The sequence below is a fragment of the Rissa tridactyla genome, chromosome 3, assembly GCF_028500815.1.
Source record: "Rissa tridactyla isolate bRisTri1 chromosome 3, bRisTri1.patW.cur.20221130, whole genome shotgun sequence".
NCBI lineage: Eukaryota > Metazoa > Chordata > Aves > Charadriiformes > Laridae > Rissa > Rissa tridactyla.
The window spans coordinates 111,321,366-111,465,544 of NC_071468.1; the positions used below are offsets into that span (position 1 = coordinate 111,321,366).

Genomic DNA, 144,179 nt, shown 5'->3' on the forward strand with positions numbered 1-144,179 from the left:
TGATGTGTTTAGACGCAGTGTTCTTTTCTGCCACATACAATGATGTCTCATTTCTCAGATGAGCGTGTCTTAGTACATCATTGTCCACTTTACAGGCAACTTCAACACAGAACATGAATTAGTTTCAGAACTGCTCCATCAACATCTTTTACAGAGATCAAAATACAGCTCCTTCCCACTCTCATGAGGGATACTTCAAAGCAGCAGGCAAAACCCCATGATCCGTGGGATGCTGATAATCCCTTACCTGGCTTATAGAATTGTCATATAACAGATATTGTTTTCAACCTAAAGCGTAGTATGTGCACATATGGCAGTCCACAAAATATTCTGAAGATCTACTGTAGTCCACCGAAAAAACAAATGAACCACTATTTTAACATGAATGCCGAGGAAAACTATCCAGGAATACGGAGGAGACAGAAATACTCCAGATCCCTGAACTGGACCATTATGTTCTCCTGCCTTAGAAACACAATAAGGAGGTGGTGAGGGTCTGTAAGAACTATGCAGTAAGAAGTTTATTTTCATACAAGTTCCCCTTTTTCGCAGCAGCATCCAAAATATGACCTTACAAGCACAGGATGGGTGAAGGCACTTGAGACCAAAAAATATAAATCCTCTTCCAAGGATAACTCTCTGAAAGCTAGATGGGAAACTCATAAATTGTAAGATTATAAACATAAATGCTCAGTATTCTAATGACCATCTGACGTTGCCTGAGAAATTAAAGAGAGAAAGCACATCATCTCTAGTGGCTGCCTTCCTGGCCTTGGAGACTTGAGAGCGCCACTGAACGCCTGTCCAAAATGTAGGAGGTTCAGAGTCTTCATCAGAGGTAGCAAGATACTTAGTCACGTGCAGTGAAACTTCAGTGATGTTTTCAATTTGGCCACTGTCACTGACTGCGAAGATCCTTCAGCTTCTTGGACATTTCCAAGTCCTAGGTGGTACTATGGTCCATGGCACGTTTTGGTTACAGCATCAGCCATGCACAAGAACCACGGTGTTTCCTTCAGCGTGAGACTGGGTGCTGGACCGCTGGCAGCGCTGAGAGGGGCTGAGCTTTGGCAGGAACCACTAGAAGTAGGAAACTGCAGCACGCAACTAGGACAGAAGTGGAAATCTCCTTTCAGAAAGGTCTTTGTGACATCTGACACGTTAACTCCGATGGGGTCTTCCTATCCAGCTTCCGTACTGGTGAGCTCTTGGACAGGAACCAAAGAGCAACTTCCTTACAAGTGTAAAGAAGCTTCTGTCTCCAGGTCTGACCCCCGATTCTTCCATGAGGTTAATTTGCAGCTTGGCTATGCTATTTGTTTACTTTTGCCAAACAAAAGGACTTGCAATGAGAGAATTTCTATAGATAAAGTCACCCAGGCCATAACAACGTCCTGTTTGCTGGGACAGCCCTGTTACAAAAAGAAGCGTTTAAACATCAGTGACTTTCAGACAACTATTCCTTAGTTCAGGAATATGCTCTTCTTTAAAAAATTTTAAAAGGTTACCACTGGACCATAAGGAAACACCACAATCTCCCGGAACAAACGTTTGAGAGTTCTTTGCATTCACAGATCAGAAGATGGAAGGTCTGTCTCCAGCAGAAGGACAAGTGAGAAGGGCAGCTTTGCCTTTTGCGTCCTGGGTACAAAACAAGGCTCCTGCACATCATACCATTGGCCAAACGATCTCCACGTTACAGCTCAACACAGCCCACACCGTTCCTTTCTTTTGGGACGAACTGCATGAAGGAGAACTGACACTTCCATCCCTAGAAGCACTGAAACCTCAAGAGCCTTGAGGAACCCATGCCAAGTTGGCCCTGCTTTGAGGTAGAGGTCAGACCAGAGGACCTCCAGTGCTCCCTGCCAGCCCATATCGTTCTACGATAGCGTCTCAACACGGCCTGCTGTACGCATAGCTAATAACTATTTCTGCAAGTATCGAATGTATCAACTGTGGCTAGTAAATACTATAATACAGTACCTTTCCTAAAATGTCAGGCTTACCAGGGCCCCAGGCATTCCCAGTAAACGAGGACAAGCCGAGGAGAGGGAGCGCACCAGGTCCAGCCCCAGCACTGATAGCCTGCCAGAACGGCTCCCTCGCAGTCTGCCCTTCCTCCGCACGCAGCCTTCGCTCGGCTTCCTCCTGAGCAACCCTTGCCTTTCCCATATCTGCCGCAGTAGTTGCCTACGTATTTAAATATTTCAATTAATTACCAGCTTCTCAAGTTCAGGAACTATTTTACCTTACTCAAATAGTTTATTTAAAAATATATATATAATATTCTCCAATTCCGAAAAGGATAGAACTTCCCACAATGTAACATTTTTTTTATATATATATAAAATATTTATGCATTCAGTGAATGGAAACAGTTTTACTGTATACATTTTTAATGTTGTACTCTTATGCAAATCTGCATTACCTAAAAATATACCGTACTTCTGTAAATCAAAACAAGCAGGGAAAAAAAAACACTGTAGCTGTGCGCCGGGTTATAATACCTCACAGAAACGATATGAGAGTTTTTGTTTCGAATTTAAGAACTCACAAACAACATTTTACTTTGCGAGTGCATAAATAGAAGACTGAATACATTCTGGCTCTGTTAAGCTGAACTGTAGTAGAGGTTACAAAATGTAAATATATTCATTCATTTTCAGTATTTCAGTGTTTCCAAGTCCACCTTTCATGATAGTGTTAAATAAATCATGGTCCTATCCTTCCAAACATTTCAACACTCTTTAAAAAACAAAAACAAACAAACAAAATTTTAAAGTGAAATGTCCTCCTTCATTGAAGTGTTAGATCATATTTTAAATTACTGCACTCCCACACAATATTTTTTATATATATATATTTTAAATATATATATATATTTATATATATAAAGAGACCAAATAGGAGACTACATTTTTTACTGTCAATATGTTTAACATCGCATACTGTAGTTGTATAAAACATGCATTTTCTGGGATAATTATGAACACATCATGAATGAGCCCACATAAATTATATTTTTTGTACAATTCCAAGTTTAAAAAAAAGTCAGATTAAGTGCCTCTGAGGCCCTTTCTTCCCAGCTATCAGTTCTCAAAACACACTACTGAGATATTTATCTATGCCTACAGCTATGTGCTAGAGAACCAGATTTAAAATTTTAAAATACATCTACAGTATGTTTAATTTTCTTAACGTTTGTGACAGTCCTTGGATATTGTGTTGTGAAATGTAAAAAGAGTCACAGATTCTTTTTTTTTTTTTTTTTTTCTTCCCAGAAATAAAAAACACATCTAGGAGAATATGCAAAAACAAGGCAAAACGAAGTTTCATAGCACTTAATGAGGGTTAATACAAGTCAATAACTAATATTGAGGTTTGTAAAAAGGGCTGGACGAGCAGTTACATGTACAAGCAAATGGTCTAGTAATTCCAATGGGTTCCGACGTTGTTTCTGTAACCAACACTTCTCCACCCTTAAAACCAGTCAATATACATTCAAAATAGGCTGACATTGATATACTTACTAGGTGTAAAAATAGTGCACTATTTTTTTTTCTGCCACAAAGCAAAATTGCATCCTAAGAGCTGGTAAACCTTCTTTTTTCCTTAAATAGAGAGAATGGGCAAAAAAAAACTTGAAAAAAAATTAAATTAAGGCAATTAGACAGGTAAAAGAGGACTGCTCATGATGACGTAGCTGAAACTAGTACATACTTCAAACTGATACTAGCTGCTGACACTGACATGCAGCTTTTGATAGACGTGTATGAATGATATAAACTTCAACATTATGGCTTTATACAAGTGCATAGTTGCAACTGCAATAAGTAACGGTATCTGATTAATAAGCATAAAAAAATAAAGTGGAAAGATTTTTAAAACCCTCTTGCAGTATTACAGTACAATATATATACACAGTATAATGGTCACTTCTTACAGATGCAGTCTATATCACTATGGTGGATCTTCCTCCTCCTCTTCTTGCAGACATGCTGGTGGCATCTTTATGAAAGCTGAAAAGTCAGTTTCTTCCATTTTAATACTCATTCCTCTCGATCCTTTTATGAAATGTAGTGTGTGTGTGTCTCGCCAAGAAAGCTTTTGTGGAACAGAGTTTAAAAGGTTACCTAACATATCCTTTTACTATTTACCAACCATTCCTCATTTGATCAGTCACGCAGGAGAATACAGGAAAACCCTCAGAGATTAGTAATTTATATTGCAGCAAAAATGTAAACCTCTGATATATATAGCACAATCTCTCAGGAAAATATATATTTTTAATATATTTTGGGATATGTTTCAGTCTTGCTGTAACGGGAAGAAAATTATCACCTTGAATTGTGTCTGCATTCACGGAAAGCAGTTAGCTGGAAAAGAAGCAAGAAGTTTGGTCAGTAAACGCAACAAATGTAAATCTGACAAAAATATACTTCCTCAAAGCCTTCACCTAAGATGGGCTCAAGCATAGTTGGGAGAAACGTCATTCCTCGGCATTCAGCAGCATCGTTACTTAAGTATAGCACATCCTTACGCGTTATGATCCCAAACCAATCGAACCCCCTTGCAATATATGAGGGTAAAGTACAATATGCACAATGTAATAGTCACTTCTAAAAGCTTAGTAATTTGTATGCTTTTGATACATAAAGATGCAGTATATTTAATTAACGTAATGCTTGTTACTGTAAACACTAAGCCAGTTCAATTCTACAGGAGCTGGTGTCTCAGTTAACTGAGTACTGAGCTGAGGTACAGCCCGAGTGCTGCTGTCATCGCCCCTTCTTCCATAAGGCTGAGACGCCTTACATTCCATTTAAAAGAATTTTTAGGAATTTAACATTTAAGGGTTTTTTTCTGTGTAGACATAACATTGCATCAACATGTACAATGATTAAAGATTGAGAGCTATAAAATAGTTATCGCTGTTTCCAGCACATACACACTGCGTATTTTAAGAGAGCCATGGGACAAATTAGATCAATAAAACGGCCGTATCTTTTCTAAAGCAGGCAAGGAAACCGTTTCACAAAAGCCGCAAAGCTCATTTGTTTACGTAGTTTTCAAACGCGTGGTTAGGTACCCCAAAAGCACGGCACTGCAAAGGAAAGCCAAGTCAAATCCACTTCATAACACAGGTAGGAAAGCAAAACGCAGAACTCCGGTGATTTCATGTCTGCTAGCCATAGACCAGTCCGTTTATGTAAAAAGCTTAAAAATGAAAAGTATTTGTAAATACCAGTTCTGTTTCAGCTAAACATCCAACTGCTACAATCTGCCTTTTAGCCTTCAAAAACCATGTGCGGAGGTTAGCAGTATTAGCACTATAGATGAGCAATTACTCTGAAAACAGCAGATTCTTTGTTTTCAGGCAGGCAGACATGAATTTTGAAAAAAGATCTAAAATTAGAAAAGTAAAACCACTGACAAAGGCAACAACTTTGTTTTAATGAAAAAGACCCCTCTAAAAATTCATCGACATCATGAACAGAATCTCATTTTCACTGTTTAAAATACTAAAATGAGATCTTGTATTTTCTCTGCTTTGAGAAACAAAATCCAACATAGCATGCTGTATTCAAAGGCAAACAAATCCATTCCTCTCTATTTAGATTTACCCCTTATACTTCTTCAGAAATCAAAAACATCGTCATCATCATCATCATCACCATCAATATCATCAACATCATCAAATGACCAATCCCAGTCCTTAAATGCCAGATCAAGCAATCTGCAACAGGAGGGTGTGATGTTTAATGTGCGTCAACGCTTCTATAAAAGACTTCAAAATTCCATTTATTATCACTAAACCTTTTTAAGTAAAAGACTGTATTAAGGTAGGTGGGTTCCTTCCTTTGCCTATCATGGAATATGAAGATTCAGTTAGTGTTCATGTAAGCCAGGAATATTGTATTAACTGGAAATTTATCTCACAAATCATTCAGTTCCATAGAACACTCACCATATTGATTTTTTCCCCCAAATTTCAGTAGAAAAGACCAACATGTACATTTCATAAAATTAGCTGCTTCCTGTTTTGCTGCTGTTCTTGTTGGCTGAGGTGCAGTTCTGTGCTTTCCCGCTATCCCTTTCCAGACAATAACACAAGGCTAACAATTTTTCCAATAAAATGAAGTAATTTTGATCGCCGAACAGAGCATCAAATAAAATAGCACCACCTGAATTTACAAACAAATACAGCGAGATTTTACTGTATCCCAAATACAGTGGGATTACGCTATCCTGCTATCCCATACCTCGTTATTTAAAGCTAAGCAATGCCAAAATGAAGATATATCAACTTGTTCTCTAGGCATCGCTGCCCGCGCTCCTTCTATGGTCAATACAGAACAAAGCAAGCTAGTGAGGCAAATCTTGTCAGCAAATGAGTCATTTTACCTCTTTTAGGCATTTATTTTGGGATGGGATGAATCATTGTCTAGAAGCATTCGTCTCTTTCTGTTGTTATTGAAGGATCTTAGACAAATATCTTAAGTACCAATTTCTCTATTGCTATAGCTACAAGAAATGAAACCCAGCCCAGTCATCTCTCCAGTGAGCTCAATGGCTACTGCGGGTGGTGAAAAAAGCAAACTGAAAAAAGCCAGAAATTCTGTACTGTGCCATCACATAAGCACTACCTGCAGAATATTATCACTTTCCTTAATACAATATAGGATTTTGCTTCTTAAAACTGATCCAGCAATACATTAATGGTTTTTGTATGGACTTTTTTTCCCCCGGATCAGAGGAACTTGATTAGACTGTTCTTTTAGGAATCGCGAGACATGAGCATGAGTCCTTCTAGGCTGAATAAGGAATTGAAACCAATTCTCCCACCTTTTGGTAAGTGCTCCAACTACTTGAGCAAATGGTGATCCCCCACTTCCCATCTTCCTGCTCTCCCGCAAAAACCCTGAGTGATGCTCAGACAGGTGCCTGTGACTGCAGCAACGGGCGCCACGCTGTGGAACCCGCACGGGCAGAGATGCTGAAGTGACATTCATCTGAACTAGCTTTTCACTGTAGGTGTCCAAGAGCATGCTGTATGTTCCTTTTCTACACTAGAGGACATGAATCCTGAAAACAACTTTTCCTAAATATCAACTGTAAATGGAATCAGACATAGATATATACATCTGGTCAGAGGAAACACACACTAACGTACAAATTTGCAATCAGGTGCCTAAACTTAGAGTTGGGCACGAATTCAAACACATGCCTTAAAACCAAGCAATAAGAAACAAAAGATGCATAGTCTTAGTCTAAGGCCTTCTAGACTGCTTTTTGAGGGCACCTACTTCTCTCCAAGGTTCATCAGGACCACAAGCACCTAACTTCCTTGCTCAGCTTCAAATCGGGTACAGTAGTGGCAGTAGTGGCCATCTTGGAAATTGTTAAAACTTTCTTTTTTTTTTTTTTTTTCCCCCTCCTTTTTTTAAATCTTCACACCCCTCTCACTGCCTCCTTGCCTAGTTAAACCCCATTTTCCCAACCAGCTGCCAGTTTACCGGAACTATTTAGGCTACAGACGATGCTACAAGTTGTGCCTATCACACATAAGAGCAATGGGGTATATTACCAGTACGGCGGGGTGAACTAACAGGTAACGCAAGGTCTTTTAAACAGGGGACAAACATAGCGGCTCTTCTTAGAACTTAACTGAGCCTTACAGAAGATGGCCTGCCAGATCACACGTCAGTAGTCAACAACATTTGTGGTCAATTTTCCTCATCAAAATACACGGCATTAATTGTAGTAAAGTGTTTAAAACAATAAAACTAAATAGCAGCTCTTGTGTCACCTTGGTTTGTTTGGAGGAAGCTGTCGACTTGGTCGTCTGATGGACTGGTTTGGCTGTACCTTCATGGAAGTTCTGGGAGAAGATCGAGCAAAGGGGTCTGGTGCTGGAGGCTTCTTGGGTATTTTTTTCACGAGTCGGCTCACCCATTTTTGCTGTTCTTCCGTAGAATTAGCTAACAGTAGTAGATTCTTTGCCGTTGAAATATCATAGTACACTGTAATAAGAATTTTTAAGATAAAAATTAATATTATTATTCTAAACATGTCCCCACATGAAAAAATAGTTGTCAGATTACCATACTTTCACAGTCAACACAAAGGGAAATCAGCTGAGAAATCAAAAGCAAAGTGAACCAGATTTTGACAAACTTGAACTTTCCTGGCTGCTGGCAGTGCCTCCTCCTCGCACTTAGAGGGTAACAAGTTAGTACTACGGAAGATACATGCTCACACGGGGAAAAAACAAGGAAGGGTAACACAAAGAGGTGTGCCTGAGCCCAAGAAACTACGTAACCTGAGTCACAAGGAGTAAACTTCACTGCACATAAGCTATTTCATCACACGCACCAACACTATCGTTTCTCATAGCAAGGCGGGACAGCACACATTGCGAGCTGTCTTCCAACTACCAGGCTTTACTGCGTGAGCAGCTGACAACACGACAGGTATGGATATATATGGGCCACGGGTCATCAACTGACAGCGGTGAGCTGATCCTCGTGTAGACACCCTTAGAGAGGTTCTGACAACTACATACTAATAAAAGAAAAACCTACCTGTTTATGTTTAGTTTGTGTCAGACTATTACTAGAATCCTCCCATCTACTAGAATGCCTTGTGACTCCAGCGACTACATGCATATTTAAATACTTGCTATTTACCTTTGCAAGGTGCTATAATCTCTTCTTTTTTATCCATGTGATCTTTGTGACATTTGATATGGCAACGGCGACATTCTAGAGCAGGAGGAGGTTTAAACATATGCCACAGTGGCTTCATACAAGCTTCACAATTGGTTGGGAAGTGATAAAGAGTAGGTATAAACTCATGTCCTTTGTGACAAATGTAATTTGACTTCTCTCCCATGGGCTCCACGGGAAATTCCTGTTCCTTTTTGCTCTCTCCTTCATTAGCATATAGAATCTAAAATCAAAGCAAAATAACCTTAGTACTCCTATATGGCAAACGGAAATTCAGAGTAATTAAGTAGAAAGATTGAAGAATTACAATGGAATGGATTTTTTTCAAGTTCTTTTTTTAGTCACTATTTCATTAGACAAAGTTATGAAAATATTTTTGGAAATGTGTGAAATACCATCTTTGTTACACTAGAAACAACAATTTATTACTGAATACCTGGAATATCCTAGGAATCTCCTTGGAATCTGCTCTGTACACATCCGTCTGAGTGACTGGTCGGACATGGAAGAGTTTGCTATAGGCAATTATTTCAATAAGGACAAAAATTAATGTTACCAAAATGATAAATTGACAGTTTAAGTTAGGATACAACATACCACATTAGGACTTAAGAGCCATAAAAGTTTGTCAGTACAAATTTCTCATCACTTGATTAAAGTCCTATCTTTCCATCCTGCACATGAACTTTCAAAAACCCCTAAATAACCAGAGGTCACAAGCATCCAGCTATATTTGCAAAAGAAATGACAGCAGTGAAAAACCAACATCACATGACTTTAACCATTGCCAGTAGCTTTCTAACACACGATCCAACCCCTCAGTAGCCACACTCTGTATTTACTAAGAAAATAGATTAATTAACTATAGAACCCACCCATGAGGACATGTAACTGAAAATGTACAAACACTGAAAATTGTAGCCTCTCCGCTAGTTTTCTTAACGTTTCTTTCTGAAACATGTATGTGAGGTGGGTCTAGCTGAACTAGTGGTAGCATTTCAGTTCCACCAGAGCTCAGCAGAGCTACCTGTACCACACCGAGCACCGCACACTGCTGCACCACTGCTTTCAATGCATACTTCAGCTCCCAGCTCTGTAGTTCAGATTGCAAAAGTTGGCCCCATTTGACATGGCACCCCCATACTGGACCTCAAAAAGGCCTTTTGTCAAAGTCTTTTCTGACAAAGTTCACCTACAAATCAGGAGGAGGAATCTCACGTGGTAACACTTACTCTATATCTAATACCATGTAGGGATTAGATTGCTCTTTATCTTGTTCGCTGTCATAGAACAGGATCTTCTTACTGCTTACAATTACATACTGTTAAGAGACAGAAAAGGATGAAATATATATTTTAATCAAGCTCATCACAGATGTCAAGGTTGTCACAGCAATTACCACAGATGTCACAGCACTATTTTTCTACAATTTTATTAAATGGTAGCTAAGTGGACAACAGTAGTTCTGTATTCCAAGTCCATGATTTACCAATAAATTTGTTACACAACCAACTAAATTCCGATTATCTGATAAATCAATTTATATTATCTGATTAATTGCTATTTAAACAGATTTAAGTACCTACAAAGAGATAAAAATGGAAGTCTGGAAAAAAGTAAGATAAAAGCTTTGAATTTCTATTTTACATAGAGTAGTAGCAACTGCCATGTTATGATGCCTATTTTACACGTGAAGTTCACAACTAATAGGCATCATACTCATGAAGATCACTGTTATACCTACCAGCACTGCTAGCAATTTTCATAAAAAAGCTAGTTACCTAGAGGACCTCCTATTTCCAGAATTTTGTCCAGAATGAACAGTGGGACTGAGCAGTAAGTGAACTGGTATGAAACTGTGTAGTTAGTTTTTGGACCAAGAGCCACCAAAGAGGCTACTGAAAAGCAGTAAACAAGCAAAGGCTGCACAAGGCAGATGAGTAGTTGTTAGTTTTATCTGCCAAACAGAGAATTTGTCAAGGGCATCTGCTTCCAGACTCTGCTGAATTCCAGCTCTGTAATTCTGCTGGGAATGCTCATGGCTGAATGTACAAATATTTGAAGATCATGAATGGCTGTTCTCACCTCTGGCTGGACAAAGAAGCCATAGCTCTCAGACATAGCTATACTAGCTAACACATTTTATACATTCAAGTAATGAGAGAACCAAAGAAAAACTGAAGTGTTGAAAACCTGCAGTAAGTTTAAAATCCAGACTACACCTGAAACAAGACCATAAACCTGGTTTTCTTACCTTCTTAACCCATCCAAATTTTTTAGTGTTGTTTCTAACAGGCAGTGATAGCCAGCCTTCCAATCTTGATTCTGAAAAAAAGATATATATTAAACAACGTAAATATTCACAAAACATTATTTTTCAGACTACTGTGCATTTTAAAATAGTTACCGAAGAGCAATAATAAAGCAAAAGAGCAAACATGAGAACATGAACTACATGGTCTTGCAAAGTAAATGTTCAGGAATAAATTAAATCATGTATTCCTGAATACAGCCAATAATCAACAATGCCATCACAAAAAAGTAGTAGGCATGAGGAAGAATGGGAAGAGCAAACTTGCAATTATAGCACACGCATTCCCTTTAGTAATTTTTCAAGACTTAAAATGCTTATGTCTATCAATCTTTACCTTTTAAAACAGCATCTGAAGATATTAGTGCAGACCACACGACATCCAGTTCAAGACCAAAAAAAAGCAAGCTACCACCACCAATAACCTATATCCTCTATACGCCAGGTAAAATTTCAGAAGTTTAGTATTCTAATTCATATTTTTTACTCTGTCAATTTTTCTTTTTTCTAGTTATGCCTAAATCTCCCAGGCTTTCTAATCTAAAATAAGTCATTTTTGACTAATCCTTAGGCCTTGCCTAAAATTCACCTGCCCCTTCACATACTTGCAATATTTTAAATTACACTGGCACGTTAGTCAGATTGCGTTTATCAACAGTATTAAAAGCTCAGCTGCTGTTTGCCATACACATTTCAGTCGTAACCAAAAGCTCACCAGGATCGCGCTTGCCTAGCGCTTGCTAACACATAGTATCTCATAGCCTTTGATCCTATTTTTATAGCTGTGCTTAATACAAGCATTTCTTTCCCCTATGTTTTATTGAGAGGAACTACTCAATTGCAATATTATTTCTCTAATGAGTTTCCCACCCTGGCAGACAATCTCCACTGATGCTGAGGAACCTCCACGTCAAAAATACTGAAGGCCTTAATTATTAACAAACACAAAACCATGAAAGGAGCATAAACATGCTCCAAAATCGCAAAAGCTATTTTCTTTCTCATCAGAGGGCATCTGCAGGCTCCTGCCCATGTTTAACATAGCATAACAAATAGTTAATAGATGTTCACAGAATTCTCATTTTGTCCGGAGACCTGAAGCAAGGTTATTTATTCAGATACGCGCTGTCTTCAAAGTTTACTGCTCTATAAGCATTACTGTTGCTGACACAGTTTAATGTACATACCAAGTACACGAAGTCGTTCTGTAACGTATATTTTGCCTCATACCTGCCACTTTAAATTGTTCCTTTCAACTACACCTGATACAAAGGGTAGCGAGCATAATGCTAATGTAAAAAAAATCCTTCCCCACATCCAGGAAACGTGTAGTTTCTTAATGGTATGAAAAAATATGCATTAATATTGTTCCTATTTTTCTCTGTAATCTCTAATACTGTCACATGAAACCGGACAAAATGAGAATTTTGGTTACATTTCTTCATTTCTAGTGTCCATTCTGTAGCAACAGATCAGAGAAAGGCCAGAATATTCCAAAATTTTCACAGTACATGCTTATAAGTACTAGGAGGGAAAACAACAACAAAACACAACCGTTGTACCTCAAATCTGTTGTAATGATGTCAGAAAAAAGTCCTAGCTTAGATATGATTTTTACTTTAGAACAAAACAAAACCATGCAGATACCACAACAGCAGCTAACAAGAAAAGAATTATGTATGCACTTAATGATTCTTTTATTAGAAGCCTCATAGCAAAAACCACAGAATGAGGAAAACAGAGGAAATGCGCTATTCTTTAGGCTAGTTTGATGAAGGAATGTCAATATTCCAGAACAAGTTTTGCCTTCAGTGGAAAGGTATTCACACTTTAAAGGAACCTCAAGTGAAATACAGAAATTTGAATGTAATTAAAAAACCCACCCCTGACATTAACACTAAACAGAAGTTTTGTTCAACACAGTGTATGTGTAGTCATATAAAATGACTATAGAATTAGTACAACAAAGCTCTGTTTTACCAGAGCCATATGATCTTATTATATGCTTTACGTATCTGGAAAAATGAATAAATTTTGCTTGCCTTACCACACAAGAATCAAACGTAAGATTCGAAATAAGGCAAAATAATGTAATACTTGGAAGAGTACATTTCTACGAGCAAGTAAGGTACATTTAGATGGTGAGGAGTTAGATGTCTCTACGCTTCACTTAAACACAAAGATGTGACTTTTTGGTATCCAGTATCTTCGGGTCATAGAGACAGCTGCAGATACTGGGTAGAGGCTGCCTTGAAAACAAGGCCATAAGGCTCATTTATTCAATACTTTAATACAAACAGTGGTTGTATAAATGGCAGCAAGCATCTGTAACGTAAACATTTAGAGAAAACAGGCCAGTTATTTGTTCATGCAAACTTTTTTCACGTCTTTGAGAGCAACGTTCACTGACACTGCAGTGTGTCTACTGCCAGATTTGTTTTTTAATAATGTATTAATAGTGTTAGTTTTGAAACAGAGAAAAGGACACAGTAAGAACAAAACCAGAGTTCTCGGGGATGTCACCTGTGCTATCAACTTCTGTAGGGCTGTGGGAACAAGACAAAGGTTCTTCCTCTGAGTCAGAATCAGAATCGAGAAGCATGCGAGAACTGGAAGGCTTAGTGGCAATACTGACAGAGGTAGAAGAGTGCTGGTAGGTAAAAGACATGGATTCCATAGTGTGGGACTGAGTGATATGGACTAAACATAAAGCATAAAGGAGGAAAAAAGTAGAAAAGAAGTCAAAATAGAATGTCTAAGAAGAGACAGTATTAGTTTTACATTTCATCATGTAACACGGTAATTGCAAAGTAACCACCACAATAAAGTGGAAAAAATACTTAGTTTTTTAATAGGGTACAAAAGAATTTTTAAAAGAAATTTCTATAAATAAATGGAAGATGAAATGTGCTTATGGACAGATTAAGTTAGTAGGTGGATAGTGATCACTATTCAAAGCATTAATAAGATGGTAGAAACACCTGAAGATGAAAAGCCACAGAACCATCAGGTGGTTAACTTAATCCTTCAGCTTCTACGGTAAAACACTGATATAAACCCAATTAATGCAGATATATTAATAAAATTAACATACCAGGGAAGCCATCATCTGCTTCAGCATCTCCAGGTCCACTGCCTATGCTACTGTTGTCTAGACCAATGTGTAATGACTGTAGCTGTGAACGAAGCTGTTCAATGTCACTGTCTTTGCTGTCCAGAGTCATCTGGAGTTCAATCCGTATCTGACTCTCTTCTGCTATTTGCTGTATGGATAAATGACAAGATTTCCTGTTATCACAATACTCGGTTACTCAGAAAAAACATAAATAGAAAATTACACAGACTTCTCAGTCAATCTTTCTCTCTAAACACTATGTATTTCTTTTCGTCATGGGAAATTGAGGAATAGAGACTGTTTACACTACCTTAAAGCCTGTATCAACTCAATGAGAATTACGGAAATCAATGTTTATATTCGCAAAATGATCTTACCGCCTGCATTTCATTTATTTCCTTCTGATATTTGATCATCATTTGGGTTAACTTTTCTCGTTCAGACTTCAGTTCCATATGCAGTTTCCTATTTTCCTTTTCCTTCCGCCGTACATCAGTGTCAGCTCCACGTTTGACTGGACCCTTCCGATTCATGATCTCCGCGAGTTTATTCACAGCCTTCCCGCGGGGAAGAAAAAAAATGACAAAACCCACACCAATAAATACACAAAGTTATATCATGAAGAAATAGTGTCTTCTCTACTACTTTTAATCTAACTGTAAACCAAGACTCGTGCATATCTGGTACTATAAAGTTGCTTTAATTCAATGTATTACTCAAAACTGAAAAGAAGGTAATGATGCCATTTTCACTTTAAACAAGTGTTTGCTTTGAACACTTCTATCATTTAAATTTTCTCTTCGGTTTCCATTAGCTAGTCCCAAAATGTACCTTTAGATTAAAATGCCACTTCTTCTAAAAATAATCAGAAATACACTGTTTTATGGAACTTATAGAATATAAATCAAGATGGAAACCAGTAAAATATGAGTTCATTTGACTGAAAGGAAAATTTTTGCTGGTGGACTCATCTGGATTAGGAGTTCTTCTATAATAAATCATGAGGATGCAGTTTCACTACACTGAAAGCCCAACTTAATAGAAGCAAAAAAAAAAAAAAATTTTGTTTTGGGGCAAAAAAGAACAGAGTGTTAACAGTATATATAGATAGTTTAACACAGAGAGTTTCCTATTAAAAATTATTTGATTCATGAATACTATTCTCTTCATTCATTTAGATACATTTGCTTACCTGGGTTTTCAATGTTCTTTCATTCAACAACTGTTTCTCAAATTGTGCTTTAATATTTCCTACATTTGCTTCTTCTTCTTTTAGCTTTGTAATTTCTGGAGCAAGGTAATAAAAACAAACAAAAAAAAAAATCTATGAACGCTCATTACAAAAGAAAATGGTACTATTGAAGAACAAAACTGGTTTCAAATTATATTACGTTTGGTTCAGAGAATACATACGTTCTTGTACTTCCTTCAGTTTATTGTTTAGTTCTTCTTTCTCGTTAGCAAGATTAGCCACATCACTAGTTAGTGTCCTGTTTGCTTCCTCCAACTACAAAACAAAAAGTACATGCGACTATTTAAGAAAACACACTTGGCATATGAAAGCATTAGAGGACAGAAGGAAATGCTCCAGGCTGATACCAGGGTAAGGATAAGAGGACTAGCTGTAAGAGGGGTAAGGGCACAGAAGAAAGAACGATCAGAGATATGCATGGAAGAAACATGATAAGAGATTTTTTTTTTTTATTTCATTCATAGAAAATAAGTACTTTTAAAATGTCAGATATACTTGTATATCCTATCTTAGTATGCTAAATAACAATAGATAACTCAAACTGCAAATAAAACTCAAACCCGTGTAAACCACTATCAAAATTACGATTCATATTACTCACAGAGGCTATGGTGGCATCTTTCTCAGTCAGCTCCTGTTTATGCCTAGCCATCATCTCTTTAATCTCCAGCTCTTTCATAATCTTCTCTTTTTCCAAATCGGAGTACTGTTCTTCAGCGATGGAACGTGCAAGTTGTTCCGAATCTGCTTTTGTCAAAGTAATCTCTAGCTGAGCAGCCAAGGAATCTCTGCAAATTATTGATACATACTGTTAACTCTATTAACTTAATAAATCAGAGGTTATGACAGGGAGGAAGTAAAAAAAACAAAAACCCAAAATAAAACCCCAAGACAAACAACAAAATGTCTTCCTAATCAGTAGTACGACTAGTAAAATCTACCTCTCATCCTGTAACTCTTGTATCTTTTGCTGCATTTCTTTACAAAGTTTGGTCTTTTCCTCACATTCTTCTTTAAGTTCTCGAACTTGCGTCTTGTACAGAGTCTAAAATTTGAAGTTGGATAGAAAAGGACGTGACTTGCATATTCCAGCTTGAAGGTACACAAAAAATGATACACGATAACACTGTATGCAATTCTTTAATCACACATTTAATTAGAATATAATTGTGCAATGTCTTCTCTAAATTTAATAAAAGATCATACCCAAATATGTTTTCGTTGTTTTACTTTTTTGTTATTTATTTTTTGTGAATGGATAGGTGTATGATAAACATTTTATGTTTGTAGACATACTGTTAAAGAGACTCTCAATGTGAATATCCCTATTAGACAGAAAATCAGAAGTATCAGAAACAAGAAAAAAAAATCAGTAATTTATTTTTTTTTACTATTTTAGATCTTTGTCAGAGGGAGGGAGGTAGAATTTTGATTTTAACAAGGCTGCAGACGAGACTGAAGACAGACACAAGAAAAAGGATTAGCTTTAGGTTATAGCTGTGAAACGCCTGATGGCTGAGGAGGAAGAAGAAAAGCTAACATTCTACTTAGTAAACATATTAGTATAAAAATAAAGAAGCATAAAACATACTGAGAAATACTGTTCAGCTTCAAGCTGGTCTTGAAGCTCTTTCATTTGTCCATCTGCATCTTGACGTTCCCTAGAAAGGAATAACATACTTTAAAAGATATGAAGATATTCCAAACCAATAAATAGAAAAGACAGCGTACACGCTCTTAAGATCTTCAGTCATTTTCCTGACCAAAGTATGGTCAGCAATTAAAGTTGAGGCTTCCTCTGGGTACCTGGTCTCTTTTTCACTTGTACAGCTGAGAAAAATGCACTAATAAGAAGTCTGTTTAAACACGCTGACTACAACAGTGTCACATAATTTAACCAGTAAGGGACACTGATAAAACAAACAGCCACCGACAGAATCTTATTTCCATGTAAAACGTCACTGATCTGACGGGTTGTTTTGGGTCTCGTTTGTTAAAGCTCAGTCTGTGAAAACACGTCTGTATGCTTTGACACGCATCATTTCTTGAATTCATCTGTTATTAAAACAACTCAGAAAGTCAATTAGTCAATCCGTAACAAAGAACAGTAATAATGTAGCAGAAAAGGTTTCTGCCAGCGTTTCACATTACAGCAACCGTCACACGTAGCTGCCTTCCAGGTGAATAACTGCATCTCGCTGAGAGAAAAGGTGAAGCACAAGGAGATAAACCATCAGAAGGCATAAAGGGGCTAAGAACGAGATTCATCTGATGTATGTGCTAAACCGCCTTTTCATTCACATGAATTCTCTTTATGTTAAAAAATTATTTATTTATTTATTATCAGGTGCGAATATTGCTTGTAAGACCTTGAAGAACTGCTGGGATTTAACACAACTCTTGAAGGCACAACAGATGTGTTTAAACATCTGTAGTAGCGGATATTTTCCAATGGTTGCACTTCACAGCTCTGTATTAGTATTCATTTCCAACTCTAATAAGCTGTCCTGGACTAATAATGCCATTAAGTTTCCTCTTCGTTGAAGTGTTAGATCATTAAAAAAAAAATAAATAAATTCCCAGACTGTTTATTAAATAGGTGTTTCTCTGAAGTCCTCACACTCTTTGCTTTTAAGATGGGTTTTTTTAAGACACTCAGGGTAACAAAATTATTTTACTACAAATCTGCTGAATCACTAGGGTAATCACTCAGCTATAGTCACTGTAAATTATTTTAAAATACAGTTAAGTTTTGCACTGTAGAATAGCACATTCTGTGCAGCAAATTTTAAAAATTAATATTGCTCTCAGCTTTTGCCAAAAAATAATTACAAATCAGTAACATTACTAAAAAATAAAGAGCAACTTTGCATACTTGCGGAGCTCGTTATTTTGTTTTTCCAGGCTTAACTTGATTTCCTGAAGATGGTTATTCTCCTGTTTTAACTGCTTCTCTGACATTTTCAGGGTGTTGACCTGCTGCGTTTGCATCTTGAGGTCATTTTGAGTGAGACAGCGCTTTTGTGTTTCTTGCTCTATTTTTAATGTCAGGTTTTTTACCTGAAAAATAAACAGAAATCTGTGAATTTTACAGACTTACACAGGAAAGCAACATTTAAACAGTGTCTGTTAATGATTTTCTCTGCACTTTTGTACAACACGCTCCCGTCTTTTCATAAGTCAAAGCTGTCTCCTGAATACAGGCATTAGTACACAATAAATAAGCTAGTTTTTTCATGTGAATCTCACAGCATTTTACATTCCAGAATCAGTAACTCTGAAATGTTCCAGAAAAATGAAACCACACGACACAAAACAGACTTTTTAAAGCTCCAAATGCAGAGAAGGAAAAAGTTGCTGCCATTTTCATTCACAAATACATTCATTCCTAAATACAGCTATAGCAGGGAAAATATTACGACATTGAAAACAAGGTTCCACTCAAGACTCCTTTTGTCATTGTTCCTTACATCTTCATTTAGGATATCCTTTTGCCGAAGGAGCTCATTGATTTTCTGTTGTGATTGTTTGAGATCACAGTCCAACATGGAGCGCTGCTTTTCAGCTTCTAACAACCGATTTTCTACTTTTTGCTTCAAAGCCCTCTCTTCCAAAAGTTTCTTTTCCATTTCTGTGAAGTAAGAGATGTAAGATGTCAGTCAGCATAAGCCAGCAGATTTTGGAGGGTGAGGGGAGGAGGAGGAGGACGTATATCCCCTATTAACAATAACCAACATGTTTATCCTTTTAACAATGAAGAGAAAGATTGCCGAAAAGTGATTCATTAAAATTTTCACAGTAAACCCACACCCAGAGGAAGCTTTTGCAAGCATTCCTGACCGACAGCTATTTCCTACTTTTGAGCTTCAAGATAACTTCCAGTTTATCTGCAACACATCTGAGATGGATAAAAAGGGTGGATTTTTAAAAATATTCCATCTAAGTGCATTGAAGTGTTGCTTTGACTATGGTAATTTGGAATCATATAAAATGTAGCTGTTTGGGAGCCTGATACACCAAGTGATTCAGCCGTTATCACAGAATCATTTGTGCTTCTTTTGAACATCTGCATGCTCAAAATTTTTTGTGCGAACGCTTTGCAATTGGAAGGATAGGATCTGTAGGTAGCTTTTTAAGGAGCTGCAATAAACATAAGCCATTTAATTAAAAATTAAGAGCCATCTTCTGTATTTGTTTGGTAATTATCCCTCTCTCCAAGAGATTTCAGTTGTCATGACATGCAGCAGAATATGCACGGTGACTATGGAAGCGTAGCAAAGACTTTGCCATTTCTAACTCTATCTGGTCTACGTATTTAAATTGTTAAGTTGCTGACATATATTTTACTTAGGAAGAACAAAAAGGTATGAGTATATGGCGTAAGAACACAGATAAGCTCTCAACAAAAATGTTTCAAGCAATTTTAATTTAAGGAAATTTAAGAAAAATTAATTCAGAATACACTGGCACAGAAATGAATTAGTGCTGTGTGCAATGGAGAACCTGTTGTACTCCGAGAATAAACCAGTACGTCTTTAACCTGGCAAAGCAAGGATAAAGGGCCTATGACTGATTTTTAAGGCACGAATGCTATTTAAAAAGAACAGGGGAACAAAGGAAAAAAGCCTACACTCAGGCTTCCACTAGCATCAAAAGATTACATGATCTACTTTGTATAATTTACACTTAAGTCCAACTGTGATGTTAAATACATACCTTTCATGGCTTCAGATTTTGCTTCCTCTATAGATTCATAGATCTTATTTTTGTCTGCTAATCTTGCTTTTGTGGCTTTATGTTCAGCTTCTTCTTGTTCAAGGTTCTGCTGCATAACTTTGAATTTATACGTCATATCTATTTCCATGTTGCTCTTTTCCTGTTAAAGAAAAAATGACATTGAAATAAAACATTAGACACACCAGGTTAAAGACAAAATTTCAGACAACAGTAACATGCTGCTTGGAAGTGTGCTGACAGTAGAAGAGAGCGCTCAGATTCTAAGGAGCTAACCCAGAACTCATTTCTACAAATGTTTTTCTATGGATGGCAAAGAGCTCCAAAAATGCACAATGACATCCCCCGTTGTAAACAATTACAGAATTCCTGCCTTGGCAACCAACATTCTGTAATAAGAGTGGCTCAAAGATTAAGTTTATTGAAGAATTTTGTCAATACTTTTGTTTCAATGACAAATTTGAAAAAACAATATTAGAAGCTTTTTTATTTTTGGCAATATTCAGAGTTTAAAAAAAAAACAACAGATGAAATGAACTGTTACTACTGCACTGTTAAGCTACACACTGGAGTACATTATTATGTACTTTAGAAGTATAACATATTATGATCATAAGAGAAATGATGTCCTTTTTTCACCAACAATAAACAAAAAAATAAAAGAAAAAGAATAAACACTGAAAACAAGGCTGACTTTTTGCATAGATTTTCTCTCCACGTGTCAAGTAATAAAAGTGCAAATTTAAAAGTTCTGTAAGAATGTAACACCAACGTTCCCTTAGAAGTGCTGTTACCTTTTCTAAATCTGTAATTTTCTCCTGCAATTGTCTCTTCTCCATTTCCAGTTTGGCTAATGCACTCTTTCCATTTTTTACTTCTTCCTCGAGGCTAGATATTCGACCTAAAAATGACCAGAACATCAATGAGGCTGGGCAGTATGTGAAAAAACAATGTACTTTATCTACTTAGAGATAACGTTTTTCAGATATAACAGCTTCTGACTATTAACAACATCTCCCCTTGGGGTGATTTTAAAAGTTAACAATAACATTTTACAAATGTTATCAACATTTTCTCTTAAATGAGCGTCCACACTAACATAAGATTGTTTAGAATAGCACATTAATCTAGTCACAATCTGAAGCTCAAATAATACCACCCAAACCTATTTTTTATTTCTAAAACAAGAAGGAAGCTTAACTTCAGAAGATGTGCAGGAGTACCTTGTAAATCACTGATAATCTCTGATCCATGACTTCGATCTCTCCTTTCTGATTCTAGAGCTGACTGAAGATTGAGAAAGTCCTTCTCCAGTTTGAGTTTCGCGTTCTCTAGCAGGCAGTTCTTATCTTGTAGCTCTCTATTATTAGCTTCCAGCTGCTGGATTTGCTTCGTGCTTTCCGTCTGGTTCTTCCTTAACCTGGCTGCAGTATCTGACTCTGACCGCAGCAAAGAATTGGCTTCATCCAACTAAAGATTGATAAAAACATACTTCAGAAACAATTAAAATATAACAACTACCATTTCTGCTACAGAATACTAGATTTTATGGATTAAAGAAATAGAAAGGAGTGTATTTTAAGATTATTTTTGAACACCAAAACATGACAAGAAAGAACAGCTTTTAAACTTTAAAAAAAAAATGTCTGTACTTCAAACAGCTATTATTTTAAAATATACACAATAAAGTTGGCATGCCTGTCTTTGTAGTTGATTGATTTTCTCATTGGATATTTGAGAGTTCTGATTCCTCTTTTTTAGATCTTCAAGCTGGTCTTTCAAACTGTTAACTACAACAAAAACAATTCAACATTGTTAATCACTGTCATGAAAAAGCATCAATTTGAACTAGAATTCATTTATTTTATCTTTTAAAAACCCACTTCAAGCATGGTTCAACATACCCTCGTTTTCCAAATTGCGTTTCTTATCTGCCTCATGTTCTGCTTTTCTCTGGTACTCTGTATTCTTATGCTGAAGAAGAGCCTTCTCTCTTTCTAACTGTCTGACTGCAGACTCTACATTCTTCCTTGAAGTTATCTGGATATATTTTAAAAAAAAAAACCACCAGTTAGTACATATGGAAGAGTGGTATTCTTTAAATGATAAAAAGACAGCTCACGCACTCAGTTTAGTTTGTAATGGAGAAAGGCACAGTCCATTTGCCTGCTGCAAACACGGCATATCAGAACACATGGTCAAACCCAACCCAGGACAGGGCTGGCTACGGCCAGGAGCTTTTACAACTTAAAGACCGATTGTTTGGATTTGACGAATCTGGTAAACCTGCCCAGCAGCCACTCCAGAAGCGCAGAAACATATATGTGATGTAAGGGCTTGACATGCGCCTGGATGAGCAATAAATTAAGTCGTACACATCCACTAAAGAGATGACAAATTTGTAGTAGCACTAAGGCGCACAGTGGGGCAAGAAATAGGGTCCTTTTAACTGACACTGTTTGCACAATGCAAAGAATGACCTTCCTCTTCTAACATTACTCTCACGTCTTCCATTTAAAGTCGTATATGGGATATTTATACCATGCTGTCCTCCAAATTAAAAACACAGTAAAAAACGAGTTCTGGAAACAAACGCATAGTTGTAGGAAAGGAAATCACGATGAAAATATTTTAGCAGTGACAACAATTTTGTGCTTGTGAATATCAAGAAATCAACCGGTATTTCTTGCTATAAATACACAGCTACTCAAAAGTAATTTGCTGTTATTCTAAGGAAAAAAGCCGCACACAAATGTTACTAATTCCAATAAGAAATAATTACGGACGTACCTCTTCATCTAGCTCTTTCACTATCTTCTCTAAACGAGTATTAGTAGACCTGAAGAAATTTGAAAAATATTTTTAAACCCAGCTGATTATACAGAAATTAGAATGTTTGGAATTGTTTCATTAATGTTACGTAAGATACTCCATTTTCAGCAATCACATGAAACTTCAAGGACTGGGGAAATCACTCAAACAACAGAGAGATTCTTATGGAGAGTTAAGGAAAAAAACAGCAACGCAAAGCCCAAATAAAACAGCAGTCACAAGAACAGCAAGAATTAAGCCAGCAATTTACAGCGAGGTCTGCTTGCAGAGTTGGGAATCCCTGAAGTGGATTAAAATGCTTTTACGCATTCAAAACCAAAAGATATAATAAAACTTTATAAACATACCAAACACATCAAAACAGTCTCACCTGTACTTCTGTTCTAGTTCATCTTTGGCTTGTAATTCGTTACTGAGCTGTTCTTCTAGCTTGCTTAGTTTTTTCTGAAACTGTAAAATGTCAAAAAAGCATGGCCCACATATAAAAATGCTATCACATAAACCAAGGGTAATTCAATTAAATGACAAAAAAAGGGAAAGCGAGGAAAACAAATTCAACCTTCCACTGTATTATTTTAAAACCATCACAAGAAGGTGACATCTTTACAAAGTATTCATCCTGATAATTTTAAAGACACAGATCCATAGCAACGAAATTTGCTGCACGCTACGTTAAATCTAACCATTGCAGAATCACGTGCCATTGACTGTGAGTCAGAAAATTTCTATAAAATATTGTTACTGGCCCTTTGCTGTACGCTTTCTCCGTAGACAGAGACTTTCCACTGCAGCAGAATTTTTGTGATAGTCTTTTCTAAATAACATTAAAAAATAAAAAGGGAGGCACACGACCAAATTGGACAATATTCAGAGACTATTACTAAGCATGCTCAATGACCTCACATAAAGAAGAATTTCTTGGTCTAACACGTATAGAAGCTAACGAACACTTTTCAGGTTAAGGAATGCTTTGTTTTGCTTACTAAAATATTAAAAAGTAATTGCGAGTCAAGTACCCAAAAATTAATGAAATAAATGATAAATAATAAATTCTGGATTTCCCTTATGTCTTCAGGCTTTCAAATGCATTTTCCACCCTTCCCCCTCCTCCTCTACCTCCCCAAACATGAAATGTAAAAATGTGGTTTTCTAAAACACTTTATAATTGCTACAATTAGAAGAATCCCAGAACAGGGACACCGAAAAGGACATCAAAACTGGAGATTCATTGCTTGAGAAAATACAAATAAAAAAAGTTGTCCGAAGCGAAATGCAAAATTTTACCAACTACATCTACTATCACAACATAAACTAAATACCACAAATGTGAAGCTATGTATTTTAAACAACAGTATCATTTCTTTTTAAAAGGGAAGCTCTAAAACTACTATTCATCTATTCAGTAACAACAGGAAGGAATGAAGTGGAGTCTAATAAACATTTGCACTTAAATTCATGCTGGTCAGTACGTAATGCATTTCCTTTACTTATTTTTTAAACTTTGAAAAGGAGTTGTAAGTTTTAAGAAGTGTTAACAATTACACTATCTACGCTTGAATAATACAAAGTCTGAGTAACATAATGAAGTAAGTACATGAAAGTTCCATAGCATTCTCCTGTCATCTGCAAATTTGAATTCTATTGTCAATCTTCAAAAGCTGGATAAACACGCTCCATACACTCACTCCAACTGAGAGCACGATTTAAACATTCCTTTATCACTGCGGGTGCCAATTCACTTTTCTAAACTCTGAATAAATCAGTCATGAATCACTCAGGCAAGTGTGGAGCCAAAATTCACAATCTTCCCAAGAGTGACGCTGTTTGTGGCAAAAGGAGCCTTACACATTTGTTTTCCAAACAATTCTAGATGCCAAAAGAATTCAAGAAAAAAATCTGTATTCATTCATCCTTATACAATAGTTTCAAAATACAACTGGTTTACTGTTATCAATTTGGTGGATAAACATTTAAGATATTTCACATTCACATAAATCATGTAGGAATTTTTTGATTCCTTTGTAATTCAAATAATATTCTTACCTCGCTGCTGTCCTGTAAATAGAAAATATCATTTTTATTGAGGATCATTAAAAAACAAGAGGCCCCCCACAAAATTTCTTGAAAACTTATTTTACACTTTGTCTTTTCTTAACAGACTTAACAAAATTCGTTAATCATACCAATAATACTTATGAAAAAAGGCACTAACCTCATTTTTACTAGATTGCACAGATTCATTTTCTCTGCAAGACTGAGAGAAGTCACTTAGCAACCTGTCAAAAACAAAAACAAATCCCTCCGGCTCTTATTCAAGTTTTCAACAACTCCGGCAACCTTGCCAATCAACTCATGTTAATCCATTCTCTCAAGTCTTAATTTGCCCTACGCTGTTTTTGGAATGAAGCTTGTTTTACTTCCATGTGAGTGCATCTTTCTGATTTGAATCTTTTCTTATGTGTAACGTATGTTTTCAAATCCATAGCAGTTTGTAATTTTTTGATTAATAAAATTATTTCTTAACCATTCGAGTCCTAGCAAGCTATTATCTTGCGTAAACTTTTTTCTAAAGCTACTAACAAGAAGCCATTTTAGGGCTAAATTACAAATCTATCAGTATTTTAACCCTAAAAGATTTTTTTAAGAAACTGTGTAATTTTGTGCATATAAAAATACTGTGTTTAATCAGATTTATCAAAATAACCAAACTAGTAGCAAATGATATATTCTGCCTAAACTCTGCATTTTGCATCTTCACAAGCGGACAAATTAATATAATGCAATTAATAAATTATGTATCTAGAGAGGAAAAAAAGGACAGGATATAAGAGAAATCTGCAGATGTATTTCTAAAAATGTATATTAAAGTATCACATACAAATTGTCTCTATAGTATGTAAATCCTATAAAAGGCAGCTGGTTTCCCACGAAGGCTTTGGGGATTGGAAAGGTTTCCACGTCTCCCTTGTCGTCCTCAATGTCATCAAAATTACTGCTATCTATATCACTGCTAAGCTCAGGAACAACAGGAGCAGCAGCTATAAAAAGGGGAAAAAAGATCATCTTCACTCCAAGATTCAGCCACTTGCTACATATTGGTATCTCTATAATGTTAAAAAGACTGTAAGTTGTCCTGCTACTTAAATATGTATTAACCATGCAGCAGATCTGTAAGTATTACTGTGAACTTTTTTTTTCCTAGAGAAATCTCTTTTTATATTAGTGGCCTAATGCATAGAATATCTAATGCGCAAAATGTATTTGCTAAGGTAATCACATTTGAGAACAGAACTCTAAATACAATCATCAGTTTAAGAAACTTTAGTAAATATATGACTTTAGAAGTTACGATCGAGCTCATGATCTGAACTGACATACTTTGGTTTTTTGCCTGAAGCTATGAAGTCCACAATGCCTTAAATGATAAGCAGTAAAACTGATACTGTCTTAACCACAGAAGATTAAAACAACAACGAAACCCAAACCAAAATAACAAAAATCACAAAGCAGCAGAACCTAACATGCATGCTTTTTAGTTAAGTCTGAAACATCCAGTTCCGTTGTTCAAAATGGAAATCTATACATTAAAAGCACAATAAAGGTGATGATAATTCCAGTAGGAAAAATGTTTATTTACTAACACTTACTGACAAATGATACATATAGGTTTAAGCAAGATTCTTGACAAATAAAAAATACTTAATTTACACAGCCTGAAGTTTTTTCATTTCTAGTATTGCAAATACTGAATACAAAACAGAACTCTCAAGCTAATTTACTTACTCTCTCGAATGTTGTCCCAGTTCCACTGATCACTCTTGAAGAAAGGGTGATGCTTTATTTCTTCTACCCCATTTCTCCCAAGTCGCACATCCCTAAACACAGCAATTCAATCAAATTCAGATCAGGAAAAATAGCACTTGTTTTTTGTTATTTAAATTCTGAGTTGCTCATAAGCAGCAAAGAAACTTTCAGTGAAGACTGCCTGTGTTAACCGCATTAATGGTCAAATAAAAAAAAATAATTAAAACCACCAACCACTGATCTGTAGCTTCTTATACAAAATGTACTCTGCTTCTTCGCATGCACTCTCCCTGTGACTGCTAAAATGTCCAGAATTTGGAGTCTGCCACGTGGGGAGTAAAGCAAGAAAGAGAGCACTGAGGCAAAAACTCAGAAAAAACTAAAAACACAAACAAACCCCCAACACCCTTGGGGGAAAAAAAACTGCAGAAGTTCCGTGTCTGCCAAACCACATGACAAACCTTAAGACGCAAGTGAAGGAAGGTCTAACTTACTGCACAGAACAGTTATTCAAAGCTGGACTGAAATAAGTATTTTAAGAATTCCACCCTCTGCCCCATAACTAACCCTGACACATCTTTTGCAGACATTTGCAGTGAAATAAGCCTTAGTGCAACAAGAAACTTTTAGTTTGGCCAGAAGAGTCTCTCTTAAAATCTTCTAACAAGAATAGGACATAAAAACAATGCATGAAAAAGAACTAATACATCATAGGGTCAGTGCTTATTCCTTCTTTAAGTGCTTCAGCAGCGACCACGCATACGGAAAGAAGGCATCTGTTTCAAATAAATCTCTCGAGCACTGTATGAAATATAAACAGGAAAGCGGACACACGTAGTGGAAGTACACCTTGCTGCATTTACATTAATAAATTCTGTTCATATTTTCTCTCTACCCGTCAGCTACTAAGGGTGAAAAACTCTGTCAAAGCACATCCTTCCTGAGTAACAGCGACCTTGCTCAACAGAGCAAACAATCTCTCTTTGAATGCAAAAACCATTAGGAGGCAATTTTTTTTCCCTAATCTCTCATTCTATAAAGGCTAGATTGTAGCCAAGTTCAGGAGACCACAGGAAAGCCTAAGAAGGCATCATCAATCCAGAGTTAACTATGGACCTACAGCGTTCTTTTTTTAAATCAGAAAAACTGAAGATGATCTCTTCTTTCTGGAACTAAAGAAACTGTAAGTGTTCAGGTCAAGAACAAGTTTACACAGCTTAATATTAATGTCAATAAACGGCTCAGTTCCACAAAGGGAGACCTCTAGGATCTATTTATAGCCAAAACAATATTCTTGCTGGTTTGTTAGCTGTACTTGTCAATTAATATAACAAAGTGAATGAAAAAAAGTTCAAACATTCTAAGAAAGCTTAAACAAACTCAGTCAATACATGCTTATTTTCATAAAAGTATTTGCTTTCATTTTTTTAAGTAACAGCCGCTTAGACACTGAGCACAACAATTTGGTCCCTGCCTTGGAGCTTACAAATTACTTTCAACCTTACAGGTTTGTTACCGTATTATACACCACAACTGGAAGAATCTGTCTGGCACAAATTGTGTAGTTAACAAGAGCTGTCAGAACTCCTCATAGAAATAATATACAATACCTGGAAAAAACACCCCAAAAGAAAAACTAGACAGCAGGAGATTGTGCTGAAGAGATTTGAACAGAAATCAGGTGAAGTAATGGAAGGAATTAATTTTTACAATGTACGTGTACTAATACCATCCAAAATAATCAGAATAATACATGCACTTACCTATCAGTTAAAAAGGCACAGATAAGGTTCTTTGCATGCTTAGAGATTTCCACATCATCTGGGAAATGTAACGAGTTCTTATGATCCATAATTTTACTGTATGTTCCTACTAGCGAGTCTGCATAAAAAGGAGTATCGCCTGAAAATAAAATAGTAAATTGACTGTGATTTTGAATCATGTTCAAGTCATGTAAGTTGAAAAAGTCAAAAGATATAAAGAAAAGTCTACAAACAGTTATACCTAAAATAGTCTTTTATTTAGAAAAAAAACACTAAAATTGGAATGCAGGGTACAAAATAATGAATAGTACTAAAAATATTCTTTCCCCGGAATGCCTAAACCCTTTTCCATCCTGCATACGACTACCAAAATTTTGCCCTGTGAATTACATCTTTTGTTCTACCTGAAGACTATGACGGTGTTTTCTAATTTACATGGTGGCTGACACCCACATAAATCCCCATCTTTAAGCGCTTCCATGAGTATGACAGACTGAAACTCCTCAAAGATTTGCTAATGCACATTTGTTGGAAAGAATCCACCAAAGCTCTCCAAAGACCGTTCCAGAGGCACACAGGTCTACCCTGCCTGCCCCTGCAGCTGCCTAAGGCAAGTCAGCTCTGAGCAGGAGCCTTCACAGGCTGTTACTGCACTCTTAAACCCATATTAATAACTCTCGTTGACTGATAAATTATATTAGCTTGGGTGCCCATATTAACATGGGCAGGTGGCTTTTAAAATCGTAGACCTTTCTCACCTAAAAGTTTGCAGCACAAGCTTTAGTTGAGTCGATTCTTTGCAAATATCCCTAAGAAAGGTAAAATCGGGACAATGAAAACGCTCCTGCCTCCCTCTTTCCAAATCTTCCCCTTCCCAATTGCTTTCAGTCTCAGAAACAGCTTTGATTTAGACCACACCTCAAAACTGCCCTAAGTCACTGAACTAACGTTAGGCTTCATCTTGTGACCAATATTTCAGCTTTTAGTTAAGCACACAATAAAAAGTAGTACCAGAACAGTAAAAACCAGAACAACAGAACGCTTTCTGCGCTTTCTTTAAAATGTAAAGTTTTAGAAGACCATAGGCAGAATCTGATATGTAAATACAAACAAAAATAGATACTTTCTACCAATGTGTGGCATATGGGGGAATTAAGTAAGACTTCACTTTAAAAAAAATGTTTTCATTAGAAGGATAAAAAAAAGGAAAATCTTCCCTCTCAGACAGAAGAGGGGAAAAAAATATAGAGGCTCTGAGAAAACATTCTGGACAGCTATGTCCAGTATTTTAGTAACTGAAGAATTTTATTTATTGCTAAAATTGTTTCTGAGAGACTATTTATTATGAAACACAGTTTTTGTAAGTCAGAAATGCTTTAATCTTGAAAGACACAGAGATTGTCATAGCATCATATATCCAAATGTCTTTCCTGGCTCAGGACACCAGAAATATCGAATCTGCAATATTCCCAGAACATGCTGATTTGGATTGTTAATAATTATATGCTCAATTCCATCCTTCTATAATCAGTATTTTGCTACCAGACTATAATACTGATCCTTACTGTATTTTAAGATGCAGATGACTCATCTCCTTAACAGACTATATTCTATGTTCGTTGCCATAGCAGTCCAGTGTATTTTACTGGAAAATCCTGACTCAAGCATAAAAGCGAGAATCAAGCCATGCTTCCACAGTCATTTGACCTAACAGAAGCCTTTGCTAATGCTGGGGGGGGAAAAGTGGGAGGGGGTTGTGGGGTGGAAAGAAAAGGAAAAAATGAAGAAAGAAAAAACATGAAGAAGAAGAGAGAAAAATAATGGGGGGCAGTCCTGCCCTTCCCACTCCTTCCCCATCTCTGCATCCCTGAAAACTCAGTACTGCCCCTGAGGTGTCACAAATGTTCACGAGATGGTGAGGTAGCTGACCCCAGTTAAAACTATTCTAAGAATTAGTTTTAAGCTGAGGCGAGTCAGGGAACTAATCACTGAGGAAGCACGCAAACAGCTGCCGCAGCGTAACAGCCAGAGAGAGCAAAGAGAACAGGAATGAAGCAACAGCATCAGCCAAAAGTCAGAAGCTGCGAGACAGTGAGGTACAACCAGCCCCCTTGCAGCTAAAGGCACAGTAAAGGCTGAACGATAATCTCATTAGCAGAAGAAATCACTACTTACCAACCAGCATCTCAAAAAGGAAAACTCCTACAGACCACCAGTCACATTCCCGTCCATAATAACCATCACCCCCTTGCGATTTCAAAACCTCGGGCGATATGTAGTCAGGGGTTCCCACGGCTGTATCGCAGCGCACCATGCCTGTCTGTGCAACAGTGAGAATTCCAACAGCTCAGTTAAAAGTTTAGTCTTTAAACAATTTGTCTATTAGTAGACCAAAAAAACCCATAAAAAGTACAGACCAAAATATTTGGTTTGAGGAACACGTTTGAAAGACACTGTTTTTTACTCCAGAAGCAATATGGACTGAAATGACAATTCTAGTAAGGTGCTCTCCCCTGCCTGCTCCATAGTGGTTTTTCTTGATCACATCTTTCAAAAATTGTCCAATTTTATTATTTTTACCATTGGTTTCAATATGAAGCTACACACCATATCGGACCGCTCCTTATCTCACTGAATTCAGGGACAAAGTTCAGAATAATTTTGACAAGCTATAAGTTCTAGGCCCTACATAGCAGATACATAACAATTTTGTCTAATTCAGACAATAAATCAAGTTATAGGTAAATTTTTGTAGTCACACCTTGTTTTTTATTTAAAGATAGGAAAAAAAAACAAAAGGAAAAGCTATTTTTAAAGAATACTAAAGCTTTTCTTTTTTAAAAAAGTGATTTTTATTAACATATTAACACAGCTGTATTAACGGAATGATTCTTCATCCTCTTTGCTTCACACCGAGAGACTAAAAAACGCAGGGGCTAAATGACGCAGAAGCATCGTCAGATCTGCCAGCATGCTGCCTCAGACTTGTAAGCCTTGTTTTCTTTAATCAAATTCACTGCATTCATCCAAGAGAGACCAGATGGACAAATAAAATGAAATCCTGGATGAAGTTAGAGAAGTACCAAAAATACACTCACCTTTTATTCTGTCTCTCGACCTGAAATCTTTTCTAACTCATCTTACAAAGTTTTCCGTGCATTTCGCCATTAGCACGAATGGCAATACATATTAACTCTGAATTTTAATACAGAATATTAATAGCAATGACTAAAGTCAAAATACTTATTTAAAAAAAAGGAAGAGAAACATTTTGCTTTGGGAATTGTATTGACATGGAAAAATTAGACACCAAATTACAATATTTCTTTTCACACAAAATATGAACTGCCAAAAGCTTTTATTTACTACTAAACCGGAATCCTGGAAAGTCATGAACTGGCAGACAAAAACCGAAGTGATGACTAAATACTGCAGAGATCTAAGGACTATTTCAGATGTCCTCCTGTCAAACACCTAACCATCTTCTACAACTCTATGCTGAAACTAAAGTCTAAAAGAAGTTTTAACTTCTCGGTTCCAGAACGAAGAGCAGGTTAACTTCTGATTGCTATATTATGAACCAGGTAGCACATAGTTGGATCATCCTGGAATAAGAAAATGAAGGTAACTCTTTTCAGAAAACCTAACGCATTCCTTGAACAAAGAAGAATACAGATGAACACATTTTAACACTCAGAAATAAGCTAAAGCCCAAAGGCTCCAGAAATCTAAAGCTGAGAACGTTCAAAAACGGATCTCGCACGCGGCAGGAACCACTATTTGAAAATCCTGCTTGTAACAGCACTCTGTGCTCAACCCTACAGGTCTTCTCTGCAGCTTAAGCCTCCCTCTGCCTTGAGCACTGGAGGAACGGCTCCAGGCTCCTGTGATTCTGCTGAGCCAGTAGGGCTGTGGCATCTTAATGAGGCCTCCAACACTGGTGCGTGTCTATCTCTTCCTTATCCAAATGCACAATTACAACAAGGGAAAATCTGAGTCCCCACTCAGTGAAGACTGGCTGAAGCCACCTGAATTCCTCTCTGGGTAAGAAGCTTCTTTAAAAACAAAGTCACCGAAACGGTTCTGAAAGATTTCTCTGAAGATCGCAGCTTCAGTCACAGCTTCATCACCTCGACACCAAAGCACTTAATAACACCCCATTTCCTGTTCCTCTATAATTAATGCAGCAAAACAAGAACAAGTTTAATGTTATATGTGTTGATATTTTATGAAATGTTATGCAAACAAAGCAAAGGCTGTGACAGCCCTGCCTGAAATCTGATGGCTGGTATGTAGCAACCAGAAAGCTTCTTTCCAATGACATTACAGATCCTAATGAACTCCAGGTAACAATGCCTTAACTTTTCAGACAAGATGTCAAAGAATTGAACAGTAAAACAAAAAAAATATTTCTACAGTTAAAAGGGCACTGTGTGTTAACATCAGTTTTCAATGGACTGTATCTCTGAAGCATGTGGATTTAGTCGTACTTACTCCCCATAAAACTCTCTACCTTCTGTCTCAGGAACAAATCTGTAAATGCATTCACAGCATCACAGAACAGCTCACGTTGGAAAGGACCTTGAAAGATCATCTGACCCAACCTGTCATGGGAAAGGGAGCCTGGATGAGATTATCTATCACCGTGTCCAATCGCATCTTGAAAACCTGCAGCGATGGGGATTACACTTCCACCTCCCTGGGGAGGCCGTTCCATTATCACCTGAATATAATATTTCCAGATTTCTGTTCCTCTCATTTACACACCAATCCTTTCAAAGAACTTGGGTGTTGCTCTGTATGTATTTTTAAGTACTGGATACTCTTAATACCTGAGTCAGGCTAGGTTCTATGATCTCTGGCATCAAAGCCAAGTAAACAGGGAAGTAAGTCCTCTCTGTGCAGCGCGTAACATCTTGACAGTCCCTACATTCTGCACAATGACTTCTGCCTTCTGTACTTCAGCATTTGAAGAGATCTAAAGGGTGCTGTTTTATCTGGACAAAGCGTTACTCCTGTGTTTCAATTACTAAGCCTCTGTTTTATGCCCAAATAGCACACTTACTGTAGCAGTTCTCACACAAAGCTGCTTTTGGGGAGTCTCAGGCCAGTGTTTTACCTGAGGCTTTTCTTATCACCTCAAAAGATCAAGGTGGATCTTGGAACTCCACCTCGAGGGAGGCTCCTGCAGCTATGTGAGAGATGTGCAGTGCAGAAATAAAAAAGGCTGTCCATGAGACACAGCATGTTCTCACAGCTTATGACAACTTGGCGGTGAGGCTGTGGTGCTTCCTAGCATCATTCAGAATTTTTTTGTCCCCATCTTTCTTATAAGGCCCTTTAGGTATTGAAAGGCTGCAGTAAGGTCTCCCCAGAGCCTTCTCCAGGCTGAACAACCCCAACTCTCCCAGCCTGTCCTCATAAGACAGGTTCTCCAACCCCCTGGTCATCTTCGAGGCCCTCTTCTGGACTCATTCCAACAGGTCTATGTCCTTCTTGTGCTGAGGGCTCCAGAGCTGGACGCAGTACTCCAGGTAGGGTCTCACCAGAGCAGAGCTAAGGGGCAGAATCATCTCCCTCGACCCACTGGTCATGCTCTTTTTGATGCCGCCCAGGACACAGTTGGCTTTCTGGGCTGCCAGTGCACACTGTTGGCTCATGTCCAGCTTTTCATCCACCAGTACCCCCAAGTCCTTCTTGGCAGGGCTGCTCTCAATCCCTTCATCCCAGTGGTTGTCCCAACCCAGATGCAGGACCCTGCACTTGGCCTTGTTGATCCTCATGAGGTCCACATGGGCCCACTTCTTGAGCCTGTCCAGGTCCCTCTGGATGGCATCCCATCCCTCAAGTCATGTCAACTGCACCACTCAACTTGGTATCATCCGGAAATCTGCTGAGTGTGCACTCAATCCCACTGCCTATGTCATCGATGAAGATACTGAATAGTACTGGTCCTAAGGTGGACCTTTGAGGGACACCACTTGTCAGTGATCTCCATCCAGACATTGAGCCGTTGACCACTACCCTCTGGATGTGACCATCCAACCAATTCCTCATCCACCGAATCAGCCTTTCACTCCCTCATGGAATTCTTTTCCATAAACAAGAGCTGGAGATTGCTTGTGTGCTCAGATCAGGTGTTAACACTGCAGCTGGGCTTGCGCAGCGAGCTGCAGACAATCAACTGCAGCAAGAAGTATCCAGCAGTCTTGGATGAGCTTCAGTGAGAAATAACTAGAGTTCTAAAAAGAGGAACACGTTCCTTCTTTCAGCTAAACTGCCTGAGCTGAGGCGATAATCCCAAATGGTAAACATCCCTTCTTTCGGTCACATCTCTTTTCAACCGACATCCTTTAAACCTGTGCTCTTCTAAAAGCTCAGCTGGCACAAGGCAGCATTACGTACTGAGCCTGGCAGCACTACCAGTTCCTGACTCTACTGAAGGCAACCATGCTACTGTCTAGTTTCTTACAGAAAACCTGAAGATTAAGAGTCTGGTGAAACCTGCCCTGGGCTACGTTATCACACCTAAATACCAAAAGGGAACTACAATTCCTACCAAACCTTTGAGGCCAACTCTACTCTTTTTTCAATTTTAGAAATACTTTGTTGCAAAAAATACAAAAAAAACCCACAAAGCCCAAACCTGTCACAATGGAGTTACATAACCAGGCCAGTTCCTTTTACTGTGGAAAAGATCACTAGGACACTTAGCAATTCTTCTCACATACTGGTAAGGAGGAATTCTGCTGCAAGTGTCTGGACTGGCCTGGAAGACTTAAGAGGACACTGAATTAAATTCCACAGCAAAGGTCAAAAAAGTCTCTCACCAAATTGCAACAGAATTTTCCTGGGCTCTCAAGAGCATAAGGAAGATGCTAATGTGCACAACTGCTAAAGGAACTCCAAATCAGAAAAAATAAATAAGTATTGGGTAAGCATATATTTTCTAGAAATCATCCTGCCAACATCAATATTATATTTACACAGCTGGGATGTGTTCATGTTTTGTAAGAAGTAGCATAAGATTTGGAGACAATCCAGAACCTCTCAACTTCTAAGGCTTCCTGTATAAAAAATTTTTGCCATTCCACTGAGTCTGAGAAACATGAAGAACTTAAAATGTAATCTGTTAAAAAATTAACTTCATTAGGAGATCACTGGTTCACTGATGATGCCCAGTCCAAACTGGAGCTCACTACAACTCTTTACAAGAAACATGCATGCACTTCCCACTTTTATAATATGATCAACCACATCTTAGTATTCCATTCTTTTAAAAACAACAATGAAAAAGAAATAAGGGGAAAAAAAGGCTTAGGTTTACCATTTCTGGTATCCCTAAAGTAGCACAAGGGATCACCCTTTTTTTGTAGATTTATGTTATGAACTTTTTGATGTCTTTTTATTTTCTCTTCTGATGAACGCCAGATTCCCTTAAGACCTACAGTCTTGTCTCAGAACCAAGGGTAATTTTCTTAAGGACTAAATTAAGCGATCAAGTACTACATTTGATTTTTTTTCTATAAAGCAAATGCTGTCCCCTAAAATAGTGGCAAGTAAATCATCAGAGTGGAGGTAAACAACCTATCTGCCTTTAGAATAACAACTAAAATATCCGCAAAACTAAACAGGCTACTGAACCTCAATAAACAGCCGTAGTTGTTCAATGAAGTTAACACATTGCCACAGGAAAGGAAAAAAAAAAAAAAAAAAACAAAAAACCTAACCAGAGACAGTACTTCTAGATACAGCTGAAGAGACATTAACTTAACGATGCAAATGAAAATTAAGTAGATTGCAGAGATTATACCAAGCACTGCCTGAACAATACAGAAAAAAAAACCCTAACACATTAAAGCAAATAAGCTTAAAAGGATCATCCTTGCCAACACTGATACAGAAACCTTTCATAGGCCAGACAAATCATAACACGCATTCATGCAGTTTTTTTAGAATCTCCTGTAATTTTTTCCACAGGAAGAATATGTTGTGTAAATTACAGCATAACATTGTTTGTCAGGGAAGATTTTAAAACTGCAAACTACAAAAGGTAGCTTTATTTTTAAGTCTCCTTTAATAATATAAAGTATTACGTCTTATTAAAAATAAAATATTCTTATATGATCCCATTAGAAAACTGTGTATTTGACTGCACATGGTAAAACCTGGACAATTAAAATGTATGACACCATGACAAATAGCTAACATAAATTTTAATGAATGTATCACATACCACTGCTGCCTTACTGTGACCTCATTTTAATGACCACTAGAGGATGCTATGAGAACAATTAGACACGGTAAAAAAAAAATAAATAGGGACTGTATCTTGCCTATAAAATAATTTAATTTACAGAAAAATGTCAGCTTATGAATTGTTCTGAGGTTACTAATGTTGAAACTAGGAGTTCTCTCATAAGCTGTTCAGACATTTGGCAAAAAAAAAATGAACCTCGGAAATTCATAAACACACATACTTTCAAAAATAACAAGAAGTAAGTTTACATCCTTCTTCCGTGTGCCAGAAGAGTTTATTATAGACATGGTTACACTATTTAAAGTACCCTTGTATTTAAAACTAGGAGACAAGAAACAGCTTTCCAACCAAGTGGACCCACCATTTGATGAATATTCCTTTGAGTGTTATAATTCATATGAAAATAACTTTAGAATTACAGTTTTATAGATGATAAATTATTCAGTGGCGTACTTACTTCATCCATTTTCATGCACGTGCCAAAATCTGCCAGCTTCAGATGCCCATATTTATCTAAAAGCATATTGTCAGGCTTCACATCTCTGTGTATCAAGCCCATGGAGTGAATCGCATCAAGAGCAAGAACAACTTCGGCTGTATAGAACTTGGCCCATTTCTCAGGCACATCATAATTGCTCATAAGGTTTACAAGATCTCCTCCTGGCATGTATTCCATCACCATGTACAAGTATTTGTCATCTTGAAAGGCACAAAATAGCTGCAACATTAAAAAAAAAGGAAAAGAAAAAAGTGCTATTATTTTTTAGACAGATAGGAAAAAGAATAAAGGTCTTTATCTTGAAGTTTCATTAAACCCGAGCATATGTTTTCCAGATTGATGTAAATTAACTTTATTTTTTATATTCAGATAAACTACATTTTCTGTTAGTTATAGCTACCTTGAAATTTACTGAACTTCAAACCCCCCCAATTTTCATTCTTAAGAAAGCAAAAAAGATTTCACGATTATCCTAATATTATGAGCTTCTATATATCCACGTTTCTTGGCATTAAAAAGTACCACTGAGTCAAAATGCAAAATATCAAATCTGAGAAAGGATGCATCATGTATTGATTTGAAAGTAGCTCAATGGTGAATAGCATCTTAGACTGTTTCTAAATTTCATCTATTATAAATCTCCTTATCTCTGTACATATTTACAAAAACACTTGTCACTAGTGATTTTGTCCTAAATGAACACATAAATTGAAATAAGAAAGAAAAAACCAAACAAACCAACCCATTCCTGAAGACAGCTATAACACAATACAAAGAAATTATCCTTAACTATAAAATTCCTACTGGCATTATAGTGAAAGTAACTTTAGTCTCTTCAAAATGTATTTCCGACCTGAAATTCCTTCAGGTCGTGCTGAAGTTTTAGAGATTTCATCCAGCAATAACAAAGTCTAAAAACGGCTCAAACCAGCAAAAAGCATTACTATCAAATGTTCAACGACTGATGTGAAAAAGCCTCTGAAAGTCTCTCACCTTATTTCTGAGGGAATATTTCTCCTTTACATTAAAAACTGAGATCATTCATATCTTCTAAGTTATGCACACAAAATTCAAAGGCAATTGAAAGGATTGTGTGGAAAGGAGAAAATAAAAAAAAACAGGGAGTTTGTGGAGAATGAGGAACTATGAAAGGCAGGAATGCTATTGAGGAAATTCGAGCTTTAGATTAAAATTTGTTGTATATTAGTGACAGAAGACCTATATTAACGCATATATATTGCACTGTATTTGTTTTCACAAATGGATACAATATCTAATATGATAATGCATTTGGTCATTAAAATCTAAATTAAAATCCAAAATAGTCTCTGTATTCTCACATATAAAGATATTAATATAACACAATAATAAATAGCAACACTATGCCTTTATACAGCACTTTATGAAATCTCTTAAGGGTAATAACTAAAGAGAAAAAAAAACCTCCCGCCACACACATACGCAGAAAAACCCCACACCAACAAAACCACCAAAATTATCTACAGCTCTGTTTTCACTTGTTTTTCACGTAAAAAACAAGACACAGAGCAGCAGTGTGATCTGTCCCAATTTCTAGCTCAGAACAGGGCCTGCATTTTCTCAAAACCAGCTCGATGCCCTATCCCACTGGACCACATTACCTAAATATATCACACTAATACACTTCATCATAGAAGGCACAATTGCAACTACACTTCAATTAATTCGCTATTTACAAGTACACACACAACACATTTATATCACCCTTGCTACACTTGCCTTTGAAAACTGAGTCATACGTTTCTCGTTACTTCCAACTGTATGTAAAAAATAAAAATAATTCCAGACAACTACTGTCATTAGAAAAAAACCCAAAGAACTAAGTAAAAATTCATCGATTTGGTTAAGTATTTCTGCTGAATATATGCAAGAACACAGAATGCACTCAGAAGAGCAAAATATCTAAATAAAAAAACCTTGTAAAATACTTCTTGCCTACATGAGGTGAAGTGTTATGAAAAATATATATGGAAAGCTTAAGGCCAGTCTTTACTTATTAAATATACAGAAGCATGGCAATATACTTGAAAGCATTTAAATGTATTAATTATTTAACAAAACGAAGTACTAACAGTTTCTCCAAGCACATGCTTTCACTACTCATTGTATTAATTGGTGTAATTTACCAGTTAGGACAAATCGCAATATTCAGTGCTAATTCTTCCCAAAGGCATAACTCATATTACGAACATGAGGATGATACTTGTCATGAGACAGCCACAAGCAACGGTGTTCAAGACCAGCTGAAGAAGTCAACTCTCCATTGCTTGGATACTACTCCTGAGTGGAGATGCAGTAACTGACCACCAGGCAGAAGATGGTTTCAAGCCAACCACTGCTACAACCTCCTGTCCTGCAGACCAGGAGCGTGCACTCATCCAACTATCAAATCGCAGCTGAAAAGACAGTAACTAATCAAAGCACTCTTCATACTAATTGCCTATGATCAACTGACTATCGTGAGGAAAGACTGGAAATAATCTGACATTTGTTTCTACATTTCCATACAAAAGTTTTCTTAGTTGGAAAGGTAACCTCCTTATTATTCCTAGTAATTATGTGGATATTTCAAAAATCTGTTTAATTCCATTTTATGATGCATTTGATGTGGCTAAAATGTAAATTAATCTACTTTTTAAGACAGCCAAATACACAAAACTCAGTGAAACTGCCATAAATATGTATCTTTAAAAAGCAAAACCCAAACCTAAACCGTTATTTCAGTTTAGATATAAACACAAAACCAGATCAAAACAGGGAAAGATTTATGGCTTTATTATTATTCTTTTAGTCTTACATATCTTCCTTACCTGAACGACCCACGGACTGTTGGCGAAGGCCATGATATCTCTTTCTTCCCAGAAAAAGGCTGAATCTGATCTCTTGATCATTTCAAATTTACTAAGTAGCTTCATTGCATAAACCTTCTGTGTCATTTTATGGCGAACCTGTTGGTTCAGAAAGGAGAGAAACAACTTTTTTAAGAATGCCTTATAAAAAAACTGAATACCAGAACAGTATATTTCTGTTAAATGCAAACTGCTTTCTGGGATGCGATGCCTCCAGGTCTTCATATACACAATTTTCTAAGTAGTTAATAAATTCACTCTAAATGGTGTAAAATTAATAACATAAATCTTGTTGGAAAACTGAAATTAAAACTTCTATGACAAAATCTGAAAATATTTTGGAAAATTTCATCTGAATATGGACATGAAACAAAATCCTTAAAGCACAGACTGTAAAGTCATTATCCTGCTAATGAAACAATGCTAGATTTATGCACTTTATTAAATGACCAGTTACTAAAGGACCATTTTTTTTAATATTCTTGACTGTTCCTTGCAGAAATCAAGGTGAGAACTATTCAGCTGTAAGATGTCTGAGTCAGCAGAAAAAAAAATTAACTTCATCTTAAATTCCTGCATATTTTCTTTGCATGAAAATAAAAAATTAAGTGGACTGATTTGTGAAATCAGAACCAAATGCTTATGACTTTCTGATACATTTAAAACCCTCACACTTAGTAAAATAAACCATATCCCCCAACCTTTTAGTTTTACATAATGTCTAAGTTTAATTACGTTACTAGAAAGAATGTCTAATAAGCTCTTTTTCTGAACAGCTGTAAGTGTTTTAAGACCATTCTGTCTGCAGGGCAAAGCTTCTGAGAGGCACCTATTTGGTCTACAAATCTGGGAGCATCAGTCTCCTGCTCCTGAGAAGCTGTAAACACCAATGCTGCTGAAGCCAACTGGATTAAGCTGTACAAACAGAAGCGGCATTGGGGGGAGGGGGGGGGCGGGAAGCCACGGAAAGAGTGAGAATGTGAACAGAAACAGGGTTATTTACAATCTTACTGTTCTTGAAATTGGAACTTTTTGCTCTCAAGATATAGGCACAAAAGGTTTAGGATTAGCATCTTGCACAGTTTAACACTAACCAACAACCTAGTGAATAGCTACATCAAAAAACCTCCAACCAAACACCAAAACAGAAAGACATTATCTACACGCATTAACAATTCTGTAAGCATGTATATTTTAAGACATTAACAATGAAGCAGCTAGTGAAAGTGCCCTAAAAAAGGATTTTGAAAAGTATCTCCTTCCCATTTACTAACCCCACATGGGATTATTTACGACGACTTGGTGGTGCACCACAAACTATATACCATGAAGCAGAGCTTTTCTAATCCTGCTCAAAACCAGAAGAAACACAAAGACCAGCAACCTCAGAAAGATATTGTTTAATTGAAGATGCATTTTCTGTGAAAGTTCACGTAAAGCTCTGCAATGTATTTAGTAATTTATAATTCCTAACATCATCGTGGTGCTCTTGCCTGGCTGTACTGAGTATAGCTGCCTTCATTTACGAGAATAATTGTTATAGAATCGCCTGGGTTGGAAGGGACCTTTCAGATCATTGAGTCCAACCATCAACCTAACTCTCATAAAAACCATCACTAAACCATATCTCTAAGCACTACGTCTACCCGTCTTTTAAATACCTCCAGGGATGGTGTCTCAACCACTGCCCTGGGCAGTCTGTTCCAATGTTTAATAACCCTTTGAGTGTAAACATTTTTCCTAATATCCAGTCTAAACGTCCCCTGGCACAACTTGACGCTGTTTCCTCTTGTCCTATCGCCTGTTACTTGGGAGAAGAGACCGACCCCCACCTCTCTCCAGCCTCCTTTCAGGTAGTTGTAGAGAGTGAGGTCTCCCCTCAGCCTCCTTTTCTCCAGGCTGAACAACCCCAGCTCCCTCAGCCGCTCCTCATAAGACTTGTTCTCCAGACCCCTCACCAGCTTTGTTGCCCTTCTCTGGACATGCTCCAGCACCTCAACGTCTTTTTTTATGGTGAGGGGCCCAAAACTGAACACAGCACTTGAGGTGAGGCCTCACCAGTGCCCAGTACAGGGGAACAATCACCTCCCTACTCCTGCTGGCCACACTGTTCCTCATACAAGCCAGGATGCTGTTGGCCTTCTTTGCCACCTGGGCACACTGCTGGCTCATATTCAGCTGCAGCCGACCAACACCGCCAAGTCCTTTTCCACCAGGCAGCTTTCCAGCCACTCTTCCCCAAGCCTGTAGCGCTGCATGGGGTTGTTGTGACCCAAGTGCCGGACTCGGCACTTGGCCTTGTTGAACCTCATACCATTGGCCTTGGCCCATCGATCCAGCCTGTCCAGATCCCTCTGCAAAGCCTTTCTACACTCAAGCAGGTCAACACTCCCACCCAACTCGGTGTTGTCTGTAAACTTACTGAGGGTGCACTCAATCCCCTCGTCCAGATCATTGATAAAGACATTAAAGAGAACTGGCCCCAGTACCAAGCCCTGGGGAACACCACTCACTGCCACCAACTGGATTTACCTCCATTCACCATTGTCCTCCACTACTTGGGAAAAAAAAGTCTTGAGGAATCAGCACAGCCTGAAGCAAGCTCATGCATAGGAGAAGCAAAGCAAAAAGGGGTAGGGGGACCAGAGAAAGCAGTCTGTGCCCCTCTTTAAGGTACTGCCAATAGGTTATTTGGCTAAATTATTTCTTTAGGAAAATTTCAAGATAGGTTCATTCTCTGTACAAAAATCAAGGAACTAAAGCAACAACTATCATACTGGCACACCCAAAGGCTGAATGTTCTGGGTGTGCCTTACAGGTGAACAGACCTACCAGTGATATTACTCCTTAAATCACCACCATGGTTCCCTGGAGACAGCCTGCTTAGCTGCTAGCCACTGCGCTCTTTACCCAGAGCTATATTTGTACATACATACACTGGCTCATATACCAGATTATTCATGTATTAAACTGTCATGATGTTTCAATTTCTTCCAACTGTTTAAATGAACTGCCAAATTTAAACTGCTGCTCACCAGAGTAACTCTCAAAATAGGTAGGAAAATCCCTTCGTGCCATCAGCACTGAGTAACGTGGCCTCATTTAACTTATGAAAATGTATTAAGAAATAAGAATTTTCCTCTACTCCGCTTCATCAATCTAAGTCTATCAAGAAACGAGTGCGCACAAAATGCATCCATAATTTCTATAGCAATCATGTCAGAAGACAATCTGTACGCAAAGAAAATAACATACCCATTTGAAGTTATCAGATTGAGTACATAGTATTGATAATGGTACCATCTCTTTTATGGTAAAAGAAAATGAAGATCCTAAAGTGGAGTTGTGAAATGACGTTTGAAATAATCACAAATATCCTAAAATACTTAATAAAGCCATAAGAAATTACTACAGATAGGGTACCAAAGGTCATGTCCTGACAGATTTTCAGGTAATAGACCACGACCGCTTCATTTGCTTTACTACAGACGGGTACATCAGCAGTGGCTGGAGAACTAAACCTAATAAACAAAGCACCTAATGGAAAAAACCTACACCAGCATCTGTTTACATATGCCATGACAACCGCTGGTGTGCAACACTAAGAAATCACCGTCACCCAGACCATCCTTTCCTAGCAAACACAAGAAAGAGTTAGCCTTGCTTCAGCGTTCTATTCCAGTACATGGTGCAGTCACTCTGCCGAGTCACTGCAACGTTCCATGCTTTGTGATTAGACCCGGGAGAAGGGACTGAGGATACGTTTCGATTTAAAATCAAGAGGATTTTTCCTCAAGTGAAAACAAACAAGAGGTGCTCAGGATGTGCTTTCATGAATTACTGGTTCTGCATAAACCACAAGTAACATATTAAGTCCCATAATTCAATTTTTCTGTCTGCCCTAGACACCAGTCACTTTTAATTCATGGCACTGCATAAGAGAAGCAGCGATCTGGCAGCTGGCAATTATTTTCTTAGCTTTCCCCACCACTACAGACCCAGCAAAACCAGAGGCCAGAGCTCAAGAGTAGAGTTTAAAACTTCTGGAGTTATAGGAAATAATTGTTTTTCCACCAAAGTCAGATGCTCAGACCAGAGTCATCTGATCTCTCTTTATTGGACTGAATTTTTCAATTTTCGGGAGGAAGAGGGGAGGGACGGGAAGCAAGGTTATTTTAAAAAAAATCTAGCTGTAGGATACAGCAATAGAGAATGTGTTTTCCTTTCTTGCTAGAACCTGGAAAGCTGATCTCTCCACACCACTTCTTTCACAAGAAAATGCTATACTGGAGTAGAAAGCTTGAGGGAAACAAAATTAAATGAAGGACGTCATAGCTGACTACTTTATGCTGTAGATTACCACATTTTTTGGCTTGTTATATTTAACTATTACAAATATTTAACAAATATTTGTGCTACAAATATTTACGCACAACAGCACACACTGATAACATGACACTCATTAATTTAACCCATGTATTTAATCATGTTTTATTTATGGTTCTTTCTGCATTTAACCCCCACTGAAGCAAATTTCTATTTTGATCACAGAATGTGTTGCAAAATATTTTGATTACTGCAAATCCATCATCTGCAACTGCGGTGTTAACATTTTGAATGGAGTAGAAATAGATATAGCTTGGCTCAATAGTTTAAACTTGTATCATACCTTGTGAGGCAAAAAATTTAGGTATGTATGCCCTCATCATCAGCTAATATTAGTTCAGATCTACAGCTGTATTTATTTACCCGCTGCTTTTTAGCTGTAAGGCTGTATAACACTGTGATTTCTGCTTATACTTTTATATTCCAGAAACAGAGTGTTCTTTAAAATCAGTATGAAGTACAGAAGAGCTCTATATGAACACATGGGATTTCCCTTCTAGTACCAAGCATTCAGAGCTCTTTTTATTTTGGGGCTTGAAGGGCTTATTTAAAGAACTAAAAAAACCATACAGAATAAAAAGAATTTAAAGAACAAAAAAAAAATAAAATCAAACCCTGTCATTGCACAACCAAGTTACTACGCATTTTGCCATCACATTATAAGGCAAATAAGAAGTAAAGTTTGTCTTCAGACCCCTCAAACTACCTAACTGCAGTACGTACACTGTGAAGAATCTTCTCTACTTTAGAACTTCAATTGTGCATGACACAGTGAATTAAGAAAAAGTTTCCGTTCTAAGCCAGAAAAAATTAAAAACTTATATTTGAAGTGAAATGTTAAAAAGAAAATGAAAATTATTTAGAAAACCCCTTAAATTCTCCGAAATATACATATGAAAACAATGTATTTTGATTTTTGAAGGACATTAAAAATACAATTCTCTTGGATGCTTCCAGCAAATGTATCCGTGCGACATCCAAAAAACGCATCACTTCCGTTACTGGGATCTCCTCTTTCTCATCTTCCCCCCACAACAAACGGATGAGGAATTCTGCTCCTTAGAACTTTATTCTTCACTGACTTCCCGTCCAAGTGCATGAAAAAGGAGCATCTCTATTAGCTACTATAAGTGGATATATATAATGATAAAAATGTCCAACAGAAGACTTTAAAACAAACCATTTGACGTGACTGTCAGTGAAAACACAGAGTAGACTGCTTTCTTCCAAAGCTCCCTGCAGCAGCCCCTTCTCAAATAAGTAAGGTTCTGCTGAAGGTTTTGGGTTTGGTCATAATCTCTTGCCAGCAAGGATATAAAAGCGTATAAAGACACATATTATTTCTTTAAAGTTCTGTTCGAAAATGAAGACCTTTGGAAATACTCCTCTCCGTAATTCATAAATTCTTCTGGCAAGTGCAAATGACTCTGACAAGTGCAAATGACCCAGAAATAAACAAGGAAGAGGGAGCTACATTCTCATGTTGTCATACTTGGATGAAGTCGCCTTAAAAAAAAATGTTATAAATGAATAAAAAATGCTGATTAAATGTTGGTAACTGCCACATAAATTACATCTAAATTTGCAAATTACCCATGAGCCACACAAATAGCATTAGGCCAGTCACAGGGTTTTTTTTTTCTCCAGTTCCAAACAATTTCACCAATACTAATATGGAAAATACAAATAATTTTATAAGTGGATAATAAATTTATTGCCGTTATACATTGGGTACCTCCTGTAAGCATTTCAGAGCTAAGATATTGCCACATTCATCAACAAAACTCCAAAACATCATTGTATTTTCCAGAATTGCTTTACATTACAAGACAATAGGATTTTCCCAGTTTCCTAGTGCAAAATTAGCACAAAACTATAAAATGCCAGCTCCATGTCAAAGGGCTCAAACAAAAGGGTAGTTCTGGTTACCTTGTGGTAACAAGACAACAAGCTTCAATTGCTGCAAATTAGTTGTTCCCCTTTCCATTGACTTGCTTCACATCTCTCTTCCTCTACAAATACTTACACAGAAAATTATCACGGATCAGCCGGTGCACAGCTCCCTGTTAGCTCATGATAACTTGTCCCTGGCGTTTGTACGCTCACATTCTATTTGGTGCTTACAGCCACAGCTTATTTCAAAATTGACATCTCAATCAATCCATCGCATACACATACTCACATTTTTGTGCTATTTATTACACAGTGTGACTTGGAAGTCCAGGGAAAAATCAAAATTAAATGAGAAGCAGACTATGCGTGATATACTAAATTACTTTATGTATTTTGATTGCCTTTTTTTTTTTTTAAATAGAATTTCTCTGCAATATATATTTAAAAAGTAATCCCATTCTTACATTACATATTTTATAGGGTACAATGTTGAGTGGACAAACTTACACAAGTCGTATCAGTTAAATACATACAAGCAGCACAATTATAAGAGCAAAACAATTTTTTTTTGTTGCACTATTAGCTTGCTCTTTCATAGGAAGGTTTCAGATATTATACAGTGATGCTTGTGGCCAAAAAAAATATAGAATTACCATGAACTGCCTTACTGCATTTTAATCAAAAGATAGCAAACTGTTTCCCAAGTCCTTCCCCTCCAATCCCTCATGTTTTAAACTCAGATGTACAGAAATGACCTTACGATACAATGAAAATAACACTTACTCTTTATAAGAATGCATTTTTAGATATGAAGTGCGCAAGAATGGGGAAGGTTTGGGCTAGAGCTGTAAATCTGTCTAATCACTACATCATTACATTCTTACCAGCTGCACTTCTCCAAAAGCCCCTCTTCCAATCACCTTGACAACATCATAGTCTTCAGCTTTCATTTGTAAAGCTCGTATTTTTTCCACAATCTTCTCATCTAGAACAAATCAAATCGAAGTTGTGATAATGCATATATTAGCAGAATACAAGAATTTTCTTTAACATTTTTCATTCAGAGTCAAAACAAGCTATTTTTATTTAATTGTTTAGAGCCTTCTTTGTAATTCTTGAAATCGGCAGTCACGATTAACATCCCCTTTCATTGTTTGGAAACCATTAACCATCTACCTTTAGCTGAACTGTCTTTGGGATTTTGCTGACTCTCATTTCACGCCTCTAATAATCATTCACAAGCTTACAGGAAGACTCTGGTAATGAAAAGAACCAGAGACGCCTATCCTGAATTTTCAGACAATTATTCACTGCCAGACGCCGCGCTGCCAGGATCCACTGAGACTCCACTGATAACGCAGGAGTGTGAAATATCCTGTGCGCACAAAAGCACCGCAGGTGCAACCTGCTCCTACACACCTGGAGGGCTCAGCAGCAGGGATATGGCTTCAGATCCACTCATTCATTCCACAGGAAATATTAATTCAAATTTATGGAAGTTTATGTAACTGCTGACCATCCCAAAGTGCTTTTTAGTGTTCACTGCATGTGTAGTTCTACACTGTTTAAAATTAGGTCTACGATGCTCTGTTCAAGTATCCTCTGGTGCAATATTCTGCAGAGAAGCTCTTTCAGTATTTTCCTTGTTGGCAGTTGTGGGAATCTGTAAGGAAAACTAGTGAAATTCTGACCTCTGATAAATTCTAAAAACATGCAGGGTCCTAGACTCTTTAATGTTGTAAACGTATCATGCTATAGTGAATGCATGCCTGGCCAAATGCATTCTAAAAAAATCTATTCTTATTACAAAGACAACAAGAGCAATTAATAGAATCCATAATACTGGAGGTAATCTTTCTTAAGGTGATAAGCGTTGACGCTGTCCCCACACACGCTTAGAGGAAGAACAAACCAAAGTAAAACAGGTTGGCTGGAGCAAGGCCTCTACCAGGGAAGAGCATGAAATTGTACGAAGAGCCGTGGACGCTTATATTCAAAGAGAGGCGGAGGTGTATATTGCGAGATCCCTGTTTAGGCTCAAAGACTGTGGAATTTGATCCCAAGAAAGGCATTAAAGGGGACCTCAGATCTGAACACAGGGAAAAAAAAACAAAACCCAACAATCAGAGAGGTACAGTTAATTCAGTATGACATTAAAGATGACATTGTCAGCGGGGAGTTAATGATAATAGACATCTAGTAAATAGTTTAACCATTCCTGCACATTCATGAAGAGCAACCTGTCAGGCTACAAGCAATCCAGGAGATGCCTAACCATGAAGAACATTTCTTTTGACCCAAGTGAGCAACAAACCCAACCAGGGAGGCACTCTGATCTATTACTCACAAACAAGAACAGACTGGCCAGGGGTGACAAAGTCTGTGTCAGCCTTGGCTGAAGCAACCTTGAGATGGTGGAATTTAAGACCCTGAGAGAACTGAGGAAGGAAAATAACAGACCTTGGACTTCAGAAGAACAGACTACAGCTTGTTCAGGGAACTCATAGGCAGCATCCCGTGGGAAGCTGCTGTGGAGGGTAGAAGAGTGGGTTGATCTTCAAAGATGAGATGTTCATAGCACAAGAACAGTCTGTTCTAGTTAGCTAGAAATCGGGCAGGCACGGCAGAGTGCCAGCTGGGCTGTACGGGCATCCTCTGCCTCAACTTAAGCACAAAAAGAGAAGGTTTGGAACACGGAAGCAGAGATGGTCTACCCAGCAGGAATCTCCCAAGCTTGCAAGGATGGAACTGGGAAAGCCAAGATCAGCTGGAATTGAAGGTAGCCAGGGCTATGAAGGGAAACAAGAGCCTTTATAAATACACTGGCAATAAAAGAAAGAATAAGGCAAATGCAGGCCTGCTGCTCTTGGTGGAGCAAGAGATCTAGTGCCAAAGGACATGGAGAAGATCAAGATATTCAATGCCTTTTTGAGCTCAGACTTCACTGGCAAGCTGTGCTCGCAGGCCTCCCAGCTCCCCAAAGCTGATAGCAGAGTGTGAGGCAGTGAAGTATCACAGTAGAGGAAGTCATAGTTAAGGACCAATAAAGCAAACTTGACATACAGCACGCCATGAGATGACACAGGATGCATCTGAGCATGCTGAAGGAGCCAGTCAACACCACTGCCAGGCTGTTCTCTATCAACTTTGAAAGGTTATGGCAACTTGGGGAGGCTCCTGATGACTGGTAAAGGGCAAACGTCACATCCGTGTTCTAGAAGGACAACAAGGAGGATCCAGAAAACTACAGACTGAAACAGCAACCTAACCTCACTGCCCAGTGTGATCATGGAGCAAATCCTTCTGGAATCCACTTCCAAGCACTTGACGGACAAGAAAGGATGGGACCAGCCAAAAAAGGACCTAAAAAGGACAAACTATATTTAACCTGATTGATTGCCTTCCATGATGAGACGTGTGTCTTGGTGGACAAGGGGAGAGCAGTATACTTCTCCTTTCCTTGACTGTAGAATGACTTTCAACAGAGCATCTCAGAGGATCCTTGTAGCCAAACCAGGCTGACATGAATTGCACAAAGAAAATACAAGGTAGGTGGAAAGCTTGCTGGAGTCATGGCCAGTGATTCAAAGTTGATAGACTGGAGGGCAGGGCTCCTCCTAACAGGGACCCAGACAGGATGGGTAAATCAGCTGACAGGAACCTCACAAAGTTCAACGGCAGCAAATTCAGAGTCCTGTAGCTGGGATGGAATGACACCACACAACAACACAGGATGGCACTCACCAGCTAGAAGGCACCTTGAGAAAGAGGACCCAAGAGCCCTGGTGGGCAGCAAGATGAACAAAGAGGAACGAGCAGCAAGCCTCCGCACTGACTGCATACAAGGCTGCATTGGTGAACGCACAGCCAGCGGGTTGAGGGAAGTGATTTTTCCCCTCTGTTTGTCACTTGTGAGACCACATCTGGAATGCTACGTCTAGCTTTGGGCTCCTCGGTGCAAGAAAAATATCAAAACGTTCCCTGGCTGAATGGAAGGCCACCAAGGTGCCTGGAAGGTGAGAGCACATGATGCTCAGAGAGAAGCTGAGACAATTGGAATTGTTCAGCTTAGGGAAGTCTTAAATGGTTGGCCTCAACAGAAGCTAAAAGGAGGTTTTACTTCTAAGATGTGCACAGTCAAAGGACAAGATGCAACAGACAAGTTGGAACACTGGAAATCCTGCTTTGTAGGAAAAGAATCCCTACAATTGGGGAACGGAGCAGACTGTTTGCTGGAGCTGCAAAACCTCCATCTTCGGAAATTTTCAAAACCCAGCTGCACAAGGACCTGAACGACCTGATCTAACATCAAAACTGGTTTGGCTTTGAGCTGCGAGTTGGAAAAGTTGACATCCAGAGGTCCTTCCCTAACCTGTGGAACACAAAAATGCAACTAAAAATTTCTTCTTCTGAGGAAAAGATTAGGTGTGAGGGAGAGATATTTAAAGGGAAAAAAAAAAAGTTAATACTGAGGGAAAGAGTCTGCTAGTAAAGTTGTAAGCACAGAGGCAACTAAAACCTCAAAAGCAGACAAATCTGCTACATTCAGTGTACTAATAAGACCGTGAAGTACTCCAGAGTGTGAACAGGAAAAGGAGTTGAGAGAATTCTGAGGCTGTTTTTTACAGTGAGTCATGAAAGCTTAGACGGGAAGCATAGGACAGCAACAGTGCTTCACCCACACCAAGTTAATTATTTTGTTCATGATGTGAACTGATTTTGCACTTTGAGAAGGGAAGACTGTGCTTGGAAGCTTACTTAATTGCAGATCAGAAGACAAGGAGGACAAATGCAAATTCACAGGAAGCAGCAGTAGAGAAGGAATATGAGCACATTGCAAGTCAGAGAGAACGTGCAATTACACGTGTCAACACAATGTTACATCTCACCAGGGAGAGGAATCACTCGAGTTTATTTTCAAATGTTTCTGAGATGTTTCAAATGTTTTCAGATGTGTGAGATGAGATGGCAGGGATTTAAACATGTTGAAAGAGTGTAGTTTTACATAGCTCCATTATTGGTCAGAAACTCACAGGAATACTTCTGCGTTCAAAATGTAATACAGAAATTACAAACAATGTTAATACAGCTTCAGTGAAACTGTTTAAGCACTAAACACTGCTGTTAAGCAGTGAAAAACCCAATAACTTGAAGAAGCAAATGAGACACCAACAGAGGACTTGCTAGTTTTATCATCCCTGTAAAATGCTGAGGATGGAGAAATCCTATTTGCCATATTAAAAGATGAATGGAACAAAATGGAGTATTTCAGTTGGAAGGGACCTACAATGATCATCTAGTCCAACTGCCTGACCACTGCAGGGCTGACCAAAAGTGAAAGCATGTTAATTAAATGCCTTGCCCAAATGTCTCTTGAATACAGACAGGCTTGGGGCATCGATCACCTCTCTAGGAAGCCTGTTCCAGTGTTTGACCACCCTCTCGGTAAAGAAATGGTTCCTAATGTCCAGTCTTCCCTGGTGCAACTTTGAACCATTCCCATGCGTCCTATCACTGGACGCCAGAGAGAAAAGATCGGCATCTTCTGCTCCACTTCCCCTCCCCAGGATGCTGGAGAGAGCAATGAGGTCACCCCTCCTAATTCCTTAAGCTAAGATTTAATAACCTTGGTTTAAAATAATCATCATCATCTAGGGATGCAGGTGTTGTGGAGGTATCAGTTATACATACAGACCGTCTATTTTGTCATAAAATTTAACAGATATAGAACAGATAATCAAAGCATGGAACTAACCTGTAACAAAAAATGGGCTGCCCCAAGGCAAGCTGAGGGAGACCCTGAAGCAATGTCATAATTGCAACATGCTGGATCATATGATTCAGTTCATGTATCACATAACATGTTCTAATTCAAGGTGCAGGAGACCTTTCCAACGCTATCCTTTTTAGTAGAGGACTGAATTTTCAGAAGGTTTCACACAGATGAGTTTGTACATTTATGGTATCTGTACGCACAGATACCACAGATTGTATCTTACAGCTTCATGAATTTGCAACAGCATGAAGACCAGAAGAAAAACGTCAGGTTTAAAGGAAGACATTAGATGGAGTCCCCAGCCCCAAAATATAATGGAATCTGTTAAAAATATTGTGACATTTGAGTAAAAGTCCTAAAATGTGAGAATGTCCCCACCTGTGACTCAGGTTTCTTCATTAACACAGGAAGGACCAGGAATGCTGGACAGCAAGAGTGTTTAAAGACAGCTTTTGATTTACGGCTTGAAAATGGCACTATAACCTTTAAACAAATGAAGCTTCACTTTCTGAAAGGGCAGAGTGTTTGGATCAGTCACTGACAGCTGGCAGCAAGAATGTGGCTGAAGGTTACAAGTGCTTGTGAAAATGGAATAAATACCTGACTAGAAGAGTGAAGGGGGGTGGGGACGAAGAGAAAACCAAGCATTTCTGCTCTTTCGGGGGGGGGGGGGCGGGGGGTTCATATCCAGGTTATTTTCTTAAAAGTTAAAAAGAACATGTATCAGGCAGTCCTGGGGTGTTTATATATGGGGAATAAAAATGCAAGGGAGCACAATTTTATCCCCACAGAGCAGACACAGTCAGTCAATGAGTGCTGCCATGGAGTACATTAAGTCAAAAGTTGCTGCCCTAGGCAAAAGTCTGGCCAGAAGTTAAACTGAAGTACAGCCAGGAAATGCTGCAATCCCGCACCCGCCCAAAACCAAACAAAAAAGCACAACAGAAAGACTGAAGTAATTAGGGGTGCATACATAATATCTGGTCAAAGGTGTGTGAGGAACAAGAAGCTGCTGGAGACCTTGCAGAAGCAGCAGAAACTAGAAGGCATAGCTCCAGACAGGCTAGCGCTTCCCCCTCCAGAGAAAAGAAACAGGAACACAAGAAGTATTTTGTCTTGCATAGACGAAAGGAGCGGAAGATAGGGAAACAGAAAGCGGCAGTCCTCTGACTTGCAGAGGACACATCCTGAGTTAATGAAAGTAAGCCTGATGGCAGAACTGAATTGCTTTGTATCTATAACGAATCCAAATGGAAAAGTGGTTAATAACGCTGACATACAACTTGTTTATATATCTAAGGCATCTAAAAACTGTGGCTCTAATTCATGCTCTTCTTGGGAAAAGTTTCTTATTTGATACCTCTCCCACAGCTACTCTTACCAAACAGCATCATTAAGAATGGAACCAGAGCCCAACCTGCTGAGATGTCTGCAAAGACCTGGCAAGGAGTGGCCTTCAAGAAGCAAAGAGAAAACCAGAGGGGCAATTAGCTCCTTAACTCAATGTAAGTTCTACAGTGCATTATATTTCTAAGATTCTTCTTAGCATCTGACGTTTCGTCTGTGTCACTGCCAGGAAGCGTGGAGCACAGAGAATCACAGTCATGGTAGGCATTAACACCGTACCAGGGAGCGCATTTCTGTTGGTATACATGGCCGGCACATGATTCAGCAACTGCAAGCAACACAACAAAATGTAAGGGAAGGAACCAGAACTATTATTTTTGCAAGAAGTTAAGATTAAAAGATAAATCTTCTAAGTAAGCAGTGTCTGCTTGGAGAGGAAAATGTCAAAAGCAACTTCCGAGGAAGTTTATTTGGGGGGTTGGCAAAGCTGCTGCATAAGTGACACACCTGTGCTAAACGTTCCTTCTACTGTAAATATGTCCATTGCTATTACACTCTAGAAGTTTGACAACTTCCGAAATGTCAGCAAACATTTTAAGAATGGAGGTTTCCAATTTTCGAGTGATGCTGGATAATGCATAGGAAGTCATCAATCCATTTAGGGAGGCAAGGCTTCTGGATGGTACCAGGCCTGTTGATGGCACGACTCCCTGTGCTGCTGTTTGGACTTCCTCAAAATCCATTCTTCATGCCCTTCTATTCCTGCTGATAAGATTATAAATGAGGAAATATTTTTAACTGTTGTTTAAAACTGTTGCTTAATTATCTGCTCCCAGAAGTTAAAGCAGCTAACAGGCTATGTAGTACCTGCATGGGATACCACCAAAAAAGGCACAAGCCACTAAGACATGATTCAACACTTGGCAAATCTCAGATGGCAGAAAAAGGGACTTGCAAGCTCAACCTGTTGTCACAGCCTAGATGACAGAAGAGGAAAAGACAAGACACCAAGAAAGATCTGTTACACCAAGCCCATGCTGGAAAGCTCAAGCTTCTTTTGTAAAATAAGCAAGCCAGTTTTTGCTCTCAGAGGACTATGAGATTCCTCTCATTGTTTTGGGAAATAAATATTAGGTTACACTTTCCTGTCCCATGCACACTCGAAAAAAGCAGCAATTTAACCAGAATCCTAAGAGTTGATTAAAGCAATACAGAAGACTAAAAACGAATGGTTGTAATATATGAGATACTCTGTGTGCCTCTTCTAATAAATACATGCTCTACTTTGGTTCAGTGCCTTAAAGAAAGTGGTAAGAAATCAGAAGAGTAAGGGAAAGCAGGCAATGAAAAGGCTTCTTGCGTATTAAACACATGAAGATGCTGCTTCTGCAGAGTAGTCACGGAAACAGGGTATACCAAACTACTATGGTACGGGCAACTAATAAATTGTAGCTTTGTGAAATGAGTTAAGACATTTGAGTTTTAGCTTGAAACTAGGAGTTGAGCTAAATATCAATTACTGTCTCAGCTGAGACACAAACTATTTAATCTTTAAATTAAAATAAGCTATTAATAAAACATTAACCTGATTAGCAATGACTTGCAGTTGATCTAAAGCAGGGTGTATCCACACTCCTGGGAATATGGCAGAAAAAATACATATTTCCTTCTCAAAGTGTTATTGTGGAAGAATTAAGTGATGAAATTGACTGCAAGTATGATGATTATTGCAGTGTTCTCCACAACTTTTGAAGATTTGTGTAATATAGATTAAAACAATTGTAAGCAACAACCCCGCCTCAGCTGCTTCACTTTGCAGTACCGAGTGCTAACTCCGAGGACGGCCCCGCCACCTTCCCACGGTTGCCTCAGGAAGCCTTGAGGAGGGACACAAGCTCCAGGCTCCCCGCACCAACCGCTCATCAAGGTCTGTCAGAACCTTTTGGATAATAATTCTCATCTAGGCATTTGCTACAGCTCTTCAGATGCTGAGAAAAATCAGAAGAGACAAGAACTCGCTGTTCCCTAAACCTAAGAGAGAAACAACTTACTGTTCCATAAATTCTCAATACAATCCCCAACTCTTCTTCCAAGTTCAAGGTAGCAAGAGGCTTCAGCCAGCACGTGTACACTCTTCCTTTCCACTGATAATTGCTACTCTCAGAACAGTTTCTGAAGAGACATGAGCTATGGGTTCAGCAACTTTAAATCACATAAAATGGCAATGCCAGTAAGAACCCAATTGTCCTCCCGTTTTTTCCTGCACCCGAGCAGCTCCCTTTGTCCTGGCACAAATATCAGTGAAGCAAAATGAAAGTCAGAAACTGGTCTTTGCTTCTCTTTTGCCTGAGTGGTTTTAACACGAAGAAACCGACAAACCAAGAACCCCAACTCTTTGCATTAATTCTGCTCAGTTCCTCAATCTGGTTCATAACAAACCACACAAACACCTACGTCGGAAAGGACTTTGAAACAAATTGCTGTGGCAGGACTAATGCAGTTGCAATGCTGAAACATTACCAGCTTCAAATGTTTACAAAAGTCTTATTTCAGAAATTTATTTTTTTTTAAAGTGTAAATCACAGAAGCTATGCAGCACTATTTTTCTTTCTCTCTCAGGCAGTGTGGAAACAGGAGAGGGGTTACATGGGTGATTCTTAAGAGAGATGCACGGCCTCACGACATGTGAGCCAAAATAGTCAGCTCTTAAATGCCCTTTTTTTTTTTTTGCAGTTCAACAGGTGAAAACTCTTCTTTAACTACAGTGAATTTTTTTGTAACACATCTCAGAATTTTTTTTAACTAGAGTCTGCCTATTTCAACTATAAAGTGTCATCTGATTTAAAAAAAAAAAGCAATAATAAAATTGTGAACTGGAGTATATTTTTGGGTTTCTGACATTGCTGGGAGCCTGCAGGCCGCATCAGATGCTTAGTAATATTTACTACAACAATAAGAAAGAAGCTGGAGTAGGAGAAGGAGCAACAGCCTTCAGAAAAGGGAAGACAGACAGCAAGAATGTTCATGGGCTACAGGAAAAAAAACCCAAAAAATTCTTCCCAAGGTTAAATTGTTTTCCCAAAATTGCTATTTTTAATAGCTAGATTCCATAAGCCACTGGTCTTCTGATCAGAAAAAGGCTTCCAATTTTGTCCTAGTGCAAAAATAGTATTTTAATGTAAAGGCTAATCTGAACAGCTCATAAAAGTTATGATACTGTCATTTACATAATTTTCACATTTGCTGTACATAGGGCTTTTCCCTCACATCACACTTACAATACACAGTTGGAGGTAACAAAAATTACTTAAAATGCTGTTTCTGACCCTTTCTTTCATAAATAACTGCTTGAATACCTTTGAACTCAAACAGAAAAATCTCAAGCTACATCCCTCCTAATCTGCTGTTTCTTATTTATTCTGTTTTCACTGACTTTTCTAAATGAGACTTTACTGGCCACTGTAAAGCTGTATGCCCAGCTATGGAGCTCTGCTAAACCTCACGGAGAAGCGCTGAATTCCAAACATAAGAACTCACCACAAGTGACTACACCGGCCACCATTTCACTGAGGAGCGTGAGTGGATATTCAAGTGGACCCCAGAGCAACGGTGGGCAGGCACACACAGCTCTTACCAGTAAAGGATCAGAAGAAGAGTTGCTGGTAAGACTGCATCTGCAGTAACCTTGATATACGCAATAGAAAAGTTTTGTTTCTTTTTAAAAAAATAGTATCTCAAAATAAGCTCACCACAAAGCACAGTTGTTCCAAGAAGGTTTACTCACTGCAACTTATATTTTAAAGCAAATACTACCCGATTTTTACACAAAAAAAAAATGTTGTTTGTATACATGGATAGAAAACACTTTAAGAAGACAAAACAGAGCTACTCTCATCTAAATCTTCCATTTTCATATGCTCAATAAACTCCAAGATCCTGTCTACAATTAATTTGGGGAGAATCACAAACATTTACAACAAAGGTCCAAAAATGCACCAAGAGATTTCAAGGTATAATAATTTAGTTTTTAAAATCAACAGAAGGCTTCTCTGTTAGATTAAATAAGACTGTATATACAGTGTTGACATTTTGAGTAATTAATTTCTAAAGAATAATAACAGGGATATGCTTTGCAAATTACATCACTGGGCATACTTAAGATAAAAAATAACATAAAGGGATTTTTCCAACTGTAGTTGGAAAAATTACAATCTACAGCTGGTATATTCCAACATATTTTCAGCAATACAATGACTCCCCAAAATGAAAATTCTCAGTAATCAATGGTCCTCCAAAGCCTTCTGAATATAGAAGCTCAGAGTTGTAAAAATTAGTAAAATGAAAATCAGCAATGCATTTCTGACCACTCATCTTCCCGTGACTGAGATCACAACAACGTCATTGTTTAAGGGTCACTTGCAACTTACATCTATTTAGGAAGTTATCAATGTTCTTGTTCTTCCTCAGCGCTGGATAATCCAGATCAAGGACCAAAGAATTCAAGCCATCCTGAGAAGAAATAAAAATAAGTTAATTGAGTTCTAAAATCATAACTAACAACTTTTTTTAAAACTACTACGCTGAGATGGATTATGTATTATTCAAGCATGCATTACATTCCTAGTAGGCAAATCAAACAAGCTCTCAAGGATGTTTATAAACCAGTCACCGCAAAGGAGCTAAAACACAGTGACTGGCTCCAAGTTGGTCTATAAACAGTACAGATACTTTACCACTGATTAGTGGCACTGGGACTTAAACTGGAGTGGTAGTTTTAATCTTGACCAGTAATCTTACTCATTAAACACTGATTTAAAATACTTAGTTCAGTCAATCTGCTTTTCTTATTTCCATTACACTTTTCCTGCATATTAAAAAAACTTTATGTTTGTATTATCCATATTATTGCTTTCATTACATTCTCTCTACCTTCTCATTCTGGATATTCAAAAACCAACCGCATATTTTTCTTCTTGGAAGCAAGACGTGACCTAAAGTTAAGACAATTCACCACATAATTCAAGCTCACAAGACCGGATTACTTTTTCGAAGTGTCTCAACAGAAGACAAGCCAGAGGTCTACATGCCGTTCTGCTACCAATTATCAATGTCTCTGTAGAGAACAATTGAGACCTCTTAAAATGGCAAGGGATGAGATCACCAACATCTAACTAAAAATAGTATTTGAAACGCCTGTTACAAGACTCAACTCAATTCCACCTTTCAGCAACCTAGAAAAACTTAAAAAAAATTACTCTTCAAAACACACAGCCCTTTCCAGTTACAGAAGGACAAACAAAAATAAAAATTAGTTTCAGATACTAAATGGAGACAGAGACGCCATTCATACTCAGCATCTGCAGTGTTCTGCCTGAACCGCTAGTTTTGCTCATTGCTCTAAGAACAAAATCCGGAGATTGTTTCTTCAGGTTTTTGAGCCTCGACAGGGCATCACACAGATTTAAGGCAGAGACCACTTTTGTTAGTAGGCAGCCAATAGAACTAGACAGCTTTTCAGTCTTCGTAATAACTGAGGCTATAGCTAAGAACCTGAAGATTTTGTGTTTATTTTCTTAATGTATCTGGGAAGGGGTCATTTCTGAGCAAATCTCAATAAAATTATTATACTCATTCTAATAATATATCTACTTGGATAGAGTTAAAGGCAACACCCAAGATTATCAAATACCTTCTGAATGCCAGATTATCCTAAATACACACCCAGAGATAAGTCTACCTCATCTGTGGAGACATCACTTTTCACCACAAAAAACCCATTAATGATTAACAACATTTTCAAAATTAAGAGATTCAATTGCCTTTTTGGTTTTTTTTTTAACTCCTAACAAATGAAAGTGTCTTGGGAAGCATGAATAGCAGCCATTAGACCACATGGAAAACACGACTTGCTCCAGAAATACCCATTCGAAGCCATTCTTGACAGGCTGGAGAAGTGGAGAGAGAGTATCACACAGTTCAACAAGGGGAAATGCCACGTCCTGCACCTGGGCAGGAATAACCCCAGGTGCATTTGCGCAATCTCCTACACAGAAGCTTGCCTTACTATTTGTTTTAAATTGATAGAAAAACATTATTAGCATCTCACTAGGATCACCCATTACAAGAGTATTACATTTATTATATTTGACATAACTATTATAAAACATCAGAGCCACACAGATGCATTAAAACACTGCATAAAGCATAAAACTCAAAAAAAGGTGAAAATTCAAAGAGGTCCATCCCAAGAAACAGGAAATCAAGCAAAGGCGGCAGGAGGCCTGCATGAATAAGTTAGGAGCTCCTCACTGAACTCAGACATGAAAAGGAAGCACAGAAGAGGTGGAAGAAGGGGCAAGTGACCCAGGAGGAGGGCAACTGATTGTGCAGGGATAGGGTTAGGAAAGCCAGGGCTGACCCAGAGGTGAATCTGGTGAAGGATGAGAAGGGCATCAAGAAAGGGTTCTGCAAGTACATAAGCAACAAAAGGAAGACTAGGGAATACGTGGGACAGCTGCTGAATAGGGCAGGGGAGCTGGTAACAAAGGACGTGCAAGGTATCCAATGCCTTCTTTGCCTCAGCCTTTACTGGTAAAACCAGCCTTCAGGAATCCCAGGCACCTCAGACCAGAGGAAAAGTCTGGAGCTCAGAAGACTTGGTGAAGGAGGACCAGGTGCCAAGACTGAGTGCTCCTGGACCAGGAGCACTGAAACAAACTGGACATGCAGCAGTTCATGGGCCCTGATGGGATCCACCCATGAGTGCTGAGGGAGCTGGCTGATGCCATTAAGAGGCCACTCTCAGTCTTCGAAAGATAATGGCAACTGGGAGAGGTGCCTGAAGACTGGAAAAGGGCAAACATCACTCCTGTCTTCAAGAACGACAAGGAGGAAGATTCAGAGAACTGCAGGCGGGCCAGCTTTACCTCAGTGCCTAGAAGGTGATGGAGAAAATGCTCCTGAAAACCATTTCCAAACACACAGAGAACAAGAAGGCACTGGGAGTAGTCAGCATGGATTTACGAAGGTGCTGTCATGCTTGGCAAGCTGATAGCCTTCTACGATTAAGTGACTACAGTGGTGAACAAGGAGAGATCAGAGGATCCTGTTTACCTCAATATTGTTAAGACTTTTGATACTGTCCTTCATAACATCCTGATAGACAAGGTGACAAAGTATGGGTTAGATGAATGAAGTGGATTAAAAACTGCCTGAAAGACTAGGCCCAGAAGATTGTGATCAGTGTCACAAAGTCCAGTCAGAAGCTAGTCACTAGTAGTACACCCCAGCACTCAACAATGAGGCCGGTAGTTTACCCTCTTCATTACACCTGCTGTGCCCTGCAGCAATACAAAACTGGGGGGAGTGGCTGACACAGCAAAGGATTGTGCTGCCATTCAAAGGGACCTCAACAGGCTGGAGAGCTGCACAGAGAGGAACATCACAAAGTTGAACAAGGGGAAATGCCAAGTCCTGCATCTGGGGAGGAATAACCCCAGACACCAGGTACAACCTGGGGCCTGACAAGCTGGAAAGCAGCTTTGCAAAGAAGAACCAGAGGGTCCTGGTGGACAACAAGCTGACCATGACCCAGTAATGCACCCCCACAGGAAAAAACGGCCAACAGCATCCTGTGCTGCACTAGGGAAGGCATTGTCAGCAGGTAAAGGGAGGTGATCCTTCCTCTCTACTCAGCACTGGTGAGGCCACACCTGGAATGCAGTGTCCAGTCCTGGACTCCCTAAACTAAGAAAGGCAGGGACTTACTGGAGCAAGTCCAGCAAAGGGCCATGAAGATTAAGGCACTGGAGCATCTCTCGTAAGAGGAGAGGCTCAGAGAGCTGGGACTCTTCAGCCTGGAGAAGAGAAGACTCAAAGCAGGGGATCTCATAAATATGTATGAGCCCCTAATGGGAAGAAATGAAGATAAGGTAGTGCGCACTGACAGGACAAGAGACAATGGGCACAAGGTAAAAAGTATGAAATTCCAACTGAACACAAGAAAACACTTTTTTCCCTGTGAGGGTGGTCAAGCGCTGGAACAGGTTGCCCAGAGAGGTTGGGGACTTTCCCATCAGTGGAGATATTCAAAACCTGACTGGATGCGGTCCCGAGCAACCTACTCTAGCTGGTCCTGCGTTGAGCAGGGGTGTTGGTCGAACTGATCTCTAGAGGTCCTTGCCAATCTCAACCATTCTGTAATGTAGCACCTACAATATTTCCAATGCCACATAGAGAAAAAGTAGAATTTTACTCCTGAATCTATGTAACATGAACTGTGTCATAAAGGTCCTATATATCACATTTTAGAACTTCCTTAAAAAAAAACCCAAAACATAAAGCACTGTTAATAAGCAAAAAGGGAAGTCAATGAAGAAGACACACTATCAACTGTTAGTTACTTTAAGAACAACATTTATAGGCATTATTTCAGTCTCAACCATAACTGTTCCTGCAAGACCCACTGTGGATAAAGAAGTGATGCAGTGGGACATCATACTCGTCTTCAGAGGGACAGAAGACTTAGTACCTATCCTTAAAATTTGATGATATTCTTACAAAAGACACAATAAAACTAAAACAAAGTAACAAAGTTGTTAAATTCTGGATTAGTCATTGCCTGAATCGCACAGGAACTTCCCAATAACCTGGACAAATCCCGCGGAAACTACACTGACTTGAGGTGACTTCCTGTAAAATAACGTAATAGAATCTGTAATACTAAACTCTTTATTTAGCAAACACTGCCTTCCAAAAAAGGATATCTCATTCTGTAGCACAGTGTGTCAGCAGAAATACGGATCTTCATCTTGCAACATGTAAAAAAGGACCATACTGAGTTGCCTGATGGAGAACAGCTGGGCCATCTTTTAAGATTTTACCCAGCACAATGGTAACAAACTCAGGTCCAATTTGCTGGTAGTTTACACACAGCAAACTACACAGTCCAACACTGAATGTGACTTGAAGCTATGCTTTGATTAATATATTTGCGGTATAACTGCATTAACATATGAGTGTAGTTTACAGTAGCAAAATAAGAGTCATTCTTACTCTTTAGAATCCCTTAATGTGATTAGAGTTTCACAATTGGTCCTGAGCATATTTTTACTGATGAATTACAGTTCTTGTTTCTACCGTACATATTCAAAAATAGAAACTAGTTCTCCAGGGCTCTGAGCACCTTCTTACTCTGTTTCTCTCTTCACAGTCTACTGCTTTATTTATCACTCCTTTTACATTCATCTTTCATATCTATTGAAACTATATTTTAATGATGACTAACAACCGGATAGACATTTTAAGGGAGATGTAAAAGCACTCTGCTAACACAAACCAATAAGGCATATTTTTGGGGGGGAAGAAAGGTGAGACCACACCTGATATTTTAATGCTTTTCATGGAAAGGTATTCTAGAGGTTGACCAAGTAAAACATTTATACTATGCTCTACTTATATCTTATGCACAAAGTCAGGGAAAAGAATAAAGTTATCATCCCTAACAGACATTTTAGTAAAGTAGGATTACAAGGTCCAAAACAACCATAACTTCCAATTTAAACTGAGCTGTATATTGTAATTTCAGATGTCACTGTTTTTTCCCCCCCGTGTCATTCCAATTCCACAGCCCTTTTGTGGGCTATAAAAACTAAAGAATCATATTTGCAGCTAATTTTTATATTAGCTCTTTCGGTCTCCTTTTCATGGACTTCTGGTAACAATTTTCACAAGCAGCTATTAATGAACTGAAATTTGAGGACAGAGCAGCTGCCTATTCTTAACGATTTGGAAGTGTCCTAACTCTTCAGGACAGTCAGCTACAGCTGGCGTCAGGGTGGTGATTAGTAGCAGCATCATGAGGAATAGAAAGAGCGTCAATTTTTTTTTTTTTTATCCCTGTGAACAAACCTTATTATCATACTCTTTTAAAGACAAGATTTCAAGCTCTCGAACATAATTTTAAGGTAAGGGATTTCAAGTTCATATCAACATGTAGTTTATGAAAGACTTGTCTTGCACATTAGCACTTTGTGAAAAGGTGTTTCCTTAAAGCTTTACATTTTCATTAAAAGGCCTAGTTTACATTACTTAACACGAAAATTGCACTTCAATTAAGAAGCTGGGTCAAAAGATAAGACAGTAAAAAAGACTGTTCAAACTGAAAAGAAGTAATCCAGGAAATGACATCTCCTCTGTCTAGGCCTCACAGATAAGTCACTTCAACCAGGAAATATGTTATTAAAGTGATTTCACTGTTCGCTTCCTCTTTCTGCTGTTACAAAAGGCTCAGAAGCTAACAGGCCAGAAATAGCAGCTTCCAAACAAACGCACCATTGGCAAAGACAGCTCTGCCCCCATCAAAACCCTTTTGCTAATGGCAAATGTGCTAAAATGTTCTCCACAGATTGTTTTCCAAGAGAAATGTCCAAACTTGATATTTTTGCAACACCCTCCTACACCAGGAGAAAAGTTCCTCATCACTCTGGCCGCAGCCACCGCCTTTAGGGACAACATGGAGCCTGGCTTTCCCAGCGAGCAGCTTGTACTGTTGCAGACCTGAATGAACTGAAGAAAAATCGGGCAAGAAAAGTTCAGGAGATACAAGAACTAAATGTTTATGGTCTTCTCTCACAAAAGGGGCAGTAATAAGAAAAAATAATGGTAGCTTCTAAATAGCAAGCTCAATGTTAATTCCAAGCAATCCCACTGAAGCCTTCACCAAATCAAACCACGCTGTGCCGATACCATTTTCTGAAATTAAAATAGATATTTGAACCTGTCTAACACTGATATGTACGTGTAAACTCCACAGGATGTCACAACAGCTTTGGCTCCTTCAATTTATTCCTCACTTTCACGATGAGCAGAAAGTAAAACTCAAGAACAAAAAGTAAAGACAGCTGAACAGAAGAGGTATCAGTTGCTCCAGGAAACAGTTCATAATCCTGCAGTAACTGGAAAATGTAAGAAGCCTGATCTTGTGAAAAATGTCCCTGCCACGGCAGAGGGATTGGACTAGATGATCTTTCAAGGTCCCTTCCAATCCAAACCCACGTGAGTCTATGAAAACTTCACTAAACTATTACATATAAGAAAACCAAAACACTATTCCTTTCCCCTTCCAAATCCTCAAATAAAATTTAATAAAATATGCTGCAATGGAAAGTAAGGATAGAAATATCTGTAACTTCAGATTACATTTTTCTAGTTTGACCTACATCTTTTTTAAGGCAGAACTTCCTAAACCCATGCACACAGGAACTGACCATCTAATGACTCTTCACCAGGATTAAACCCTCACTATAGTCTTCCATATGCCAAATGGACCCTTAATTAACTCTGGTCTTTCCTGAGCAACTACTTCTTTCCAGATCACAGAAGCTACCTTTGGATATAAGGCTAACAGCTCAGCAAGAGCGTACAATATGATAAACAACTCAAAGGTCATATGCAAGGCAAATACACCATTTTCCCAAGCTTATCCTACTCTGTGATCATTAGGATATGTTGCAATTCATTTTTCTCTTAAGTGTCATTAGTACATGAAGGAATAATTCAGGGCATGATAATGCAGCCCACACTTACTGTTGGGAGGTCTTGCTATTCTAGAAGTTCTTTAATAGTTCTACATTAATTAACAGATTTAAGTTTTAATAGTATTAAGTATATACAGTTCTGATACCTATAAGCAGCTGCTGTCCAGAAGTAACTATGTAGATACTTAACAAGGTTTTACTTAAAATCTGATTTCTGTATATGAAGGTAAACACATATTGAAATCATCTAAATGACAGAAATGATTTTAATGTTGTCAACTATTGAATAAATGCAAATTTTTCTTCATCGTAAAAGCAATACTCCTCAAGGACCAACACCTCATGTGCTACATCCTACATGCATATTTTAATGGTTTTACGCTACCTTGCTATTTGAAAGGCACAGGGTCCAACTGTTCCAATATAACGATAGGATGGTAACAGACAAAAAATAGCTTCATCCTTAAACACTAACGAAAGAATAATCACAAAATTGTTCAAGATGCAACAAGAAGAAAATTAGGGAGTAATGCTATGGAACAGCAGAAGCATGAAAATAGAGATCAGAAAGGCAAAGGTGCATAATGAGTTGTAGTTTACAAGGGACAAGAAGAGATAATGGAAGATACTTTATATAAGAGTGATTAAAGTAAAGTCCATTAAGAGTTAAGAAAGGCAAAGAATGCACAGAAGGCTTAAGTCTTCCATACTTTCTCCAACATTTTTTTTTTTTTTTTAACATACTTATCTGGACATATTTACAAGAGATAAGAAGGAAAAAAAATCCTCAAGAAAATCACTACTCATGGAGAAATGTGCTGAGGATAGCAAGATCAACTGAAATCCACTCTAAAATATTTAAGGAGACTGTCTTCATCAATTTTCTTTGAGAACTCAGGAGAACAGGAGAGTTCATCAGGTCAGAAAAGGGCAAATCAAAGCACTACCATTAAAAGGGGAAGGGCTTTCCAAACTACAGATCAGAATACTTGGGGAGAGGGAGTTAGAACAAGATGTTAACCGATTTGTAAACACCGAGAAAATTAACATGTAAAATCCAGGGATTAAGTTTTTCTGTATTCTCAAAAATAAAATAGTGTCATGTAACTCATTTCTGGCAGAAGATAGGATGTAATCAATAAAGCAAAGCATCGTAACACAGGAATAAAACACAACTCACCATTCGCATTAGCAAAGTAAAAAAAATACTGTATAGGAAATCACAGAGAAAATATCCAAAAGTTAATTATCAGAAGTTTTGTAATTACCAGGACTTGGGAAAGTGTGTCAAAAAGAAAATCCCCTGGGTTTGCCCTGTTCCAGTTATATAGAATATTTTCATTACCACAATAAAGCAACAGAACAAGGAACTTCTCTATTAAGAACAAATAGAAATCAGGAAATGATACCAAGCTCAGAGTTCTGAGCACATGCTTTTTACTGCATTTAAAATCATTTCAAAATGAAGGAAAAAATCAAAAAAAAATATGATCAGATATACATTAAAGGATAAGCACAAAAAAGGGGGGAAAAAATCTTCACCAAAATACACTTTTGAAAGAAATTAAATGCATAAAACATAAAAATGGGAACAATAAATAAACAGGAAGATAACAGAAAAAGACGCAGGGTTTTAGCAAACCAGAAGTCCAATCTAGGATGCATAAACAGGAGGTGCATTGTATAAGACCTCACGGAGCTATGGTTCTTTTGTAAATAAAGATCAGAAATCATTTGCTGATGTTGTTATAGCCTAAACCGGAATATTGTGTCCAGCTTTGTGAATCCCTATACAAAGGATTGCAAAAGACAAGCTGGAAAAGAATTGAAGGGAAGCTAACAAGAGCAGGGAAGTGATAAGCAGTTTGTGCTAGGGAAGACTGTCAAGCCCAGAGACTTTCGTTTTAAAAAAGGTTAGTCCAAGAGGATACAGGACATCTTCTCTCAGAATATAAAAAGCTGTTATGAGTGACAATGATGGATACTTCCTCACATCCCTAGAAACAGCATAAAAAATTAGCTGAATTAGGACCAAATATTTAGGTTACAAAATAGGAAAAAAATTCTAAATAGCAGTAGCAAAGAATCGACGTAATATACCTACCCAATGAAGCTAGGAAATCACCTTCACAAGAGATTCACAAGTTAGAGAAATATTTATTACAGTAGATCCAGCTGTGGATCCTACCTCTGGGAAGAGGCCTTAACTAGCGATCTCTAAAATTCCTTCCAAGCCTATCTGGAAACTCTTCATATATTAGTTGAAGAAACACACAAAAGCAGTAAATTAAGCCAAAGAGGGAGGACTGAGAAAGAGGAGTGAGCCAGCAGCTGTGAATATACAACTTAATCTCTAAAATATTATTAACTTTAAAGAAACCAATGTATTAACACTTAACCATTACAAAAAAGCACATTTTCTCCTCCAAATCAGTCGTTGCTATTTTCTCCTTAAGCCCTAATAATATAAAACTGGTCTTGCACATCTCGCTGGTTATCGCTGTAGCCATGGAAAATTCAGTAGCTCAGCATCATCTGCTTTCATCTGAAGTCACTGTACATTTCCAGGTTCTTTAGCTACTTTTGATTTTAGAATTCGTATTGCTTTCAAAAAAAAAAAAAAAAAAAATCAATGCAGACCAAAGCTCAGTATTGCAAACCTGTTAAAATAACACCAGAGATTCATTGGAATTCTTCAAGGCCTTTAATAGCAAGCTTAGCTTCTTAGCAAGACAGCAAAAGCAGCCAGGTAATTTTGACTGTTGCTTTCCCACAGCAAGCCATTTACGCATCAGTTCAGATGAAGATTTCTCAAACAATCACACAGAATAGTACAAGCATTAGAACTGCAAAAAGACTATCTAAAAATGCACAGAAAACAAATGCGTGCCTGGAATTGTTTCTCTTGACACGCTGAAAAAGTGGAATTACCTGCTGCTTCATAAAAATCCACATGCAAGACACCGCTTCTCACTCATTTCTCTTTTCCTAATCAGGGCTTTCAAAGGCGGCAGCTGCAGGAATCAGAGGTAACACCAGGAACACAGATAAAGGGTCAGGGAGCTCATCTGGGGTTGGGGTAGGAGGTAGATGTACAGTCTATTCTTAAAACCATGTTTTAACCACAAGGCTACCCTTGTTTCATATTAAATAAGAGTCCTGCTTCTCCATCATGAAAATTATTCTATTTATCTTTTTGTACCTTCAAACAGTTCAGCCTGTGAATTAGTTTCAGCAACGAGCCATTGTATGTTGCACTATCAGAGTAATTTATCCCTCTATTCCACTGTGAGCTTATCTTTGGATAAATATATTTCTTATATATTCCTTCACATAATGCAAATAGTTGCATTATATTATATATTTTTACTAATCTATTTAGCAGTCTTGGACAAATAAGATGCAAGAACACAATCTAGTTACTAAAAAAGGATATGTATTAGAGTAAATAATAAAAATCGTAACGATCTGTTTTACAGTAACTGGAATTGCGAACAACAAAGCTTGCAAGGAAAATCAAGATACTATCTAGCATCCTAGTCAATCATGCTTTTAGGTGAGGAGAAGTAATAAAAGGACTTGTTTTTTCTCATCACTGATTCAGAACAAAAGACTGCAAAATTTCCCTGTACTAAAAATATCAGCAACTGTTTAAAATCACTCTTTAGAACGTTTCTAACCCAATAAATAGGTGCCTATCGTGTTATCTCCTGCCTAACTTCAAATTAGATGTCAGCAGCACATTCTAATCAGCTGCACCACGTATTTCTTTAAAATACAAGCGCTGTACTCCCCCATAATTCTATGAGCCGATTTCCAATTAACGTGATGAATAAAACTGAAGCAATCAAAACCACATCTAACTTTGGAGTACAGAATTTGGATACAGCATGGAGAAATGCAGAACACTTATTGCCACAGATGGATTTATTTTTTTTTAAGGTCCAGATATCAAGACCAACCCATTGGGTATCAGGATGCGCTATATGTGCTACCAGAAAAAGGCACTGTTTCTACTCCAGCGGACAAACAATTCAAGTCAAATAGAAACAGTCAAAGCAGAGACAGTCCTACCACTTAGCTGCTGTTCACATATTAACACAGGGATGTGTTTTGTGGACAATTTCTGGAAAGGTCAATAGCTGTGAAACTCATTGTTGGAAGAAAGGGAGATTGTAGGTAAGAGAATGCAGGGAAGATTAAATAGACATGGAAAAGAAACCAAAATGGGTTAAAAATTAATTTAAAAAAATGATAAGTCAAAAGACCTTTTTCAATCTTAAACTGCTCTTGGTCTACTGTCTAGTAATATAGACAAAATAATTATTTTAAGATTATCTTTGCATGAGTAGATATCTAATGACACTGGAGGAAAATGAATGGAATTTAAACAAAATGGATATAAATATCCATTAATACCAATCACCACTATATAAAATAAATGGGGCAAAATAGTATCAATATCAGGAAAACAAGTTTTTACCTTTGCAATAATACATGTGTATTACTGATTGGTAAAAAGATTACTTTTTAATTTAAAAAAGCTAAGCAGCCCTAAAAAATGGTTTTCTCACAGAAATGGATTTGACAGTAAAGAAAATTATTTACAATCATTATCATTTATTTAATTAGTAAAGCATACGGTATTTTCTTGAAATTCGAGTGTCATATTTTTAAGTCTAACTGACATTCTTTAAAGTAGTTATATCTGTTCACAATCTTAGCTAATACAGACCTTCTCTATTTTTGACAAAAAAGGGCATACAACTTGAAAAAAAATTTATGGAATCCATTTGAAAAAATGCTTTTTAGGTTTTTTTAGTAGAACAGTGTGTTCACATAGAATACTTTCCACTTCATAAATAACATTATATGCATTTGGAGTTTCAAATAAACGCATTGTGATACACTATTCCACAGTCCAACATGCACCCTAGAAGCAAACTTCATTGATGACCCTAGATTGCAGTCAAATTTATTATTAATTTTGTCTCTCAAACAGGTAATGAATTTTCCCACAAAATAAGCCTACATGTAAATATGCTAAAATATGTAAATATTTAAAAAATGTTTAAATAAGTAAAAGAACATTTCAATTCCAATTCCTGTGTCAGGGCTACTAATATGACATTCTAGGTTTTAAAGCAAACCAGGAACTTTTCTGGGTGATTTCTGCTGAAACTCAATGCATCTGCCTCTAGGGATTCACTAGAATAATAGTTCCATAAGAAGTAAAATCCATGATGATGAGGTATTATGAAAGAATTGAGATTTTCTCACCAATAAAAAAAGTATTTAAGAGGTCACTAGCCTCAGCCTATAGGACTAGAAAGGAACATGCTGGATTTCCTGACAAGTCCAATTACGAGTGTTTGATCTCCCAGGTTTTTCTCTGGAACAAAAAGAAGGTTGTCTGAAATAATTTGGAGAAACTTCCTATTCCTGAAATACCAGACAGAAAAGAAAAAGAGGAGGAAAAAAAAGGGAAAAACCCAACCCTCCCCCACCTGTGAGACCCATGTATAACAGAGACCGGATCCGCATTTGGGATAGACATTAAGCAGCTGCTTTGAGCAGGGTTTGAACCCAGATGACCTCCTGAGGTCTTCAAAGCTGCAGCATTCTGTGATGCTACGATTACCTTTGACCTGAACATATGCAGGTCGGCAACATTAAAATCAGGTTTTTTTATATCAACGAGTCCAAAAACTTCTGGTCTAATGGCAGATAAAGATAGTCCTTAAATAAGGAATTTCTTTACTGTAAAAAAGCATGAAATAAAGCAATAGCAAAGAAGTATGACTGACGGGAGCTTCCTCTGCAGATTTTGGAGACTTACTTCAGTGAGCCGGAGGAAGGGAGTGCCTATTGCAATCTGCTGCTGTAATTACTCATTTTTCAACTCCCTAAGCAACAAGTTTGTTCTGTGCACAAATCTGTATTAATTAGCTATTTCATCTAGAAGATCAGTCAGGACTTTCACATGGCAAACAACTGCTCCCCAAAGCTGTGGGCAGGCTTTGTTAAGATCTTTGCGTTTCTTTCTTAGAGGACGAGGTGATGCAAAGGGTCATGGAAGAGAGCAGATAATTGCGTCTGAAAGATTTTTCAGCTACTTCATCAATAAACTAATTTAGTCATCAATAAACTAATTTAGTCACTAATTTAGTCACTTTTTTAGTCACTAAAATCCACTTAAGGTAAGGTTTAAAAGACATCAAGGTAAATGCAGAACCTTGTTTTAGAAGTTGCTAGCAAAAAAAATCATTACAAAATTTAAAATTTCTACCACAGTTGACCACAAACTGGGGAAAATAACAGCTCTTCACTTCTGTTCTATTTATCTAGTCATAACTTCCAGTCAGTGGGTGTTTTTATACCCCCTGTTTTATGAATGAATTTGCAGAGGCTTTTAGGGGTAATTGCAAATTATATCAGAAGGAACTGTATTTCAAACTGAACTAAATCATATGTTAATACCAGACACTCAAGAAAAAACTCCAAACTACTGTAGCCTGAACAGACAAACCATCATCAATAAATACTTTTAGTGTTAATACACAGCATCTCAGTTTTGCTTCAGCGGCAAAAGAACATCACCTTATCAGTGTTTGTGAGATAGTCAAATGCCATACAAGACCATAATAAAATAAGCATATTATGTCATTGATCAAAACATCCTGTGCCAAGCATTAAAGAGCAGCTAAATATCTGAATGACTGTGATTAAACCTGTTTCTCTTAAACTGGGAAGCATCTAGAATTACACTGCCCCTAGAAAACCGAAATATATACACAGAATCACAGAATGGTAGGGGTTGGAAGGGACCTTTGGAGATCATCTAGTCCAGCCCCCCTGCCAGAGCAGGGTCACCTCCACGTACATGTGCACCCTTGCATACGACAACAGGTTCAGACCCTGGCAATGAAAGGGCATGAAGGGCAAGAAGGAAGGCTTCTATGAATAAATCATCAGCAAAAGAAAGCAAATGTGGGCACACTTTCTCGGTGGGGTAGGAGACCTAGGGACAGAAGATGGGCACTCAATACCTTTTTTGTTGCTGTTCCCTGGGACATACATGGCTCCGCTCCAGGGACCCTGACAGGATCCACCTGAGGGGGGGTGAAGGAGCCAGTCAAAACCATTACCAGGCTGCTCTCTACCACCTCTGAAAGGTCACGGCAACTGGGGGAGGCTCCTGTTAACTGGAAAAGGGCAAGTGTCATGCCCATCTTCACCAAGGGCAACAAGAAGGACCTGCAGAACAACAGGCCAGAATTCCAGTTAACTTTGGACACCGTTTCCAAATACATGAAGGAAAAGATAACCGAATAAACCGAGCAAATTGTGTCTGATTAACCTGATTATCTTCTATAATGAGATGACTCTTTCAGTGCCCAAGGAGTGAGCAGTGTATGTGGTTTATCTGGACTTCAGCAAGGTATTCTTCAACTTGGATTCCTATAGTAATCTTATAGGCCAACTGGGTAGGTGAACGATCAGTTGGATGGAAAGCCGGCTGGACCATCAGGCTCAAAGAATTATCATGATCAGCAGTATCAAGTCCAACTTTGCAGCTGGTGACCACTGGCAATCCCCAGGAACTGAGAACGGGACCGATATTGTTTAATGTTTTTACTAATGACTCAAAAGCTAGGACACAGTGTACCTTCAGCAACTTCATAGATACTAACAACCTGGGGCAGCCGCCAATATGCTGGAGGGCAGAGCTGCCACACAGAGGGACCTGGAAAGGCTGGGAAAATGGGCTGACAGGAACATCATGCAGTTCAAAGACACATGCAGACGCCTACATGTGGGATGGAATACCACCACACAACAGGAGAGGCTGGCACTTGCTGGCTAGCCAGTGGCTTTGAGGAAAAGGATCTGAGGGTCCTGGTGGAGAAGAAGCTGGCCATGAGTCAGCAGTAGGCCTGCGGCAGAGGAGTATGACAAGAGGCAACAGCCACAAGCTGCTGCTTGGGAAACTGCAATTGGCTATATGGAAACGATTTTTCCACCAGGGTCAAATGTTGGAACAGGTTGTGCAGAGAGGATGTGGAATCTCTACATTTGGAGATTTTAAAAACTGAATTCTTAAACATCATCTGATTGAACCTGCTAAAGAGCATGTCAGCGGCTTGGACCAGAAGACCTCCACAGGTCCCTTACATCCTAAATTATCTTATAACGGGTATTTTTATTCAATTCTGAAAATAGTTTGAACCAGAGCTCAATTTCTGACAGGGTGCCATGTAAATCTCCAGAAATAGCACAAATTATTTGGCTAGACACTGTTGTTAGAAGAGCTGACAGGATATTTTGTGAAACAATATTTCATTGTGAATTGTATTATCACAGTGCCATCGATCATGGACTGGGGCCTGTCTGTGGAAGATCATGACTGTTTTGTTTTGTACTGCAGTCAAATCTAAGATAAGAGATGCCTGATGGATAAGGACGAATGGAAATAAGCAGAGACAACATCAGACAGTATCACAGACAATCGACTGGAACCTGGTCTCCTACGTATGTGGTGACTCAGATTCCCTGGCTAGCTGGATCCCCATTAATAAGAAGATGGAAGGCAAACGAAGCTGGCATGCAAGAGACCCAGAACAGAAAGGAAGGGGGGTTTTCATGTCATGGAGTTAAGCTAGAACTTATTGTCACGGGATGTTTCTGCTGCCAAGGAGTTTACATTGGGCTGAAGGCTATTCGATTCAAGGGAGATAAAGCTGCCAAGAGCTATGAGACAAAAGACCACCACATCTACCTCGAAGAGTCCCTGAGCTGCCTCGTCTCCATGGGCTGAGGGAATGTAATGGAAGAGGAAGAGTCCTTCTGCTGCACTCCAGCCCAGGCACTTCCGAGCCATTGGCTACTGCTAGAAACAGGGTATTTAGGCTTGACAAACTCCTGGTTCAAACTAGTTTCTATTCTAGTGATCCCCTTTCACGTTATTACTTTAGGCAACTGCCTTTTTATTCCTACACAAGCTGCTTCAATCCCTGCAAGTAATTACAAGGAAATAAGACAGACTTTCAGCCTCAGTATTACATGTTCTGGACAAAAGAGGACATCGGATGTCAAGCTCAAAAATACACAAGTTAAAAGAGAAGAGTTTCAACAACAGAGACTAAGATAAACCGTTCTGAAACCAGCAGTACCTGGTTTTTGGCAAAAAACAGTTTTTGCCTCAAACGTGAGAAAATGGAGGCTGGGTTCAAATGCCAGCTCTGGCAACAGCCAAATCAAGTGCCACTGCTATAAAGCAGGCTACGAGCTTGCAGATGACATTTGAAAGCACTTAGTATCAGCCCTAAGTGGAATAAGACAATTTTTCTCATCTTAGCAATACACAGACCAAGAAAACTATTTACCATTTAGTGACGTTTAAAAGTCATACTGCATCTATCTTAGGCTGACTCGTAAATCTCCTAAGTGGCATTACAACTACATCTACATATAGCTATATTAAGAGAAAAAAAAATATGAAAACTTAGGATATAATAGAATAAAGGTTGACTGCCCAACCTTACTTCATTCCCCTTCCACATCATGATAATCCTTCCAGCATGGAATGGGTGGCTGTGCAATATTGCTTTGTGTCCTCTATCCCGGATGCAACTTCATCTCTTGCTCAGTGAAAATAAGACCAATGGAATTAAGAGTATAAAATTTCTCTTTGGTAGTTTAAAAACAACATTTCAGGTACAGTCAATGTTCTAGAAACTTGATTTTCATTACTGCACAGACAATGCAAAAACCACTCACACTGCAGTTTCTGAAATACCATGACTGATTATCAATTTTACAGCTGGTTAAACCTCATTCTAGTTAAAAAAGGCTATTTGTTGTGGTAATACTCTAGATGGTAACTCTGAAATAAAGTGGGACACTTCATCTGGCATTTGCATAACGAGTTCCCAGAACATTCTTCTTCCCAAGTATTCCAGCTGTAGGTGCAAATCAAACAGTTGGGTGTGCTTATGTATACAAGACCTTTTTGTTTGCATTTCTGAAAAGGAATCACATCATATTAGCAAAGGAAACTGCAGTCTTTTTATAAGAGACTCAAAACCATAATGCAGTTCCTTAGATTTTTACTGCTGAGAGTGAAAACAGTTGCAAGTTGTAGCAGTATTTTAAACATACAATTCATCTTTCAGAGAACTCCAGTGTCATTTTTTTCAGACAGAATGACTATCTCAATTTTCAATTTAGTGTTAGTCGCACAATTTTAACAACCTAGGAAATTACTATTTTCAAATCCAATTCAAAATAAGACTTATCTCTTTACTAACACAAGCAGTATTGTGAAATTGTTCTGAAATTAGTAATGCTAGAGCAAACGTATTTTCTTCACAGTAAAGATGTTCCTGAGCTACTGTACCCTCATTCTTCTGTTCATTACGGGTGAAGTAAAATGAAGTTTTGGTGTACTTATGCACATTCATTCCTTTTAGCCATGAGACCTGCAATGTGATTTTCAGATGGACATACCAGTCTTCAAGCTCTCGAGAAAATATCCCACCCAAAACCACTACATTCTGAAGTCGGTATGCATCTTTACCTTCTTTTACTCTTAAAGAGAATTCCTGGTCCCCAACTTCCTATACACAAATCAGGAAGATGAAGGTATGCTGGTAACAGATAAAAAGGATTCCCTTTTTACTTTCAACTCACAAGAAAACATTCCATTACTAATAGAAAACTTAGCATTATAAAAATGTAGTGTGACAATTTTAAACACTTAAAACAAAGGTGCAATAAACCACAATGCAGCTTACTTTCTAAGGCTTATTTCTGAATTTTGATATCACCCTGTACTACACACTATGACATTCTATATTTAAGTCATCTCTTCACTCAGAATGCCATCACTCTCAGTGGAAATACTTTAGTTAGATACCAAAATAGAACTCCTAGAAGCAGTAATCCTTTATGCTGACTCATTTATCTGAAAATATAACTATGGTTCTTCGAAAGCATATACCTAACTTCATTATGTGCTCAAAACACTGATGTTTAAGCATATGTTTCAGAAACACTGAATTACAGCTATCGTTTTCACCACGATAACTGTTTGTGAAATTTCACTAATGTGCAAAGAATCCCTGCCATTTCCTTTGATCCTACAGTGAATTAGAAACGTCTGAATAATAAACTGGCCACGGAGCACCTGTTTGAAAAGTATGTGTAACTATACTTGCCGAATAGCAGCAAAGCAAAACCCCTTCTCCAAAGGACAGATAAAGAAGCGCAAAGAGGCTAAGAAATACTGCAGTCATCAAACCAGGAGGTATTTAAGACCTGAAATATTAATCATCACAAATCCTGATGAAAGTTTGGCTTGAAAGCCAGATCCCATTTATTCATGCAAAGGATTTGGAAGAATGAAAATCCACTGACAGGTTTCTACAGTAAATCATGCTACTGAAAATCTAGGTTTATAGTAAAATGACCAGAAAACACAGGCCGGAGTTTCAGGAGGCATAACGTAGACAAGAAAGGGGGTCAACAGTTAAAAAGATGAAAGCATAGAAATGGAATAGGGAAATGCCAAAGATAATTCCAAAGACATTTTGAAAGGAATTCTAAATATTGTTATCACTTAGACTTGGGCAAAAGGAGACGACCAGATAAAATTGTTATGGCCTTGTCAATCTGAATTGTTTCAACCAATGTTTCTGCATTGACTTTAAATCCCAGTAGCTACTAAACTACATCACAAATTATAATTAGCTTTTAAAATTAAAAAAAAGTCACAAAGTGAATTAAATGGAAATTCAACTCCCTACCTATCATTGAACCATACTGTGGGAGAAAATGAAACTGCTTATTTCAAAAGTGAGCTTTCCCATAAAATTTTAAAATACTATTAACACAAAATAGTTAGAATTCTAGAAGTAGTTATAGATTTATTTACAATTTTTGTTCACAAATTTCTTTAGTAAAAGGACCATGTAATTTATTTTGCAGTTCCTCTTACATACATCTATAAAAATCAGCACACCAATAAAGCATCATAGATAGATAAACAGATTTTATGACCTCTTATCTGAGTCCTTCCCAGTTTCAACTAGGGAAAAATACAGGTGCCTTCAAGTTGCTTGTTGAGCCAGTAAGATAGATTTCTTTCCGCTCATTCATCAATACGCATACATCACATAGTATATGATTCGTTATTTGCAAATGGTTTCCAGGATGCCTCACATTACAACCATGGGAATAATGTGGGGATAAATAATCTGGAAGTGGAAGTTTGTTGCTTTGTAATGTTAGGTTAACAGTTGGACTCGATGATCTTAAGGGTCTTTTCCAACCTAAATGATTCTATGACTCCACGATAAGCAATTCAGTAGGCTTACAAAGCAAGAGCGGGAATGGCAGCAGCTCAGACAAGAAGGCACAGACAAATGGAATGCCTTTCAGGTGGGGAGCACAGGCTGCAGAGGGTACAGGTCAAATGAAAAAAACCCCAATTTTAAAAAAGTCCTTTCTGCTACCAAGAAGATTTCAGAATCACAAGTGCCCCAAGGTCACAGGGAAAGGTACTTTACAACAAGCTGATGAAGTCTTCCCCCGCAAAAATACCCAAAGCAGTGACTCAGGCCCCGCGCAGATTGTGTCGCAGTATTTTATGCCAATGACGGTGTTTCAGAGCAACACCAGCAGCAAAGATTACTCCCAGTGTCCAGCACAGCCTTATCGCTGCACTGCAAATGAAGAGGTGGATGATCTCAACAGCTGTTACTTGCACTTCCCATGGTAACTTGAAATGCAGGCAGACTTCTAGATGGAGACTTCTGCCCGGATTAGGTGTACAATCACACAGCACTACTGATGCACTTCCTTTCTCCTCCCTCTTCCCGATTTTCACTCTACCAATGTCACATTTCGTACCTCATCCATGCCGCAAACTCAACGCTCAGGCAAGCAACTAACTTCATGCATCAGGAAACAGGATCAGTTTAACAAAAATGCTGCATCTCCACACTGTTATTAGCCTAAACAGCAGGACAGTGTACACTATGAATGAGGAGCAAATGACCTCAAGATCAAAGATAAGTTTGTGAGTTGCCATAAATTAAAATAAGCAAATGTTTACCAGTAACATCCATTAGCAAGAAAACATCTACCTATGCAATGAAAGCAACCAAAGTACTTCAGTGCCATCTTTTTTCTGTCATATCACCTGCTTATTCCCACTTTTGCAGGAGTTTCTACAGTTCAGGAACAAAACCCCCTTTATTTAGCACTTAGAAACCTTGCACTTATTTGAAGTGTCCCTTGTCTATAGTTGTATAAATACATTTGTTAAAAGTGCCGTGCTGCATATAGCAAGGGTGTTTTTAATAAACCAAGAAAGCACAGCATCTTTTTATGAAGTATCTTTCAAAGCAATAAAAACTGTAACTTATTTTAAACTTGGGAAAAATCTTTATGGACCACCATCGTTCAGAACTGTCACGTGCATGAAAGTTGACCCTCTTAGTATATAATTCATCTGCTGGCTGAAATTTTACAGATTGCTATTTGGCTTTTAAAAAAACTTGAAACAGCTCGAAACAAATACGCAAAAATACACTATATCTGAATACAAGCTTCAAAGGGATCTATCACTTTACCCGTATCAAGCAAAGCCACCCGCCATCTCCGCGCCTGCCAGCCGAGGCTGTGCAGAGGCACGTTCCCTCGGGGCTGTGCGATGCACGGTGTGTTGCAGGGAGCCGGAGCAGGGATCGTGGCCATGGCCAGGGGACAGACAGCCACCCTGGCCCCATTCCGCCACACTTACAGGTGCAGTCAGGAACGCGGGCTCCTTTACGCATTCAGGAGTAAGAACCACAATTCCTCCTCTGTACCAAGAAGCCTTCAGAGCTGCTCCCTCGCCAGTATTCCCAGGCTTTTCCCTTCTACCCCATGGCAACATCTGCCTGTCTGAAAACTGCAAAGGGGAAGGGAAAAAAAAAAAAAACAAAACCACCCCATCCCCAAATCCACCGACAAGCATTTTCAAAACTAGGAGATTGTCCTTCAGCTACACATGAACGCCAACGCTGCCCTCAGAGGAGAAGCCTTATCCTCATTTCTGACATGGAATTGTATTCTAGTTGAAGAAACGTTATCCCCTTTACCAAAATGCAGTTGTTTGCTAGAACATGCTGTTTTGCATATTAATTTTACATTTACAGTTGTGCTGTTCAATTAACAAGAACGTTAATGAAGATACTAACTCACTCCCTTTATCATGGAGAAATATTTTAAATATGAAACATCTTACTAGTTCTATATTAGATTTTTTGTGTTTAAAAAAAAGTGCTAGGAAAAATACACTTTTAGGGAAAATTAGCAATAAGTAGAAATCACATGGAGAAGACATCTTCACAAGTCTCCCAAGCTTGGAAGCTACCTGTAAGTTTGCAATCCAATCTGACTTTATAATATACATGGAAACCTGCAACCATGCTTTGCTATTAATTTCTACTCCCCTCAGTTGCTGCGATTAAGATTGTATGTGTAAAGTCAACAGTCTGACATTTTCATCTTCTAAAATGTTTAGAAAATTATAATAATACTTTCTTTCGTTTTAAAAATATCTTTCACTCACTAGAGGAAGTAGTTGAACAAAAGCAGAATAGGGCACCTGCCCATCCCTGTGAACAGCTGCTCAAATACTGTCCTCCAGTAGATACATGATTAGATGGGAAAATTATTTTATTTTCTGATCTGCCTCAAATTTAAGAAGGTGCTACATAACACATACCCATCTGCATGAGCTACTGTGTGAATGTTTGTGTGAAAAGCAGGAATTTTTAACAATATTACAGTGATTTCTAATTTATCCAAACTATGCATATGTCAAACTTAAAACTGAAAGTGTCATATCATAAACTTGTTAAACTCTGACATTTGCAATAGAAAAAAGTGAAGCTACACTCAACGTAGCTGTGACAATGTAAATCACAACACTCTCTGCAAACTCACTTTCTGACTGACTACATAATTATGGCACACTAATTAGATATATTCTTCCAACTAGCCATGATCTTAGTAAACCAACTCCCTCCTTTTAAATTTTCTCACCAAATCAAAACCGAGGAAGCATTCAGAGACCTTGAACAACCCCTCCGAAAGCCCTATGACACAGCCGCCTCCCAGCTGCACAACCTTCCCACTGGCATCTCACATCCCACTAAAAGATCTAGGTCCTTCCCTGGACCGAAATGGACTGAATGCACATTTTATAGTAAGACAGAAGTATGAAAATCAATGGAAATTTATGCTGTGATATTTTTTGGGGCAGCTCAGAGGAACATGAAGTACTGTCCCTGTAAATGCAGAGGTAAGCTATTCTGCGCAGCGGGCATGAAAATGAGGTAAGTGCTTTTGTAACTTCCACTTGCAAACCAAGTTGCACCAGCTCTTTATGCTACAGAAACAAGGAGGAAAAGCTGAAAGTTTCTTCCTGCTTTGTGCTGCAATAAGGCACTTCAGTCAAGATTCACTTAATTTCTACTGAAGTCAGCAGAACTGTCTTAATTCAATATTTAAGGCTATTTTAAAAGTGGTGCTTTAACTGTGTCAGTAATACAATGTCAGAAGTAGCTATTGAACAAAGCCACGTTCCTGTGTTCCTCATGTCTCCTGCTTTTTCTTTCTTGGGGTTTCTTTCCTTGCTGTAGCTCCAACTCAGCTTGATTCACAGACAAAATTTCATTCTCTCAAAACTGATCTTGAATTATTTCCATAATTTGACATTAACTGATCTTAATACGAAATGTTTGACCACGGTCGTATGTCTTCTTCAGAGTTGCAATGTCTTAGCCAGCCAGCACATTGACAACTTTTTGAATTCATATTATCTACAGAGTCCACACTGCCATGTCATTTTTTCCTACAACCATCTTTTTTTCTTCATTACAAGCGAAGAGGTTTGTTGCATTAACAAGGCATGCTGCTCTTCCCATCAAATCACACAGTAGAACACCCCTTCAAGCTTTCAGATCGAAAAGACCACAAACTTCTGAAGATTAGGGACTTTTTTTTTTTTTTTTTTTTTTTTTTTTTACGAAAGCCAAGCTTTTAAACAATAATTTTTAGAATCCTTGTCTTTACATTACAACAGTTCAGCTGTTCTTTTTTCCCCTAGATGCACATACAGAGTTTTTCCGTGAACTTAGTGCCTTCTTTACATTGCTCGCTGAAGGTTTTTCAACTTTTAGTCTGCTCAGTGGCAAAAAACAATAGTCAAGCCTATTTCACAGCTAAACAATGGCACTCTACCAACTTCACAAAAGCAGAGAAATTCTAAATAACTACTATTAATAACTATTTAGAAAAAGGTTCTGGAGATCTGTTGCATGGAATGATACTGTTTCATCATTTTCTGTGAAAGTATTACATTTTACCACACAATTTTAGTTAGGTTGTACCTTTATTATAAGCATTTAGCTTCCATATGCTTCAATGAGTATTTTTGAGTGAGCAGACTACACAGTGCAATTCAACAGAAGAACCCAACGTAAGTGAAAAATGCTGTCAGTAAATTAGCAAATGTTTCATAGAAATGTCATTTAAGAGCACTTCAAAAACATGACTGGGGAGCAAAAGAGGGTCTGCCTGGCACCATCTCCGAAGGAGACGCACATCCCTGCATAAACCACTGGGGTTTCAGAACACCAACATCGACACAGCGCCTGGGTGGCCATATGAAGTTGCAGCTTTACATTCATAGTATTTATTTTCCATAATTTCTTGGAATGCAGTTCATAGCTTAACACAGAAGTCTTTCCAATCTTCAAGTTTTAGCTGCATGATGTCATTTCACCTCTTTAACAAGATACAGTCTTCGGACAATTAAGCCATTTCATTAAAAAGGTTATGTAAATGAGAAGATCAAGGCCAGCTCTCCTCTCTTACAGTAAAATGAGAAAAAGCCTAAAAGTTGTAGTAAGTGAATCTGACTCTTGGAATACATAACAAAGTAGTTATTTGCTACGCCTTTTAACAAAGCCTGAAGGACTTCCACAAATAACAAATGTGAAAATGTTGAAATTGATATGTTGGTAACTGCTTTGTTTTAATTCACCCAAGAAAAATGATCAAAAGTAGTTCTTTTGGAGGGGTTCTGAAATGGAATTTAGTGAACAGCTTGTACTTTACATTAAGACTGATCAATTCTGATAATTTTCATATAAAGTAATCATCATTATCCAGCATTCTAATATACATGCTGTATGAAGGACAAGTGTAGAAGAACCTTTTGAAGCTTATTTCTTTCCACTTACCACAAACTGTAGAAAACAGTCATTATACTGTTGATGCTATCAAGAAGCATGTAAATAAAAACTGCAGAGAAATCGGAAGCTCAAGCCTAAGCTATAGTTCAGTGAGATGTGATATCCACAGCAGTTAAGATGGATGTCTCAAGCACTTACTCCACCTGACTCTTCTCAAAACAAACTTCGAAAGCAGGTTAATATTATCATTTGCTTCCAAAGCTGTGTATGTTGCAGGCATCTAACAATGAGTAATCAATTACAGCAACCCACGGTAATTTTCAGGGTTGCAGATTAACCAGTCAAGCAGCATATGTTTGCATACAGCAATGATCTATTCAAGGTCTGGGGATAAGTTCCAGGACAGTCTAAACCAGTCTCTCCGTCCCCTAAACGAAAACCCCCACCCCTCCTTTGACTCCGCAGCGATGCCTTTCTCATCCTGAGCAAGCCAGTTTAGGGAGCTAAACTGGACAGGTCTTCTGCAATTTTCATTTTTGCCCATTTAGCTCCTTAAACCTGCTCACTGCAGGCTCAGAGAAGTAAAATAATCAGTGAAAAGGCAGCAGAAAGAATATACCAACCAAGACAGTTAGATGCGCAGGGAGAAAATACTCCTGAGAAAACGTAATTTCACTCAAACTTGAAAAACTGAGATGTGGGGAAAAAAACCCCAAACCAACAAAAACCTGGAAAGAACTTGTTTCTTTTATTCTACCAATACAACTTCAATCGAAAAGATGATGTATTGAGTCTTCAGAACTGAATGTTTCTGGTCATACTAATCAGTCTAATTTAAGAACAGAAAATATTTTCATAATTCTAAGAAAAATATGCTCAGCGCACTATCAATAGCTATTAGATTATCCATAGAAAATGTTTTGCATTTCACTGAGTTCACATCCAAGTGGACAGATAGATATCTCAAGAACAAAACAGTCCCTACATATTTCAAGGAGTCATCCAGTAAGTTCATCCTTTATTTCCCAACAAACAAACAAACAAAAAAAAAAAGCAGAATGTCAAAATGGTGAATATTTATATAATTAAATATAAAACTATTCAAACATTAATATAGTACCTTCTTTTGCTTAGGAAATAGAGCAGGAAATATAGAGAGGGTGAAAAAGAGAAAGGTAATTTGTAAGAAAGTCGTATTTACATACTGCACAAAGGTCATGCTGTAAATTAACACACACAGATATATTAACAAATTTATATTTGGGGAAAAGATTAATCACAAACTATTGTCATTTAAATAATTCTATTTTACATTGACCCATCCTCTACAGAGAAATGGTAACATCACTTCACCTCTTCAAATAGTTTTTCTTTGTCATTCTATGTAAGACCATGGTCATGACCTCTCTCATAAAAGTGTTGCTTGGATTTATACTAAGTAATTTGAAAGAATGTTTATCCTGGGTTTCGTGTATCTGTGCTGTCAACTTGAAAATCTCTTCCCTCCTTACCCTTCAAAAAAAAAAAAAAAAAACAAAAAAAAAACAAAAAAACAAACCAAAAAAACAAAACCAAAAAACCCACCCTGCCAAAATCCAAACGACACTTTTCCTCCTTGACTTCCTATCCCATTCTGCAAGATAAGCCTCAGTTATTCACTTATCTTAAATCTTTGCTGGAGTACTGCCATACAATTTTATGAACATGAAGACTTCTGGAGCCTAGTCCTGCTTTACAGAACTCTGCAGCATTCGCCCACAGCCAGAGCAGCCATTTCAATACATTTGCCTTTGGCTCCCATGGTTGATTTAGAATTTGAAGACTGATCTTAGCACTCCTTGAAAAACACTGTGTTCGTGAACTGCACCTTACAGTATGAAGACGTCAGTGAAATCTCCCATCAGAAGATCCTGGTCTATAATTACACTGTTCTTAGCAAAGAGGCTTTCTACAACAGAGACAAGTTTTATCATCTCTATCTAGGAGCCTGAGCTTTAGAGAGACGGGTCCAAAACTAGGGAATGACATTCCACACAAATTAAAGATCACAGAAAAGCTCAACATCACCAGCACAAGTTGCATTTCTTAGTCAGATGCTGCTTATTTGCTACAAGATTTGTTTCCAAACATCATAGTTGAGGAAGCCAGTATAACAGCTTATGGAAAAGTGAATATAATGCCCCAAACTCTAAATACAGTTTGCAAGAGCTCTGAGGGCAGCAAGCCCCACAAGTCTGAGACAGAGCAGAGTTTTCTTCACTTATGTTGAGCTCATTTTTAAAACACATTTAATAACACTGAAGTGCGTCCTTCCAACCACATTTGAAGTTTGTTGCAGAGTTTCTCCCACATACAACAGAGGTTAGCAGTTACCAAAATTACTTATAAAATAAGCAGTTAGAAAATACTATAGTTTATCTCAAAATTTTAAAATGTGCATATGGAGAGAAAGGGGAGAAAAAGAGAAAATAGCTGGTTATTATTTGACAGTTTGAGTTGAAATTGCTTTTCAAAGACTAACCTCAAAAAGGTAGTGCAGCTCACACATAAGATGAGCAAACTGTATATAAAATTGAAGTAACTTTCACTAAATGCTTGGCAAAATGTGGTGAACTGGACAGAACATCTGTCAGCCAATATCACCTGATTGAACTTACTGAAAAACTCAGAAGAAAGAAAAGACAGGTAATGTATGTATTTCCTCACTAAAACATGGAAAAATACTTTTTACTATTATTTCCAGTGTTACATACTCATATTTGTCAAAGTGGTTGAATAACTCCAAAAATAAATAATTACTTAAATAATCATGGGGGGATATGAACAGTAACACATCTTTATAACTACTCAAGTCATGCACATGAAAATCTCTGGCCAAAATTCACTTCCAGTAATATAAAGAAATAATAACTTCCAAATACTCATACATATATACATAACAAGACATGCTGTAGCTCCTAACAACAATCTCAAAGAAAAGCTGATAGTACCATGGAAAACGTTTAATGTTATTAACATATGATCATTTAAGAAAAATAATAAAAAGGTTCTATCAACCAGTTCATATTTAAAGATACGATAAAACAGTAATCTTAATTCCATGATTTTCATCAGAGTGGCACAGTTGTAAATATTCCAGTTACACTCCAATTGAAGTTTCACCCGGATATGCTAAAACAGAACAAAACATCTGGAGTCTGAAAAAAATGAAATCAAATCATCACTGGGCCCAGGACATCTGCCCTTTCCTCTTCCTCCAATTATTTCTTTGTAAGTCATACAAAATTCACTCCAAAAATACAATGAAATACCTGAGAAAGAAGGGGTGGAATTCCACGGAGACAAGTTGAATGTATTACTCAATTACTGCATGTATTACTAAATTTCACGTAAGGTAAACAGTTTGGCTTCACAGCAGTAATGACTAAGCTTACAGAAATACATGTTAACAAAACACACATTCAAACATTAGGTCTAAGATGTCAGGAATTCACTTAAACAAAACATATTTTTAGTAGGAAATAGACTTCATTTGTTAGTCTCAATTGAAATGGCTCCATGTTGCTCTAAGATGAGAAGATTAAAATGAAGTCGGTACAACAAGTATCTTACATATCAAATAGATGACAAAAAAAAATAATTACACAGTCATTGGCAACAATCACCAAACACACAGTCCTCTGGACTAAGACAACCTCGTGTCTAATTCTGGGCCCACAGGTAGTTGTACCCACTTACCTGTATTTACTAAAATGTTTTAAGTTAAACAAGTACGTAAGTGCTTGTAAAACTGTACCCTAATATTTCTGAAAAAATACTCACACACACACACCCCCCCCCCCCCAAAAATGCCTTCAAAAAACTTTCAGGAATCGATCTCTCTAGTACCCATTTCACATTCATAATTTGTTAAATAACAAAAAAAGATATCCTAGTCTAACTACCTAATCTGTTTACCTTGGGAAAAGAATTTATAATAAAAGAGATATATGAGAGAACAAACAAACACCTAAAGAAACTCCCCACTGTGACAGAGAAACTCGTTCCACCTTTTCTGTGAACAGATGATAAATTCACGTTTTGGGAACATCTGCACAGTGTAACAACACAGATTTTGGATTTGCTGTATTTGATTTTTCATGTTAGTGTTATCAAAAAAGGAACTTTTATGGAAATAACTGACTAATACCATCCCCTTGGATACATACTTCTCTGAAAGAAAATTTCCTTTAGCATGTCTGACCAGGAGATCTGGTATGTACAGAAAGTGATCCTGTCACGGCTCCTGCACTCTAATGGTGAAAAAATATTTTTTTGCACAACCCTCAATCTGGTTTGTTACCAAAACAGGGCTCTGAATTGCTTAATATCAGGCCACAAATAGGAAGCAAATTAAATATAAAACTGACTGCGTCTATTCCCTCCATAAAGCATATTTGACATAGTTTTGTAAGATTGTCTTAAAAGACAAACAATCAAGAGTACCAATTCCAGTTGTAACTCCAGTAGACTACTGGTGTATTCCTTCAAGCGAACCTCATGAGGTTCGGCAAGGCCAACTGCAGGGTCTGGTATGCGGGTTGGGGCAACCCCCGGTATCAATACAGGCTGGGGAAGGGATTGAGAGCAGCCCTGAGGAGAAGGACTTGGGGGTGTTGGTGGATGAGAAGCTCAATGTGACCTGGCAATGTGCGCTTGCAGCCAGGAAAGCCAACCACATCCTGGGCTGCATCACAAGAAGCGTGGTCATCAGGTCGAGGGAGGTGATTCTCCCCCTCTACACTGCTCTGGTGAGACCCCACCTGGAGTACTGTGTCCAGCTCTGGAGTCCCCAACATAAGAAGGACATCGACCTGTTGGAACGGGTCCAGTGGAGGGCCACAAAGATGATCAGAGGGCTGGAGCACCTCTGCCATGAGGACAGGCTGAGAGAGTTGGGGCTGTTCAGCCTGGAGAAGAGAAGGCTCCAGGGAGACCTTACAGCCCCTTCCAGTACCTGAAGGGGGCCTACACAAAAGATAGGGACAAACTTTTTAGCAGGGCTGTTGCGATAGGACAAGGGGTAATGGTTTTAAACTGAAAAAGGGTAGATTTAAATTAGATAGTAGGAAGAAATTCTTTACTCTGGGGGTGGTGAGGCACTGGCACAGTTTGCCCAGGGAAGCTGTGGCTGCACCATCCCTGGAGGTGTTCAAGACCAGGCTGGATGGGGCTCTGAGCAACCTGGTCTAGTGGGAGGTGTCCCTGCCCATGGCAGAGGGGTTGGAGCAGATGATCTTTGAGGTCCCTTCCAACCCAAACTATTCTGTGATTCTGAAATACTTCTGTTACTAGTACTGAAAAAGACAGTCTGCATCAATAATGAGCTATTTTCTTACTAATTTGTAAACGGTATCCATGATGACTCAATATAACACTGCTAATGTAGGTGATGTTGCTGCACTGATGTAAAAATATGGAATCAGAAAACTGCATGACTCTAAATTCAAATTAGTCTTTGTATAATTTAATCCAGTCAGGTATCAAACGAGGCTGCACTGGTATCAGTCTGCTTTGTGCCAGTATAACATAACGGACATATTAGAGATGGAGCAATAGTAACATGGCACTAAGAACAATTTCCAAATAAGTACTGTCAGCTAAGACCTCAAATTAGTCATTTTGGCATTTCGCATATTGATGGATTCCACTATTTTCAGAAGAAAATATGAGCCAGTATTCATCTGTAAAACAAGCTTGTTTACACACAACGCTGTTGTTTCCTAAAACAGAGGGGAGGAAACAACAGATTAAAGCAACAGACTACAACACCAAAAAAAAAAAAAAAAATCAGCTTACTTTACCAGAATTCAAACTTAGACGAGTACTAATAGAAATTAGCCTTTTACAAATTTCTTTAAAAAACCAAACCTTTCCAGTTCCTACAGCTTCCTCTGTACATAGGCTAGTATGGCAGCATGCTATTGCCCCACTACTTTCTTACATAGGTCTGAATGTGATAGAAGATTCCAATGCAAATTGGAATAAGAAAGTGACGTAAATTCTGCTGAGTTTATATCACCTTGGCTAACTTTCAGAAAAGTAGCTTTGGGAGGAAATATCTTGAAACACTTTTTTCTAGGGCTTCAACTGTTACGTAACAGCTAAAAAGCAGACTCTAGCTGACTTGGTGAACAACTGCAATTTTCAAAGGAGCTACACTATTTGCACAGCAGTACACGGAGCTTTGTTCCTGTCCCCACTCTCCCTTCAAACTTTTATTACCAACATTGTAGCAGGACACACAGATGATGGCCTACATTACGAAAAAAAAAAGTAGGCGTGTATTTTAATTAATAAACAAACCATTCATTTGAAACCTCGTTCTTTGAGGAAACGAGGTACACTGTGGATTTTTGTGTTTGTTTTGGACAGGTTTAGGATTGTGGGTTTGGTTTTTTTCTTAAATGTGATAGTGGTAGTTACCATTGTGTTCTGCAAATCTGCCAGGATTAACTGGGAAGATGATTCAGATTACTTTTAATCCAGATTAGTTACTCAAATCAATTCACAACACACCAGCACAAACATTTGTGTCACCATCAAGGTGGTGCCCCGTGGAAGCAGGTGGAGCTACTTCTTTAACTGATAGTGAAACTATTTGTGGAACTCTGTTAGCCATTTGTTTGTAAATGGATCCATATAACTAGCACATTAAAAAGTTTCTGATATCACTCAGGCTCAGTTTCCCATACTGAAAAACTTCTAGTTTCTTCAAATTTCTGAACATTTATTTTTCTAATATTAAAAGCTGCTTAGTATCTCCCTCCAACAGTGTACAATTTTATCAGTTAATTTACAAACTCTTGGAAGAGAAATATATTTGTGTTAAATATATAAAAACTTGATGGTGACTATCTTTAATGACTGAAGCCCTTCAATAAATACAAAAATATAAACACTTTTTCTTAAAAAAAATATATCAAAATCTAGAGTACTAGAGAATAACCCCAAAAAAACTTATTTCAATTATCAAGACCATCACACCTATTCCTCCTTTAAATGTGCTACTAGTAAGGCAGAAAAGCCAAGCTGGCTCCATTAATAATAATTTTTGCACATATATACCGCTGAGAATCCACGTCTGTCCTCTGCTGTGCCCACCTTTTTAAAAATAAAAGGGTCACCTTCTTTGTTGTAGCTTCCTTCCTTCAGAGCATTACAGACTACCTGAAAACACCTAAGCTAGTCTTAATTACTACTGTATTTACCTCCACATTGTAGAGCGGAGTTGTCTGACCCAAGGACCATACTCGCATATTTAGTAAGCTCAGGTCTGCAAAATCTCATCTCCTTCTGCTTCTAGAAGTCATTCAGAAACAAATACTGCATCCTACAGCATTTTAAGATTTCCCTAATCCCCTGACTACTCATGGATCTTAAACGGATAACACGGTTTATCTGAAAAGACAGAAACACATTCTAAAGGTCTTTGTCTACAGCTGATAGAGATCTTCACAAAGAAACCCACATCCTCAGGAACTTTGGTCTCAACCTGACAATTAAGTACCTCGTATCTTCAGAATTGTAGGACTATTTCACAGTCTTTTCAAGATAAAGCTATTACAAGGAAAGACTCCCAGGTACTGTAAAACTTAAACCAGGTAAAAAAAATTTTCCTCCAGTAGATAAGAGCTTTGCACGGTAGTGGTGTTATCTTTATATGTTTGGGCAATTAAATGTTGCCTTAATCACCACGTCATTTAACAGAAGACATGCATGCCTGTCTTGAATGAGACAGTTAAGTGACAATTCTATCAGAATTTGTTTACATACTGGTAATAAAAATATCAGATGAGATTATGGTAGCTAAAACAAATTTTAAAACGGAAGAATATTTTTCAGTTTATTTAGCTTGTGTTTATTCCAACACGATCGGTTTCCCCTTTCTGGGCAAATTCGTCTTTGGAACACAAAGAATAAAAAAACATGACTGTGAAACAAAAATATGGCAAGAAATTCAGGGCTAAGTGAGTATCCCAAGTTACTCAGGAAAACAAAACAGAAAACGGATTTCAAGTTCATCTTGGTTCTATAAGTGGAAAACAGTTTTCCCATAGATAATAACTTGACGTTTCCTTAAATTTCCTCAAGCTTTGGCAACAAGTGATTCTGATAGGCAAATACTGTCTCACCTTTCCATTAGCCCTGAGCAGATCAATTCCCACAAGAGCCACCTGAATCAGTTGCTTCCTTGAGGAATCAAATTTTGCACATTTGAAGGAAAAATGCCTGTGCATCAAGATCAGTAGGGTCAGAAGAGATGTGTATGCACTTGGATAAGTGTTGTGGGGGAAAAGAAAATTTACATATGTCTCTTGTAAGAATATCGCAGCACACATCCTATATGTATAGACACAAGAACAGAGCGCAGACCCATGAGCTAACTAGAAGGACAGCCACACCAGCATGGCACTACCTTACAGCAAGCACAAACTATTACTAGCTGTCTGCTAAAGCAGCATTTAAATCTGGGAAAACAAATTGCTTATATCAACAAAAAACAGTTTGTCAGCTTTGCTGTACATCATTTAGGTAAGAACATGACCCTAATGTTTCAGGCCATTCCAGACAAAGTTGTGTCCCTAACTGACCCAGGTTTCTTGTCATTCTTACTGCCCTGCCCTTCACGGCAAATCTGGATGCAACTAGCCATACGCACCTCACTCTCCAACGGAGTTCAAACATACACAAAAATTGATTATGGAATAGGGATATGCCCATTTACTCACAGACCAGCATTTTCACAAAGTGAACATAGGAATAAGACCAGATAATTGGAGCTGCATTATTTAAATTAAAAGACCTCTTACCTCTACTTCATTACCTCTTGCTCTACTGAAAGAATGGTAATACTGAATTTCACCACAGTATTTCTTAGCCTGTTCTGTTACACTGTGTCTAATCTAATAATTAAGTCAAAATCAGCAGAATAATCAGCAATTTATGCTTAAAATGAACCTTGACAGTGCTCGGGGTGAATGATGGCTTCCAAGACCATGTCTGTAGCAGCAAGTGAAACAACAGCAGCACCTGAGCCCCCATGCGAACCCTCCGTTCCTCAGCATGCTTTTGGACAACCTCAGGCAAAGAACTTCCGCACTAGCAATAGGGCAAGACCATGCCAGCTAGAGCACAGCAGGACCCTGACACTGTCTGGTTTACAGTTAGATACAGACTTAGACAACAGTGATATTTTACTTTCATGACTATTTGCCTGCAATCAAACACATCGGACAAAAATGTTGTGATCCTCTCACTATCTGTATGTACTTCCAGCATCACTGACGTTACAATATTACAGCATTGAACATGTTTGTTTCTTCGCTCCCCCACTTCTTTTCCACTTTTGAGGACAACTAACCCAACATTGATAAGATTTCATACATCAGAAAATACATCAAGACATGATGACAGTAAAAACAATACCACTTCTATAATTCAGAAAATCACTTGGTGTATAAAACGAAGAACAATTCCCAAGAAAGGAGTTTGATCACATGATAGCCTTTTCTGATATTTATGCTTTAGAAATGAAGCTTAAAATCAAAATGTTATTAAAAAGTTTAACTTGGAATAAAATGCGTATAAGACTGTTCTTCAATCCTGCTTTCTACATACTACAAAAAGTCGAAACAAGTTAACACATGATGCCTTTCCTCTACCCCCGCCATTCAGCATCCATTTGATGTAACATGTTGATAAACAGAAATAACTTCATTGCTTGGTTTTGATTTAATAAAAAGTACTGGATGTCACCAATTTCCACCTAAGTCTGAAATACACACTGTGCCTTTTCCCTCATAAATTTACAGTGTGATTTCAAAAAATGAATACTGTATTATCAAACACACTTTCAGCAACACAGTCTAATCGAAACACACGATACTGTATAGAAAACTCAAAATTAACTCTACAATTAGGCTCAACGTTGTCTCTGGCGTTCTGATTCAGTCAAACAATCAGAATTGCAATAGCGTAATTTAAAATAAATCCAGGAGATTTTTAATAATCAACACTCATACTTTACAGAATTGGTTTCAAAGTTACATTTTCCATTTTTAATAGGCTAAATTTTGGCAAAAATGTTTTGACAGGTTGAGAGGGGACAGTTGGGATTTCTGGCACTTGAGAAACACTGCAGGGCACATGTGGGAAAGAATACTGGTATTTCTTCTGAAAAAATGAAGAGCACTGAAATAGTTTATTTTGACACTTAAATTGCCTTTCTTCAGAGGCTGCCAACCATTAAAATAGATGCAGTGATTCACACCTCACAGTGCTACTGTTTCACGCTTCTACACGTATGAACAATCCTTCATCATACTGTCCATATTTAGAGGTTTTCTTCATAATCCTAACAGTTAGAAATTATTTTCAAAACAGAGAACTAGCTGGATGTCTACAATTAAAAGGATTTGCCAGCAGAGCGTTTTTCAGGAGATGCAGCTTGTATTAGTACATTTATTATTTCTTATATATTTATCTTCTAATTCAAGCTTGAAGTATACCTGAAACAAACAAACACTACACACATAAAAAACAGGGTTTCTGCTACCTTACTTGCTGCTCCATTCAGGTTTTCCCACCAGAATTTTGACAACCAGAGTTCTGCTGCTCCCTACCCTTACTGACATAAACACCATCATTTCCCAAGTTAAGACAAGCCTTTCAATTCTGGGGAGATGAACAGCGGGGAAACCCATAGGGATGGGGATTAAGGAAAATTACTTTAAAAAAAAAAAGATAAAAAAAAGTGCATTTCACATAACTGAAGTAATTTGTTCACAGTAATACTGAACAGTGAACTTGACAGCAATTAAAAAAAAACCAGGGCTTTAGAAAACTTTACAATTTAGTAATAGGAATACTTTTTTATCTTGAAAATGCAGTTATTTTTAGCTTTCCCTATCAGATCTATAGCTTAGTTCAGGTGCTTATAATATCAGCATGGGTGCAATTCTTAAGTTTAACAAAATTGCTAACCACTTTGTACCCACAGAGAAAAAATTAAACATAGAATAACGTTTAAATTAATAGCAGTAGCTGCAATACAATAGTAAGCTGTCAGTGCCTCCTTGCCACATGAGTAATTCAAGTAGTTGTTTTCAGTCACTTTTCATATGAAAGAATAAAATTAAAAATAGCGGGGAGGGGTACTCCACAATCCAGGCTTATACACCCTAAAGAGGTCATGAAACTGAATAGGCCGAGAATTAAAATTTATGGCTTAAAGCCTAAGTGGGCTGACTATTACTGTTGGAGGAAGAGGTCCTGAAATGTTCATGGAAACAGATCATGTGTGCATACAGCTGGCATTAGAAAGGTTTTCATTATTCACTAAACCAACAGCTTCCAACACAGTATTATTTACTGCTCTTCTCCACTTTCTTGCACTATTAGAGGGAATCATTCTATTCCTAAGGCAAGAGGCCTCATGGTTACTCCATCACAGAAGTTTAAAAATTCTACAAAAAAAGCAGTGAGAAGTCAAGCATGGTTATAAAATTGTGTAAGATGGGGCGGAAACAATATTAAGCAACCCCATAACATCTTATATCTACTTACTGCACCTTGTTCCAAATGACTTTGGCTGCACATATTAAAAGTCTACCACAACATACATTGCCCTGTATACCAGAAGGTGCTAAAAGTCACTTACAAATAAAAGCCTGTGCCCTACGCGTGTAACAAACGACAAGACTTGTCTCCCTTGTCTCCCTAATCTTGCACTCAACATAATCAGCACTAAACTGAAAATGGAGACCAGAACAAACCAGTTTCAGAAACCACAGGGAAAACCAGTTTAAAACTAGTTTCCGTATGAAATAGAACATTTTCATAGCATAGGCAAGCCAAATGATTGTATACCCCTTGACCAAAACCTGTGCTATTATAGTTTTTAGAGCATAATCTCTTTGAAGATACGTACATACACACTACACTGAATTTATCAGTGCAACACTCTTCCTTCTGAACAAAAGAAAAATACAGAGGATCAACTTGTACAGCAGCAAACACAAGTAGACTAAGTTTTCCAAATTCACAACTCATTCAATAAAAAGTAATTTCCAATAAGCACCCAAAGGTATTTCTCTGTCTATACCATACTAGGGTAAAAATACACTGTTGAGAGAGCAATGTTTGATATTTAATCAACAATTAGGCTACAGACTTTGGACAACTACACATAACAGCAATGACAGACATGGACAAAGAACAATGATGTATTACAGGTTTTAAATAGTAATCAAGATTTTAGTTAAACTTTAAATACCATTCAGAAGAAAGCATTTTTTCCTTCTAGTTTTTTATTTATTTGGCAACAGTAACAGTGAACGTTATTTGTTTTGAGATTATAAAAAAAAAAACATAAAAAGAATATTTGGTAAAGATAAGCTTTTCTTCTTTTATTGTGGTTCAAATCTTCTTTCATGTCTGAATGTGACCTCCTCTTCATTTCCTCCTGAAGAAAAGTATAAAAAAATTCTTGTGTTTGGATGAGTCACCCAAACTTTATCCTGCTTTTTGCAGGATCCTGTTATTCTGTACGTTAAATATAGACTAATAAAATCAGTACCCGTGATTTAGAACAGTCAAGAGGCAATAAAGCAACCACTCAGTTACCTGAATCTTTAAGGTTCAGAATTAAACACTTTGACATAGTTTCCTAGTGATCACCTTTTTTACATCACATAAGTTCATTATAAGTATTAAATTCTTCTCCAGAACTGTGTGAGTGTTGGTGGTGTTTTTTTTTTTTTTTTTTTTTAAAAAAAAAGCTTCATCATCTCCATTTCATATAGTTGGAAACGAAGAAAGATTTGTCTGACGACATGCAGTGCCAGCACTAGATGAGGGTTCAGACCCTCCTGCACGTCACCGTTTTTATTTATCCCTCTGCCTGTTCTTTCTGAATGACACTGTCCTACAAACTACAACGAACTATGGTATCACTATGGCATTAAAGTACCAATGCTGCACACTAACACCAAAACCCAGTAGCCCCATCCGGGCACACAAAAAACACAAAAATACGTGATTGGTGACCATTTGCAGAAGACTGGACTTCGGTAAATCATTCTACATAAAATAAAATTAATGAAAGGCAGGCATAAAGAAAAACCATTTGTATGTGGCACCCAGATTGTTTTTCTTCTCACGTCTATCACCTTCCAGATCCTACAACAACTGAAGCAGAGATTGAACAGGAGGGATGTTTCACAAAGGGGAAGAAATTTGAGTCAATCCCTTCACATAAAACAAAACAACTAAACTCCATGATATTTCATAGAAGAAAAAACAGTCCCCTCTCAGTAGCTGTAACCATAGCAGATGAACACAGAAAAAAATAAAAGCTAAGTCCACACCACACAAGCAGCTGTTACTGACTGAGACTATCCAGCCTAGTGAAATTCGGACAAAATTCACAGAATCTTCCAAATATAGAGCCTCTGCACATTAGGGGGTGGCCAAATCACCATTTTAGGCAGATGGTCTTAAAACTTTGTCAGTGGGTAAATTAATATAATGTTCCGCAATAAGGATGCAAGTGAAACTTCACCTGCACTAAAGCTTAAATGTCGCTGGCAGTGAAGATGCACTGCTGCTGGCAACACGGCGAGTATTTTGGCATTTCACTACTGTAGCAGCAAAAGCTTTACGCACAGTAGGTACGGCTTTGGAACTGAGCACTACATTCAACGTTCTGTTTACATAGCGAAAAACTCATTAAAATAAGTTTATTACTCGCAAAGGCTGCCAATATAAACATAGTATTCTTGGTTTTAACCAATGGGATGTACCAAGAAAAAAGTATTTTAAATAATTTTGTTAACAGAAACATTTGGTGTTTTTCAGTTTAGAACAACATTGGATACAATACAGAATCCTCCCCCTAAAAACCCCCCATCCTTATGGGTTATAAAAACATATATAATACATAATTTTTTATATTCTTTCATTATGTAAAACTCTACTACCAAGTTTCAGTCACTTTCATCCTTAAAATCCAAGGTCAGTTTCTCTGTGAAAGTGATACAATTCCAGTCATATTTTTGTAGATCAAGCACTGGCAAGAAATCATCAACTGATAGCTGCAGAGATTAGTTACTGTGGTAGCATTTTCTTTTCTTTTTAAATTAGGCAGCTTTTGTTATGGATTGCATTACTAGACAGCCAAATGCTTTGGCAGTGCTCTGCCATTAGTTGAAAACTAAAAATGTACTTAAAAAAACAGGTTTTAATCAGCATTAAACCCCAACTGACACTGAGGCTACTAATATTTGGAAAAGTGAAGAGTTCCTGAATTTTTATTCCATCACATATAAAGCAGAAGAGAACTGTGCTAATTAAATAGTGTGGCTGTCTTCCCCCCCTTCCCCCCCAGATTGTTACAGAGGCTGAACAACTAAAGGATACTAATGACCCACTCTGCAATCTCATCAATATAGGTGAAATAAGGGGAATGAACATTCCTCTTGTGAATGCACACACAAAATCCGCACACATCTCATGTGTGGCAGTTAAAGTATTGAAGCTGAGCAAACTGGTTTTTTTTCCTTTCTTAAACTAAAAGTGAAATGCATTAATCCTAGCGTGGAATAAAACAGAATATAAGAACACGTAAAACTGTCAGAAAATAGAACTGTCCTTTTCCAGTTAACTATACTGCTATATATAAATCCATCACACGGGAACAATGAACAAAAGACAATTTTGTTTCCTTAAAGCTCATCTTTTTCAACTCTGCAGTAGATGTTCCAAAATTACAGATCAAAAATACAAAATTTATAGAAAGAAGCTAAAGGAGGAATAACAGCACAAGAACAAACAAGAAAAAAAAAAATTTCTTCAAGAACAAAGAATCATTTGGCCTTTTGACTGCTTACTGGGCGATGAATTTCAGATCAGATCCTGCTAACTGCTACGTTTTCTGCTCTTCCTTGTGCGTGTTGGTTCAAATTAACACAACAGATTGTTCTTACTGATTCAAAATTACACAGCAATAAATTTAGGAGAATGAGGCAATTTTCATATTAAATATGCAACTTTTGTATTAAATATGAAACACACTGAAAGCTCATAAGGCCAAAATCCTGCAAAGGGCTACATGTATGTCAGCCATGGAGACCCTGTATTAACAGAGCTCAGCTTAGTGATCCACTAAATTAACACTCTTGGTATAAAGTTGGTATTTATCCTGTTGATGACATTGCTATGGACAGATGCACCTATTGAAATGATCAGACTCACAGCTGTATCTGCAATCCACTTTTCATTAAGAGTAAAATTCCAGGGTCTTGATGGCAAGGATCAACTTAGATGAATGTCTATTCATGTTCATACTAGTATAAACACACGGTTTACCTGTCAGCTTTATTCTAATAAAGAAATAAATAACAAACTAGTTCAGTTTTGTGGGTTTTTTAAGTTTTAAGGCACGTATATTCCAAGACACTTAAGCACACTCCTGCTAATCATCTCTCCATTTCTTAGCCCACCACGAACACCTTCCCAGCGTAGCCCAGCACTGTGCTCACAGTTTCACTGCTGTGCTGCCTAATTAACAGTTTTAAGAACTCCTTCTTTCAGAGGCTGACACAAGCATAGCAGGACAGGCAGAAGATACTCAACACTTTACATGTCCAGTGTTATATCAAGGTTTAAGCTTAACACTAAAATCCTAAGGCTTGCACTGAAGGAGACCAAGGGCAGGCACCAGTTCCCTTCTCCGGCCAACTGCATGCAGCTGCAGCTCCAGCAAAAGGACCAGGCAGACAACTGCAGGGGGGGAGGATGATAAGATTTATCAGAGCTGTTCATCACCACCATAAAACTCCAGAGTTGAGTTCAACATGTGCTGAAGTGATACAATTACACATGGTGAGAAAGTGGAGATCTGGATTAGTTTTACACAGCCCACATTTAGCTATCTGCTCTAGTTTTAGAACACATTAAGCGTTCAGCTAACACTTACCAATACACCCTTAAATAACATCTATTTAATGCTATATAAAACAACTCAATTAATACTGTAGATAGAGCATATGTGCAAAAGAATAACTACAAAAATGTATTTGAGAACCGTTAAGCTCTCCTTAAATGTAGCTGCCAACTAGAAACTATTCGGTAGGAATGTATTTATAGAGGGGTTTCTTATGGATCACCCAAGGTCAAATTCCATTTAGCGCTATCATCAATGTGTACATGCAGTACACATAAAAATGTCACTTCGTTAAATTAGTGGATGACACTAACTGGCAGAAGAGCAAATAATAAGTATACAGGAGTTTTACGAAGTGATCTGCACAATCTAAAAGTAATACACAAAACAGGTTTTCATAACCACTAATGCAATGTTGCACGACCTAAAAGAGTAAGAGATCGTATCATAGAAAGCGGTGACAAATAAAAAAGTTATTTATCTTAGCATAGGCAACCTAACACAAGCTTTCAACATGATACAATGAGAGGAGCACTCAGTGGATGTCTAAAGAAGGTTGCAAAAACCACTTCCCTTTGTAGATGTCTTTGCTGAAACCTATCGTGGACAGTGTATAGTTCTAGCGTTCCCATTTTCATCTCTTTATCAGACCAAAGCCAGAAGAAACCCACAAAGTGCAGGCTACACATTTGACCCATGCTAATGACTAGAAAGTCCTCTATAATTTTTTTTTTAATTTAACAGAAAAAGGATAGTGGTTACCATGGCACACATTTCAATCTACATTTTTGAAAAATTTTGCCTTCATACCTAACTGCCAGAACAAACTAAATGGCGAGTTCTCCATCTCTTAATGCCTCTGCATTGAGACCGCATGTCTTTTTCAAAGACACATTTTAATCAAACACAAATGATTATGCTCAACACCGGCATAAATAGACAAGCGTTAAGGCATACAATACAGCAAAAAACCACATTAGAAAATCTAACAGTCTCTCCTGAGCCCCAAAGGGGCATGGGAGGAAAATAATCAATCAATGTATTCAGCTTCATAAAGAGTCTCCTGCTAAAGAAATGGATGGATGTGGTCAGCCATCCTGTGGTCAGGAAGGTACACAAAGAAAGTCTCTTCATTTAGAGCCACTGAATAAATTATCTCTTGATAGGCAGTGGAATTGGTATCTACAGAAAGACGGCTTATTACCTCAGCTTTTCACATCTTTCAAATTTACACCATGTGTTGTAGATTAACAGTTACTTTTTTGCTTTTTACGGCTTCCCAAAAATAAAGCATGCACCAAAACGCAGAATAGCAGCTGTTTATGACTTTTTACAGTGTAAGGAAATGAATTCCACTTTGAATTCCATTCCACATTTTTAGTTTTGGTTATGTTATTTTTGGAGGATGAAATAGTGGCATTCCAGCTAGTCTCTTTAAGACGTTTTCCCTGACTCTTGGTTTCTGTTGCTGTATTTCTACTTTTAACTGGAAACACATTTCCACTAATGATAATTCACACTGAAAGTGAACTGTTTAGTAAACAAGTAAATTTTGCAATTTGAATATGATGTTTTCATACTCAGACTGCCTAGCAGAATGCCAATACAAAATTAAAGTCAAATAGCATAAAGCAACAATATCAAAGCCCAAAAGAAAAGGCCTTTACAGGAAATACATTGCAAATTTCCTAAATAAGACTAATTAATAAATAAATAAACCTGAAGTAGATCATTATTTCATACATAGACACGTAGAATGCACAAACTAGGAAATCTGATTGAGCAGTACTATATTTTATTTGCTGTTAATTTTTGAAACAATACTTACAGAGAGATTGCAGAGAGAGAAGTGATGACCTTTACCTTAAAAAAATACGCATTTACAATCGAGCTAACTCTCCCCCACGGTTTGCTAATCTGTCCAATGTATTACATGAAATAGTCTACATTGTAAGCGTATAAAACATGTCAAAAAAAAAAAATCAAGTGCTAAGCAGCCCAGTCTCAATTTTGCAATTAGAATTTCTCTTTAGAAACATAAACAGTTCCTAGTGTATCTAATCTATGTCCAAGGCAGGGGAGGCGAGAGAATAAAAGAAACACACTGTTGAGTATAAAAGCAGAGAGTGTGAAAAAGTCTACTGGGGTTAAGTATTAACCTGATGCATTTTTCAGAACAACTGTACTATTTTTAACTGCTCTTTTTTGGCCACAGGTCAAAGTTTTCCTAGCAAAATACCAAAGTGAAAATGCTGGGAGCGAAGCCCAGAGGCAGCTCTCTTTGCTTTGGCCTAGGCAAAAACTTATCTGAATCCAGTTAGATATGTAGCACTGTTTCCCACTCCCCTTCATTGACTACTATGGCTGTCATTATGCCTCTGAACATCTGAGAGGAGTAATACAGTACTAAAGCCTCGAGAAGAACATTTTTCAGATGTTATAGGAAATTCCTATATTCTCCACACAGCACAGGCATACATACTGTTCAGTCAGTTCCTGTATTTTTGGCCAAACAGAACTGAGTCATTTGAAAGCAGAAAAAAAAAAAAAAAAAAGAGAGAGAGAGACTCAGTGTTAAGTGCCTTGAGCAACTCTTGAAAGGACTGGGATTTTTTCCCCCCTTTTCTGTTCCTCATAACTGGGACACACTGGAAATCTTGGGACAGACTGGACATATAAGGTTTGAAGACCCTGAAGTTCAGTGAAAATAATAGTAGTAACCAAGACTGCCTCTCACTGCCTTTCCAGGGTTTGGATGTTTTAAATGGGGAAATATAACTCCCTTCCCACTCCTTCCTGAGGGCATGGATTTCTTACTAAAGGAAATTATATTTCATACACTCACGCTGAAAAATGCTATTTGAAACAGGAGAGAGACGAATCCATTTGCCCCAATGGAAAATAAACGTGACCCCACAGGACCCCCCCCATGCCTCCCCCCCAGTTACATTTCTCCCTTAGGCGTGTCCTTTTCCTGAATTATTCCCACATCGCAGAGCAAACCCCCGCTTGACCAGAGGATGGTTTTACCGGGGGGGTGGCGAGGATGGGGCAGGGGGTGCCCGGCAGGGCACACAAAGGCAGGTACTTTGGGAAGGGACACGCTGGGATTACGAAGGCGCGAAAGTAAAAACGGTGTAAACGATGCTGGGAGAGGGGAGGGGGGAAAAAAAAAAAAAAGGAAGAAAAAAAACGGTGAAAAAAAAAAAAGAAAGGCGCTTTCCTTCCCAGATCAGGTCTTTCCAGAGGCATTTCTCAATTTTTCTCCCCCAAATACGCTGTACCGAAACGGAGAGCGGTCGGTCCCGGCGCAGTCCCCCCCACTCCCCCCAAAGCAGCCCCGGGGGCCGAGGCCCCGCTCCCCGCCGCCTCCCCTCAGGTGTCCGGGCGCCCCTCGCCTCCCTCGCCGGCGGCCCGGCCCGGGGCATGGAGGGGCGCCGCCCCCAGAGAAGGAGCGTTCGTCCTCCCCCAGGAAAGCTCCTCCAGGACGCGGGAGCCCTTTTCCTTCCTTCCTTCCCCCTCCCGCCCGCCCGCGGCGAGGGCAGCGCTCCCTTTGTTACCCCGCCAAGCGCTTCCCCCCGCGGCGCGGCCCGGCCCGGCCGCCCCTCTCCCTCACCAGCAGGCTCTCCACGTTGACCGGGGAGCGCGGGTCGCGGATCATGGACTCCAGCTTCCTCTGGCGGCCCTCGAGCATCCCCGCCGCCGGCTCCAGTGCCTCCGCCGTGAGGGGAGCCGACGACATCTTCACCGCCGGCTGCTGGCTCATCCCTCCGGCCCGCCTAGCGGCGGCGGGAGACCGGCCCCCGCTGCCGAGGAGGAGGGGACTGAGCGGGGTCGCCCGGCGGGCCCGGCGCGGGGCCTAGCGCGGCGGAGAGGCCGGGGGAAGGGCGGGGGCGGCGGGCCGGGCCTGGGCAGCTAGGCGGGAGCAGAGGGCAGCGCGCCGCCGTTGGCCGCCTGGCGGCCGCCCGGGCATGAAGGGCGCGGGGAAGCGGCCGCCGCTCCGCCCGGGAGCGGGGAGAGGGAGGGGAGAGGTGGGAGGGAAGGCGGGAGCGCTTCCCGCCGTGCCCCCGCCTCTCCCCCTCGCTCGGGGCGTCCCTCAGCGGCCGCCGGCTCACTGCCCGCTCCCTGCCGCCGGCGGGGCCATGGCACCGGCCGAGCGCCCGCTGCGAGGGCGGGGAGGCAAGGGGGAACGGGCCGCCGCGGGGTCGGACTCGGGATTCCGGTTCCCTCTCGCTGGCTGCTCGGGCGGGAGCTGCAGTCCCCACCGGCCTCCCCTCGCTACTCACTCCACGGCGCGGCCGCCGCCCGCGGCGCTCTGCTGTTGCCGCTGCGCCCGCCCCCCGCTCGGCTCGGGCCGGCCCGGCCTCCGCCTCCTCCCCCGGCCCCGCACCGCGGAGACGGCCTCCTCTACCCACAAGGCCTCGCTGCGAGCGGCGGCGCATAGCTCAGCGCTCACTCACCGCCTAACTATAACCCTGAGCTCAGCGCCCCGCCGCACCGAGAGGAGGTCCGGGGTCGCGGCTGCCCCGCCGCCTTCAGAGCCCGCAGCCCGTCCGCAGCAGCCAAGGTGACCCTCCCGCTTCGCCGGGCCCCGTGGAGGGGCCGGAGAGAGAAAGGGGCGTGTGAATTTTGGCCGAGACTTCATCCTGCCCGCGTTGTGTGAAGCACGCGAAAACAAAATACAAAAAAAAATATAGTATACAATTGGGAAAGTGGGTGAGCAGCGTTTTGGGTAGAGCAGCAGTGCTGAGGGCACGTACGAGAGGGAGGATGGAGAGCTTGACGGTGAGGAGCTGTGGCAGGGAACACGCAGAATTCCCTCGTTCACCCTGAGGAAGATGAACATCCACAGGCTGTGGCGGATGGAACGGCAGGCATTTCCTGGGAGGCACGATGCCGTGTGTCGGACCCAGGCAAGAGCAGGCCATGGCAGGGAGAGAGAGTGCCACCAGCACCTCAAGTTGTGTCTGCAGGAATGGAGGAGGCAAGCTGGATGGCGGGGACACTCCAAGGAATGACATGGTGAGGTTGTGGCCAAACTGTGGTTCTGGCAGCCTGGAGATGTGGCCACCGTCACTGGGCAGGGCGCCAGAGCCCATGGAGGTGCCATCTGCAGTGGTGGAAGGAGCTTAGGGAGGAAAGGTTAACAGTTTTATTGTGCTGACTTTCAGCTGATAGCTGGATGTCAGTGAGCTGATGTCAGAAAAAATGGGCCAATATATTTAACTTGAAAGGAAAAGGAGAGGGAGTCAAAGAGAAGTAAATATGTGAGTCACTGGGATGGTTTTGAGTGAGATCACTCTGTGTGATATTCTGAGTCAGGGCCCTGGCGCTGAGCAGCCCCCAGCTGGAGGGAAGGTCACATCTGAGTATCAACCCAAACCCTATAACTGCGTTCTGGTTTACAGTCTGCTGAATCAAAATCCATCCACAAACCTGACAGAAACACATACGCATGTGAATGTTCTGAAAAGTCAAATCAGTTATCATGGCTCGTGCTTCTGTCACTGAACCACATTTGTGAGTTTTCTGAAGGAATTTGTGGAAATCTGTTAGGGAGAGGCACTGTTTATTTGTATCATAGGACTAACTTCATCCCCAAAACAGACTAAGATCCACTTACTGCCACACCAACAAAAACATCACATAATTTGCACTAACAGATTATGACAAATAAGTAGGTGCAATGACTAGTAGGGTTCCTACTAGGATTAGGACATGGGTACTAGTAGGATGATGAAGTTACACGGCCTACCACATCAACCATTAAAAGCTATAAATTACCTAAAAGAAACATGGTTTCTTCACATGCAGCCTACTCATAGGCTGATTTCTTGTAAGCAGCACAGCAGAAATGTTTTAGTTTTTTTAAGAAGGGATTTGAAATAGGTTTGGACAAAACACCACGCGTGGGGAATGTGTCTCCGGTGATCAGTAAGGAGCCCGTGCTGGGTTTTGCTCGTGTCCACAGGAATCTCTGGGGTGATTTCAATGAGCTTTGTGTCGAGCACCAGGTGCTGCAAAAATTTCCGCTCTCTTCTCAGTTTCCCCTTGGCTATAGGCAAGCTGCTTCTCTTTTCCTTATTTTTCTTATCTATAAAATAAGCTTTGTAAAAACTGATCTTTACTTTATCTAGCTTATATCATTTAGTGACATTGTTCACGGTGCTATTTAATGACTGTAACAAATAAATTCTTAAATAAGCATAACAGCCCTTTTTGCATACCAAAAAAAAGTGTGATTGTGACTTCAAAAGCGAGTGTGTAGAAACAGTACCTTCTTGAAATTCTTGCCCAATAGATCTGTTCCTCCAGCCTTCGGGACATATCTGTTTACTGACAAAACAAGTTTTACTTTGTTACAGGGACAAATTGATATCGGCAGAGTCAGCTGAATTCCTTTGTGCAACACAAATCCTCAACGAAATCATCAGTTAAGGTCTAACAGCAGAAGCTTTATTGCTGGTTACAAGTGATTAAGTGGCAAAAAGAGTACCCGGAAAGTCAGATCCTGCCCTCAGTATTTGCAAAAACCACTGGTTTAACATGCGATTTGAGTGAATTTGATATGGATGTCCTAAAGGAAGAATAGCACCACCTTCTGCGGTCTTTTTACAGTTCTAACTTTTCTGCCTATAGTGGCATATATCTCTTAGGATACCACCTGTCCCTAACAATGACCGTCTAAGGAAGAACTGTTTTTATTTGGTCCGTGTGTGGTAGTTTTGAAGTCCGTTTCAGTGAATTGTCAAATGTTATTTACCATGTTGTGTAAGGCAAAGTCCAAGCCTTCCAGCGTGTGTGCTGCAGCTTTCAGCCTCTGAGTCCACAGATGGATCCTTCACCTCTCTTTCTACTCCCTGAGATGCCATTTAACTCTTCAGATGTCTCTGGCCCAAATATGTCTCAGGTGTCCTGAGGCACTTGGGAATTTGCTGTCGACCATTTTCAGAACTGGCTGCCTTTTTACAACCAGATTTGTGAGAAATTGGTAAACCGGGCTTATTGGTTAAAAGTCACCAGCTTCAGGCCATTCCTTTAGGGTACTTCCACAGGGATCAAGCCTTCTCAGGAAGAAGAGGAATTTGGCTCTGGACTTCAGGCACACTTTAACTACTAGCTATTGCAAAAGATGAAAAAGGAGACAAGCTATCCATCTGTGCATCTGTTTTAGGAGAAAAGGCTGCTATGTTTTCAGCACTTGCCTCTGGCTAGTTAAGGCTTTTGCAGATCCTCTTCTTCGGCTCCCACTCTCTGGATGTATTGTATAGAGAGCGTAAGAGCACTGTAGATGGGGGAGTTGTTTCTGGTAATTGGTAGGGTCTCTGACATTTAAGTGTAGTGTTTCACGTGGGTCTGGTCCATTTTTTGTGCTTTGCATATGGTAAAACATGCATAGAAAAGTTAAATGAGTTGCCGATGACCTCATGGTCTGTCTCTGCCTAGAGACATGAATTGACTCTCATCCTGAATGACAAGCAAATTGTGACAGCAGACTAGGAAGGACAAAAAAAACCAAATAGTCCAAGCAAATACACAGTCTCTGAAAGCTGCCAAAATTAAGCCATGCCAAACTGCTACGGGCAAAGGTGCATAACTATCGTCCCTCCCCGCTGGGCCGTCCAGGACCCCACGATGACGGTTTGGACGTCACAGTCGATCATTGTTGTTGTGATGGAAATAGGACAAGCGGTGCTTTTTTTAGGTAATGAGGTCTTGAGACTTTGGAGGTTGTTGCTAAAGATTGTCATTCTACCTTCAGAAAGTAATTTACATTTACTTAAGTCGCATAAGGGTTTCTTTATTTTTAGCTTCATAAATATGAAATAGGGACAGAAAGGAATGTAAGTGTATCGTGTTGTTGTGGTTTTTTTTACTTTTCCTTTCTTATATGCTAGTGTTTAATCAGTCTAAGGGTTAATAAATTATTTTTTCTGGATTAAAATAAACCCCTTTTTTCTTCTTTAGGTTAGTGAAAACAGACAGGAAGAAAGATGACTTCTGTATCTGGGAGATTTATAAGCACATGTTTTTAAAGGAGTTGCAAAGTCAGCCACAGTCATCGTCATTGTTGATTTTCTGATTCCAGCGTTGTCTCGGTGCAAATATTATTAGTTATGTAAAGTCCACAAAAAAACATTTTTTAACATTCTTTCATTTAATTCATGGTACAGCATCTGTTGCATTGCAACTAGTGGCTTTAAATACAAGCAGGTTTTCAAACCCCATGTATTTCCAAACCAGCCCTCAGTCAGAATGACACTACCACATCAATCACTAGCACAGGCCAGCTATAAAATTACAAAACCACTCAGCCATCTGTATACTTAAATGCAAACCAAAGTAATCAAGCAAATGTTAAAGAAAATATATTCATATAGTAAACATTGTCGGTAAAGGCCTACATCTACTGTTTCTACTTGGGAAGGAATATATTTTTGTCTCCGACAGGTGTGCCAAGTGTCATTGCTTCCCACTCTTTCAAACAGCATGTCCTGCTATATAACTGATAAATGCAGAATCATAGAATGGTTTGGGTCGGAAGGGACCTTAAAGATCATCTAGTTCCAACCCTTCTGCCACGGGCAGGGACACCTCCCACTAGACCAGGCTGCTTAAAGCCCCTGGTGCTGTCTGTGCAGTGTTGACTTCAGTATCTTGAACACAAATACCAGAGGATCAAGAAAAGGGGGTGTGAAACAAAAGTGGCTGCATAATGCCTGGGTGTGTCCTGATAATGCAGGACTTGGTCTCTGCCTGTCTTTCTTTTAATTGGTTTCATAATTCTCCCCAGCTAACATTCCTTTTGTTAAGAAGGTAGTTTCGTCGTTTCTTGGATGCATCAGGAAGACAGAAGTGAAACTGTGAATCTAGGTTAATTGAAATGCTTATGTGATGTTGATGTGCCAGATTCTCTGCAGTAAATCTCAGGAGGAATCTTGCAGTGAGCGTAGCTTGGAGAGTAAGGACAAAGTGACCTCAAGTTTTCCTTTGCTGCTTTCTACATTTAGGCTAAGTTTGGGGCTGTACGGCCCATAGGTGTAAGTCACAGCGGTTCGAGGGGCTGCTCTGATTTATGAAATCCTCCCCATCGTGCTGTCAGTACGCCGCTTATACCTCACAGTACCTTGGAGCAGAGCCGCGTGTCTGCCACTCTTATTTCTGCTGCGAGCATTATCTCCAGCACTTCCTTTGTGTGACACATGGTAAAGGTTGCAACATTGGAAGCGTGCATGGTACAGAGCTACCGGTCCCTCAGGCGTGCTGGCCGTAGCTTCTCAAAGCTCTTTCCGCCTCCTTTTAATTCTGACAAAGGGATTAAGGATTCGTTCAGTCCCGTCACTTGTGTGTCTGTAATACTTACCTCTTCCAGTAGACGTGTACCCATATGAACAGAAGCATTTCTGATAGTTTATTCTGGATTTAAGATAAAACATTTAAATACCTTCTTCCCCAAATGGAACCCAAAGAATTGGGCAATTAGGCTCCTTATAGAAAAACTGAGGAGAATCAGACATCTTAGAAAGGAGTGCCCAGCTGTATACTGAACAGGAGTTGTTCTAAGACGTGTGCCCAGAATCCTATGTTTTCCCAGATGATACGTAACCTGAACCAGCATGTCCATCCTGATCCGATATGGAATTCTTCAGTAGAGTGAGAACCCACGTACGAATTCTCCTTTCTCTGTCCTCTGACAATTCATGCTGCATATTCCACCTCCAAATAAAGTTCCTAGCCACTGTCTTGCAGGTTTGTGTGTGGTTTTGCCTCTTTAAGGATGCATTCTGCTGAAGCAGTCTTTATGCAGTAAAAATGCATTAATAAGAAGATAAAGAGGCCCAGGAAGAAAATGCTCTCTAGCTTACTGATGAGGATGGAGAGAAAGGTAGATAGCAAACTTAGCGACCTTCACAGGCTATTGAAAAGAGTATCTTTGGATCGCAATCTTGGATTTTGGTATAAGAACCATTGTAGGCACCTAATAAATCCTTTTGATCTGGCCTTTAGCCATAAGTATGCAGGAACTGGCTTGTAAAGTGACAGTAAAACCCTGGGCACCGAACACTCCCTGCAATTAGGGGGAAATGCCAGTAGAAGATGACTTGTCTAGGACAAGCTAAATAAAGATGATTATTGCTGTAGTTCTGTGTGCATCTCTCAATACCCACATTATGTGTCTCCGTATTAGCACTGTCATTCTTACGATCTGCTTTTCATCAAGACTTAGCTACTGTTAATTGTGGGGAAAACAAGCCAGTCTAGCTGATGCTGGGGTGTAAACATCTACGGTTGCTGTGCCTGCGCTCGGGGAACTTGCAGGGGCTGTAAAAGAGGAATAAGAACAATCGTGAGTGCACTAGTGAAGTCATAGCTTTGCAGATAAGGGTTTACGCTCTTGGAGAAGTTACATCGTTTTGTATTTAAACGACATCAGAGTTGAGCAGCAAAGTAAACGCCCAGCACAGAGAACATATCCGGGAACACTATATTGTTTTCTTCCTGATTGGAAAAAATACGATTTTCCTATTTCTCCTCATTTTGTCCAACAAGAAGGACAGTCCTGTTTAACAGCTGTTATTACTAGACTTGACTCTCAAATAGCAAATGGGACGATGGCGTGAAGAGGCAGTTTTGCCCCAGTCCAAATGAATACTTCGTCTAGGCCTTGGTGATGGGTGATGATGTTAAAACAAAACACTATGTGGGTAAGCAGACAGAATTAAAGTATGAAAATGAAAGTTGTCATAAAAGTGGCAGTTACAACCAAATCGAAAGAAAAGCTTTGAAGATTTTAATAATTTCGGTGTCAGATAAGCATCAGAATTCTGGAATTACTAAAACTACATTTCAATTTCAGTAACAAGTGATTTTCACATAAATTACTATTGCCAGCGTGATGCCATATGATTGAAAATAGCACGTATAGATCTGTATCTTAAAAGGAGACAAATATGACAATTTTAAATCTCCTTCTGTGACCTCAGTAGCATACAAAGTTTAAAAGCACATTTCTAGCAAATAACAAAGATACGGAAGAAAACAGGAAACAGCTTAAATGTGCATCATGCTGGACTAATCACAGCTATAAAATAATGGCAAAAAAAGTGCAGCTAATCTCATTTACCTTGTCTTCAGTAAATAATTTGATATGGTAAGGCTGGAGTTAATGGGAATTATTAAGGGAACTTTTCATGTATATTCTTTGTAGGAGATCCATCTATAAAACATTCCGGCCAGTAACATACTGTTCCTAAGCTACAAAGAACTGACTATAGATAGGACAGCAATGCCTTATGGGATGAAATAAGGAGGGTATTAGTTGAATCATTGGAGATCTGGATTGGTAGGAATTACAAGGACCAGGCTTGGTCACGGAATCACGGAATCACGGAATCTTCAGAGTTGGAAGGGACCTCTAGAGATCATCTAGTCCAACTCCCCTGCTAGAGCAGGGTTGCCTAAAGCACATCCCTCAGGGCTGCATCCAGGCGGGTCTTGAAAATCTCCAGAGAAGGGGACTCCACAACCTCCCTGGGCAGCCTGTTCCAGTGCTCTGTCACCCTCACTGTAAAGAAGTTTTTCCGTGTATTTGAACGGAACTTCCTATGTTCTAGCTTGTGCCCATTGCCCCTTGTCCTGTCGCTGGGAACCATTGAAAAGAGCCTGGCTCCGTCCTCCTTAAACCCACCCTTTAGGTACTTGTAAACATTAATCAGGTCCCCCCTCAACCTTCTCTTCTCCAGGCTAAAGAGTCCCAGCTCTTTCAGCCTTTCCTCATAAGGGAGGTGCTCCAGTCCCACAATCATCTTGGTTGCCCTACGCTGGACTCGCTCCAGTAGTTCCCTGTCCCTCTTGAACTGGGGACCCCAAAACTGGACACAGTACTCCAGTTGTGGCCTCACCAGTGCAGAGTAGAGGGGGAGAATGACCTCCCTCGACCTACTGGCCACAGTCTTCCCTACGCAGCCCAGGATGCCATTGGCCTTCTTGGCGACAAGGGCACACTGCTGGCTCATGGATAATTTGCTGTCTACCAGGACCCCCAGGTCCTTCTCCTCAGAGCTGCTTCCCACCATGTCCGCCCCTAACATATACTGGTGTTTGGCATTCTTCCTTCCCAGGTGCAGGACCCTACACTTGCTTTTGTTGAACCTCATTAGGTTCTTCTCTGCCCAGCTCTCCAGCCTGTCCAGGTCACGCTGGATGGCAGCACGGCCCTCTGGAGTGTCGGCCACCCCTCCCAGCTTGGTATCATCAGCAAACTTGCTGAGGATACACTCTGTCCCCTCATCTAGGTCATTAATGAATATATTGAACAAAATTGGTCCAAGTATTGACCCCCGAGGGACACCACTCGTTACAGGCCTCCAACTGGACTCTGTGCCGCTGATCACAACCCTCTGGGTTCTGTCACTCAGCCAGCTCTCGATCCACCTCACTGTCACCTCGTCTAGCCCATACTTCCTCAGCTTCCTAATGAGGATGTTATGGGAGACAGTGTCAAAAGCCTTGCTAAGGTCAAGGTAGATGACATCTACGGCTCTCCCCTCATCCAGCCAACCCGTTATAACATCATAGAAAGCTATCAGATTGGTCAGGCATGATTTGCCCTTGGTAAATCCATGCTGACCACTTCCAATAACTTCCTGTTCCTCTATGTGTTTGGAGACGACATCCAGAATGAGTCGCTCCATTACCTTCCCAGGGACAGAGGTGAGACTAACCGGCCTGTAGTTCCCTGGGTCCTCCTTCTTGCCTTTTTTGAAGATTGGAGTGACAAATTGGAATTTGAGTGATTGGTCCTTCTTGTTTAACATTTTGAAGTTAGAACCTTTTTGTTTACCAGCAAGAAACCAAGGAGTGTGCCAATGATGCTCGCTGTTTGCACAGAGTCAGAAGACAACATCAACAGAGGGTAGAGGGTTGGGATATTGCTTGGAAGATCTGAATCATCTCAATGGCAGGAATGACAGAAATAGGATATAATTGAATGGCACAGTCTATAGAGGGATGTGCCCTTGGGAACTAAAGAAATTCTGGTATAATGTGGGAACTTATCATTTGGAAAGAGCTGAGGAGAAATACTTCAGGTTTCCATTAATTGATGGAAATGTGGAAATAAAAAAAAGGGTAAATGGTATTGAAATTTAACAAAGATACTCAAGTAAGATAGGGTAAGGGCAAGAGCAAGTAAAAACACTGCTGGAACATAAGAGAGTCCTATTTATCTGTATTGAAGGAGAGGAACTAAAATTGGGAATCAGGCAGAGATAAAGGAACAAGGCAGCCTGTTTTATGTGAGGTGACTCGAATAACTCAATTTGGTAAATCCAGTGGAGGGGTGACTGAGAATACGGTGGTTTCTGTAGATACATCAAAGAAGTTAAGACCAAAGAGACCAAGAGCTCTGTACGTTACAGAACAGTGCTGGCAGAAGAACGTGTGTGTGTAAACTGACCACAAATAGACTTGGATGGAAAATAAGAAAATTTCTAGCTATAAATGATGGGGGTTTGGTACAACCTTCATCTGCATAAAGGCAGCAAGAAAATAACCACCTGTGGCATGGTCAGTGCATTTTGAAAGGGTTGTACCATGTGGTGACGGGCATCGTAGGGACTGGAGTTGGGAGCCCTCAACGTTGTTTTCAGTTCTTTGTGGCTACAGAGATAGTAGTTTGTAAGAAGTGTAGTGCAGCCTGGATGAAAGTGAAACCAAGCTATTTCACGACCAGTTAAAGACTTTGTGGAGGGTGCGTTTTTGTTCAAACCCCACAGTGAATATAATAAAAACCAGACCGGTTTGGACCTAACCAAACTGGCTCTTTTTCCTTGCTGAAAGAAAATAACCTGGAGGTATGTCTTTGCGTGGACCATTAAATGTTCTGTTTGACCCAATGTAGAATATTTGCGCTGGATCTTTGAAAGAAGAGAGGCGGTCTGGGTTTTTTATCTCATAGCGTAGAGATGCTTTGGATAAGGAAATCCTACTTTTGTCTTAAGGGAATTTGAAGTAGGGTTCTACTTCTTAGGAAGCTGTCAAAGGACTGGGGATCCCTGAAGTGGGAGAAAGGGGAAATTCTTCCTGGTGTTGAAGCTGTTGCCCTGCACAAAGGCACCAAGTTCGCTGGGTCAGCGAGGAGGAGCATGAGAATCATGGCTTCCCGCCCTGGGAACCAGCACGCTCCCTTGGGAGGTGTGTCCCCATCCCTCTCCATCTGGACAAAATCAAAGCGGTAGCAGGAAGGACTGAGCCTGCCTCAAAACAGCCTCTGCTAAGGGGTCTCTGCTACCTAAGTAAATGCTCTGATCGTTGAGCTGTTGGGTAATTGGGGACTTTCCTCCAACAGAGTTTATCCCCTCCTTTGTTTTTTTTCCAGCCAAAACTATTCAGCAAATCTGAAGCAAATAGTTTAGACATGACTGAAACCACATTTTCCGGGGAATTAACTATGAAAATAAAGAAATAAATCATCCAACTCTAACTATTGCCACTTTTAAAATCTATGCTGCTTCGTTTCCACATAAATTAAAGCATTTTTATCTTTTTTTAAGTATAAGAGTTTGACCCATCTACCCAGCCAGGGTAATAAATTAGGGCTCATTAATTACGCTATTCTGGGGCACAAGAGGCCTATTATAGCACTTACAACTAATGCTTATTTCTTCAGCATACCCATTTTTTCCTCTCTTTGTATCTCCCCTTTCATCCGTTCAGTCCCAACTGTCGGTCCCTGTAGGAGGGGGGACTCTTCACTACTAGATTTCCACTCTTTTCTAGTCACTGAGCATACTGCTAACTTGTTGATTGTTTAAATAGATTATGTCATACCACAAGGTACAAGCAAAATCATAGGAAACAAAAAAAAAAAAAGAAATTTCTAGCTGGCGTTGATAAAAGTGTAGGAAATGTTACAGTAAAATAGAATTCCAGCTCCAAATGGATGTGACGCTGCCTGCAAAGTGGCAGCATACAGAGAGATTTCGCTTCAGAAAAGAACAAAATTTGTGTTTTTCAGAATTTTCCGAGCAGCTGTCCAAGATTTTCCCCACAACAGGTATTGCAGGCAGGCAGGCATCTGCAGAGCTGGCACTGCCACAGCGTAGACCCCCTGATCTTCCAAGACTGGAAGCCCTTGAAATTGGGCCATCAAAAAGACTTGAGTCGATCATGTCTAATGTGCTGGAAGGAAAGCAGCAGCTAGGGATTTGGGGGGTGGGGGGGAAGCCGTTTGCTTTCCACCAAATTGCAATTTTGGCGCAGCAAATTGTTCAACCAGCAGATTTCTGATCAGCTCACTTGGACCTTGTGGCACACCGGCGTTGTGTCGCATCTTTCCACATCAGTAGTTTCCAAACACTTTCCCTAGTCCATGGTAAGCGTCCCTTTGATATATTCTTTCCAGTGTTTTCAATTACTGTGTGATGCTGAGTGTAGTTTGCAGCTGGCCAGAAATGTGAAGTGGTGGTTTGGCGACGCAGCAGCCGGTGGAAGGATGGTTGCAGACATCCCTCTAGTGGCCCCACAGCCTCTGGGAAGCCAGCGAGCAGCTCTGGCTGTCCCCAGGCTGTGTGGATGCCGGCGTGTCGATATAGTTGGGTCTTTGCACCCTGTGCGCTTCAGTCAGCATGGAGCTTGGGACCGGTCCAGCGTAACTGGATGAGGAATAGTGGGTCATTTCTCCCTCTTTTCCCTTTCATCAAGGTTGCCCTTGGAGCTCTGTACCAGTTCAGGCTGTTTTGAGTGTTCATTCCACGCGAGCCACAATGCTGGAACAATGTACCCATCTCAGTTCCTCTCTGGCCACTGTAAAAAAGATGTGCTGGGAGATGAAAAAGGGGTGGGGAAAGGGTTAATCTGATCTCTAAGCTTTTTTAAATGTCAGATTATTTAACAGAGAGAGGGAACAATTTTGTCATCATTGAAAAAAATGCAAGTTATACCGAAGATTAATCAGATGTTTCAGATTTTCCTGTCTCACAATACAAGACTGATAGGATACCAAAAGAAGAAAAAGCCACTGTATGTCAACAAACATAAGGAACGTTTATTTGTACATTCGTACACTTTGGCTTCTCAATTGAAATTGTCAACAAGCTGCTAATTTTGATTATGTGTTTGGAACATTGAATTTATTTTGCCATTTAATTTCTTAAGGGACTTGCAGTAAAGACTGAGAACATCAGTAAGCCCCGGGGCAGCATCTTTCAAGACAGCAGAGAGCTTTCCGGCGCTGTCTTCAGAGAGGACACTCTCCTGGGGCACCTGGGAGGAGCGAGCACTGACCGCGATTGCTTCACGAAGCACAACAAAAGTCCAAGAACTGCCCTTATTGTTGCTGGGGTTTGTAGGACAAGTGTCCTGTGGACGGTCCTGGGGAAGCTGGTAGGCTCTCAGGGGTTGCTGCGGAGCAGAACTGGTAGGAGTTTGCAGAGATCAAGGCAGTCACCCCTTGTTTGCACATGGGCACAACAGAGAGGACAGATTCGTCCCGAGGCAGCAAGCTGCCTGATGGCAGTGGGATGTGGTGTTGAAGGGATATATGGGTTTATATGTAAGTAAAACTGTCCCTAGAGGACAGCCCACGCTGAGGTTCTCTCTATCTGGAAACAGAAACCCCAAATCTCAGCTTTCCGATAATCATAGTTCCGTATCTCAGCAATTCGTCTGTACTCCCAGCATTATCATTGTGAATCTGTTATTACTTTTAAATTGAACTAAACCCATGCAAAATATGGAAGTGTGACAATTCAGTTCCAAGTATAATTTATTTAGCTCACTCGTGCCCATTTCAAAGCCACTGTTTGCTGTCAATAAAGCACACGGCTGAGTGACTATTTCTAGTTGAACCTTGATTTTGTTAAGCTGATCAGAAGTGATTAATTGAATGAACAGACACCATCTGATCAGTTTTTGATTTCAAAGGTGATAAAAAACCTTTTTAAGTGGCGTTGGGGGGGATTTCTTTTCCCTTTTACAGCTGTATCATTTTCTCTCCAAATCATAAATGCTGTTTTGCAGACTTCCCGCGCTATCTCATAAAAATAGCTCCCACTTGTCGATTTAAGAACTGGCCCATTGGCATAAAGCCAGCAGAGGGAGCATAAATGCCTGAGAAGTTTTTGGGCAACATCTATGTAAACAATTATTGTTGTCTTGTTTTCATTTCTAGGCAACAGATCCTGAGAGACACATACACAGCATACAGACAATATCTGGACAGCCTTCCAACCCCTTCTGTCCGGACTGTAACACTCTATATTTTCTCCACGTATAAAGGAATGATATTTTACAGATTGGGAATAAAAGATATTTTCATGTGGAAGATACCTGGTTTTAAGAATCTATGAAGCGATCATTTAATGTCACAAATTGAAATCCTTTTTAAAAAGAAGATGCCTGAGCTTCAATCTGCAGTAAATTTTTAATAGTCTGGAGTCTTTCAGACTGGAAGAAACACATAATTAATCAATAAATGTACAGTAATCCATATTTCCCTTTTGTGCTATTGGGTGGCCCAGGGCTGTCAGTGTTTTTGATACTTTCCAAACAAATCAAAACCACTGATCCGTGCATTGAGACTGCCAATCTATGGGCCAATTTTGGCAATCAAAAGACTGACATTTGTATTTATCCCTTTATTCAGTTCTGCAAGAAAAATCTGCAGTTAAGACTTGTTTGATCTCAAAAGAAAGGCAATGCTAATGTTTTCACAGCGTTTTCCTTTTGTTTTCAAACCTCTAATCACAGGTAGAATTGATCCTGCAGTTCTTGAGGCAAATCTGTGCATTTCCCTCTTGAATATTCTCCCAGGATGGGATCATTTTGTATCATTTCAAAGGTGTTTGTTTTCTCTTCAGCTGAATAAGGACAGAAATCATCATCTCCGGTAGCTTCTCCCCAGTTTGAAAGCCTTGCACGCATTGCTGGGCAGTTAAGGTTGAATCTGTCTCTAACACCAGGGGGATTTTTGCAATGAGAAATTGTTTCTTTCACAAAACTAAAGTACTAATCAGCATTGGTGATGAGAACATTGCTTGATAAAAAGGTTCTTTGTGGATTTTTGGGGAGTAACATTATCAAGTAAATCACGGTTCTCTGTTCCTGACTACTGTGCAACCTGCTTAACGTCTTCCCTCATTCCAGACGCCATGCTAAATCTTACCTCTTACAATATTCAGTAGGATGTTTCATACGGGTACCCTTGTTCAAGAACTTCTTTTCTCCTGCTCATAAAGAAAATAAAGAAGTAGGTGACTGCTTACAAACAGCTACCGCTGCAAATAATGAAGGGAAATTCCCCCTTTGCTGATGTTTCCAGATCCAGAATTCTTCTGTTGGAATCCCAGCTGTCTCTCAAATATTTTGGTCACGCTAAATCTCAGCCAGAAATCTCGATCTTTAGAGAAGTCTGTATCTAGCTTCAACCTTAACCGTCAATTACTGGTATAATAAACATGGGGCCAATTGACCTTGTTTTACTCTTCAGGTTTGCAGGTATTTGCTTCTTAAGTTGTGCTTAAAGGTCTGGGCTCATCTCTAATTTACAATCCCCTTTAAAACTTTATTATCTAAATAAATTCTGAAATGTTTTTCCCAGACTTTGAACTTTTCTTTTGACAGATAACTTTTATTTTCACATTTGGAAATGAACTCATTTAATGTTGAGGTCACAGTTTGTGCACACAGATGTTACCCTAGGTTTAGGAGCCAGCAAGCCTCTTTTTTTGTGCCTTGTAATTAAAATATATATAAAAACAAGTTTTCCCTTTCTGAGCTTGCTGAAACTTTATAGCTGATCTGACAGCTTCCTAATTTGCATGAAAAATTTTATCAATTTTTATTTCATTTTTCATGACACGCAATTTGGCTGCACGTTAGAGGAGCAACAACTACAGCCATAACCTGCTTGTGACACTTTTATGGTTACAGAAGGGAAAAAAAAAAAGAAAAAAAATAGTTCCTTGGCAAATGACAGCTGCAACACCAAAATTGCTTGTCTGTCTGGAAAAGAATATTGCATTATCTAAAAGCAGTTCTGTGCAGGATTTGCATTAGAATCTACAAAAGACCGAAACTGTTCTGGCAACTTGACTAGCTTCTTGCAGATTTTGAGATTCCTGAAGTTTTCATTTGATGTGCTAAATTCTCCTTTTGAAGAAGGATGCTGTGAAGTATTAGAGACCTAATAAGAGGCAGTAAAAGGCTAACTATGCCCTAAGCTTGTACCTTTTGAATTTGCTGTTACAGCTTCTAGGATCGTCTCTCGTGGCCCCATCGCTTGATCGAGGGTGATTACAAGCACTACCTCATTCACGGATCATGTTGGAGGCGGTACCATGAGCCCCCGCAGATGCGGCCGGTGTCCAGACAACGTGGCTACAGACCGTTGGATAATCCACCATTGGACTGCAGTGGGATAAAAGGAAGGGAAGGAACCACGTATATGAGAGACATGGAGACAACCAGGCTTCTCTTTCTCTCCAAGCATCATTAAGATTTCCTGACGAAGACATACCATGTTTTTTTACAAATGAGTATCCCAATCGTTTAGCAAACATCTATGTGAGGAGCCTCGTGTAGATTTATATAAATACACAACAAATATAATTTATGTGATTTTAACCTCAACACACTTCTCACAAATTACCATTGGCAGATCAGAAGTGGAACCCAAAATAGCAGATTCCTGCTCCCGATAAACACTTCAGCAGTTACTCAACCCTCATCAGCGTGGCAGAGGCAGCATCTACACCAAGATGGTTCAGACACCAGAGTGTAAAGCTTGCAGTCAGCTCCAGCTCCTGGGGACCAGCCGATTGCCCAGCAGCAGGCTGACTTCCCTGCCGAAAACTACAAGGGCTACAGAAAGACTTTTGAAATCAGTGTAATTTAATTATCCTTATAAATGAGGCTCCTCACACACAACAAAAAGATTATTCAAAATGAAGGAATTTGCTATCTTTTAAATGCTTTCCAAAAGATAATAATTTAAAGCAATCTTCTCTCTTCTTTACAAATCACATTATTTAAAAAACTGCAATTCACATCTGAAAACTCTGACAAGTAATTTCCCATACCAAATAAGGTCTGAACTGGCAACTTGTGGCATTTGTTCCAGTTACAGAGTCAGCAAAACCAGGCCATTTTATAATTACAAATCCTGGCTGTTGCTATTGCTGATTAATGCATTTAGATGCTCAGCCACTCTTATTGAAGGAAAGACAAAAACGTTATTAGAGCTTTTTAATTTATTACAGACTCCTCAAATAGCCGAGGAAAGTGCTTACACATACAAATATGCTGGAAAATGGACAGATATGGACTCAAAAAAAATACTTTCATCTTAACAGCCTTTCAGAAAAAAATCAAGCGTTATTATATAAATTCAGAGTAAGGTCCTATCACATTTACCTTTTAAGTGAGCTCATAACTTGTATTTAAGTTCAGCATCACTCAGGAACCTTTCCTCAAGTCCAAGTCTAATCTTTTCAGCTAGGTTGCGTACTGAGCTCATACAGTATGTTATTTTCCAGTATCGCAAGTGGATAATACTGTAAGTATCCAAGGAGTAACAACAAAGTGATTTAATCCTCAAAAGTCCATTTGTTCCACTGAAGGTACACTATTAAAACAGTAAATGTATTTAAGAAAATAATTATAGTATAACTGTCATATTACAGCTTTTCCCATTTCACTGTGAAAATTGTGTAGCTTGAAGTTAAAAACCAGAATCTCTAGAGGTTTGTTCAAAATGAAACATCCTGATGCTTCAATTAAATAAAATATGTTCTGCTTTTGAAGACAGACTGCCTTAATATATACAAGATGGTTTCACTTTATAGATACTAAAGATGTAGTTCTAAAGTATTTTACGTATTTTGGTAAGCTAAAGCCACAAAGAAATCACGGTACTAGGCTAATGCTATGCTGTATGTAAACTCTAGAACTGGAAGGGACCCATTTAAATAGTTATTTATCATCATGTTTCTTCTGAAAATTGCTATGGTATTGCAGCATCACAAGAATCAGATCTAACTGCTATCTACCAGCACCACATATAACAGATTTAAAATTTTCACATCGGCTTTAATGTCTGTAGTTACCCAGTGAATTCAAGCAAAGACAACCCAACACATTTCGTTAGACTGACCGATTAGACTATTTAATATTTTTATAAGCTTATTTTATTTCTTTGCTGTACAAAGGCAAAAATGCAATCCATCTCAATAAATCTACATCAGTAACTACCTAGACATGATACACATATATACAAAGAGGCCAATTAACTTACTTCAGTGTTGATACCATAGTTCATGCAGAGCTGGATGCAAACAATGCAAACAGCATCTACACAGTGTAAGGCATAACTCTCATGATATTTACATCTTGTTCCTTATAGCGAACACTTCTGATACACCAGTTTGTTACACTTGTAGTTGACAATCCTGCTTAGTAGTAGTGCAGCCTCAGAACTGAAAAGTGCATTTCTTTATTATATACATTCTCATAAGGATTGCAGACCGTTCCAGAAATAGTTTGCAAATATTCATTTTCAGAAGGAATCCATGGCCTGTGTTTGCTGTCAATTAAAATTATTTCATAAGCTAAAAATACCATTTTTCCAAAGCTCTGTAGATCACATGCAATTATGAAAACAAAGCTCCTAAAAGCAACTCCAGAAACTTCGTCTTCTGACTTGGGAAGATAAGCAATCCTGTGAAAGCACTCAACCAACCCACTGCTGTTTTAGATTTAAAACACTTTGGAACGTTTCAGGTTAGTAAGTTTGCGGATCCAAGCAGCTTTTAACAAGCTCTATAACACAGATATTTACATTCTGTATTAGATCTTTGAGTGGTAATTTATCTGTCATCTCAGGTGGTTTGGTTTTTTTCTTCCCCCGGAGATCTCACTTTGACAGGAAAGCAAAAAAAGGAATACGATTACTGTCATTGTAGAAAATATAATTCTGAGTCATTTCGCAAACAAAATAAAGAAAAAAAATGCTTAAGACTAAAAAAGTCAACTCTTCCCCTCAACCATAAAGCAGCGCTACTAAAAACAATTTATCTTTAGTGTTCTGAGCTACTGCAATTCCCGCCACATTTATTTTTAAACCACAACATCCTGCAGCATTGAGGCTACAGAGATTATAACTCAGCCAATCTTGTTTTAGGAGCTCAAAATACCCTGTCTCCTCTTCTGCCTGCCCTCCCTTAGACAGTAATGAGCAAGAGCAGCACACTCTTGTTTGAAACAGCATCTTGCCTCTCATGAGAAGAATTTCAGCTGAGCTGCTGGACTTTGCAGTGAGGCAGCTGAGAACTGACACGCACTGTTCCATCTGCAGAGCCCAGCTCCAACAGGAAACCAGTAAGGAGCAAAGGAAGGAAAGGGGTCGGGGAACAAGAGCGCAGTGCTATGTGTGCACGTGCCTGACTCTGACCTCCTGCTGTTGTGATGTAACACAACAGCACAGACTTCTCTTTCAGGCGTTTCCTATACTCCCACACATCTCAGCCCACAAACTATGCCCATAAAATTATACTTGTACAGTAGTTTTCAACTTTATCAGAATAATATGATGGTCTATAAAAAACATATATGAGAATAAAAATGTAATTGGAAGGCACTACCTTCATCAGGAGGAACTGATGGCTCAGTTTCAGAAGTGACAGTATCAGTATCTTCAAAAGTTTTGGCACCTGGCTTCTCTTGTTCCACCTCACATAGATACACATCAATGGGTCCCTTTGTGCTCTTTACATGTACTTCTATGCAATCCTGTAAAACAGCAACTTGCATATAAGCCAAGGAACAAATCTCACACACCAGTTACCTACTTTTGCAGGTATTTTAAAGCCAATAGATTAAGAGCACAAATACAGGAATGACATAACTATTTAAAATTGTTAGTTCTACATAAATTATGACTATTACATAGATTTGTAGGCCAATTATTTAACACCATTAAGCTAACAAAGTTTCATTTTTGATTGAAATGCACCTAACAAATCTTTGTTTACTCTTTTTACTGACCTTTTCATATGTGACCAAGATTTACTATACGTTTAGTAAAAGTAATGAAATTTAAAACTTGACAAGTCAATGCTATGGATCAGAAAACAAATCAAAGCACAGAGCAGCTTTAATAATACGGTGAAGCAACTAAACCATATTACTTTTACTGCTTTCCTTCAGCAGACATCACATGGCAAGTCAAATCAAATTTAATGGGCAACAGAGAGAAGATTCTGTTCTAAGTGCAGCTTTTTAAATCCTGCCTTCTTTTGCTTCAGGAAGCCTCTGAAATCTTATCTTTTTCATCTCCACAGGATGAGTGCCATCTCCTTTTACCAGTGAACACACGGGTGATCTATGCAGTGGATCTAAGTTTTCTGGTTCTGTTGATTCATATCTCCTTTTCCTACAGTATCACCTCCCTCTCTATGCACACAGCAGGGCAAATTTGATGACTACACAATTATGAAGATAATAAAAACGCACACACAAAAGGAAAACAGAATTAAAGCTCCATTTGTTATCTTAAGCTTACTTCCAGCATTTCCCCTCTTTCACAGCACTACTCTAAACAGTGGGTTTCCAGTATAAAGGCCCTGATGCAGGTGCAGTGTGACTGGGTGCAGAGGGCAAAGTACGGCTCTTCTGAGTGACCTGAATGGGAGGACACGTGATGTACTGTGAGGTGAGGACAGGGCACAGCCGACCACCTCCATGAAAAAAAAATAATCCATCTTGGCATGATCTACTGGAGTGCCAAAACATTTTCTTTTGTCAACCATACCGTGCGTTTCATAGGTTAATATTATAGTAACAACAGCTGTCTACTCATTAAGCAGTGAGACAGCATTTACATGCTGTTAAGATCATTATCAAATCATGCTTATTGATTTGTTTGGTTAAATTTACAATTTTTGTAGATTTTAGTACACAAACAATAACAGCTCTTGGGAAGTTTCATTTTTCTAGTAATGATCAAACAAACTGATAGTGGAAATAAGTAACATTTATTACAGCTGTTCCATTCTCTCCCGCAAAACCAAATAACTAAAGCTCAGACATGTTTATTGTTTAACAGTTTAGGTAAACAAAAAAATATTGAAAATAAGTTTCTTAGACTATTATCCCTACAGCTTTATTTAGTGGGACACAAGTACAAAAAAGTACCAATACTTGCTATACATGACAAAAACTGGAAGACAATTACTGATTGCTGCTGCAAAATAAAGTTTGAGAACTTTTGTTCCCTTAAGACAGGAATTTATAAAACTTACTTCTTTAGGAATTGGTATTTCCAATTTGGTTTCCTCTGGAGCTTTGATTGCAATCACAATCTGTTCTTGAAATGCCTGAATGCTACGGATATCTTGATATGTCACATAAGCTAGTGTATACATTGGTCAAGGATTCTGTGAAGTAATATGCTAATGGGCAGAAGCAAATAATATGATGTTAAGATACGTTGAAGCAGAATACCAGCTTAAGAAAAATGGTAAATAGTTCAGCTGAGGTTATTTTAATACTAGCTTTGTACAATTAAAGTATTGGCTAACAAGAGGAAAATGATTTTTCTTTATTTCTAGGAAGGAAAAGGCTTTAAAAATAAAAATTGAGATATTCAGTATCACCAAACACATCTGACAAACTGTTTTCACAGATGCTGTCATAAGTCTATAAAGCAGAGGGAATGCTGCCCTTGAGAAAGTACTTCTCTGTTTTGTAATAAATATGCATGGCAATAACTTCTTGGAAAACTATGGAATTATTTTCTTAACGAGAACGGATAAGGTGTAATGAAAAGTTATTTTGATATCATACAGATTTCATTTGAGCACAGACCTTAACATTCTGGCAGACAAGGGAGCCAAGTAATATTTTATTGTAACCCAAAGTCAAAATCCAATGTTTATGTCATATTAAAAGAAATTCCTTTCCTGAGATCAAAACCCATATGAAAGATAAGACTGCACTGGAACCTCTCCCAAAAGAGAGAACAGTATTAGGACACAACCAATGTACCATTGTCTCTTTTCTGCAACAGGCCACCAGGACTCTGTTTTGGGTCCTCTTTCCCATCTCACTAAGCAACTCAATCTCAAGTCAAGACCTGCCCCTGAGACAACTTGACTCTGTAATGGAGAGAACAAGGTGATGGTCAGGGTACTAAGACTATTCCTTTCTTCTGCAGAGAAAAGCTCACACAAGTAGCACTGCTCTGAGAACAGAATAGATTGTGCATAATACCGCAAAGCGGGGCACACGACCAGTATATACGAGTATAAAACTCATTATCAAGTATTACTGCATATCTGTTGTTATCAGCCTACACCTATTATGAGATACCCAAGTACTTTCAACCAAAACCACATGTTAAAGTAATGCAAGAGTTAAAAGGATATTTTGCATTTTCTTTGTCTTCTGTTAGTTCAAATAACTGATGAGCACAATCCTTGATTAATTCATCCAGAGCTTCTTCCATGGCTGATAAGTCAGAAAGTTCATCTTTAAGGTTTTGCTGCTCTGATGCTTTTCCAAAAACTTGGTCACGATTAGAACCTCTAGAAGAATATGAAAGTTGTCTAGTATGTTTATAAAAATAAGAGCCTGTTTATTGAACGCAACGTATACCAACAGAAAACAACAAGGAACTCGGGCATCCTTTACTCTGCTGAAATATGCCTCGTTGTGCTTTTGCACTTGATACTTTTTAATATTGTAATTCAGATAGCCTAAGGATACAGAAGAACAAAATATTTTTATTTATTAAAAGTAATTCAATATGCTTAAAAATACTTTCAAAGTTATAAACATAACTCAAAATTGTTATGTTTCATTGTTTCAGAAATTAGAAGTTTCAAAGCCAACTCACACCCACTGGATAAGATTCTTAGATCTTTTCTGAATTAAGTGGATTCCATCCAACACATTGGTGATGTCATACACTCTTCGTTTTCGTACTCCAAGCATTGTTGCTACTTCATTTAAATCAAGGACACCGTCTGGAGCTCTTTTGACAAGATCCATGAATTTCCGGGTCAAATAAACCAAGGATGCATCAAATCGAGGCTTTTTGACTTTCAGAGTTCCTGTAAAGTTTTCATAGAATATTTATGCTAAGTTACCACATGAATATGAAGCATTCCTTAAAAAAAAAAAAAATCCAATAGTGATGAAGTAGCAAATGAAGACAGAAGTCTGAAAACACTGTCATTATTAACGCTGACGTTGCAATGGCATTATATAAAGTCTATTAACTGCATATACCTTCATTTGATTGCAACGACTGTATCTTAATAGCAAGCATGTATCTTCATGCTTTCAATGTTCATGACTTCAGACTGCTAGTATGGACATTATTAGTTCTGTAACTGCATGTTCTGTAGGCCAAGAGCTCAAGACTACTACCAAGGAAACCTTCAATTAACTATAGATAGTGTCAGGGCACTGCCATAGAACTGCAGCTCTTGTCATCTGCTCCATGGCACTTAAAATGTTTTTTTTCACATCCTTTTGGCCCAGATTAACCAGTAGGTCTCAGACAACATTAAGGCATGGTTCAGGAGTTAGTCTGGTTTCAGGGACTGTTTCAGCCTGGATGTGACCAATCTGTTCTGGACTCTGAGAACTTAATATACGAATAAACTCTGGCTGTACTATTTGGCTGCAGAGCAAAAGAACTGGCAATGCCATTGTTTAATTTACTAATGCAACAAAGATCTACAGACACCAGGACACCACAGGCTTAAGAGGGATCCCTGTGCTGTGTGTATCCATTACCACCATATTCGCAGAAACAGCAGAAAAATTACTGATGAGCAACTTGTTTACCTTTGGATTGTTATTTATGTATGCATGAAGCATAAGAAAGTATGCATTTTTTTAAAGCACAAAAAAGACATGGTACACATGCATGCATCTGATGCTAGAGTCAATGACAGACCGTCAAATCCTGCTGTTACTTGTCTTTTCTCCTGCAAAGCAAACCAGGTATTTCAAATCCGTGTCACTGAGTAAAACTTCAGCCTAATGCTTCAAGAGAAGGTGCATGCATGTGTGTCCATGCACATGTGAGGAAACTTCCCTAGAAAACACTCTACTTCAAACTTCGGTATTTTTCCCAGCATGAATGAGACATGCACTTTTACTCACACTATATAACACCCATTCCACGCTTGCAAGTTTGTGCACTCTTTAAACATGAAGTCACAGCTCCAACAACTCAGTTTTGGACAGTGTTACTGTGAGATCTACAAGACTATTCAATTGGTGAGAAAAACCAAAAAAACAACTCAAGTTCACTCAAGCTTGTATTCAGATTTGTTAATACGAGTTGAAAACTAATGTTTGCTAGCCCAATGTTTCAGTTTTCTCTAACTCACTTTTCCATATGTTATTTTCTTTATAGCAGTGGGAAGGTATACTTGCAGCAGATTTAAAGAGGAAAAACAATGAAGAATGTTTTACTTCATATCTGTTATTTCCTTTAGTATGCAGCATTCCTCCTGTTCTGCCTAGATTAGATATATAAAAATTTCTCATTTGTTTACAGCGTGTAGTCAGCATTGTAAAAAAGCATGAAATACTTGAAGAATAATCTTCACACACAGAACACAGCAACTTACTTCTCACAAACTGTACGTCATTGTCCACATTCAGGTTGATCATTGGTGGCTGGGGAAAAAAGACAAAAAATACATAACTGACATAAAATGCTATCTACCCAGGAAGCTTCTCCAGAATAAATCCCCAAATCAACTCTGGATGCTACAGCCATCAGAGTGCTGACAACTCAACAGATATTACAGTGAAGGAGCATAACTGTATAGACGGGATACATGCTCATTAATTCCTGTCAGAATTTTCTGCCCTTAATCTCAGCACATCTTCCTCTTTGGGCATCCCATTCCACTGCTTGCCCAGCCTCACAGTGAAAAAGTTTCACTTTACATGAAGCTACAACCTTTCTTGGTTGTTTCATTTCAATTCATGCCTATTTCCTTTCAGCCCCCTATCACGTAAGGCTGTGAAGTGTCTGGTGCCACCCTCTTGTTAACTTCCTTGCAAGTACTGAAGCGCTGCTGTTGCTTAACAAGCTCCCTCAGCAGCTTATCAACAGCCTTCCTGCAGCGGTGGGCCTAAAATGGGACACAGCATTCCAGAAGCAGCCTAATATGTACCAAGTAGAGAAGAATCACTTCTCTTGATTTGCTGGTTATGCTCCTGCTAATACAGCCTCATATACCTCAATGCCAGGGCGCGCTGCTGGTGCATGTTTAGCCCACTGTTCACCAGGGCCTCCAGTTCTTTTCAGCAGGGTGGTCCCCCAGCCTGTATCACTGCAGTGTCCAGGCCCAAGAGTAGGACTTCACATTTGAATTTTCATCTTCCTTGGTTGAAATTTGAGGTGTCTGATGACCTATTCCTCCAGCCTATTCATAGCTGTCTGTGCTACAAACATCATGAGGGTGCATCACACACCCTCCTCCTATCAAGAGGACACGTCCCAGGATAGACTCCTCAGGAACTCCACTTGTAATCCACTTTCAGGTAAAGTCTGAACAGCTAACCACTCTAATAATTCAGCCAGTTTTTCTGACTATCTATTAGTTTAAATCCCAATTCAAAGAGGAGGATGCTGCAGAAGACTGTTTCAAAAGTCCTTCTAAAGCTAACACAGAAGACATCCAAGGCCTTGGATGTACAGATCTAGTAATTTCATCACCAAAGATAATCAGTTTGCAAGTATAGTCATGTTGGCTATTCCCAATCACCTTCTCCTTCACGTGCCTAGAAATAGCTTCCAAGAGAACTTGCTTCATGATTTTTCCAAGAGACTGAAGTGAGGCTGACTAAGCTGTAGCTGACCTCCACAATCTCTCAAAGATGATAACACAGCAACCTTACAGTGACATGAGCCAGCTCTCTCAGCCCTCTCAGGATGTACCTCAAGTGGGTCCTATGGACTTGTATGAGTTGAAATTTCTCAAGAGATCCCTAGCTTGACGTTTTTCCATTGCTGGTTGTTCCTCTCCTTGAATCCTGTCTTAGGCACAAAGCCTAGCAGACATCAGTTCTCAAGACCCATGCAAGAAGACTGAATACTTCAGCCTTCTCTGTGTCTGGTCTTCCTAAATCACCTGCCCCTTTTAGCAACAGGTTCAAACTCCCCCCTTTTACCATTAGCAGTAAAAGCAGTCACCCTTGACATTTCTTGCTACTTTCAACACTAGAACTTTGGCTTTGCTAGCATAATACCTACATGTCCAGACAATGTTTTTTATCCTTCTCCTTTACAGCCTGTCCTTGCCTCCACCTCCTGCACAGGTTCTTTTTGCGTCCCACCTCCAGAGTGCAGGCATAGCTATGCCCACCCCTCAACACATTTATTTGTTTTCATGAGTAACAGGATGGAAATGTCCTTTTGCTTGTATGATGTCCTTACAGACCTCCACCTCTTCAGCTCCTCCAACTTTCAAAGTTGCTTCCCTTAAAAATCACAGCTAGCTGTTGCCCAAATAAACTGAAATCCTGAAACCTGAATAAGCTGCAGTCCAAATTCTGTACTCTGCTACTTGCCTTCCTCAGTACACTCAGGGTCTTGAACTCCACTATTGCACGGCTGTTACAGCCAAGGCTCCTAACGACTACCACATCCTTGACTTCCCTGTTTATAAGAAGCAGATTCAGGAAAACATCACCCCTGACTGACTCATCTAAACACCAACATAAGAACCTGTGCCCAACACTGTTTCTTACAGTTGTCATCTCCCATAATAAGAAGTTTTCAATAACCAGTGTAAAATCTTATGTAAACTTTTTCACCACTTTAAGACAATGCTACAGAGTAACATTCAGCCCAACAGTCGAGGCTAATGAAAATAAGCATTTTAAAAAAAGTACCACAGATTTAGAAGTAGGCCTGTTTTTTGTAGCTACCTCGTAATATTACTAAAAGTAGCAGTGGAAGCTGCATATAAGATTACCTGAACATGACAGAAAACAGAACATACAGTTGTAGCCTGTTTTTCTCAAACATAGCTGCAACCCATTTAACTCGATTAAGAGGCCATACGTAACACAGCTAAGAAAATTATCCCTTTGTACTACGACTAACATCACTACCTTTTCCTTTCCCCGTCAGACTGCTAAAATGCGACGGAGGGCAGATGCACTGCAACGCCCCCTTCGTGCGCCGCTCCGGCCTGCCATATCTTTCCCAGCCGGGGATCTCCCGCCGGACAGGCGTGAGGAAGGACTTAAGGGAATCTCGGCGGTGGGAGGAAAGCGTTGCGCTGCCGCCCCGCCCTTTCCCCATCCCCGAACAACACCTCCCTTCCCCGCCCGCCGTGTACCTCACTCACACGCAGGGTGTCCGGCCGCAGCGGCCTCAGGTGCTCCCACTGGGCAGGGTTAGCCGGGTTAGCCATATTCCCCCGGCCCCTCCTCCTTCTTCTTCCTCCGACCGCGGCCTAGCGCGGCGGGAGGCCTCTCCCACCCTGAGGCGAGGCGGCGCGGCTGGCGCTCAGAGGCCTTCACGGCGAGGCTGCGTCGGAAGAAGGCGCCGCCATGCCCACCCCACCTCCGGGAGGAGGGGGCGGCCGGGCCCTGCCGCCCTCACGGCAACCCGTTATGGCGGCCTCTCCCCTTCCCCTTCCCCCCCCGCCGTACGACGGTTGGGCGGGAGAGCGGAAGCCCCGCCCCCCCCCGGCACGGCGCGAGCGAAGGTGACGACGACGACGACCGTTCCGTCCCGCCCCCGCCGGGGCGGCGAGGCGGCCGTTCCCCTTACCCAGTGGCCCCTGCGGCGCGCTCGCGCCGCCGCCCCGCCCAGCCCGCGTTTCCCGCCCTGTCAGCGGCCGCGAGGGGGGGGGGTGGCCATCGCGCCATCGCCTCAGCGCGGCGGCGGGAGGAACGGCGTCTGCTCAAGGGAGCCCTCCCCGCTGAACCCGGGAGGACAGGGACTTCGGGGAGCGCCCGGATTGGCGCTTGGGGGGAGAAGAACCTCAACATGAGCCAGAAAGCCACGCGTGTCCTGGGCTGCATCGAAAGAAGTGTGGCCAGCAGGTCGAGGGAGGTGATTCTGCCCCTCTGCTTTGCTCTCTTGAGACCCCACCTGGAGTACTGCGTCCAGCTCTGCGGCCCCCAACATAAGAAGTACATCGACCTGTTGGGTTGGGTCCAGAGGGGGGCCATGAAGATGATCAGAGGGCTGGAGCACCTCTTCCATGAGGACAGGCTGAGAGAGTTGGGATTGTTGAGCCTGGAGAAGAGAAGGCTCCAGGGAGACTTTGTAGCGGCCTTCCAGTACCTAAAGGGGGCCTACAGGAAAGACGGGGAAGGACTCATCAGGGAGTGTAATGATAGGACAAGGGGTAACAGTTTTAAACTGAAAGAGGGGAGATTTAGATTAGACATCAGGAAGAAATTTTTTACTATGAGGGTGGTGAGGCACTGGAACAGGTTGCCCAGGGAAGCTGTGGATGCCCCATCCCTGGAAGTGTTCAAGGCCAGGCTGGATGGGGCTTTGAGCAGCCTGGTCTAGTGGGAGGTGTCCCTGCCCATGGCAGGGGGGTTGCAACTAGGCGATCTTTAAGGTCCCTTCCAGCCCAAACCATTCTGTGATTCTGTAATTCCCCTGCTCTCATCACCCTCCCATAGTGGCACAGAAAAGGATTTGCTCACCCCCTTCTTTCCTCCTTGTCTTGCTGGCAGGGTGCAGCCAGCAAGGGGAGCTCCCTTAAGCATCGCAGTGGGCTAAAATGGGGTAGTTCTCACCACTTTGGTTACTGGGAGGAGGGAGGTTCTTCTTCTCTCAATGTACAGCATAAGGATGGATAGAGCCCCCTGCCCAAGCACCATCGGGTTAATAGGTGTGAGAATAATTAGTATTGCTTTCTTATCAAGTAATCTGATTCTGTCACAGCTTGCTAGTATAAGAAGGCCAAAGCTGTCTATGTCAGTCACTGCGGAGATAAGGGTCCCGTGCCCATGTCAAGAAAAAGTTAGTGATGACAGGTTTGTGGGTGAAGGGCTAGGTGTATTAGTCTAGGGACAGTGAGGAGACAATAAATGGGGCTTGTTTGAACTAAGCCTGTCCATTTACCCCCAGTGAGAGGTCCCAGATCCTTTCCCAAATCCCAACTCCATTGCTCCTGCCCTTTCTTCCACACTTCTGATGACCTTTTGCAAGCAGTGACTGTTGACTTGCTCATTTGTCAGCATTAGCAGTAATCTCAAAATTTATGATTTAGCAGGTAACTTCTGTTTGTCAGACAAAACCATTTCTTTAAAACACAACACCTTGTTAAATTGATTGCTCTTTATGTCAGTTAACAGTTCTCTACCATATTGTACCACAGATAAGTCTGTCATGGAGTTCTTTTGCTTAAAGAATTTGTGAACTATTTTGCCTTCCCCACCTACACCTTTGGTGAAATTTCCAGTCACTTCCTTTTTCTGTCTTCAGGGCAGGCACCCTGTTAAAATGTGAATTTCATTGGATATTGTGTAAAACTGCCAGTCTAGTATGAGGAATTCAAAGCCATGAAGAACTTAATTCATCTAATATGCCAGGCTGGACAGGTCAAATAACACTCTATTATCTTGAAAAAATACTGAATTTTAATTTATTAGCTGTTTCATATCCCTTCAGGTTAAACGTTCCTTTGGAGTAGCTTACATCACCACTGATACATCAGATGCCTTGACAGAGGAGGGATTTTTCTTCATAGTAACTGATTTTCAATCAAATACTTACATGCTAATAATTGTCTTTGTAGAGGTCTGTAGAGCTTTAATTATTTAAAAAAAAAGGGAAAAATATATTACAGCTTTTCAAAGGCATGATGTCTGTGTATCAGGAGACATGAAGCCTTGAGTTGTGCAGTTAAAGACATCATGTAAATGTTGCTTGTCAGTATTCTAAGGAGAGCTTAGACTGCTGCAGATGCAAAAGGTTTTCCTGTCATAGAAACAACAACACATTGCTAAAATGTAAAAATGCTCATTTTTTTTTATGGGCAACATGATCCTTGCTAACTAGTCCGTGGTGATAAATGTAGTCCCATAAGGAATGAATATTTCTCTCCCTTTGTTATACTCTTAACTGGAAGATGTATCTTACTGTTGTAATCACAGATTGTGTAAACCCACTGTGATAAAGCAGGTTTTTTCCAGCTGGAACAGCAAAATGGTTTGGAATAGTGTCTTGGGCTACTTTAGCTTGGGGTGAAGCAAGGAATGTGCCATGCAGTGTAAAAATCATTGAATAGGATTTTGATGATTGTTGGGTAATCAGATATTTGGAGGGAGGCTAATAACTCAAAATTTGAGGATTAGGGTACGTGAATTTCTGTATTAACCCATGTGGAAAACATTGCATCAACATTTAACTATGCTGTTGTTCTAGCCGGTCATAAGATCAAATTCCATTGTTCCTTTGCTTCTCTGTCCTTGGCTGCTGAAATATCTAACTGAGCAAAGAAAAGCCCTACGTGGATTCAGATTCAGGAAGGTTTTTCTATATTTACATGAAAATTATAAAGACTAATTATTTTTCTGAATTAAAATTAGATTTTGAAGTAACTGACTGGACTATCAGGAGTTTCGTCTGTGGCATCCTGTTGATCAGAGAGTTTGATTCTAGTGAGTTATTATTTACATTTTATAAAGCTGATTATAAAATTTCTCCCACATTCTTTATTACTCTTGTAGATGAAAATGTAAATTATACCCCATTTACTCTTATCTTATTGCATATTAAAATGGCTGTGCATTCTTTTTAATATCTCCAGAAATCAATTGCCCAGGTCCTGATTCTTAAAATGAAAGATTTGCTTATTTATCTGAAATTGTTTTCTCCGATTGCATTGATTCTTAATTTACCACCAGGGGGCAATAATTCCATTTCCTAAATCTGATCTTTTAACATCAATACATACTAGAACAGCTGTTTCATTAAAATTTTTGAGGGACTATATGCGAAAGTCAGAATATAATTTTCTTAGAAATGCTTCACTTGTGTAATTTAATGCCAATTATGTTAATGTTTTAATATTTTATGCTGCCTTGCTTAGGCATGTAGGTTTTACTTTTATTTTGAGCAGCTGAAATTAGACTGCTTTGTGAAAGTTCTTACTGGTGAATCTCATGCAGCATGTAATGCAAGGTTTGGATTTAATGCAAAATAGGATATTTTTCTTATATTGACATTGTAATATTTTAAAATTCATTTGAATGCTGTTACTTTCCTGTTCTTTTATTTTTTTGTTACACTAATGTCCTATATGTGATATATATGTAATCCTGAATTTGAGAATTATATCACCTGACAGGTTCCTTTATCTCCTTATATGATATGTATTTATTTTATTTATGTGCATAGTAGTTGCAATATCCTGCCTTCTGTAAAGGTCTGTACAATTCTGTGTCAAAAGCAATCTTCCCTTTAACACTAATAATCTTGTAACGGTATCTTCCATTAGGTGCGTATGTGTTGTTGCAAAGATGAGCCAGAGGAAATATCTTCCTGCAAAGGTGCTAAAGTAGAAAATCATGAAAGACAGAAATAGATGTAAGTATCTGTTTAAACTACATAGAATCATACATATTTTTGTATATTAATATGTCTGTCTGTATGAATGTCCTAGCCTCCCTAAGGTCCTACTGAAGTCCTCACCGCTGCATAACGATTAGGCATAAACGTATGGAACACTACTGTGTAATTTTTAGCACTGTAAAATGTAATGATTTAAATCTGTTTCTGGTAACAGTAGTCTTTCTTGATGTGCTCAGCTTAACCTGACTTCCTGTATACATGGCAAATAGTCATCCATTAATTTAAGAAGCCAAATCTCTTATTTCTTCACTTTGTTGTATGAGTATAAGGAAGATCAAGTCAGGTAATGAGACCTGAACAGCACAGTGCTAAACAACAGAAGAAGATTCCTGTTGCAAAAGAGCATTATTATATACTTGTTGTTTGTATCTTTTGAGTTGCAGAGGACATCCAGAATTGCCTGATGTATTTCATTTTGTCAGCTTTAAATGTATGGAAAAGTTGAAGTACATCCTCCTAAGATGGTTATCTTTACATCTTGAGTTTCAAAGTGTCTTTGAAGTTATTTTTTTTTGTTTTAGGTGAAGATTTCCCCATTGCAGTTTTTGTATTATTTAAAATGTATTTTATTATTTAATTTTATTTCATAATACGAAAAAGCATTCTGTAGCACTTGAAATTAGAGTAACTTGCTCTTACGTGTGCACTGAGGCTTATGATCTAGCACACTCACTGATGGTGGTGGTGTCTCTAGGTGCATAAAAGTAATTCTAGCCTAAGAGGGAAGTGTTTGGGTTGGCCACTGCCATCCTCTCTTCCACAGTTTCCCACTTTGCCTCATAGCAGTGAGAATGTGAAATGGCTGAGAAATGTTGGGGCACCTGTTCTGTGCTGAGGGAAGGGTAGAGGAGAAAGAGATTCTGGGAAAGTGGGTTACCTGCCACTGGGAAGCATGCTGTAGGAGGATGCTGGAAAAGCAGAAAACACTGGGAAAGCTCAGGTAGTCATTTCCATTTTGGAGGCATCTACATTCCAGCCATCCATGCTGTGCTTGTACAGCTTCCGTGTTTCACCATTACGGAGTAACACCCCTCATGAACAGGTCCTAGCCCTCTGGCAAGGTTGGATCACCTCCATCCCCAGAGCCTTAAAGCTAAGCAGACGTTTCTATCCCTTTGCCACCACAAGCAAAATATAAAGTAGCTAATAGAAAGTAGAGCAAAATGATTGCTGACTGTGGAATGGCAAAATTCAGTTTTGCCTACAGTATTGAGGAACCTTGAGGTGCTTCTGATCAGAAGGCAAATTCTAATAAATAATAATACAGCTGTGACTTTGTAGTCTGACACCACGTCTTTGAATTTGATTTTGGAATTTCTACTACTTGTAGCCATCATTCTAGCTGAGGTGACACACTCAGTTTCTTAGACACATTAATTTATAGCCATATTTAATAACCTTTTCCTAGGAATAATCAGACTGGCATGTTACCTAACTAAAATGCAGGCATGTGCTTTAAGTTTTGGTTACCTTTAGTCACATGCATTGCATGGGGGTGCCTGTATTTTGGCCATGTAATAAGAATTCCATATGACTGAAAATGCTTAAGCCATCTTAAATTTCCTACTGTCAGAATGAAATATTATGGTGATGTTGCTTGGTTTTTTGATTGGATTTGTTGGGTTTTTTTTTTTTTCAAGAAGTGATTGGATGTGTATCCATCCTGCACTAGAGAACAACTGCTGTTTGGTTATGAGTGCCGTTCCAGATGAGGAGTGGGTAAAACTCTGTATCCTAGAAAGAGGGGGAACGAAAAGGTATGGACGAAATTAATTGTTCTGGTAGGGTGAATCACTCTGTAGACTGTATATTGAGTACCTGGTATTCATATGATTAAAAGGAGGGTTTTAAGGAGACAAGTTAAGAATTTCATGCAACATCTAAACATGAAAGCTAGACAGGATTTCTTTCCTCTGATAATAACTGGAATGTTTTAAATAGCTGTGAAGTGTCTTGCATGATTTCTGTAAGGGCGTCAAAGATGGCTTAGTTCCTAACATTCAATATCAACCAAGTTTTGTTGTAATTGGGAAAGTGGTGCTTAAGTGGTGGTGAACTTCATCAATTACTAAGAATCTGATGCTTAGTGTCATTTATAGTTTGTGAATATGTCCAGTGCTAACTTCAGAATATGCTATGCAGATTTTTTTCATTTCCAGTAGATATTTAAGTTATGTGTATTTTGATTACTTCCTCATTCTTGTAGCTACCTAAATATTTCACTATTCACAGAAACTCATCCCCAAGATATTCTTTCTTTATCTGTCAATGGTATATTGGATATTTGGTGTTCTTCTTTTAAATGTTATTGCTTAATTTATATTACCTTAGGTAATGTTTGTAACGTGAGTAACAGAATTTTCTCCCTAGTTTATTGAGAGGCTTAAGAAGACTGGAGGCTCAGTCAGATACAAATTAAAAAAGAGGTGGTAAGCACCTAAAATGATTATTTATGATCAATAATGTAAAGTAAATATTGACTCATATCAGAAAGAAATTCTTCAAGGCAGACTTGCCTTTTGTGTGAACATTTTAATCACAGTGAATATCTGTAAACTTTTAGAAAAATCTCTATGTATATTTTGCATAAAACAGGAGAGCACTGTGGCTTAGTGATTATAGCTAAATTGAAATCCTGTGCTAAAATTGATGCCTGAGCTGGTACGATCCAGCACCTGGTTGGTGTAAAGCAGATACTTGCTCTGTTAATACAGAGAATGAGTCTTCAGGACTAGCTCGGAATTTCATGCCTGCCACGGCAGCCCTTGGGCTGTTCCACAGATCTACAGGCTCTGCTCAGAAACCTGGGCTTCTGCCAAAATTACGATTCTGCTGTTTAAGTTCCACAGGCAATGACTGTCTTTTGCTTCTGGAGTTTGTTGTGTGGCTGTTCTAACAAAGCCAAGAACCTGCTTTGGTGGTCTATCATTGGAAGTTGAGAGGAACAGTCAGCCTTGAGGGAAAATACCAAGTTGAGAACTTGGATACTTTTGATCTAGGACCACACCAATATAATTTATTACATCTTTGCAGGGGCATATGATTTACAAGCAGTCTATGAAGAGGAAGCGGAGATTGTTAGACATGTCTGAGGTAGAAGACTTGTGCTAAACATGGCTGATGAAAATGCACAGGTATTTGAAGACTATGTTGTGGCTACATCAAGGTATAATAAACAGAAATTCACTGCATGATTGTGTCTTTAAATGTTATGTGATGGACTGTTTTAAAACTTTTAGCAACTTTATGAAACTTGATTGCCTCTACTGAATTATTGCATTGGTGTTTTATGTATGAGAAGATTTTTCATGTCACTTTACGAAGAAAATTGCTAGAAATGTGTTTTATTAAAAAGCCACAGAAGAGTACACAGAAAACTTTGCTTTGTAAAAATACGTGGTAGCAAAGTATGTTGTTTATATTCTGTCCATGACAATGGACAGTAGGAACATCCACTTTGTGGAAGAGTTTAAGAAACAGAAATGTAAAGTAGCGCCCTCTCTGGAGTATCCATTTGGAATAAACAGTTTGGATAATTCCCGTCCTTCAGATGTCCTGCATCTGTGCTGCCCACTGATGGACCAAACTCTATGTATTCACTGAATTCATTTTCGAACCCTTTGATAGTTTTGACTGGTGATACATTCTGCAGCAGTGAGTTTTACAATTTAATTATAAGTTGTTTGAAAAAATTAATTTTGTGTCAAATATGGTCTCTAATCATGTCATTGGGTGCTCTGTATTTCCTGTGTTATAAGAAATTGGAAGAACTTCTTTTCAGTTCACTTTTTCCATATCGTTCTCAACTTTAGTCCTTTATCAGCTCAGTTACCTATTTTCCATTTTGAAGACTCTTAGCCTATGTAGTCTGTTTTGTGTGGAAGTTACTTCAAATCTGTAGTCACTCTTCTATGTTGCTTTTCTCTTCTGCTATAGCCTTTTCAAATGGCGTGACATTTGAAAGGAAGAAAATTAATTTGAAAGGAAAAGAAAAGGAAAAAAGGACAATTTTTCCACCCAACATGAGGACAGTAAAGCACTGGAATGGGATGTCCAGAGAGGTTGTGTAGTCTCCATCCTTGGAGTTTTCCGGAAGTGACCTGTCCTCATCTCATAGCTGACCCTTCTTTTTCTGGGAGGTTGGGCTAGACACCTCCTGTAGTCCCTTCAAATGTGAATTATCCTATGATTCCATGACCCAATATACAGGCAGTATACCAACATTCTGTAAGTGTAGACTTAATACAATGTCAAACTGATGGTTTCCTCTTTATTCTCTATTTTTTCCTAACACTGTATGTGCCTTTTTGACAACTAGTGAGCTTTTAAGCTGATGGTTTCAGAAAACTGTCTACAGTGCTCAAAGACTTGTTTACTAAGTGGGTAGGAGTCCATCATTATGCACATCCAGTGAGCAGCTGCAGCAAGAGCAGAGAAGGAAGAGCAGATGACAAGGAGGAAGTATCTTTGGGATTTTCTGGTGCTGTGACTGCTGCTGTTGGCTCAAGCACTGGCAAAAACATTGGCTGAAAGAAAAAGAGTTGTCTGCTGTGAGGGCAAAGGATAGCACACAAAGGATAGGAATGCCCCTAGTGTGTCCATTGCTCCTAGTAGGCTTGTGCACTGGAGAAACAGCAGAGCTGGACCCAGCTTTAGTTCCCTGACAGGTGCTGCTGCCTTCTGCCTGAGCAGCCTCATACCATTCTTTCCTCACCCGCTCTCTGGATAGGTAACTCTTCTGGACAGCTGCTCTTGCTCTTCCACTGTTCTTCAGTTCCCTATAGAGTGCCCATACTGTCAGCATCTTGCCTCTGACTTGTCTTGCTCCAAGTGCCACTATGGCTTGCTAGAGCTACGAGGCAGATCTTTTACTGCACATCCATTGTTTTTCATTTATTAGTACTTAATTTAACCTGCCTTTTCAGTCATCCACTACTATGAGATATGCCTGCAATATTTCACAGTCTGTATTTGTGTATCCTGAATAATTTTCTGTCTTTTCAGTGTTCTGCGCTGTACAACTGTCAAGCTTTGTCACAGCAGTGTTCACCTCCTTCTCTAGATCATTGAAGAATATGCTAGAGGCAGTCCATCAGTCAGTCATTGGTGTCCCACTCATATTTACCACTCTTCTGGTACTAAAGTTGGTTTAAGCTATAGGTTATATGTCTTACCCTATTGGTAGTAGTTCATCAGCTTTCTATGTGGGTAAAAAAACCCTGGTCCTGGTGATATGTTACTTCCAAATGGCCTGTCCATTTTAAAGCCTCCTTTGCTGACCATCAGGAATAAGTTCTGACCTTCAGAAGTTGTGCTGACCTGTGCCAACTCTGGAGTCTTCTACAAAAAGCATCTAGCTAATTTTATAGAGATCTTTTGGCACCAAAGTAAATGAGACATCTCATTTTCTCTCCTTTCTTTTTTAAACGTCTTTATTTTTAAAGTTTACCTGTTGTTAAAATAAAAACTCATTCAAATTATGAGCTTTGACTTAGTCCTCTTATCAACTGCAACATGAACAGCAGCAGTTTGAGGTGATTACTCATACTTATCTGGAGATTGTTGCTGTAATGATTGTAAGGATTGTTTCTGGTCTGAAAACATTGTTGCACACACAAAGTTCTGAGCAACTTTCTGCTACAACTTAGGAGTGGTACTCTTGCCGGTTTGTAGTGGTAAAGGCTGTTAGAAAGTGGTGTGTATACTGAAGGTTAGTAGGAAATATTTCCGTACATAGTGCATGATGGCACTAGTTCTTAAAAAGCATATTGCAGCCCACAACGGAGGAAGGAAGGTCTTGATGCTGGCAGCCTGGCTAATTAACAAAAGTTATCCAGATGATAGCTAACTTGCTAACTTGCTATCCAGACCACATGAAGTAAGTGCCTAATACATTTTCATACATCCCCAGAGAGAGTCAGGTGCCTCTCAAGGCCTCCAGAGGGAGATCCTATCCACTTAACTAAAGTGTTTAACCTTAAGCAGGCAAGATCTTGTAGAAGTCTTCAGCATCACCTACTTCTGTCCATAGTCTGTGTAACAAACACAAACACTTTAGAAGGACTGGTTTATTGTGTGTCTAAAATTAGGTCCTTAAGAAGAACATGCTGCCTAGCTATAATTATATGCAATTTTTAGAAGCTGCATACTGATAACCTGAAGGTGCTTCTAGTCATTATAACTGCTGAAAGGGTAAAAAGACCACTTGAATACGTTTATCATTCAAGCTGAAAAGTCTGAGGACCTGTGCCTGTGTTTTCCATGATCTTAAAGGTGATTATTTCATAGCTCATAATCTTAAAAAATACCACTGGTTACTTTTTCACTTTCGTTCACTATTGCATCATCAGCTGAGACTGGTATTTAAGTCTGGTTTTGCAGGGGAGAAGTTTGGAAGCTTCTTTATAAAAAGCTATTTAGAATAAGGATCGAGAAACAAAGAGCATAAACAATAGGTAAGCCGGATTTGGGATATAACTAGCTATCCAGGGCACTTTTCTTTATTCTGTATAGATCTTTTAAACTAATCTCCCAAGTGGCAGGCTTTGGCTACTGTGGCTAGATTTCTTTCACACACAGATAAACGCCCAAAGTTTCCAGTTTCTCCGGAAGACTTCCACTTTGCCTTCGTATTCCTGGTCTTCCCTGTGCATCTTCTGTTTTGTAACTCTTTTTTTTCTCCCAAGGCTGCTGAAATTGCCTGTGGTTTAGACCCTAGAGCCAAATAAGGCATGTCTAGTTGGGAAGATACCATATTCAGTGGGAAGCAGGGGTGAGGATGCATGAGGCTGGAGAGGAAAAGGCAGGGGGGAAGGGAGAGGGGTTTGTATTCTTGACCTTAGGTAGCTGGTGCTGAGAGGTAGCATATTGTGTTGGAGCACAGACAGAACTAGAGTTTGTGGATGGGAAGGAGGGAGCAAAGGAGGAGGGAGGAGGAAGCTGGGACAGCGAGGGGGGAGGAGGAGAGAGCAGCATCTCTATCTTTCTTTGCAGACCACGCTGCTAAACAGCGAGGGGAGGCTCATGCTTCCCTAATATCCATCACTCCCTGCTTCCAGCGTGGTCACAGACAGAGCAACAAAGAGGGTCTCAGAGGTAAGATCCTTGCAACTTGCAAAGCTCTAGCATCTGCCAAAATAAAGAGAAGCAGCAGCAACAATACAGAGAAAAGATTATCAGCACCTGGGAATGCTCAGAGACGGCAAGGGGGTAACTGGAAGCCCAGGTCTCCTGAAGGCTAAGGAAGTGTTAGCAGCAGGAAGCAACACGAATGGAGTAAGAGGGGAGCAGACCAGGTCCGAGGGTATCAGGATACCAGCTAGCAATATTCAGCAGTGAGCAGTTTGTGTCCCAACTGCCTGTGTAGAAAGAGGAGAGAATAGGGCAAAACTGTGAAAGCAAATTCTCTGATACCTGAAATACATGGCTAAATAAGGCTTAACAAAATATAGGAGTGGTTTATTTACTCAAAATGTAGTTCTGGATGAACAAAACAATTCATTAATGTGTGCATGTCAGAAGAAAAAAATAAAAATGAAAAGCAAAGCTAAAATCTGCATATTGTTTTGGGTTTTTTTGCATGGAAGTTTGGTTTTTCATTTTAGGACAATGCTTCAGTTCAGAAATGCATATAATAGAAAGAAGGAGAAAAAAACCCAAAACACCCAAAGGAAATGGCTCTTTTTTTTGTCTGTTTGACAATTATTTTAAGAAAATATTTGTGATACTAAAACAAAGCATGCTGTTTGACCTGAGAGATACTGTTTAATTTCATTTATAAAGAACCTTAATTTTGTACTGGCCTGAAATGAAATTTATAATTATGTTTGATTTATCTACTCAGCATAAAAAATCAGCAATTTGGTTAGGTGTATTTATAAAGTGAGTTGTTTATTTTTATTTGTGGATACTGGAAGCTTAGATGAAGGAGACAGAAAGTATAACATCTACACATTGGAGAAATTGATGCTTGCTTTTTCCTTGTGCTTTGTCTCATTTACTTTACTTTTTGAGGTATGAGCTACCTTGGTTTTGATCTAGTGCCTCATAGACCCTTCTGAAAATTATTAACTAATAACGTCGGTAATGTCAGTGCTTGTTGTTAAACATGTTGAACCAACTACAAAGAAAATTATCAGTGGCTTGTATGTTTTAGGAATAAAAGTCTTTAGGATTTGTTGTCTTTTTTTCATTACGAAACAGAATCAGTCTCTAAATGGGGACATTCTGGAATATTTGTGCTTAATTGGAAGTTTCTGTGTTTTCGTCTCCACTCTAGGTAACTAAAATAGCTGTAGTGAGTAGATCTGGTGTGTGAGTGATGAAGTTAGAACCACCGTTCTCTGCCTGCTGTGAGGAACTTGGAGATGGTAGACCTGGTTTTGATTTGCTTTTTCGTCAGTGTAAATTTACTGGTACAAGTGTACATGGGATTAGCATCAGGTTCTGTACTGGTCTGCTTCGTCATTGCCCCATTTTTCTTATAACAGACAGAAGAACCACATCACAGCAATGGGAGTTTTCTTTCACCAGTTTTTAAAATGATGTTAGTTGCTATTTCAGGGCTTACAGTTCTGTTATTCTTTTCAAACTATAAATAACAGTCTGAATTTGGTCACCTTATCTGCTGTGGTAGTTGTCAGCTCTAGCTTTGAAATTGACTTCAGTTAGTAGACAATCAGGGTTTTTATTAAAAAAAATCGAACAAAATAACTTCTTTTCCTGTCAGCCTACCCCCTTGCTTACACAACTTGTTGTATTTTTTAACTCTGTCTTTTGGTTTGCTAACTGCAGGAATGCCTGTTATGTTTTTGAAACCTCTTTTTCTGTCTTGTCCTTAACGCACAGCTGTTTAAGAAAACCTCAAATTAATTGAGGCCTTAAAAATGATCTTTTGTTTCTTTAGAAAAACTAAACTTACTACATACCAAATTTGCTTACTTATTTTTTTTTTTTTTTTTTTTTTTGGTACTTGACTGCAGTTTTGATTTTCTGTGGCTTCTGCTAAAGAAATTGAATGTTCTCACTTTGGAAAGGTTTAACTGTGTTATGTGCGTAAAAAAAACAATAACAAAACAAACCGCACACAAATCTACTACTGCAGGTAAATTCCATTTGAAGCTAACATTCTTTTCTACTTAGACAATAGTTAGCTATTGTGCTCTTAAAACAACCTTCTATGAACTGTATTGTTCTTGAAGTTTATATGGGCTGGGTGCAAAGCTCCCTGAAGTCAGGAAGAGACATTCCATTGACTTCAAATGGCTTTGGATCAGGCCTGTCACGTGAGATTAGCTCCTGACAGAAGATCTTATAAGCACAAGCGCAGAACAGAATGATTTAGGGATGGAATTTCACTTATGCCGTGATTGTCTTTGCTTTGTGAATATCTGTCAGGCACAATGGTTTTAAAGCGATGGATCATTTGTTTTGTGTTAAAGATGTCTATATTCCTTGGTATTGTGAATATAGAGTTTTGCAGAAATTTTCTTGTAACTTAGGTCTCAGGTCTATTGTCTATTTGTGACTGTATTTAAAGACTTCGTTAAGGGAATCTGTCTTTGGATATGACAGTTCAGAATCTCTTAGATGAGATTTTATAGCCTCAATAATACTACCCAAAATATGCACAAAGTTAAGGAAAGAGTTTTCTGATGTGAAATAGCAAGTTAAAAACAATGGCTCGAATTCTGTTTTCCTCGTTGAACTAAAAGAACACATTCTATATGAGAAATTAATGACTTCCATAGTTTCTCTTTTAAAAAACAACTGCTGCGCCACAAAACCCAGAAGAGATTGCACTTTAAGTCGTGAAAAGTGGCAGTCAGTTTGACATTTGCAGTTTTTCTGCATTTGAAACTTACACAGTGTAAAAGTAACCATGACAAAACCAGTGTAGTTTTGTATAACAAAATAAAACAGGAACATTTTATAGCATGCATTATGTAAGGCCAAATTTGAATTAGGAAATTGTAAACTTTCAAAGGCTATTCTTGTTAATAAATGAAAGCCTATCAAACTCATAACACTCTAATGATGCTGGGCATAATTATCTTTAGGGAAAAATTGCCTTTGGTTCTTATTGATTGTGGCTCCTCTCATGAATACAAAGTCTGCACAGCGAATGATAAGTGATCTGTCACTCCTTTTTTCACCCTCATACAAAATAAAGGATTTACTTACTCTCAGCTGAGATCAGGCTCAGCCACGGGTTTATTTCATGTGAATAAAAGCTACATGAAAGGGCATAACAACAACAAAAATCTACATACAAACAACCCCACTTACACAAAAATATGACTGCATTTGTGTTTTACACACATGCACAGGGAAAGCATTGCATCTTTAGCTACAGCTGAAAATTCTTTGCTTTGTTCCACTTAGACTGTTGTTATTCATTCGGTCAGTCTGCAAATCTGACTAACTCTTAAAAACTTTTGTTACACAGGCTGTTGCAGGTGATAGTGTTATTTACTAAGGAAATTTAAATGCGTCACAGTCATTTTGTAGACATCTGTAGCTACTCCTTTGTAATTACACCTAAGGATTCCAAAGAACATAGGTTTGATTTTCAGTCTGCCTTCATTTGCTGTTATCCATGTGTTGCCTTTCATGCTTGAATGTTTATGTGAGGAACAGAGGAAGTCTAACAAGTAATATAGCCAGTTGTGTATTTTTGAAGAAACAGTAAAAGAAAATTGCCATTTAGACGTTGTATATCTTAGAAAAAAATTCTGTAAAATATAAATACTGTTTCTTATATGAAGAAAATATCTTTTTTCTATCTAAACAGCATAGCAGTACTTTATGTACTGGAAACAATCTGTAATGATGTTGGAGGCATATTTTATGTAATTATGCCGTAAATAGAAATGAATTTTTTTCTGTTGAAGGTATATTAACATCACAGTCATCAAAATAGGCAGTACTGTCAAAGAATTGCCATAAAAAATGTATTTATTGGTATGAGAATTCATCCTGATACTTAGCTTATTGACTCTTTTAATACTTTTTGTGTTGTTTTATGACTCCTTTAATACTTTTTGTGTTGTTTTAAATGGGTTACCTGCGAAATGTATCCTTGTTTTTAACCTAGCTGACTTAGTTTTTAGAGGTCCTTAGTAGGAAAGTGTGTGGGTAGGCCTTCTGTTTTTATGCAAAGGGGAAAAATA

At 39.1% G+C, this 144,179-nt stretch overlaps 2 protein-coding genes across 7 annotated transcripts; both read right to left on the reverse strand.

Moving 5' to 3' along the window:
• Nucleotides 1–2,245: 2,245 nt before the first annotated feature.
• On the reverse strand, nucleotides 2,246–102,709 carry ROCK2 (Rho associated coiled-coil containing protein kinase 2). Of its 3 annotated transcripts, XM_054194203.1 has the most exons (34): nucleotides 101,983–102,709; nucleotides 58,020–58,101; nucleotides 47,354–47,454; nucleotides 40,152–40,289; nucleotides 37,261–37,521; nucleotides 30,719–30,863; nucleotides 28,544–28,682; nucleotides 26,760–26,851; nucleotides 25,855–26,014; nucleotides 25,189–25,252; nucleotides 23,347–23,426; nucleotides 22,935–22,983; nucleotides 22,049–22,184; nucleotides 21,843–21,934; nucleotides 21,368–21,614; nucleotides 20,939–21,045; nucleotides 20,127–20,286; nucleotides 18,881–19,041; nucleotides 18,286–18,470; nucleotides 17,002–17,071; nucleotides 16,352–16,455; nucleotides 16,012–16,198; nucleotides 15,572–15,665; nucleotides 15,351–15,445; nucleotides 14,536–14,715; nucleotides 14,138–14,306; nucleotides 13,567–13,743; nucleotides 10,987–11,057; nucleotides 9,965–10,053; nucleotides 9,169–9,247; nucleotides 8,694–8,955; nucleotides 7,814–8,027; nucleotides 5,628–5,740; nucleotides 2,246–4,379 (listed from the first exon to the last, which is right to left on the reverse strand). In XM_054194203.1, the coding sequence occupies exons 1-33, from the start codon at nucleotides 102,130–102,132 to the stop codon at nucleotides 5,641–5,643; spliced, it is 4,440 nt and encodes a 1,479-aa protein (XP_054050178.1). In that variant the 5' UTR covers nucleotides 102,133–102,709; the 3' UTR covers nucleotides 2,246–4,379; nucleotides 5,628–5,640. The 3 variants fall into 3 exon arrangements, with proteins under 3 accessions (XP_054050178.1, XP_054050180.1, XP_054050179.1); XM_054194205.1 differs by lacking the exon at nucleotides 13,567–13,743; XM_054194204.1 differs by lacking the exon at nucleotides 5,628–5,740.
• A 15,891-nt stretch (nucleotides 102,710–118,600) lies between these two features.
• E2F6 (E2F transcription factor 6) lies at nucleotides 118,601–129,055 on the reverse strand. 4 transcript variants are annotated; one of them, XM_054195203.1, is made up of 7 exons: nucleotides 128,744–129,054; nucleotides 126,014–126,062; nucleotides 124,267–124,477; nucleotides 123,790–123,949; nucleotides 122,666–122,779; nucleotides 121,007–121,154; nucleotides 118,601–120,282 (listed from the first exon to the last, which is right to left on the reverse strand). In XM_054195203.1, exons 1-7 carry the CDS (start codon nucleotides 128,816–128,818, stop codon nucleotides 120,245–120,247), a joined length of 795 nt encoding a protein of 264 aa, XP_054051178.1. In that variant the 5' UTR covers nucleotides 128,819–129,054; the 3' UTR covers nucleotides 118,601–120,244. The 4 variants fall into 4 exon arrangements, with proteins under 4 accessions (XP_054051178.1, XP_054051177.1, XP_054051179.1 ...); XM_054195202.1 differs by having other exon boundaries at nucleotides 124,261–124,477; nucleotides 128,744–129,052; XM_054195204.1 differs by having other exon boundaries at nucleotides 124,261–124,477; nucleotides 128,753–129,051.
• Nucleotides 129,056–144,179: the final 15,124 nt, after the last annotated feature.

What these genes read in the sequence shown, in the direction of transcription:
- ROCK2 (XM_054194203.1), bottom strand. Translation starts at nt 102,132, where the DNA reads ATGAGCCAGCAGCCGGCGGTGAAGATGTCGTCGGCTCCCCTCACGGCG. An exon ending in CTTTTGGAGAAGTGCAGCTG is followed by an intron (nt 40,290 to 47,353) that starts GTAAGAATGTAA and finishes CTGAACCAACAG; the next exon opens with GTTCGCCATAAAATGACACA. An exon ending in AAGCTGAACAGTATTTCTCA is followed by an intron (nt 16,456 to 17,001) that starts GTATGTTTTATG and finishes TTCAAATTTTAG; the next exon opens with ACTCTGTACAAGACGCAAGT.
- E2F6 (XM_054195202.1), bottom strand. Translation starts at nt 128,818, where the DNA reads ATGGCTAACCCGGCTAACCCTGCCCAGTGGGAGCACCTGAGGCCGCTG. An exon ending in AAGACAAAGAAAATGCAAAA is followed by an intron (nt 122,780 to 123,789) that starts TATCCTTTTAAC and finishes CCAATGTATACA; the next exon opens with CTAGCTTATGTGACATATCA. An exon ending in ATCAGTTCCTCCTGATGAAG is followed by an intron (nt 120,283 to 121,006) that starts GTAGTGCCTTCC and finishes TTCCTGTCAAAG; the next exon opens with TGAGATCTCCGGGGGAAGAA.